General features: G+C 41.1%; 2 protein-coding genes across 5 annotated transcripts; one reads left to right on the top strand and one right to left on the bottom strand.

Annotated features, from left to right (window-relative positions):
- The first annotated feature begins 1,472 nt into the window (after window positions 1–1,472).
- LOC130913891 (calcineurin B homologous protein 3-like) lies at window positions 1,473–16,022 on the top strand. The gene is made up of 8 exons (XM_057832812.1): window positions 1,473–1,582; window positions 2,588–2,657; window positions 3,120–3,200; window positions 4,090–4,229; window positions 8,140–8,201; window positions 11,544–11,651; window positions 11,751–11,798; window positions 12,648–16,022. Exons 1-8 carry the CDS (start codon window positions 1,516–1,518, stop codon window positions 12,750–12,752), a joined length of 681 nt encoding a protein of 226 aa, XP_057688795.1. The 5' UTR covers window positions 1,473–1,515; the 3' UTR covers window positions 12,753–16,022.
- Window positions 16,023–21,863: 5,841 nt separating this feature from the next.
- LOC130913181 (F-box/WD repeat-containing protein 8-like) lies at window positions 21,864–94,133 on the bottom strand. Of its 4 annotated transcripts, none has more exons than XM_057831563.1 (11): window positions 93,130–94,129; window positions 90,373–90,477; window positions 66,446–66,610; window positions 63,577–63,665; window positions 55,596–55,753; window positions 54,498–54,694; window positions 54,190–54,408; window positions 44,554–44,684; window positions 31,771–31,944; window positions 31,568–31,684; window positions 21,864–28,946 (listed from the first exon to the last, which is right to left on the bottom strand). In XM_057831563.1, the coding sequence occupies exons 1-11, from the start codon at window positions 93,496–93,498 to the stop codon at window positions 28,799–28,801; spliced, it is 1,872 nt and encodes a 623-aa protein (XP_057687546.1). In that variant the 5' UTR covers window positions 93,499–94,129; the 3' UTR covers window positions 21,864–28,798. The 4 variants fall into 4 exon arrangements, with proteins under 4 accessions (XP_057687546.1, XP_057687548.1, XP_057687549.1 ...); XM_057831564.1 differs by having other exon boundaries at window positions 28,800–29,047; window positions 93,130–94,133; XM_057831565.1 differs by lacking the exon at window positions 31,771–31,944 and having other exon boundaries at window positions 93,130–94,126.
- Window positions 94,134–121,896: the final 27,763 nt, after the last annotated feature.

Genomic DNA, 121,896 nt, shown 5'->3' with positions numbered 1-121,896 from the left:
GTCATCATCGGCCATCCTCTTCGTGACTCGCTCTCCTTAGTCAAGAGACTCGAGAAGTTCTCCAACCTCTGTGGCGACAGGCATGGGGGATTCGAAGGAGGACGACTTTCGCACCCGGCTGTCTCGTACGACTGAGTCTTTGTGGTCCCACTCGAGGCCCCCTCCGCCCACTAGCACTTGGCAAGAGGGTGTTCCTTCATAACCAGCTGGGCCTGAGCCCCCAGAAGTGGGACAGATCTGACATGGTGGTGGAGTCGCTCGGCCATGGTCAGTACTGGGTCAGAGTTGACGGATCGGGTTGCTTAACTCTACGCAACTGCCACCCACCTCCCCCAGGTGTGTGTCCTTCTACGCTGTTGCCTTCCCTTGTGACCCCGGGGTTCCAGTCCTGCCGGTGGGGAGTGACCAGTGGACGGCATGCAGTCCCCGTGGCTCTTCTTTGTGCACCACCCTGGCGGTGGTTACTGATGTGGTGCCCTCTGGACCCTACTTCCTCTTCGGGACGTGTGAGGAGGTCCTCTAGGCGGTATAAACCCGAGTCCGGCCGGTGGATATAGTCCTGAGCCCGTTTACCCATATTTTGTGGAAGGTTTCCAGGCTAGGATGGGATGAAGAGAATCCCTTCGGCTGCTGGGGGGCATTGCCTGCCTGCGTTAACATGACTCCCACTAGTAGGGGGAGAAGGAGTAGTTCTAAGAGACGTTTTTGCTGTTGGATTGTGTTCATAGGGTGTTCCATACACATTTCTGTGTTTATCTCCTGTTAATGTCTATTATGTGTCTTCTGTTGTATTTTGGTTCAAATGTGTACACAGAGATACAGTATATTGTATTAGTGTTGTATTAATTGTTCTACGTTCATATATTTGGTTGAATGTTAGTATTACATTCGAACTAGTTGTGTTTCTAATGACTCAGGGATCTGTCATCTAGGTTAATTAAAAAAATAAAAAATAAAAAAATCGACACAGAGAAGTATTTCTCCACTCTTAACGCCATTATCAACAACACTGGGTGTCTGGCAGCAATGCGTACAAGCTAATGAATGACACTCCCACTCCACCGAGGGCCAATCAGAGCAAAGGGTATTGAAATGAGCTCCAGTCAGCTACATATTAACCAAAGACAGAATTTAGCAGAAGGAATAAAAAGTAAAGACGAACTAAAATGGCTTTAAAAATGACATTCTCTGCACTTTGAACACAAATGGTCATTCAAACCTGGTAAAATTGTTGTGAAAAATAATGTCAAAAACTTTTTTTCAAAAAATTAAAAGTTGAGGGCACTAAAATCTGGTGACAGGCTTGCTTCTAAACATGTCTTGAGTCAGAAAAAGTTGTTGCATACTAGTTGGCTATCAAGGAAATGGATTGAATGCTTATATAGACTTTTTATGATCTTGTCAGAGGAGATGGACTTAGGACCCTGAGGGAGGGAAGGAGGAAGGGAGGGATTTGGCGAGGGAAGGACACATCCAGCAAGTGAGCCCCCAAAGTTGACATTGTCTGTAGTAGCAATGGGGTCGTGGCAGGCACGTCCGGACCACCAGCGTCACTATGAAGAATTGGCCCAAAAAACGGGATGTACGTAAGGCAAGACTTGATTTAATAGATAAAGATTTACAGTATATTTGACTCTTGTCTTCCCCAACCCCATTAAACCATTACCTTAAGGAATTGTAGTGATTCTATTTGGATTCAAAATGTATTTACTGTTCTTAAAGTCACATTAGTGAATTATAGTTTCCATGACTGCATCTACTGTTTTGCCGACTTTAGTCTTAATTATATTAAAGAAGACTGTAATAATGTTAATTTCATGTTTACAAAATTTCAATATACATGTACTTTTTAAAGTGCAGTTTACTTCCAAATCTGGCAAAGAAATGAAACTTGACTCATCCGTAGACAATGTCAATTGAGTTGTACGTCTTAGTGCACTCTTTTTATATGGGGAAAAAAATAAATCAAAATGCAAATTTTTTTTAATCCTGGTTTTTTTGTGTGTGTGGTCATGAATTCGGGTGACTTTATTGATTGTATAAATAAAAATTGAATAAATAATTTCCTGTGGAATATATAATCATCATTTTCAGTGTTTGTGCTTTCCAATGAAAATCCAACTTTTGCAAGTTTTCTTTCTTTTTTTTTAAACAGAAATTTATTTTTCTCTGAACAATGACCAAGACTAATTGTGGATAAAAGTAAGCTTTGTAAAGAGTTTCAAAAAGTTATTTTTGCATCGAAAAATCATACTTTACTTGCATTGAAATACATACAGATGTAGATCATTTTCCAATTTATGACGTTGAAATGGGAACTGACAATCTTTTGTCAAATATTTAGGACGTGTATTAACATCTACATATGGCTATGCTTCCATTGAAATGTTTTTGCTTTGTGAGAGGAAAGTTAACATAAACGTGTACCTAATACTATGAGTGTTAGTGATCTTTTATGCGACTTTGAACTTCCTCATTGTTTGGACTTACATCTTTTCTTTAAAAAAAAAAAAAAAAAATAGCCATTCCCACCACAAATGTACGACTTAAGGTACAACTTTGTAACTCTCTTTTGTGCGCTTGTCAGTTTCCACAGAACAGATCAAAAATCTCCACAAAAGATTTCAACAACTCAGCGGAAATCAGGAGACTATAAGGTAAAAATGTCAACCAGACTCTTATTTTGTAATCAAGTTTTACTTTGAAAAGCTAGCCCAGTACAGGTACAGTAACAGGTTGTCGGACTCACAAGTTGTGAGTAAACAAAGGGTGAACAGTTTGCACAAAATACATAGAATAAATCTTAAGTCTAATATTGCATCCTTGAATGAACTTTTTAGCTCTTTTTATTTGGCTTTTTGCGTTGCACATGTCAAAAGTCTAATTTCTTTTCTCATAAAGTCGTAAACAATGTCAAAGTTTGAACATCATTCATGCAACGCTCAGCCAGCGTTGAAATATTAATGTTACCAAAATGTCGATTTTTCATGTGTGTTTTTATGGTGTACAATTTTTAAAGCGATATTATTTTTGAAGGAAATCAAAATAAAAACATAGTCAAGTTAGCATTAATTGATCAACAACTGCACGTGTGTTTATGTGTGCCTATATTCTTGCAGCAGAGAAAATCTGGAGAACATTCCCGCACTGGCCAACAATCCCATCAAGAAGCAAATAATTGATGCCTTCTTTGACAAAAGGTTGGTAAATAATAATGACAATCATCACGACAAAAGTAATAACTCTGAAGTAAGGACTATGCTGTATTAATAAAGCTAGAGTTAATGTCTAAAATATTGTTTATTTAACAATGGGATGATATTTTTTGTATTTCTGGGGGTGGGGGGAGGGGGTGTCCTAAAATCCCGAAACAGCAGTCATCTCCCACCTGATAAAGCTTTTTTTTTTAAAGCTTTGGAGAGAATGTTCAGATTCCAACTATTGTGGGGAAATAAAACATACTCCATTAAATTAAATAAATTGGTGCATCAAAATGTCAACATCAAAAATGGTCCAATTGTACAATTTTTAATCTAAAAGTTTTGTTTTTGTACAGTAAAAAATTCAATACTTTTAGTTATTATTTGGAAAAAAAATCACATTAAACAGGGAAAAAAATGGGTATCTCATTCGTGCATTCTCTACACCAATTTATCTATATTTTGAGTAAGAATTGTATTTTTGGTAACAACTTTTTGAGATAAAACCCTACCCCTCTAAAAGGAGAGATTTGAAATTTTAAATTACAATTTTATTTTGTGTGTGTGTGTGTGGGGGGGGGGGGGCATTTGTGTGATAAAAAAAAAAAAAAAAAAACTCAAACAAATGAATAAGATTTAAGTTCAATTTTTTTTGAGAGAACATTCAGATTGAACTATTACATTGTAGGTATGCAAAAAAAAAAGAAAAGAAAAAAAAGCCTCATTTCATCTTGGCACCCAACTGAAAAAAATGATTCAAAATTGTACCAGTTCTACTTATAAAAGCTTTTGGACCCTAATTTTAACAGTATTGTACATGAGCTTGTGGTTTTGTCCAATTTGTTGCTGGTTGATCTGCCCCACCTGCCGTGTGCGCTCAATCCGACAGGAATCAACAGGACGGTGAGTCGGGCTGCCTGGAGGAGATCACCTTGGGACACTTCCTGATGGTCATGAGTCATTTTCGTCCCCCCCAGCACAAAAGCAGCGAAGACGAACGCCATGCCATCAGGAGGCAGAAGTTACGCTGTGAGTTGCAAGCCGGTGGTACAATAGATCCCAACTAAATTCTCACGCATCACTTTTGACATTTGATGCCTCAAATGAAGTCGAGTGAAGTTACACTGAAGTGATATATCTTTTCACTGGACTTCATGGATTTCACATGGTGACCACAAAAAAGCAATTTGGCACACAAGGAGTTTGGTGCTAGATCAATGTCAAAAGTATTGAAATCTGAAAAAAAGAAAACGATTGAAAATAATAAATTGAAACTGAATGTTTAATTATTTTCTTGAATCTTTCAAAAGGGAAAAACACGTTATATTTTTTTCAGTTACAAAGTTGATATTTTAAGGTTCAAATTTTAGCTTTTTAGTTTCGGTTATCTAATTTTCACCTTCAGATTTTTTTTCCACTTTCAGATCTTATTTTTTCAATTTCATTTTTTTTTTTCACGTTCAAATACATTTTTCACTTTCAGATTTTTTTTTATTTCTATCAGTTTAAAAACTTTTGGCCGTGTATTAACATGGGGGTGTGGCCTCGACGACAGGCGTGTTGGCTTGTGAGAGACAGCCTATCCTAGCTGTTATTGCATTATTTCCCATCCATCTACTTGTGACATGTGAAAGTTTTAAAACGGTTTCATCAAAGATATTCATGTCAAGATTTGGCCGATTTAGGAGTATTTTAGATAAAAAGTTACTCACTTTAGGTGTGCTACAACAGAGCCTTCCTGAGAAGTCTAGTGATCTAAAATGGCGGCTGTTTACTAATCCAGGCCGGTCTGTGATTTCGCATCTAGTTCTATATAGATGTGATATATATGAGACGCATCAGGCTCTACCACCTAAGTATCATGTGGGTGTCTAGGCTTGCCACCCGTCCCTTGAAATACGGAATCGTTCCGTAATTGGGAATTAAAAGTTGCGTTCCGTATTTGTTCAATACGGAACGCAATTTATTCCGTATTTCACAATTGTCCCATGGGGAGGCGATCCCGCACGACCCACGGCTCCGGCGGCACGCCCAGCCCATGCACGTCTGGCACGGACAAACACACACCTGCACTCACGAGTGAACACTGAGCCAGCAAGAATGAACAAAAACGGCAGGAGATATTAAAGACAGCAAGATAGTTATCTGCCTGCCCGCAGCTGTCTGCCCTGCACTGCGCTCCACTTCCGGGTTCGTTGCCTAGTTACCTCGCTCGCTTTGCTCAGTGCACCGCCCCACGCGTTTTCAAAACTGTCTCTTCAACATCAGAAGCTCAGGACACCCCACGTCATCTTCAAAAGGGGAAACGTCTCCAAAAAATAGACTGGAGTGAAAAAGAGGCTAAGCCGTGGCTCGATAGAGTCACTGATGATGATTATAACGCGAACTACAAGGCAGGCAGGAAAGTTTTTGCAGTGTCTCACGGAGGTGTAAAACAGCATGCTGCAGGGGACTCCACAAATGGAATATAAGATCCCAGAAGAGCCTTCGTCACAATTCTTTGTACCTGAAACATCCCCTGAGCTTGATTTGGTATGTTATTATGCTCTTGTATATGGATAACATATAGGCTATATTTTTATTTGCCTTCATACATCTTGCATTGATGGGAGTATAGCAAGGCTATTTCAGTTGCTGCTATGGTTGATTATTTTCAGGAATGTTTTTTTTTTTTTTTTTTAAACATGCATCTCTTATCAATCAATATGGAATGAATTTATGCACTCATAAAGAACATCTTATTTTGTTATGGTAACTAATGATCCTCATTTGGAATTATTCCAAATAGATTAACAGCAAATAAACACTGAATAGTCCTACTGCGAATATATACTATCTATTGATTGATTAATAGTGATACCAAAATTAAAGCAATAATTTGACATCATCCCACTCCTACCCTCTAAATTACTGCAGCTGAGGTGACACAGGTATAGCACACAGTAAAATGTGGCCAGAGCTACAATAGTGCTGACTGTGGACACAGGCTCAATCAGATGATTTTATGTGATTCCAAAATGGTGAAGAAAATGACTTTGGGGAGAACAAAGCAAGAGGCACTGTTGAAACAAGTCCTGGGTCCAAAGGCAGTGGGTGGTGTGCTCAAGATCTTAACATCACCCATCCCATTCTCCATACAGACTGATGCCTCGAATAGATTGAGCAGGAAGATGTTTCCCCTTGCTGTCCAGTACTTCAGTCCAGAGTCTGGGGTCATCAACAAAATGCTGGACTTCATAGAGAATGCAGACGAGTCAGCTGCTGGAAGTTAGCTTTCTTGGAACATTCCCTTAAGAAATTTGGCTTGTCAATGGGTCACTTGACCAGATTCAGTGCCGACAACACAAATGTTAAATACGATATTCTTAACTTCGTTTTCACTTACCTGCGAAAAAAAAAAATAAAACAGTCTGCTGCAAGGAAACTGCCATGCCCACATAGTGCACGATACAGTTTTCTAATCTAAAAATAGATACATTTCTATGCATTTTAGGAGTTTTGGGGATGCCCCTTTTTTTTTTCGCCCGTAAGGCTTTGGGTGCGTGGGGGGCGTCCCTTATTTCTATTTCTAAAAGGTGGCAACCCTATGGGTGTCCCTACAACTAGCACAAACAAATGGCACCACTTCGGGTCCATTTTTCACTAATACCTAAAAATAAAAGCAGCACAAATGAAAACTATTACAGCACAAACCAGCAAAAAGATACTAAGCTGCGTTCGTGTTTTCTTTTGGATTTCGGACACATCGTTTCTTTAGGTAAAAGTCAACAACCTTTTCCAATTTTTAGTCATCAAAACTGAGCAAGTGGTCTAGAATGAGTTACAAAAGACAAAGCCCCCAACCCCAGCCTTAGCATTACTTTAACTACAGGTATCAAGAAAATAAAATGGAGAGAAAGTGGAGTCATAATTCATCAAAGTACCCACGTTACCTGAAGGCAACATCATTTGGGGTTGCTTTAATAGGCTGTCTCACAAGTTAACACGCCTCTCGTCGAGGCCACGCCCGCCCCCCACATTAAAACATGGCCAAAAGTTTTGAAACAGGAACTAAAAAAAGATCTGAAAGCGAAAAAAATATCTGAAAGTGAAAAAAATATTTAATTGTGAAGAAAAAAAATTGAAACAAAAAATAAGATCTGAAAGTGAATAATAAATCCGAAGGTGAAAATTAGATAAACGAAACAAAAAAGTTAATATTTGAACCTGAAAATATCAACTTTGTAACTGATAAAAAATCAAATGTTTTTTTCGCTTTTGAAAGATTCAAGAAAAAAATGTAAACATTCAGTTTCATTTTTTTCCCCACTGGCATCTTTTTTTCAGATTAGAATATTTCTGGACCATTAAGGGCAGTTATTTATTACGAACATTATTGTGTAAGTTATTGTTCTCCTGATTGCTGAAGGTTAGACAAAACTTGTGACGCAGATGGATTAGGTCTAAGCTTAGTTGAAGGCCCAATGTTACTACTCATGCTTGCAACAGAGGTTGTACATCTTCCGGAAGCGGACAACAAACAATTGAAGCTAGCATGCTTTTTTAAAGAGTGAGAAGAGCATATTACTACTTATCCAGACAACTTCGATAACGGATGTCACAACATTTGACATCATGCAAAACATCAGTTACGAGATTTTCCTGAGGCTAAACTTAGGATGCAATTACTCTAATATTTCTCATGAAGTGGGGAATATTTTCCCTGATATCCCGATCTACAAATGTGTTACATGTACCTCTGTTAAGTTTGTTAAAAAAAAAAAAAAAAAAAAAAAAATGTATTTCTCATTTTGAAATACAGGTACTTCCTTGGGTAAGTATATATTTGCCTCTAGAGTACAGTATTTTAAAACCAAACAGAATAAAAGTCTGTAAAATATCTCTAGTATTAGATAAGTGCACGTCATTATGATGATGAGACTAAACTTTCTATTTGCAGTTTTGTTCAACATGCACGACACCGACAGCGATGGCACCATCACGCTAGCCGAGTACAGGAAGGTAACAACGAAAATGACAACTGAAACCAACAAAATAATAATGAATGATCATGACAAGAAATAAAACAACTACAAAGAAAATGAAAACAGTGATAACAAAATCAATTGCAATGACAATATTGATGAAATTGCAGGCAATTATAAAAAACAACAATGACAGTGGAAAAAACGATGTCAAAAATGGCAGCATCAGTGACGACAACAACAAAAAGAACAACATACGATTCTCAGGAGATTTTTTTGCTGAATGTTCTTGCCGCTTTTACTTTGTTATTTTTTAATTGCTGGAATCGTCCCCCAAATTGTGTCCTTCTTTAAAATAGTGCAGATTGAAAGGTGATAGGGTAGGTTAAGTGCGCAGGCAGTGTTAGCAAGGGTAGACAACACAGGGAAATTAGCCACTAGCCCTCTGGCTTTTGAAGTTCACTGGCCCCACTATCAAAACCAGTGGCCTAGGTCAACGCCTCAGTTATTGATCCCAATAATAACGAAAAAGAAAAATTTGCTTGAATAACATTTTTTTTAGGTAGATTTAATGAAAAGTGCAGCAAAATGGCCCAAAAACATAGTGCAAATAATCTTATTCCAATTCCATAATCACTCCAGTATAGTCATTATTTTTTTCTTAGGAGCTCCAGGTAGAGGTTGGCCTGTGGGAGAGTCCCGTGCCTGGGCGAAGCTTTCCTGTCCTTCCCCTTACTGCCCTCTGGAAGTCTCCCCCAGTCAAAGAGATGACTAAGGCAATGGCATACTGCATGCAACACGTCACTCTAATAGTAAATGAGTGGAAATTTTGTACGAACGGGATGTTTACTGAGCTAAACCTACCAATTCTGTCCCTGGTGCCAAATTCACTGGTAAAGTTGTTGAAGTGTTCAGTTAAAGAGATGGGTTGAGTGTCGAAGGCTGAAAAAGAGCCGACCCGATCCAAAGTTAGCTTTTTTAATCGACACATTTTTCTTACGCCACTGACAATGACATTCTCCTGTTTCAACAATCTAGCCTTTATCACCATATGCCCTGCCTTTCTTATATATTATATCCTCTGGTTGTCTTACGTCTCTGACCGTTCTTGGGGTAATTTACATTGCTATTTTTGTGTAGCGATTGCAAATGCTACTCAGTGACAGCCATTGAACACTTTTAATTTTTTTCATTAATAACAAATCTCAATTCTATTAATTTATTTCCACTTCCCCCTTACTAATTTTTTTTTTTTTTTTTTATAACAGAAAAGGTAACAACCCCGGCAGTCAGATACCATTTTAATTTTTTCAGGTAATTGTCAGACAGAAGCTGCACAGCAAGACGCCATGCTATAAAATAAGTAAAAATATCAAAATGGCTTACCTCTTCGTCCTCTGTAGCACCATGGCCCCCAACAAAATGTTTACAGCATATGAAGGTGAATGGCTACACCTTGCTGGCATTTACCTGGTCTTTTAACATCAGCGCAAGTTGATCCATTCTTCACAATTTTTCCTTCGAGTTTTTGGCTTCGAGAAACGTATTAAGAAAACATCCTTCATAGTCGTAATGTCTAGGGTCATTTCCATAAGTTCCATTGCAGCAGTATTTACTCGGCATGTTATTTGAAAGATTACCGGCAGAAAACAAGTAGTAATAACATGAGTTGTATGGGAGGGCGTGTGTACAGTATAATGTCCCACTTCCGTGTTACGATGGCGACGTCACCGTCTAAAAATAGCATTCCTGCAGTACGCTATTGACAAGTCTATCTACTTCAAATGCCATATAGAGCACCTGATATCAACACTATCCAAATATGTTGGTCTATTCTTCAAAATAAGACACCATCTCCCTTTCACCTCACTTCTTACCTTGTACAAAACCTTGTTTGAGTCTCATATTAACTACTGTAATATGGTGTAACACCTTCCACAGTCACCTAAAGAAATTAGAAACCCTACAAAAGAAGATGGTATGGGCCATGTCCTGGTCCAGTTTTAATGCCCCCATCGACTCCCTATTTTATTGTTTACGCCAGGGGTCCCCAAACTTTTTCCTGTGAGGGCCCCATAACTTTCCCTTCTCTCATGAGGGGCCGGGGTCAGTTTGTAATAGAAAAGGTTCGATGATTGCAGGAGTGCCAAAATGTAAAGATTTATTGTTTTTCAGAAAGCCACAATCAAATAACCTTTTCTGGATTCTTCACGGAACAAAGTAAATAAAATAATATAATATAATAATAAATAATAATAACACTATTAATTAAATAGATAATAACCAAATAACCCTCTCTGGGTTCTTCACAGAAAAAAGCCAGGAAATAAATAACACTATTGAAAAAAAAAAAAAACGTTTTTTTTTTCCAAATTTTGTTTTTGTTCAGGGGGTCGGACCAAATGTGGAGGCGGGCCGTAAAGTTTGGTGACCCCTGGTTTACGCCTTCTCTGGCTCACTAAGTTGAACATATTTCATAACGCATGCATAATGTTCCAAATCGTACATCACATGAATAGCGGACTGTCTGAGCTCATTCCAACCAGGACTCCTCTCCGGCGCTATTGGAAAAGTTAACTTGACAGAGGAGGTGTTAACATGGCGCAAAAATGAATTAGCGATTTTTTTTTCTTTAAAATTAATCTCAAGGTCGAAAACCAAGATAATGGTCCTTTGGTGTCTTCAAATAGGTAAGACATGCTTGCATTGTAGCCATATTATTATTTGTTGTTGCTGTTGAGCGGCCGCTGTGCAGAGCGCTGTTGGATATTTGTGTGCTATTTATTTTAGTGTTGTGAAAAGAGGGCGTTAAACCGAGGCTTATTGGCCTTTTTAATTTTCAAATGAGTTCGTGGGTCATTGCAGTGTCTAGCTGCGGGGATTTGCATTATAATACACGGGCGCTTTTATTTCCAATACAAAAACTCCAACACACACTGCCGGTGAAATAGAACACTGGCTAGTAGTAGGATGTAAACTATCCGGCATGTGTGTGTACCATTGTGCACGCCTTGTATAGAGAAAATGCTCAAACATGACAAATTAGGACCAAAACGACTGTTTTTGTATAGGGAAAAATTAAAAAAGATCCTCAGCACCCCCTCGTGTGAGTGAGCTCCAGCGCCCGTCGGTGGGTATTTTTCACGTAAAATCATATATAATTCACATAAACATACACTCATTCATACATAATTCTGACATCACTCACACAAATTTCACTTTTTGTGATGCAATTTAAAAAAATATATACAAATATGTAAATCCGCAGGTCCTCAACAACTAATATGTGGGAGTCCACTCTTCGTCAATGGTGACATGTCAGCTCAAAAGAAAAGCAAACTCAAAATAGTTTTAAATTTATGTGTATGCTGGTGCGTAGGTTGTGGAGGAGCTGCTATCCAAAAGCGGTGCCATTGGGCATGAGGCAGCCAAGATCATCGCCGACGCAGCCATGTTGGAAGTGGCCAGCACCAACGTACCACACATGGTAACCACAAATCAGCATAAATCCTAAGAACAAGTGACTACAATGAGCTAACACGCACAACTCAAATATGAATCCGCATTTTTTTTGACCACCTGTCAGGCACCGGATGAATTCTACGAGGGGATTACCTTCGAGCATTTTGAGCAGGTTTGTTTTATGCAACTCATCCAGGGTTTCACAAGCACTATATAAAGCGTTACATAAGATTCTAAGCATGAGAAAAACTTATAATAGGATGTGTTATTATTCAGGAGGGTCTAGTACAATTGGCAAAATAAAACCTCTGGCATAAATGATGGAATTACCAGTTTCGGTACATGCTCACTCAGTTGTTTTGCTGTGTGGAGAAAGAAGCAAATCATAGACATGGCACAAAATGAGTCATTTGAAATGGCGACTTTCTGTTTTTTAAAGAAATACTAAAAGAAATCAGGAGAAAAAAACAGTAGTGGTAACACTAGGCACTAGAGTTGTTCAATAATTACTTTTTAATCAATATCCCGATATTGTCCAACTAAAAAAATCCAATACCTATATCAAACCGATACCGATATATGCGGTCGTGGACTTGACATATTATGGCTAATTGTTTTGTGATGTATGTAGTAAATTGGATGTATTATAAAAGCGATGTTGATATTATACGATATTTCACAATGCTTTTATGGGCCAACACGATAATATCGGACAACTCTACTAGGCATTGTCTTTAAGGTTTTGGAGTAGCCCTATTCACAATGACCAAGACACATGATCCAGCTGTCCATTTCTGACTTTGAAGATTCATGACACCGAAAGAAATAAATATATTTTCATATTTAAAAATTGTTTTGGCCATTGACATAAAACAGCTTAATCTGATTTCACAGCAAACAGTGAGAAAGGAAAATGTGCCTTTTTATATTGTGTATGTAAACTTCAGGTACCAAGTGTAAATCTTTCAAAAAAACAACAACAACAAAAAAACACCTTTGTCTTTTGATTTTGGGCATGCAGATTCTGAATGGACTGGAGATGGAGTCACGCATGCACATCCGCTTTCTGGACGTGGCCACCACCACCATGCGCTGTGGAAAAGGCAGCTCCTCATCAACTTATTAATGCTTAATTAGCTATGTGCAGATTCACTGAACCAGAAAATCTGGTATCTGGGCTCAAACTGTCAACATAGCAAAAAACTGAAAAACTTGTGTGCGTATGGGGCGGAGGTCATGCTGTATGATCATACTGTCAACACGTTGGTTTATAAAGGGACATGATCATTTTTTTTCTTCGTTTCTTCAAGTTAACTCATTGGCTACCATTGATGGCAATGGATGTCCAATCCTGTTGAACTGGGAGGAATGGCAGCAGATGAACTTTCCCTCCCTGTTCAAATGGTTTGGATGTTTACTAGTGAGAAACACATTTAAATTCACAGTGGAAGGATGAAAAGAGCCATGTGATTAGACCTCTTTCATTGTCAATGGCACAGAAAGAGTAAGTTACATTTAATAACGTAAATGCTCTTTTAAATCTATTTTGTTGTTTGGGGAAAAAATAATAATCAGGCTAACTGAGTTCGTGCACCCTGTACCCACATTTGTCTTGCTTTTGTATAACAGTGTGTTAATCTATTGTTAACTATACTCACATACTCTTTAAATCATATATTTTTATTTCGTCACTATCACCATACAACCTGTTCTGTACATCCTTTGAGTGTAAATTGGTGGGGATTTTAAAACAATTTTAAAAAGCACTCATTCGGGATGAGTGTGGAATTGTTTAGACAGGTTCCACTGTCATTAGCGATTGAGCATCGAGCATCGATGGGATCCGGGACTAACACTCTAGTTCTCCCGAAACCATTAGAATTTTTTATTTCGATTCCAAGTTTCGATGCCCTGACCGCCAAACACCACGAAGAAGAAGCCACGTGAAGACTAGCTCCGTTATGAGCAAATCATATTAAGTGGCTAATTTAGCTTAGCACAAAAACGTGTTGCTTCGATTCACGTAAATGACAACATTGTAACAGAATAAACACATCGCTGCCGCCCAACTCCCTCTGCACCCGACCCCTTTGGCCCATCCCACAGGTGGTGAGACCATGAGAAGGGGAATCCACGGTGCCTTTTCGGGCTGTCCCTGCCAGACGCTCGCCTTCGAGCACCACCTCCAGGCCTGGCTCCAGAGGGTGGCCCCGGTAACCTGCGTCCGGGAAAGGGAAACATGAGTCCATTTATTTTATTCATCATAAGGGGCCATTTTGAGCCATGCTTTGTCTGGTCCCTCACCTAGGACCTGTTTGCCATGGGTGACCATGCCAGGGGCTTAAAGCCCCAGACAACATACCTCCTAGGATCACTGGGACATGCAAATCCCTCACCACCATGATAAGGTGATGACTCACGTCTGGCAGAATCCCCCGTCAGAAAGTGCTTCAACACCCTGGTCCCGGGGGAGGTGGGGGACATTAAGTCCGAGTGGGCCATGTTTCGCTCCTCCATTGTTGAGGCGGCCGATCGGAGCTGTGACCGTAAGGTGGTTGGTGCCTGTCGTGGCGGCAATCCCCGAACCCGCTGGTGGACACCAAAGGGAAGGAATGCCGTCAAGCTGAAGAAGGAGGCCTACCAGGCCTTTTTGGCCTGTGGGACTCCGGACGCAGCTGATTGGGATTGGTTGGGGTGAAGATCAGTACCTCCAAATCCAAGACCATGGTCTTCAGTCGTAAAAGGGTGGCGTGCCCTCTCCAGGTCGGGGATGAGATCCTGCCCCAAATGGAGGAGGTCAAGTATCTTGGGGTCTTGTTCACTAGTGAGGGTAGGAGGGATCGGGAGATCGATAGGCGGATCGGTGCAGCGTATGCAGTGATGTAAACCCTGCACCAGTCCATAATGGCGAAGAAGGAGCTGAGCCGAAAGGCGTAGCTCTCGATTTACGATTCAATCTACGTTCACATGACTGAAAGGACAAAAGTTTCCGCCGCAGGGTGTCCGGACTCCCCCTTGCTTCGAGTGGGCGGGCATATTTTTTTCCGGGCTGAGCAAGCTTAGCGGGGTCAAAGTGCATCATTCTCTTTCGCCCTGTAAATCTGCACTGCCCCCTAGGGCCTGGCATGAATACTACATCGTTTTCATGTGGAACTGCAACATTGTTTAAATTGAGACGCAAATGCAAATGCAAATTTGAAATTTTTCGTATTTTCGGAGAGTCACCATGTAAACGGCCCCTTACAATGTGAATTCTGGGCTCTAACTGTGATGCCATTTTAAGAAGTCGCCATTATTATGTTTGTTTTAATTGAGCAAAAAGTTTGAGACTTGTATAGCACTGCCATTAAGTAACTAGGAGGGGGTCTTTTGTAACTGATTGTCATTTTAAGAAGTCAACATTAGATTTGTTTTACATTGAGCAAAAAGTTTGAGACTTGCCTAGCATATACATTAAATAACTGGTTAGTACAACATATACAAAAATGAGGCATTGACAAACAACATAGTATTTAGTTTGTTTAATTATAGTTCCAAAAACCTATTTAATCATGTTATTCAGGAAAAAAATTGGCAAAATAGACAAGCCTAGATAATTTTGTTTGGACGATTATGTAAATATGATAAGGATGAAACAGTTCAAACATGGTTTATGTGTGTGTGCTTGTTTTTCTGAACGGAAACATCCTTGACTGACAGCTACAACTTCTGTGCGGCGGTCATCTGTCAAAATATTGTAGTTGTATTTTTTTTTAACAGGAGTAGGCAACAGAACGAAGATTGACGTCTCTCAGGACTCCGCTGCTCTTGGCACTAGTGTGTGTTCAGGACTGATAGGCATCCATACATTCACAGGTTGTGACTCTGCTAGTGCCTTTGATGGCAAAGGCAAAAAAAACATTTTCTGTTGCATGTCATAAAAAAATAATACCTGACTGGGTTTGCAAAGCTGGGCAGCAGTTTTAAACTTGACCTACAAACATTGAACACGTTGTGTAAATACGTGTGCCACCTGTATGGCCAGTCATCTGCCAAAAATTTAAATGCCAGATACAGATCTTTCTGTGTGGCCTCGTCAGCCTTGCCATAACACAATTCCCCCAACAACTGATGCTCTGTACCAACATTGCAGGAGAGCAAACTATCAAATGTGACACGGGAAGATATTCTTGTCTGTCTGCAAAACTTTCTTGTACTGATTTATGTCGGTGCCAAGCATGCGAGAATGTTTTCAAAGAAACAGAAGACACTCAGATGGGATGATGACTTTGATGAAAGTGATTTTGAGGAGTAATGTTGTCAGGTACGGTTTTACTATTTTTTATTTCTAATTTTTTTTTACTTTGTGTCTCAATATTTGTATGTGTAATAATGTGTATTTTCATATTATTAGACACTACCATGTTTAAATAAATGTTGTATACCATACTTGTGAATGATTCCAACCTTTTGTGTATATATAGTGTGATTCAAAAAGACTGCCAAAATCATTATGCCATGTCAAAAATGAAAAACATTACAAAACTCTACCTTGGACAGATGCTGGAAGTAACTAAGTTCAATTTCATGTTTTGAAAGTTTTCAAATATGGCCATCACCAGCAGCATGGACAACATCAAGTTGACATGAGAATTCCTCCCTAATGTCGGGTTCCACTGCGTTGATTGCGTCTGTTATTCGATCTTTCATGTCATCAATATTTGCTGGAAGTGGTGGAACATACACTTAGTGTATAACATACGTTCCATACAGATGGATAATGAACTTTGTCTTTAACATACCAACACGTCGAGCAAGAACCGATGACGTAAAATATCGAACAACAGTTGCAATCAAGACAATGGACAGCGACATGCACTGCGCCACGGGGGGAAAAAAGACCGATACAAAAATGCTAATTACTAAAAATTGACTGGAAACCGTGAGTAGCACATTTTTTGGTACTAATTAGCAACATATGTATATTATAAAGTAGAGTTCATGTAGATCCATTTGAGTGGAACGAACCAACACAATTTCGCCCAGCCAATACAGCCTATAGGGTGAGAAGCTCGGTCATCCGGGAGGTACTCGGTGTCGAACCGCTACCACTTCGCGTTGAGAGGAGCCAGTTGAGGTGGCTCAGGCATCTGGTTCGGATGCCTCCTGGGCGCCTCCCTGGAGAGGCATGTCCCACCGACGGGAGGCCCCGGGGACGAACCAGGACACGCTGGAGAGACCATGTCTCTCGGCTGTCCTGGGAACGCCTTGGGGGAGCTGGTTGAAGTGGCTGGGTAGAGGGAAGTCTGGGCTTCACTGCTAAAGCTGCTGCCCACGCAACTTGACCTCGGATTAAGCGGCAGATGATGGATAGATGGATAAGCAACCCGTTGCAAACTGTGTCAGTGCTTTTTAGATATGTGGGACACTTCTGTTATTTAATTCACAGGCATATGGGCTGTGGAGATTATTTGTGTGTGGCCATAATGCTGCAACCTAGTGGGTGTGTCTAAGTGCACAGCTGGGGTAGGTGCGCCAGTAAATGAAATTTCAGCTTTTTTAACAAAAAATTATAATTTTTTAAATCAAAATTGTTTGCCTTTTTGGATACAAATAGAAAACATGAACAAAACATTGAATAATTTGTGTTTTGAATAAAATTGTACTTGTATAATGAAGGGGAAAAGATATCGTCATCGCACACACCATATAATTGTTTGCATTAGTCTAACACATATATAGTCTAACCAGAGGTTGCGCTAGACATTTTCGTTGTCTGTCATTTTGACTGAAAGGGTCATAAAAATCCGGTCATAATCTATTTTTACCCGTCACTTACATTTTTAAAATGATAATGATGACATATTCAATAGTATTTAGTTTTAATTCCTTTTTAAATAATATTGTAACGCTTGCTTGGCGGCGAAAAATTAAGACACGGAAGTCGTATTTTTCTCCCTCTTTTTACTCTGCTTACCGCCAACAACACCAACAAAACAACAACTCCACCCCCAAAGAAAATGAGGCAACTATATAGACCCCAATCACCAACGTCACACAATGATCTTAATTGTGGTTGTCAGCCCAAAATCTTCTAAATATATATTAAATGCATCTTACCAGATATAAAATGACTACTACATAGTCTGTGGTGATCGTTTGGTGCCCAGATTTCTTGTCGAATTACAGCAGTCCATCTTGCTCTCCTTTTCGGGTCCCTCAGAATACGGTAGAACTTCAAGTCTCTCCGTCTATCTTCTCTGTTACTGCAACCAACCGCCACACACGCCTTCACCATTTTGATTATTAATGTTAACGAGCAGAAAAACACGCCGTAATAGGAGGCATGTATGTAGCGGTAATGTGTAAACACGACGAGCTGACGGACAATATGGCGGCTCCAGTCAGGGGGGCGGAGTTGTGACGTCATGTGATTGGGGTCTATACACAGGCGGCAATCTAGTCCACCAATTGGATGACGCGCTGGCACACCGGGTGCACCAATAAGAACCTCGCGTTGATGTGTCAATCACGGTGCCGCCGCCAGACCCCGGTGAAGCTACAATATTCTGACTGAATAGCCAACGACGTCATGCATTAAGAGAGACAATACCTAATTAATATGCTCACTCGACACCCTGTGGTCTGGGGTGTGAATTGCAACCTGTCAAAATGACAGACGGACTTCAGTTTTTTCCGTCACCGTTTTAAAAAACCGGTCAACGACGGAAAATATTCGGTTAACGCTACCCCTGAGTCGAACACATACATATGGTACAGGTTCTCGTAGGCACCATCTAACTGTTTGCATTACTCTAACACACGTAATATAATTAATCAGGAAATAGTATCATTTTCATATTTACGGTAGGACTACACTACTAATATAAAATAAATAGCACACCATAGTTTAATGAGAAGAAATAGAAGAGATACACAATGCCGTGTTATCACAAGATTGACGCACCAACTCTTGCAATCAGCTCTCCCAGCAAACTCCAAGGACAAAGCGCTTTGTCCCAAAAAAAGTACTGCCAGCCTGGACAGCGAAGTTGATAGCGGGCGTCCCAATCCACGCACGAACCTAAGCCGCCCAAAACCGGCCACCGAGGGGAAGACCCAAAAGCAACGCCCAGACACACCTTCGGACACGCTTTAGACACGGCCCGCTTCAGCAAACAGTTTAAAAAGACTGGACACTGAGATAACACAGATTTTTGCTGCTCGGAAACATGTAGCCTTGTTTTGCATCCAGAATTGTCCCTCCGTCGTCTGTTTTTGCCTTGTTTTTACCATTGTCAACGAATAAATTGTCAACCTGTTTTCGGTGAGTGTTCAAGCTTTTGAAACATGGAGTCAGTACAAAAGGTTAAAAATAAGAAGAGAATGCGCGAGGTTCGGCCTTCCCGGTCGGCGCGCGCGGGGGCAGCATCGGCAGAGCGGCACTTTGTTCGGCCGTCGCTGTCCCCGTGCGCCTTGGGGCGGATTTCAACAGTTGGCGACCCGACGTGACGGTTTGACGACGTAATAGGCCCAGACGACGGAGGGTATGGACGAGCAGCTGCGGAAGAGTCAACTGAAGCCCTTTTTAAAGGTAAAAAGACGTTTGGTCACAATTCGAGGCGGGTGAAAGTTGACTTGAAGCGACCTTCGACCATTTTGTGTTTTGTCTAACGGTGAATGTTGCATTCTGTCATATGGGGAATTAGTTTGGTAACAGTAGTCTTAACACTAGAGGGGTAGTATTATAGACTTGTGCATGAAGTACAACATCCATTTCGTAGTTTAGGCTGGGTGAAAAAGAAAAAGAAAAAAAAAAACGATAAAAGGACAAGTTTAGATTAGGAAGCGTGGTGTCCCCCGGAATCCGATTAAATTGCGAGAGACAACAATTGAAAAGGGATTGTGAGTCGCCCCCTCCCCCGCCCCCCACGCTTCCCAACCGCAGGTTGGGAAACAGCGCTTTCCTTCCCTCCCGCATGCTGGTTGGCGTCTGGGCGACACAATCACCGGATTGTTGTTGTTTCCCGATTTGATTTGGTGGGACTCACTTAATATATACATGCGCATATATGCATACATATATAAATATATTGGGGCTGTCAAAACTGTCGCGTTAACGGGCAGTCATTAATTTTAGTCAATCACGTTAAAATATTGGACGCAATTGGGGCGCGTGCCCCGCTCAAACAGATTAAAATGACAGCACAGTGCAATGTCGCCTTGTTACTTGTGTTTGTTGGGAGTTTTGTCGCCCTCTGCTGGCGCTTGGGTGCGACTGATTTAAAGGGCTTCAGCACCCATGAGCCTTGTGTAATTATGGACAACAATGGCGGGCTACTAGTTTGTTTTTCGATTGAAAATTTTACAACATTTATTAAAATGAAAGCATTCAGAGGGGTTTTAATATAAAAGCTCTATAACTTGTACTAACATTTATGTTTTAAGAACTGCAAGTCTTTCTAGCCATGGATCGCTTTAACAGAATGTTAATAATAATGCCATCTTGTTCATTTATTGTTATAATAAACAAATACAGTACTTATGTACCGTATGGTGAATGTATATATCCCTCTTGTCTTATCTTTCCATTCCAACAATAATTTACAGAAAAATCTGGCATATTTTATTGATGGTTTATAGTGCGATTAAATACGATTCATTAATTGGAAGCTGTAATTAACTCGATTAAAATTTTTAATCGTTTGACAGCCCTAAAATATATCTGCATGGGACATGAATGGGTATGTATATGTAATTGTAGATTAGGTGCGCATATATACTTGTCCATAGGAAGTGAATTGACTGGCGAGGCAGCGTCAGGCCGGATCAAATTCACCGGGACTGGAACGTGGCGGTTCCCCACCTCGCGTCTGACGAGGCGGAGGATTGTGAGCTGGGTGGAGGAACCCTAGGGAGTGGTCACTCCTTAAAAGATAGGTGCAAGCCCCGTCGGGAGGGCACACTGTGGCTCTTGGGCCACCTTTTGTGGCTCAGGACGGCCCCAGGTACAACCGACAAAACACGATAGGTTAAGGCCGCTGTTGGAGTGACGCCCAACAGCAGAGAGGGCCTCGAACGATTTTGCTGTGGTAGCAAAAACATGGCCATGAACATACATTCGCCCAGCAGAAAATATAGGTTAGGGACCCTGGATGGATGGTTGTACAAATGCACTAAACTTGACCATGACAAGAAAAGTGACAATTAAAATGTGGAAGCCGGTGTGGACTGCCACTGTTGTTGTTTCAATGTTAAGTTGCTATGGTGACGTGTAGTCTCTTGTTAAAGTAAGTTGAGATTTTTGTTTTGCTTAGTGTTGTTCGAAATAAAGCCGAAAAAATAGGAAGCACCCCTGTTAACGTTCTGGGAGACAGCCGTTGGTATGGTGCCTGGAGTTGCGCAATCTGATTAGAAAAGAACACTGTGTTCAAGATAAGGAGTGCGGGCCGTCGGTGGCCCTTATTTGCAACATGAGGTCCTCGACGGCATCCGCTGGGTTTTTGCCAAAATTAATTATAAGGGGAGGCTAGAATTGAAGCTGGGAATTTTCCAGTCCTTGTTTAACTATTTAAGATAAAATTGAGAGCCAAAGAGGGAAAACAAAAAAATGTTAAATGTTAAAACAGTGAACAAAAAAAAACAGTGGATCTGATTAGAAAAGGAACACAGTGTTCAAAATGAGGTGCGCGGGCCAATGGGCGTGAGGCCCCCTTGCTCTTGTTCTGGCCAAGCAGAGCAAGGAGGGCTGGCAACATTCAAACACCAACATTCAAGCACATTTTACTATTGGTGATATCAAATTGAAAGACTAATGAAAAAAAGGAATACTAAAATAGAACTCAAGATGAAAAGCTAATTAAGTGAAAAAGAGGCAGCATTAGCGGAAAATGAACCCGTGAGCTTGATTGAATATGATAGAATGCTTTAAAATTACAGAAGCCAACTAAATTGCTTAAAAACAATGAAACTGATTTTATTCGCCGGGGCTGGGTGGGGCTTGAATAATCTTTAAAAAAAAAAAAAAAAAAAAAAAAAAACGGAGGAGTGGAGAAAGTGTTGTTTAGTTCCATGCCTGTGCTAACTGTATTTTTCATTTTTTTTTTTAGACTTTTTCTAAAAATTCTATTTTTATATTGGGATTGCATTTTTTCATTTTTTATAAAATTTCTATCTTTATATTTTATATTTGCCTGTTCTGAGGACATCGTTTAATTTGTGTAAAAAAAAAAAAAAAAAAAAAAAAAAAAAACTGGTTGGCTTGCATTTATTCTATTGATCCTATTCACTGGTTTGTTATTTTGCAATTATTTTCTGGGGACCTAATTTTTTCACAAAAGGGGAGAACGATACATATTTTGAACGACATAAGGAACAAAGTAAAAGGCATCAATTTCCAAGACATAAATATTTTAATTATTGCTAAGTGGCTTTGTTTTGGATCTGAATTGGACATGAGGGGTTTGTAAACTGGAAATAATAAGACATATAAATGTTTTTGGGTTGAATGTTGCATTGGTAAACATTTATTAAGCTTATTTAAAAAAAAAAAAAAAAAAAAAAAAGAAGAGTTAGAATCTCAAATAGTGGTATTTAGACCACCATAGGGGATAGTTTTTGATTTTGTCTAGATAATTGGGGTATCACACAAGTTGATGTAAATTGGGAATGATAACATGGACTGGGTATTCATAATGCACTTTGAGTAGTAGCTTTGAGTGATATAGCCATGCTTACAATTGCAATTGTGGGCATGGCTAGAGGGGGTTAAGTGGGTCAAGGCAACACCAACATGATTACTGAAAGTTAATATGGATGCGGACAACTGTAAATTTTTATTGACTTGTACAGTCTGTTCAACTTTAAACATGCAGTTCTTAGGCCCAACAAACAGTAAATTATGACAAACAGAATACTTTTCATAATCTCATTTAGACTAAAGATACACGATAATATCGGTCACCGATAACTATCGGCCGATAATGGCAATTATGACATCACACAGATAATCCAGATAATTAAAAAATTCAACCGATAATGCAATCCGATAATTATATATTTGATTTTGCCTCCAAATGTGCGCAACCAAAGAATTCAGCACGCTGCCTCCTCAACCCCTCCCCTCTCTGAAGCCCCTGAGGGAGGAGGGGTTGAGGAGGCGGAGTTACAAGACAAGAAGTAGTTGAATATTATGGCGGCTGTTACTAAAAAAAATGACGCTCTCGCCATCTGCGAAACATGTACCGTAGAAGTTCCACAAGGCAGAAAGAACGCGTCCTCATTCAAAACCACTAACCCAGCAGCCATTTAAAAATGCATCACAAAGAATTTTGGAACAAATACGAGGCTGCTGCTAGCAGGAATGCTAAAGCTATTGTAAACACTAAGTTAAACTACAGGGCTTGTGACGATACAGAGTCAGGCTGTTTGGGAATGCAGCCCAAGGCGGGTGGTAAATTCGCATCTAAGGCTAAACACCGGCACTACTGGAGACCGATAGTCGGCAAGTAGCCGTCTTCCGACGGAGCCCGCCGCTCTGGCCAGTCCGGCAGGCCGCCGCCGCCTCGCCATAGGCGGGGCGGGCCGAGCCCGATTCCTCGGCCTCTGGACCTCCGGCGAACACCCCGGTTTCTCGAGCGTTCCCCCACGGCGTGCGAGCAGAGCCAGGACCCGAATACGCCGCGGCGAACCGGCCGGGGCGGGCGGATTATCCTGTACGAATGTAGCTGCCGCCGCCGCCGAGACGAGACACGTTTTTGTTTTTTTTTACCTTAATGACCCGAGAACCAAAGCCCTGGATAAAAGAAATAATGCAGTTTATACGACCACCATTCTTCATGAAAAAGTGATGTCCGGTAAGCAAGCTTATCATGACGGCACAGTGGTTATAAGATAATTTAAACATGGAGAAAACGAAGTCAGCCAGTCAACAATGCATTCAGAATGTGAAATGACGAGCGGTCAGATGACTTTGTAACGCTGCCTTTATTTTCGGCTTAATAAAACTCAGGCACAAAACAACATGCACGCGGATGCGAGCTCCAACTCCGTCCAAATAGTACTGCCGTGTAGCAGTTTAGCTGCGGTAACGCAAATGTCATGAAAGCCGCAAATGTAAACAAAGCGCTGCAGAATGGGTACATGACATCTCGCTCTTTTGAGGTAATCATTTTCACAGTGTGCAACAAAGCATATAACATTAGCAATCACTTTTCAAATTATTTAACTTATTTCTCTGCTCAATTACAGTCACAGTAGATAATCAAATTCTTAAATCAATATTCTGTAGCCACAAATATTATCCAAAATCTTTCCTTCTTCAAGTTTTTTTTTTTTAGGATTAAGTATAATAATGTATTGCTTAAAACAAGGCTGTTAAGATTATTTTCAGCTAGCTATTTTTCTTCCAAGAAATCTGAGAGAAATACACTTGAAGCAATCGCAGATAATTTCACTTATTGCCAATAGATTTACACTTAAACTGACTAGATTTAAGGAGGTGTGTTTTGCAGCGGATTAATGTTATATATGTTAGGAATGGCTTACTTTTAAACGCATTTTTGTGCAACTTAGGTATTTACTCTGTAAGTAATTGTTGCCAAAGGTTTACCATTACACAATGTCAGACAATCTGTCATTATTTAGATGTTTGAATTGACGACTTGTTCATACTGTATGTTGAAAAAAAGAGCAATAAATTATATTTTTGCACAGTAATATTTTCTTTTGTGTATACTTTAAAATTTTACATAAATCTTTTAATAGAATTATCGGCTTGACATTATCGGTTATCGGTTGGAATGAGGAGGAAATTATCGGTTATCGGTATCGGTTGAAAAATGCATTATCGTGCATCACTAATTTAGACATATGGAGTTTGACACATTGCTTTAATAACACGACACATTTTAGGAGCACGCAGAGGCCATTACCACGATCTAAAGTTTTCCCTGACCACATTGTTTCCCAAAAGATTTCAAGGTTTAAGGATAATGGTCTGCCACATCACATGTTGGAGTTTTGAGACGGGTGCTGTTGTTCATTGTTTCAGGTGGTAAGGTTCCAAATAGGCCCAGTTATGATAAGTAAGTATGACAAATCGGCTATTCTTAAGTTTATCCTTATTTCTATTTATCGATCCCCTGAAACACCAGATGTGTATGTTGACAGGATGGGAAGACATTCACTCTGAACGCTAGCTGAGCTGGAGCTGGGTGTGACATGCGGAGCCATCGCACCGGCACACGGACCACCGGTTGCGCGGGTGGGAGAAGGGATCACCAATGGTTGGAGGATCAAAGGTTTGATTCCAGACCCCACTTATTCCCTCAGGGCTGTGACATGCGACAATGTACTGCACGAGCCGTGAGCTGGTGGTTGTGAGAACAGGTGCTCTCAAAATAATGGTTCATCGCCAAGGGACAGTCGTCACGACTATCCCACGGTTTCATACTCACCCCAGCTGACGATGCTGTGTTTCGTCGAGGTGAATGTTTTCAGGTCCTTTTGAGATTGAGAGAGTATTTAAATGTTAGAGATATTACCCTACCTTAGATGTCTCACGGGCATTAGGCAAAACTAAAACGTGATTACGTGACATATTTTAAGTACACCACATAGTCCCAGATGTATTTGATTAAGATTCTTTACTTTTATTATTTTATTTTCACTTTCTAATGATTAACTTTCCTGTAGGTACCACTTTATATTTTAGACACTTTAAACTCATTGTTTGTGTTCTACGCAAAGGCTAAGTCGTTCTATGCTTTAATTGGTGATTTGTTTAAAGTATGTTGGCAGCTCTGTATTCTTTTGAGTTGAACAGATTACAGCTACACTGGGATCCACTCAGAGGGGACAACCGTGACTGATCCAGACTGGGAGAAAATAGGGACCCTTTCCCATTCCCATTTGACCCATTTCCTAGGAAGCGACAATTGATTATGGAAATACATAGGTTTAGCGTCATGGTCCCTGTCGCTATAGCGCTTTTGTTTATTTGTTCTTTTTATATTATTTTTTTCACTAAAAGGTTTGGATTTTCTTTCCTTTTTCCCTTTTATTGATTTCACATGCGGATGTTGCTGGTAGAAATGTGGTGTGGAAAGGTGCCCCTGACGTTGTTGGTAAGTGGTGGGACTACACATTGTTTATGTAGTAGGGTTTTATTTTTTTCGTCACCTTTTTTCGATCTTTTGCAGTCACATTTGGGTTTTGTAATTCCTCGACACGAGTCATATAAGTTCACTGGGTTGTTTTATATTTCCACAATCACAATAAATTCATTTTTGTTCTTGGGATTTTTGTTCAAAGACTACTACAGTGGTACCTCTACATACGAATTTAATTCGTTCCAGGACCTTGTTTGTAAGTCGAAATGGTCGTATGTCGAGCAGGATTTTCCCATAGGAATACATTATAATTAAATTAATTCGTTCCAAAGCCTAAAAACATACACTAAATTCTTAATAAATACTGCTGGCACTGTTACAAATGGCAATTAAACATAGAAAAACAAATAAGTTATAAATAAATAATTCAGAATAATATAAGAAGAAGAAGAAGAATTAATAATTATTCCTGAAAATAATGTAACGAATCGGATTCTAATATGGCGGACACTTTTTACTGTCCCTGAACGCACCGCGAAAGTGACGTCTCCAGTGAGATAGGTCGGTGCGGTAGAGATAATACTTTCGTTTTCCTGAGAGCAGTCAACTGCTTAAGACAATGAGCGTTTTGTGTTGGATAAGTTCTTAAATAAATGATAAAAACGTGACAAAGCTGGCGATTTCCTTGGCAATGTTACCACAATAATAATTGTCACCTTAACTTATAAATAGTGGCGAACGGTGGTCATAAGAGGATCATGGAGCTGTATTGTTGAGCCAGTTCAGGGACGCGCACCCCAAGCTCATATTTTTCTATAACTTGCATCTTCATTTCAAAGGTAAGCATCACTTTTTTCCTTGTTTCTCCAACTGTATCAACTTTTTTTGAAAACTGTGTTGATTTCTCACATAAGAAAATCCACCGTGGGTTCGTTTGCAGTGCTGTCATGTCGTCGTATTTCGAGCAACTCGTCGGATGTAGAAACAAATGGCGGCTCAAATTTTACGTCGGATGTCGAAAAGATCGTGCGTCGAAGTGATCGTATGTAGAGGTACCACTGTATTTTTTCGTTAGGTTCTAAATCATAGTACTCGGTAGATTTGTGCCATTTTTAAGTCCCAGTTTTTTATTCTTTAGCCTTTAGCCACTGTTTGTCATTTGGGGTGGAGAATATAACTTTTATCACTTTTATATATATATTTTTTAATTAGGATATTTATTCATTTTTTGGTAAATGGGGCGGAATAAAGTTTTTCTTTAATTGGGGTGGAATAAAGTTTTCCTACAGGTGTCTGTGTCCATCATTTTCAACAACTGGTAAGGGGTGAAGACGTTTATTTCGAGTTTCGAGTTCATTGTGTCAAAGTTTTTCTGTATTGCAACATTCCGCTTTGGTACGGTACCGCTTTTTCACCATTCTCTAGTCAGTGGGGGAATGTTTTTTGCTGTGCTATTTGTAGATGTAGTAGTTTGTCAGTGATGTTCTTTTTCCTCCTTTAAAAACTGTTCTGAGGTGTTTGACACACTGTTGCAATACTTTTTGTTCAGGGCTGCGCACAGTTCCCTCTTACTACAGGTGGGGGTTGACCCTAACGTTACGAAAGTTGAAAAGGGGGCTACTTAAATTTTAATTTATTGGACCCAATTTAACTCAGTACGGTTCTCACTTTTCCTAATTTAAAGGTTTTTATTCAATGGACCAAATTTAGCTTAGTGTGTCTCTCATTTTTCCTAACTAAAGATTAACTTTATTTTTTATGGGGCCAAATTTAACTGAATGTATATCTCATTTTTCCTAGCGACAGGACAAACTTAATTGGTAGCCCGTCTAATTGATCATGAAAAAATCTGTCTCAATGCACCTGTACAATGAGGGCACTGTGAGCTGATGCCTATAGCCACGGGACCAAAGACAACCAAGGATTAACCCTTTGAGGCGGTATCATACTGTTTTAGAGAGTACTTAACAGGAGTCCTGAGGGGGACTTGCAAATTTCGCACATCCCTGTTTAAACTGTTCATCAATTGCTACATTTCTTCCACCACTTGATAAAGCTAAGTTCTAAGGCCACATCCATGTTTTTACGAACCCCTGTCGGGGCTCGTGAGGGGGATTGAAGGGGAAAATATATCGTCATCGCACACACCATATCATTGTTTGCATTAGTCTAACACATACAGTATATAGTCTAACACATACATATGGTACAGGTTCTCGTAGGCACCGTCTAACTGTTTGCATTAACACACGTAATATAATTAATAAGGAAATAGTATCATTTTCATATTTACGGTAGGACTACACTACTAATATAAAATAAATAGCACACCATAGTTTAATGAGAAGAAATAGAAGAGATACACAATGCCGTCTTATCACAAGATTGACGCACCAACTCTTGCAATCAGCTATTCCAGCAAACTCCAAGGACAAAGCGCTTTGTCCTAAAACAAGTACAGCCAGCCCGGACAGCAAAGTTGATAGCGGGCGTCCCACTTCGCGCACGAACCTAAGCCGCCCAAAACCGGCCACCGAGGGGAAGACCCAAACGCAACGCCCAGACACACCTTCGGACACGCCTTCGACACGGCCCGCTTCAGCAAAGACTTTAAAAAGACTGGACACTGAGATAACACAGATTTTTGCTGCTCGGAAATATGTAGCCTTGTTTTGGATCCAGAATTGTTCCTCCGTTGTCTGTTTTTGCCTTGTTTTTACCATTGTCAACAAATAAATTGTCAACCTGTTTTCGGTGAGTGTTCTTCAAGCTTTTGAAACATGGAGTCAGTACAAAGGGTTAAAAATAAGAAAACGCGGAGGTTCGGCCTTCCCGGTCGGCGCGCGCGGGGGCAGCATCGGCAGAGCGGCACTTTGTTCGGCCGTCGCTGTCCCCGTGCGCCTTGGGGGGCGGATTTCAACAATAATAAACTTTCCAAATTGCAATCCATCATAAACACCCTTTTTTGAACAAACACCTGACCGTAACTCTTCCGTTGAGTCGCGAGTGTCTCTAAAGTTGTGGCCAGCGAACATAAACTCATGCAAAGAAGTTGTCCGATGGAAGTCCCAACTTTTGTCGGTCACCTGAGGTAGTCGTAGGGCATGGCGAGTGCGATGTTGTAGTTGTAGCCGTGAGATTGATCGTAGTCAGACCTGCAAATTGGAAGGACGCTTTCACGGGCTTCCGTGTCCTCTGAGAAGTCGTAGTGGCAGATGACTCCCCGGTGCCTGCAACATGGATTCAGAGTTACCAACTGCAGATTGCTGTGATTGAGCCTTGTCCAAAAGTGACTTCCTTGTGGCTTCTGATTGACCTGATGAGCTCATCCCTGACAACAAATTCATATAGAAGCAATTCAGTTATGGCATATACAGCATGAGACTGTCCTTGTTATAGCTGGTTTGTTATTCTAGTGTTTAACTTTGCTCTTGTTATTCTTCTTATTCTATCTTCTTTGTTATTCTTTGCCAAATAGTAAAATCCCTTTTTTGTCTTTTAATAGCGCTTCTTCGGCGCACCGCACAGCCCAAGCCGTTTGACCGACCGTCACTGTACAAATATCAAAATGACCAGAATTTTTGTTCAACGCAGGGAATTAATTTGAACGACCCCCAAAACTTTTTTGTTCACGCGTAGATGCGGGTTATTTGAAAAAAAAAAAAAAAATTTTTTCAAAACGCTACATGTCAATTTTTGACAACTTTCACATAAGAAATTCCAGGACGGGAAGGGGCGTATAAGTTGCATACAGAATTAGCAAAAATGTACGGTTCCCACAAAATTCGCCAAAAACTATCCAATTCATTTTCAATGGCAGGAAAACAGGTTCTTGTGATTTTTTACCATTTACCATTAAAGCCCATTGACATTTTGTGACCTGATATCAACAGAAAGTGTCTCCTAAATGTCCCAAAATCAACAGGAAGTGACCTGACATCAACAGGAAGTGTCCCCGAAATGTCCCCAAACGAACATAATGATATCAACAGGCCGTGTCCCCAAAATGTCCCTAAATACACAGGAAGTGATCTGATATCAACAGGAAGTCTCCTTGAAATGTCCACAAATTAACAGGATGTGACCTGATAGATCTGTATTTACCACAGTAAAGCCCCATCGTAATTTCTCCAGAAATTGCAGTTTCTAGTTATGTTTGTAAATCTTATGTTCATATCTTTTGGCACTTCATATTTATATACAGTAGATACAGCAGCTTGCGTTAGCTGCAGCGTTTTATTTTTTCGGAAATACAAGTATCTAATGTAGGGTGACCAAACGACCTCTTTTGCCCGACATTTTCACTTTTTACATCCTGTCCGGGGTGTCCGGCGGGGTTTTCATAAATTCATGAAAATGTTCCGGGACATTTTTCACGGGACCAATGAGCATATGCTGAAATTGACTGACGCTTTGCACAGAATGCGTTACTGTGTTGCCTGTAATGTGTTCCTAGTTGTTGGTTCTTCTGTGCTCAGTAACAGAGAAAACAGACGTCGGAGCAGTGTTCCATCATCGACGACGGTGTATTAGGGCCAAATAAATAAAGAAAGAAAAAATCACTAGATGAAAGTTGATTCAACTATGAGTTAAACCATTGTTAAACTATTGCTACGAGAAAAACAAGTCGTATTATTACGTCGGGATAATGTAGCTGTAAGCCGCTACGCACTTTATGTACATGTACCTTAACTGGGCACTATGACGAAGCAATTATTATAAAGTCTTTTATTGATCATAATTTGATGTAGATGAGGCAAAATATTAAGGATTTCCTTATTTTTAAAACCGATTGTAAAACACAAGAGGCTTTCAATATTGTTGATTGTTGAACAGAGGCGGCAATGTTACACAAATTACGTAGCTGCTTGTTCAGCTATGTTAGCCCTACATAATGATACGATTTTTATTCTCGTGCCATTAATTCGACATTTATTCCCATAGTAATAGTTGGACTTTTTATTTGGTACTATTACTACGAGAATGAAATCCGTATTACGTAGTGCTAATGTACTGTAGCTGAACAAGCAGTGGTTCGATTTACATTTCACTGGAAAGTGAAAAGAGCTTTTTGTTAAAAGCTGGATTTCTACAGAAGAGGTATTTTTTAGAACATTGTTTCAGATTATTTATTCGTACAGTAAGAATTGAAAAGACAGCTATTATTTTCTTCAAGGATGATTCGCAAATACAGAAGCGGAATTATTATAATTATTTTTAAATCCTTATTTCATATCAGATTTTTTAAAACTTTATTATTTTTCTATTATTTAAGGAATAATAAAGTCTGTTGAACAACCTCTGAAAATTTGAATTTGTGTCTTTAGTCATATAGCTATTATTTTGTTATAAAACTGAATTTTTGATCCAGATGGAGGAGGCACACTTTAAATATATTAGTATATTATAAGTGATAAGGCATCTTTTAATGTTTTTTTTTTGTTTGTTTTTTTTAATTTTAAGTATCTCGAGGCCAAGCCGAGTGTCCTTTTTTGGAAATCAAAATAGGGTCACCCTAATATAATAAAAATGAAAAACTGATAAAAGTTGGCAACTCATAAATACTGTAACTATCAGACACTGTTAGATTTTTTTGTGAAAAAAGTTAGGGAAACACAATCTATGTACCTATATAAATGAGACACCAAAATTACAAGCCAAAAAAAAAAAGTAAGAAATAAGGAAATTACAAAAACAATTATAAAACAAATTCAGAAAAAAACATTTTGCCACAAATATTCATAAATAATACCAACCATTAAATTATTTTGAAAATATTACAATTTATTGAAGGCAATTTAAAGATTTCAACTGAAATAAAAAGTTGGGATTCACATGGTCGTGGTCTTACCTACGATGAGCTGTAAGGTCGTCGTCAGTGATGCACGCCCCCCGGGGCGTCTTGTCGTCGGGGATGTTTGCAGTCAGCAGCGTGTGGCTGTCGAAACTAATGTATTTCACGGGATGTCTGTACGCAGGCACACGCGACAACAAATGAGACGAAAGATGTTCTACGACGGCTATTTAAGGCAAAAACAGAGGTCGCTTTCCAACCTGTTGTGCATCTCCCACAGCTTGCTTCCCATCCTCATCTCCCACACGCACACCAGGCCCTCACCGCCACCGCTCACCACCTTCCAGTCATCCCCACGCACCGACGTCACACCCAACTGGTGTGCGTACAAAGACGACACGCACAAACCCAATCGCAGATCAAACACACGCACCCTAAAAACAAAGACGTGACAGAATACAAATTTAAGAAAAAAAACTTGTCAATCAGTCGAAGAAACATTCATTCTTTCATGTTTGACAAAATACAGAACTAGCGGGAGCCCATGTACCACTGTTGGTACTTGTATCAGACTTTGACTTAAAAGTGCGTCTGACACCAAAAAGCATGTTTATTTCATATTTCACACAGTGTTTTATGCTCCTGAATGAAATGGACCGCTTGGATGTGTGTGGAAGCGATCGTTTTATATATTCAATTTTTGAATCCCGCGCCATGAAAATTAGTTCCTTCCAGCTCCAGTCTCGGGTTTAGGACGAATGCGAATGTGACGTCACCCGGGTCAGCATCTCACAATACAGCTCTGTTTTACCGTATAGCATGCAGACGGATTTCAGCTGATTTTACAAATTAATTCATTTATTTTTCGCATCACGTCAGCCAAACAGATGCAGGCTTTTGAGGCTGCACCACAGGCGTGTGAGCCTTTTTGGGTTTCAGAAAGTTCCCATTCACCCCGAGATCGGCCAGAACAAGTGTGCGACAACTGTGGGACCATTGGACTTACTAGGAAGTGAGTAAACATCGTGTTTTGTATTATGTTAAATACTGGGATCATGGCACACGTTTGAATACGGAGGTGGCTTGTATTTTGTGGCTGACATGCTCCTTGTCCACTCGGCCGACGACTTGTCGCACATCCCCCCGCCGGGAGTGCACTATACTCGGCTTATTGCCGTCTTCGTGTGCCCGGTGTTGTGTCAAATTTTCCACCAGATCAGAAACGGCAACTTTGTGTTAACAATGGCCGCAAATACAGCAATTACAAGTAAACACTACAAACTTTCTTTAAATAAAGGACTATTTACTTACGTTTGATCATGGATGGGCATGTAGAAGAGCTTTACCCGGACACATTCTGCCATGTTAGCTGCAGAACAACTGCAGCCGCTCTTGTATGACTCTGTCACTGTTTACGTCTTTGCCGTGTAGTAAAGCATTATTTTACGGCATATACGTGTTGACCATGGGGCAGCTACGCGCTCCTCTGACGCCGGCCGGTTTGCCCGGCGGTCATTGTCCAGCCGCTTCCCCGCAAACGAGCCCTCTGCCCTCAGCAGGGGAACGACGAGCTCGAACTTGGTCGCTGCCGGGCAGGTTGCCGATCGGTGAAGACAATCGATAACCACGCCGCCGTGTGAAATAATCTGGGCTAGATATGTGTGATTTTTCGCTTGGAAAACTTTGAAACATCACTCGGTTCGGGTTAACATGTCGGCTAGCTGTCACGCTTCTTGGTTTGTTTACATTCTCCGAAGCTGGGGCAGGAAAATGACAAAAGCCCGACTAACTATGGTGGCATAAAACAGAGGTGTGCATCGGTACTGCCCTCATGATTCGATTCGATTACGATTCGGAGGGCCACGATTCGATTCGATTCAGAGGGTCACGATTTAATTCGGTTCGATTCGGCAATGCATCGGGATGCATTAAAGCCTGGGATGCATTAAAATCCTAAAGCAAAGCATGTTTTTCGTGAATCATGAGGCAACACAAGCGGTCAGACATTAAACAACTTTTTCTTGGCTCTTGTGTCACTCCTGGTTGAAGTCAAATGAAAATTCTTTCAGATACTGTATATATATTTCAAAAAAAAAAAAAAAAAACATCACAGCATTTAATTAGTGCTTTGAATGAGACCAGGGCTTTCTCTTTTTTTACACACAGTAGCAGCCGTTCACACAGTGCAACATCTGAACTCCTGTGCAAAATCTGTAATAACAATCACTGTATTTTAGTCACAACGACCCATCAATAAAAATATTCATGTAAATATTAAAGAAAACGACAAAGAAAATATTGTAGTGCAGCAGCATCTTTATCGCAATATCAATACAGGGATCAGTTCAGTTGCAAACAAAACATCAACTAAATTGCAATGTAAAACAAAAGTAAAATGTTGGGCTAGCCCACTATATATGTGCAATAGAGGTTAGATCGGGCCTAAAAAATCCAGCCCGACCCGGCACGGCCCGCTGTTATTGAAGCCCAACCCGGCCCGAGCCCGATCAATTAACTAGATTTGCAGGCCCAGCCCGAAAAACCAGAAATTTTAATTTATTTCTTTTTGTTGGAGTGACGCAAAAAAAAAAAAAAAAAAAACCGCAGCAGCAGCAATTCATATTCATTTTCATTTTCATAATGTTTAAATAGTCTATATATTTTTATGATAATTATAAAAGCATTTACACAGCGAAATAACGCTGGAAAAGTTTAATATAAAAAAAAAACCTTGGGTTTTACAGACACACAGAGGAGAAGATTCAAAAGGATCACATTTCTGTTGCCTTTGTGTGCATAAATAAAAGTGTCCTTCGTAACAAATTCTCAGCTGGCAGAAAAAAAACGTTTTCTTAATGTTTGAAAGTCTACATATTTTTATGATCATTATAAAAGCATTTACACAACGAAATAACGCTGGGAAAGTTTAATATAAAAAAAATAACATGCGGGCCACGGTGTTCATGTGCGTGCACAAGCAAATGCACAATACAGAGAGCCTGCTCTCGGTTTAACCCTTTTTTTTTTTTTTTAAATGATTTATTAGTCCGGCGCACGTAAATGCTTAACATTTTGGGCCCGACCCGACCCGACCGGCCCAAAATGTTAATCGGGTTCGGGCACAAGATATAACCTCTAAGAGATAGAACATAACATAACAATGGCTGAAGCGGAGAAAGAGGGAGCGAGAAAGATTATTGATGCCCCTAAGAGATTGAAAGCAGACATCTGGAGACATTTTGGCTTCTACGAGGTTGGTGGGAAACTTGACCAGAGTTATGCAGTGTGTAAAAAATTGAAACATGAGAATAATAATACAAATGGGGAAACCAAATCCGCTGCATCACCGGAATTGCGGAGGGAAGATTTTTGAACATACTTATATATTTTAAAATGCACTGAATCGATTCGGCTTGTTGCCCGCATCAAATCGAATCGTCCATGCCCCGCATCGGGATGCATCGCCGCATCGATTATTGTTGACACCACTACTTTTATTATCGTTCGGGAGGTGTGACAGTCAAGGTGAAGTCGACAGTTTTGACCATTATGGAGTAATTTTGCCATGTCGTACTGAACAAATGCATTTTTACTATTTCATATTCCATTTAGCACAAGACTGTTATTTGTCATGACGATAACATTTGTTTAGCTATTGGGGAAAAACTTAAAAAGAATATCCTGAAAAAATATTGGAGTAGAGAGCGTGAAACAATGACATTTTGCGGCTCTCTTTGTCGCATTTTCCTCGTTTTGAATAATTCCCCCTCAGTAGGGGGCTGAATAGTAAAACAGATGAAACCATGACCCTGCCGATGTCATCCTCCTGTTGGGGACGCTAGAGCCCTATAATGGTAGGCGTGGCTAATAGGCAGATTAAAAGACTAATTTCTCACCATCTGCGCTTTGCCAAATTGTTGTATATAGTCCAATCGTCTCAAAATATGATTGTAATTCACATAATGATGCTATTTAAGACTTTTTTTCTCCTGTTGTACGCACTTTAAAGGTCCTTAGAAAAGGTAGACCATGTCAAAAAATGAAAATGACGACACTAATGTCATTTAACTCATGTTACATGTAGAAAACAATTTGGCAATTAAATTCGCTGTCATTTCATAGATATTCCATCCAAAACAAAATGGGAACGCCCATTTTTTTTTCCCAACAGGAGTGTTCTGATCTCTACCTAGAGCTGTCATGTAGGGGAAGTTCTGAATTTTTGACATTGGAATTAATCTTCGAGTTAAGCAGGGTTGCAGTTAGTCAGTGGAGTTGATTTCAACAAATTCCGCGTGTCAGTTGTTATTTGCAGGGCTCCGGAGCAGCTAAGATAGCACGAGTCAATGGTGCCCGCTTAACATACCAATAAAAAACAACATATGCACCCCTGAGACTTACCGATGGTCCATGCAATCAATTGTGTTGGCTATGTTTTCAGGATAAAATTATTAAAACTTACCTTACATGTCAATAATTGTCATATGAACAGGACCATTTGTAATACTGCAGTTCTGCAGGGAACAGGCTGCAGAGAAGAGTGATATTTTTTTCCACCAGTGTGTTTATGTCGTAGCCAGCAGCAAGTAACCAGCTTATATTGTTCCTCGTTCTTCATAGGGAGTTTGCGGTAAACTTTCACTTGCCCATTACTTCTGTCTGTTTCCATAGCCTCTAAATTCACATTTCACCATGTTGGCGTTTTTCAGTCATGACTCAGTCGATTGATGATGCATTCGAGGAAGGTGGGAAGTCGGAGTTTTCCAACTTTTGATCAGGAAAAATATAACTGGAATGCCACTCAAATTGGGAGGCCCTAGTTGCGAAGTTAGAAAAAAAAAGTACACCAACTTCACGTGTCGCTTCAATCTGACGTCACTTGAAAAAAATGCCGTGCTTTTGCCAATTTGTGATCGCACTTCAGGAAATGGGGATCGTGTTGTGGCAGTTTGCATTTGTGCTTTTTTCTTTTGCGAAGCATTTGCAATTGGGGTTCGTGCTTTTTTCTATTTGCAAAGTGTTTGGACTTTGCATTTCCCCTGACACCTCTCGGCCACCGTACAGTCTACCTTTGTGTTTGATCTCATCAAACTTCTATGGAGCAAGCAGAGACTTGGATGGCAAGGAAGAAAGAAGATATGATTGATGCACTGCAGAGAGATAGAAGTATATGGTAGTTGAGAACAAATGCAAATATTTGACAGACGGGACGAAAAGAACTGCTGAAAACCTGAAATGCTTATTAGAAAAAGTGGGTAGGAACAGATTAATGAACTACTGTGGTATATTTCTTGGAGCAAAGCAAAAAGGGCAGAAGAAAAAGAAGAACAACAATGACACCAATGGGAATTCTCATTGGTGGAAGACCATATGCAAAAGAATGTGAGGAATTGCAAGAGGACCTGCCTACAAAGGGAAAGAAATTTCAAAAGTACAGTACTAACCAATACCCAAACTCCTAACTTTATTTCTCCACCCATAGAGCCAGGCGGACATCTTTTATGATTGCTCAGCCTTGGCAGGGGTCTGGCATTAAAGTGAGGAATGAGAGTTTTCGGAACGCGGCTATTCTTCACTTTTGAACGCTTGTAAATGTCTTTCGCCAAAACAATGAATGCCTTTCATCTGCGGTCAAGCAAAATCTTTGCAACAGACACACATGAAATGTTATCAAAGAACTTATTCATTCCCTCGTAATCTCGCACACAACGCAAAAATGTCATGAGAAGCAACATAAAGTCACAAAGCAGACGTTGCACTACTTTTTGTTGCTTGTGAGACTTGTCAAATTCAGAGGAGTGAAAAAGTATTTGCACCTCTCTCAATAGCACTTTATATACACTTTTTATAGCACTTTGTTTTTTAGACAAAATCCATAAATGTTTTTGATTATTTTCTGAGATGTTGCTTTTTGTCAGCCCTGTGAATGTTTCAGCTGTGACATCCAGAGGTGGGTAGTAACGCGTTACATGTACTCCGTTACATTTACTTGAGTAACTTCTTAGGAAAAATGTACTTCTAAGAGTAGTTTTACTCAGTTATACTTTGTATTTTTACTTGAGTAGATTTGTAAAGAAAAAAATGCTACTCTTACTCCGCTACTTTGTTACAATTTTTCTCTTTATTCTACAAATTAGTAGGGATGGGAATCGAAATCCGATTCCAATTCAGAACCGGTTCCGAGTGTTTCGAGGCCTCGACATCACAATGAAAAAGCCTTAACGATCCCTAAAGACGCATATTGCGTCGTGACGTGTCTTGTTGTCCAGACGCATCAAACTAGCATAGCCAAGAACCACTCGCTCCTAAGTTTGGCTACACTTCACCAGGAAAAAGGGTGAAAATGAAAGGTTACGATAGTTTAGCACGAGCGTTGCCGCCGTAAACATAACAATGACGTAGGTTCGAACGCTCGAAAGTGTGTCTTCACTTCACGAGGAAAAATTACAACAAAGCGGCTTGCAGTCATTGCGAGATGGAAATAACTGCATCGGGAGGGAATAGACTGCACTGTCCTCACCGAGACTTTATTCAACCATCACTTGAAACTAAAAATAGAAATGAAACAAATCAATTTCGTCCCCAATAACAAACAGGTTCGCATCAACGTAAATCAGCGATGATTAGCTGCTTACACGGTCATAACAAACAGTTAGCATGCGTTCGCTAGCATTAGCACATCGTTTAAACCACTACACAACTGGATTTAAGTGTCCGATCGCGAGTGGAAACACACAACAACAACACAGAAGATGATACATACAGGCGTTGGCTCTGTGGATATTTTACAAACATTAACAAAGAACGTAGGCTCGTGGCAATGTTTCCCTTTCTCACTAACTCGCTCACTGCCTTGGATGAGGCATTTCTTCTCCTTCGCGCTCTTCTTCGCGTGAGGAAGCGCAAGGGCACCACCACTTGAGCGTGAAAGCGCCATACAAACTAAAAGGCATGCATTTCAATATACTGATAAATAAAAACAGGGGTCCCCAAACTACGGCCCGCGGCTCCATATTTGGTCCGGCCCCCTGAACAATTCCAGAGAGCATTTTGAATTTTTTTTGTTTTTTTCTCCCTCAGTAGTGTTATTTATTTCCTGACCATTTTCAGTGAATAACTCAGAGAGGGTTACTTGGTTATTATCTATTTAATTAATAGTGCTATTATTATTTATTATTATTATATTATATTATTATTTTATTTTATTTACTTTTGTTCCGTGAAGAATCCACAGAGGGTTATTTGATTGTGGCTTTCTGAAAAACAATAATTTTTTTTACATTTCGCAGTCCTGCAATCGTCACACTTTTTCTGTTACAAACTGACCCCGGCCTCTCATCAGAGAAGGGAAAAGTTATTTGGCCCTCACAGGAAAAAGTTTGGGGACTTTGCCAAAGGCAGAACAACGACCTATATGCCAAAATATACCAATATTTTTTATTTCTATTAGAAAAATGTTTCAGTAAAATGTTACACATTCTTGTGCATTTGCCAATTATTGCCACAGTTAACATTGAGGCTTTGGGCCTCTTTTGACCTCGTGTGAGTTTGTAAGGTTGTGACTTCTGATTAAACAAACTTGATGCCAATCAAAATGTTTGTTCTTCTTTTTCCCGAAATTAGAATCGATAAGAGAATCGATAAAGAATCGAATCGTTAAGCAATATCGATAATGGAATCGGAATCGTAAAAATCGTATCAATTCCCATCCCTACATATTAGATTAATTTATTTGTTAAATTTATACTTACAATAATCACATGACTCCATTGACCCAATCAGATTTGGGCTGGTATTGGAAAAAAACTGACACTGCGACTTTTTGGGGGTTTGCGATATATTGCGATATATACATCGCAATATTAAAGCTAGAAGAATTTTCACCGGATGACTCGAATACTTCTGTTTGGGAGGATACTGTATTGCAGTCAGCATTTTATCAGATTGTTTTTCCTCAGTTTCCCTCTTGTTTTTCTCCATATTTATCTTTGTATTCTTAATTTTTTCTTTATTTTATATTATTTCAATAATTTAACATATTATTCATTATAACTAGATTTTTTTTAATTGTTGCATTATAGACTTATGGTACTTCAATGTACTGTCATTGTATTGTATTGTATTGTACTGAATTTATGCGCACATTGTGATGGTGATATTTGAAGGATATATTGTGCATCAAATGCAAGCTTGATGCATTGATGCTGTTCAATCATGTGGTGTCTTCAAAGCACCGTAAAAAATGAATTATTTGATATTGAGCGCTGCCCTCAACATGAACCGGGTATTTTAACCTCTCTCCCAGTTGTTATCTGGCACCGATCGACCACGGAAAACCTATATAAGTATAACACCATTTACCATTTACCATTTTAATTTCAAAATAGTAATTATGAAGAAAGTCTTTACTATTTAAACAAGGAACTATTTTCTCCACCAGAGGGCAGTCATGCTCTGTGGACGAACAATGCTTCATTTATGTAAACAAAAATTTTCTCATCGGAATTCTTTTTTTTTTTTTTGTATTTCTTTGGCTTAATGTGGTTATGTAATGGGTTGCTGTACAGTATCATTATGAAAGCAGTCCATATAGGTAACTTTGTGCTTAGAAAAAAAATACCATGGTTAAAAAATAAATCCAACAAAAATATAAGAAGATACTCACAATGTTACTCATTACTTTCGTATTCTTTTCACCAAATATCTTTTTACTTGTACTAGTACTTGCGTACATTTTTTGGATGATTACTTTTACTTGAGTAATCATATTTTGAAGTAACTCTACCCACCTCTGGTGGCATCACGCCAGTATCACAGCCAGCCTAAACTCATATTTGTTTTACATGGTGGTATTCGTTTCACTCTTGAGGTGTTTGGATAGTTTTCTTACGAAAATGCTTTGATTTTGTGGACCAACAACATATATTATTCTTTTTAATTGGTGATTTTATTCAAGAAGGAAAAATACTATTTCATAGACTTCACTATCAGTTTACGGGACAGCTCCTACAGTCATTGTGCCACGCCTTCCGGAAGGAGGCCGACGCAAGCAGGCAGAGCTGTGATAAACTCAAACACACGCTTCCTTCTAACGCCAGATTTAGTTTGAAACAGGACGAAAGTTGTACTGCATACAAGCAGGAAGGAGTGTCCGAAGGATAATTTGGTCGAGGATTCAAGGTAATTATTATATAAAATAGCACCATGCATGCACCTTGTAACATTGTGAAAAAAAAAGAAGAAATGAATGGAAAAAAGTAGCCTAACATTAGCTTGAGATATTTACGTAAAATCAATGTTAACTGTTTTTTTTTTTTTTGCTTTTAACCAAGAATTTTACAGTGTTTTACATTCATATCTATAAAAAAAATTCTGGGATTTACGCATTTAATTACAAGAATTTTCAACTTAAAAAGCTCTTTGTTTTGTTACGGCCGCCGCGTAACACAATATATATATATATATATACATATATACGTATACACAATAGCCTAATAGCTTGAAATATTTACGTAAGATGAATGATAACTGCCCGGTTTTATTGCTTTTAACCAATAATCTAGACTGGTTTACGCTCATCTCTATAAAAAATATTTCGGGATTTTTGCATTTATTTCCAAGAATTTTCAACTTTAAAGTTCTGTTTTGTGACGGCCACCATGTTGGATTTTGTACCTCTAAATTGTAATTCAGACATTTCTGCTTCCGTATTAAAAAAAAAAAAAAAAAAAAAAAATCAGCTTTTAACCGTTTTATTTTATGTAACATTTCAATCTAAAAACTTTCAGTGCAGCACCATGAAAAAGAAGTGTTGGTTAGTTGGCTGCTAGATGGAGGAGGATGGAACAAAAGTTAATGGACAGTGACAAGTTCACCTCCCTCGAGGACCTCAAGAAGAACAAGACAGAGATATCTACAAATCAACAGGCAAGTTTTGTCCACAACTAGCTGAAGAAATAAGAAACTTTGGCTCCGAAAATACATTTTTCTGCCGGAAATGTAATCTTTATATTTGACTTTCGTTTTGTTTCAGTCGCAGTCGGCAACTACGTTGGCTACCTGGCCAGGAAGGTACAGGTCAACTCCTCTGTGGCTGAGTGCGTCAAGCAGTAGCTTGCCCAGCAGGAGAAAATGGAGATCGCCGTGGAGCTCGAGAGGGGTGACCCGCCCTCTGTGATGTTCGACGCCCTGGTTGAGCAGGAGATGGGCCATGCGGTCCTCAAGCATGCCTACAGGTTCCAGGAAGGGCACAGCCGCACAGGCTGGCGAAAACACACTGCTGCTGAAATCCTTGCTCAGGCTGAGGTTCATTACTATCCAACCGGTTCGCAACTTCTCAGAGTAACTCTGAAAGTGACGCTACCAAATGCAGACGCCACGATCCATCCATACAATCACTTAACTGATTTTGCATGATTGATAGAAGACAATTCATTGTGTGCAAAACGACATTATGAAATAAAACGGCCATTGTGAAAAAAACGTTATGAAAAAATGGACTTTTTGAAACACACTACTTTTTATTTGGGTTGGGAATCTCTGGCATGAAGTAGATTCGATATGTATTTAGATACACAGGTTACGATTCGATTAAAAAACGATACATTCTCAAGGCCGAGCGATTCGATACGATTCGATGCAGTTTAAGAACGATACGGTTCAATACAGAGTGAAAAGGATACGATAGTAAACATTTGTTGTGTGTGTTCGTACAGTATTTTAAACATATAAAAAAAGAAAAAAGAAAACAACGAAATTTCATACCAATGTTATGTTTTATTTTTCTATGAAAAAAAATAAAGCTTACTATATGACCGTCATTTTGTTGGATGGGATTGATAAGAACTCCAGTGACAGACAACAATAAAGTGCAGTAATTCAATTAATTTAATTTCCTGGTGTTTTGAACACAATAGGTAAGGAATTTAAGTGCAAACTTTCAACGTAAACATCTACAAGCAAAAAATATTAATTATATGCTGCAGCTCTAGAAAAAAAAGAATTAAACCTGCTAGTAGTGCTGTCAACAATAATCGATGCGGCGATTAGGGTTGCCACCTTTCAGAAACAGAAATAAGGGACGCCCCACCCTCGCGCCCAAAGCCTTACGGGCGAAAAAAAAAGGGGCATCCCCAAAACTCCTAAAATGCATAGAAATTTTTAGATGAGAAAATTGTATTGTGCACTTTGTGGGCATGACAGTTTCCCTGCAGCAGATTTTTTTTCCCTCCAGGTTAGTGAAAACGAAGTTGTGAATATCGTAATTAACATTTGTGTTGTCGGCACTGAATCCGGTCACGTGATGCATTGACAAGCCAAATTTCTTAAGGGAATGTTCCAGGATAGCTACAATTCCAGCAGCTGACTCGTCTGCATTCTCTATGAAGTCCAGCATTTTGTTGGTGAGCCCAGACTCTGGACTGAAGTACTGGACAGCAAGGGGAACATCTTCCTGCTCAATTTATTCGAGGCATCGGTCTGTATGGAGAATGGGATGGGTGACGTTAAGATCTTAAGCACATCACCCACTGCCTTTGGACCCAGGACTTGTTTCAACAGTGCCTCTTGCTTGTTCTCCCCAAAGTCATTTTCTTCACCATTTTGGAATCACATAAAAATCTTCTGATTGACCCTGTGTCCACAGTCAGCACTATTGTAGCTTTGGCTGGCTACGTTTTACTGTGTGGTATACCGTAAAATCTCATTGTGCTGAAAAATGACATTATGAAATAAAAAGGATATTGTGGAAAAAGGCATTATGACATAAAAAAAAAAAAAAAACCTTTGTGAAAAACACTTTTATAAAATCTTTTTTTTTTAAATTATAATATTAACTTATTTTACAACTGAGGGCCGTTTTACAGAATTTGTCTGTTATTTGTAAAAGAGTATTTAAATGTTTAAATCAAAATGTTGTTTTTATTTATTTAATTGTGTCTCTTTTGGGGTTCCATAACTGAAAGTCATTTGTTGTTATTACCTTCCAATGAGATACCTTCCAGAATGAGATACAATTTTGCTGCCGACTATGGAGAAGAAATATGTTCTTTTGGTTTATTTATTATCATTACAAACAGGCATTGTTAAATGTTACCAGTTCCTTCGAGAGGACCTATATTTTGGTATGCGGTGGGTGGTTAACAGTACACTTGCTTGAAAGTTAGGAATGTAAGTCGGAGAGGCAATATGTTACAACAGTGGCAGTTTGACCCTTTTATTGTTTTTTTAAATTTTTTTTATTTTTTATTTTTTTTTCTAAACTAATTTCCTTTAGGGGCAAAATGAAATTAGAAGAAAAAAGTAGACTTTTGACTGCCATTGTGTTGAACATTTTATCACTGGAAAATCCTAATGTGATTATGCTTATTGTTAACGAGCACTCATTAGTGACAGTGGGGTAGCAACAGATGGCGCTAAAGGTCCCTAAGGCCCCTTCGAACTGCTCGTTGACCTTCGATTGGCCGTGAGATGATTAATCACACCCTTAGAAGCTTAAAACAATGCCAATGAAATTTTAATCACAAAAATGCTCATCACTATTAGCAGCGTACTTCCCTTTTCAGGGTATGAATTTTAAAATTGAAACCTGTTTCCCTGGCAGTGTGAATTTTGGCAGGTGTGCTTATCCAATAGCTGAACCACAAAAGACAAAAAAAAGGCTGGAAAAGACAAGCCAGTTTGAAGTGACAGATTTAGTGCCATTTCCACTCGCATCCCCTGGAATTTATTCAATTCAGCCTCAAAATAAAATTTGACTTCCCAACTTCAATTTTAGTTAGGCTTGTCAATTTTGTGTGGATCCACACATGAAAAATAGAGTCCAAGAAGTCGTTGCACATATATGTGGCTTGTATGTGTGATTTTCTTTGTCCAGTGTTTTTTTGTGTGATTATTTTGTGTTTTATGAGTGTGTGGATGCTTCTGTGGTTTTGTTTGCTTTGAATGTGTTTTTATATGAGCAGGCTTTATGAAGTATTTGTGCTTGTTTTATACACTCTATATATTTTTTTGTGCTTTAGTGTATGCTAAAGCAAGACACCCACCTCCTGTCTTTGTTCCCACAAAGCATCATGTGCGGTGCGCTGACATCATCAAATTGCACACAAGTGAAGTCGCCTGGTGCATCTCCGACACACGCCAGTGCCTTGCCCGTCTCTATGTTGTACACGTGGATCTGCAAAAGGAAAGACACACATTTAGCATGTCACACTCTTATAGTGGAAAAACATCTCGATTGGTGGTGTGGTGCGTTTTTTTTTTATCCACTTGAATGACGTGTTAAGACATTTTAAAATTTGATTTGAAACAATGCCTTTCCACAATGATGTAATTAGGGGTTCATATAATTATCCAGCACGAGACAGAGTCAAGCCCAATTGTCTTATCAGATTAAACTATTAAAACGCAAAAGAGATGACCAAGTGATCCCCTAACACGCTAGGAGACTAGATAAACACGTTCCACAAAAGGCAACAAAAGAGGAATGATGTAATCCTCAAAGGGAGCCACCTGAGTCTCTGTGTGTTGCTTATTCGGGCCAACAGAGCATTAAGTGCAAGTGCACACATAGCCACACACACCCCTACACCCCCCCCACACACCATTGTGTACACACGGCACTGTAGGCAACAATGATGGTCGCTAAATTTTAAAAAAGTCAACTTAAGAGTTGTAGGTTCACCATTGTGTGTTCTCAGAGTTTTTATCCTTGAATATTGGCCATCTAGTCTGCTCAGAAGACAACAGCTGTTTCTGCTCTAACAGTCAATCTTGGATTATCATTTATTCACTTAAAGCCAATGATGACACTCTTTATTTAAAGGCGTAACTCCTCACGTCTAAACAACATGAAAAAATCAGGTGAAACATGCATCAAGTGAAGTGTGCTCTCTAGGCTAGCCTAGCTTATATAGAGGCGCAAATACACATGAGCCAAGTACACTGAGGGCTGGCAGCAACCCACTGAAGGCTCAGCGCTATTCCTGGCTTTGCGCCTTGCAGCCCACCCATGAGTGCTTGGCATTACCTTTTAAAGAGGCCCCAGGGTGTGACCAGAGTAAGAACAAGCCAACAGCCCGCAGAGGTGCTTTATGTTTAGAACATGTCGAGTACCAAAGAGGTCAAACACTGATGCTACTCTTGGTAAGGGCACTTTCACATTAGACCAAGAGGACCAGGGTCCGGTTGGAGAGCTATCTCGCAAAAACACTTGCAAATGAGGAATTTTACTATCTGACTTGTTGAAAAGGTTCAGTATTCACACTGCCCCAACTGAACTTCCCGAGGAGCATCACGTGGACGAAAGGCGCACTCACTGACTGGACAAATGTAGAAGAGGAAATACCTCCCTGCTGGGAGGGGAGGCAACGTGGAGCGTCACAGAAGCTGCACGTAATGTAGCATTACCGCACCCTGGTCCGCTTGCATTCACAAGCCAAGTAGCCCTTAAAGTGGACCAAGATCCACGATTTTTGAACCGGAGTTTGTTTGTTTGGTCTGAACTACAGTTCGAATGCGCGTTCACATTTACAAAAAAAAGCCGACTATCTGAGAAAAAGAACTCTGTTTCGTTTAAAACAGACCAAACAGTGCTAGAGTGAAAGTGCCCTAAGTTACACATTGACTGTACAAAATTAGTTTTTTGCTTTAATGGGTTGCCAGAGATATTTAAGGGAAAGTACAGAAAACTAGTGTGCTCACTGGGACTCTGGAAAATGACCGAATCAGAGCCATTGCAGGTCATTCAGTTAAGATGGGTCAGCTCTCTTAAGGGGTAGCTGGGTATGAAAGGGGTATGAAAAATACCAGTACCTGTTGTGCCGTTTGCAAAGACACCGCTTCAAACTAGTATCCTACATATAAGAAAAGGTGTCTTGTTATTATTGACGCCTGCCATTTCGTCAGAAGCAGGTGAGTTTCACATAGTGGAACATTTCATTGGGAATGGTGTGACAATTCTCCTTTAACCTAATCAACATGACTCCCCGATTTTCTGATGTAAAGCATATCTGTTCTCATATTTGAGAAACGGTGCGTCGCCTTGGAGTAGAGATCAACCAATATGGGTTTTTCTGGACCGATACCGATTATTAGTAGTTACAGGGGCCGATAACCAATTTTTGGAGCAGATATTCGTTTGCAGTAAAAGTGTAAAAATTGGCGTTAAAAAATGGAATAATGCAAACGCTGAACTTCAGTGAAATGCGTAAAGTATGCTTATTGAATAAAACAAACAGAAAAAAGAGCTCCAGAAGTGCCTGAATTTCCTAGACTCAGGAACATCTCTTATAAAGTTGAAAAAAAAAGCTCCTGGCATCCATTCGGTCATCTACCGCCGTTGCCCCAGCCGTGCGGCTTGGCCGTTCGTTGCCGTTGAATCGGGATGCGGGTCGGGTCTTACCAAATGCGCTACTGCCCTCCAGTGGCCAGTTTTATTGCTTTAAAATGGATTTTCAGCTTTGTGCTTTGGAGCTACTGTAAATTGAATCAGAACCCAGAAAAGACACGTCTTTGGAACACTAAAACAATCAAAAATAGAACGTATTTATACGTTTTGGGGAGCAAATGAGTTAAAATTAACGATGCTGACATATGTTTGGGTTTGATCTTGCCACAGATGCTTCGGAGCCAAAGCTTCAAAGCGCTGCATGCGTCAATCATCGTTTGACTTGTTAAACAGTGGCAACAGTGGCGTGTTGAGTGAGCAGCTTCAGCGGTTTTGAGTGGACTCACTCAATTAAGCATTTAATAAAGCCACCAGGGGTCGCGTTAACCGGATATTTTCCGTCATTGACCGTTTTTTTAAAACGGTGACGGAAAAAACTGAAGTCCGTCCGTCATTTTGACAGGTTGCAATTCACACCCCAGACCACAGGGTGGCGAGTTAGCATATTAATTAGCTATTGTCTCTCTTAATGCATGACGTCGTTGGCTATTCTGTCAGAATATTGTAGCGTCACCGGGGTCTGGCGGCGGCACCGTGATTGACACATCAACGCGAGGTTCTTATTGGTGCACCCGGTGTGCCAGCGCGTCATCCAATTGGTGGACTAGATTGCCGCCTGTGTATAGACCCCAATCACATGACGTCACAACTCCGCCCCCCTGACCGGAGCCGCCATATTGTGTGTCAGCTCGTCGCGTTTACACATTACCGCTACGTACATGCCTCCTATTATGGCGTGTTTTTCTGCTCGTTAACATTAATAATCAAAATGGTGAAGGCGTGTGTGGCGGTCGGTTGCAGTAACAGAGAAGATAGACGGAGAGACTTGAAGTTCTACCGTATTCTGAGAGACCCAAAGATGAGAGCGAGATGGACTGCTGTAATTCGACAAGAAATCTGGGCACCAAACGATCACCACAGACTATGTAGTAGTCATTTTATATCTGGTAAGATGCATTTAAAATATATTTAGAAGATTTTGGGCTGACAACCACAATTAAGATCATTGTGTGACGTTGGTGATTGGGGTCTATTTCGTTGCCTCTTTTTCTTTGGGGGCAGAGTTGTTGGCGGTAAGCAGAGTAAAAAGGGAGAAAAATACCACGACTGCCGTGTCTAATTTTTCGCCGCCAAGTAAGCGTTACAATATTAATTAAAAATGAATGAAAACTAAATAATATTGAATATGTCATCATTATCATTTTAAAAATTTAAGTGACAGGTAAAAATAGATTATGACCGGATTTTTATGACTGTCAGTCAAAATGACAGACAACGAAAATGTCTAGCGCAACCTCTGAAAGCCACACATTTTTCTACTTCTTTATTCTTGTTTAAAAATAATTCGGTGGGACAGTAACATGTTTAAAACGTATCCTAATTATTACATTTGAAGTGCTTAACTCATTTGCTCCCAGAAACGTAGAAATACATTCTATTTTTAAAACCTTCATTATCCCAAAAACGTATTTATACGTCTTTTGCGTTTTTTTTTTTACAAGAAGAATCTATAGCTTGTGATCTATGAACGCACAGTACGTCGAACTTTGAGGCAGATGGGCTACAGCAGCAGAAGACCACGCTGAGTGCCACTCCTTTCAGCTAAGAACAGGAAACTGAGGCTAAAATTTGCACAAGCTAATCGAAATTGGACAATAGAAGATTGGAAAAACGTTGCCTGGTCTGATGAGTCTCGATTTCTGCTGCAACATTCGGATGGTAGGGTCAGAATTTGGCGTCAACATGAAAGCATGGATCCATCCTGCCTTGTATCAACGGTTCAGGCTGGTGGTGGTTGTGTAATGGTGTGGGGAATATTTTCTTGGCACTCTTTGGGCCCCTTGGTACCAATTGAGCATCGTTGGAACGCCACAGCCTACCTGAGTATTGTTGCTGACCATGTCCATCCCTTTATGACCACATTGTACCCAACTTCTGATGGCTACTTTCAGCAGGATAATGCGCCATGTCATAAAGCTGGAATCATCTCAGACTGGTTTCTTGAACATGACAATGAGTTCACTGTACTCAAATGGCCTCCACAGTCACCAGATCTCAATCCAATAGAGCATCTTTAGGATGTGGTTGAACAGAAGATTTGCATCATGGATGTGCAGCCCACAAATCTGCACCAACTGTGTGATGCCATCATGTCAATATGGAGTACTGGTGCACGATAATTATTGGTCCGATAATTATCGGTCCGATTATAGGAATTATGACGTCATCCCGATAAATCCAGTAACATTTATAATAGGACCGATAATATGTACTGTTCTGGCTTTACAGTTTCTAGTATGGGAAATCAGTTGACCATTTGCGGGCCATTGCTCCCACCTGCTGGTCAGAATGATTCACTGCATCTATTTTTTGTTACAGTAGTTTGGTTTAATCAAGTACTTCTCAAATAGTGGGGCGCGCCCCCCTGGGGGCGCAGAGCGATGCCAGGGGTGGCGCATGTGACCTCGGGGAACATGCTTTTTTCTTTTCTTTTTTTGCCATACTAGAATAAAGTGTACTTGCGCATCCACTCAGTGGGTGGCAGTGGCGCTCTCATTTTTAAAGTGCGCGCAGTATTTTTGAAGTAAGCAAGAGCACACAGACAAGAGATATGAAGAGCTTTGCGCCGTTTTCGAAAGCTGTTTTCCGGCCGGACTCACGCAGCGACCCACTGTCTTCTCCGGTTCTCACATGTCCGCCCGAGACGTGCCATTTTCGGCTTGGGATCGTCACGACGACCGCCGTCACCCACGGTTCTCCCTCGGCCGCCGAGAATGCGCTTTTTTCGGGCTGTTTGCCTTTTGGCTTTCACATTTAATACAGTGGTAGGTGAGGAAAGACCACTGTTTACTGTGTCTGAAAATGATTATAGCAGACATCCGGAAGCCAAATCAATTAAGACGCCACTTAAAGACATTAGACCCCAATCTCATTGATAAGCCGCTTGGTTGTTTTTCAGCGAAAACGTGCCGAATATTGCCAATAATCGTCCTGCTTTGTCAGTGTTATATAAGTAAACCAGTGAGCACTGTTAGCATGCTCAGTTGAAAATAACCCCACGCTATTGCAAACTGGAGGTGATACTGTGAGCGGCGAGCAGCGAAAATAAAAACTGTCTTTTTGTCCAAAGACACTCTTTTTCCCTTCTATTCGGTTTTGTTTTTTCGGTCAAATTTTTTGGCATATTGTCCTCATGAGTTAATGTTTCTAATCAATTTGAATTTGTTATTATTTACTTATTTTATTTTTCAGTATCAAATGTTAAAAATGTACCTTGAGTATTTTTACAGTTTGGACTTTTTTTTTTTTTTTTTTTTAAATCCAGGCAAATTGATGTGCGTTAAGTCTTTTCTGTTACAAACAAAAACAGTAGCCACGTTTACATGCTGACTTTTATTCATACCGATTCAAATCATTCCGAATGGAAATTTCAGATGAGCTGTTTACATGTCACTTTATCTATTCCGATCCAGCGTTTACATGTGACTGCCTTTATTCCGAAAGGACGTTTGACAACTGCCGTCTGACATGCGCAGATTAATCAAAACAAAGCGTCACGTTGCAAAACATGGAGATCGATCGTCGGAGTGCTGCTGTTTTAACTTTAACCCACTTGTTGTGTTTGTGGGGTCGTATCCGCTTCTGCTGTTTTGCTCTTTTGCCTTGTAGTAGCCGGTTTTCCACCGGTTTCTAATCTGGTCAACGCTCCGGTCTATTCCGGCTTCGTGTAACCTCTCGTGAACTTTTTTAAATAGTTCACTGTTCCTTGTTTTACGCCCGTCTAAGCGAGCAATTATATTCAATTCTTTTAAAGTTTGAATTAAATACAATCTTTCCGCCGGACTCCAGTTTGGTGCACTGTGCTTGGAAGCCATGTTGCAAGTGACGTTACTTACGTCAGTGTTTCCCACCAATGAACGAGACTGTGGCGGCCCGCCACAGTCTCGTTTGCACCCCCCCCCCGAAAAAAAAAAGATAATAATCAGATGCGTCAGTCAGCCGATTACACAGCTGTAGCCCACTCCACTCTCGCGCACGCGGGTAGTAGAGTGGCATTTTAGAGTAGTATTTTATTTATTTATTTATTTATTTAAGAGACGCAAGGGGAACGAGTAGGAAGAATGGGAGAACGAGCGAGATAGAGAGAGATAGCGGTCGCATGTCTTAGCAGCCCGCTGTTATTTTGTTATTGTTTTTCTTTATTATTGTTACCACAATCAAGTGGGTAAGCAAATACAGACTTCTCTCCTTCTTCCCCATATCCGGGGCATTACAATAGTTTGGATCGGACTTTTCGGCGAAAGTGAGCGGTGGACGGCCGTCTTGGACGGTAAGCAAACTTTGAACTTGCGCGGAGAGGCGGGGCCCAAAATAAAGCCTTGCTCTATTTTCAGAGCGTTGGTCACAGTAAAATATTTATTAGTTCAAGCAGAGTAAAATGATACATATTCACGGTACAAGAACGTCGTTTCCGTGTCCATCGATTGGTAAGAAGAGGCTGTTTGTACGAGTGACGTGTGGGCGCTCCCGTCAGGTGGGACATTTCGCGTGGAGTGGCTATTTTTCGGCACAACACCGGCGCGCCAACTTCAGACAATTACGGCTGACGAAACTTGTATAAATGCGCCCCCCCCAAATTTCGCGAGCTCTGGGACACTCGAAAAATCACTCTCATACCTCTCCTTGCTAAGTTAATGGTACCTCGATGTGCGTTTGTGTGGAAATTTAGTTCACGAACAACGGGGAAAAAACTATTCACCTTCTCACTGAATCAAGTAAAACTCTTTACACGGCTATTAGAATTCCCCCAGTCCTGTAAATGGGTCAGTTGACAGAAGGACTGTTTTTGTTGTGGTAATGTAGTACTTATGAGGGTCAAATAAAAAGGAAAAAGGAGGACTACGACGGTGGTCTGAAACCCGCGGCTCTCGGGCCGCATGCGGCTCTTTAGCGCTGCTTAGGAGCTTTTGTTTTTTTGTTTTTAATGGAAAAAGATGGGGGAGGGAAATATATTTTTTGTTTTAATAGGATTTCTAGGAGGACAAACATGACACAAACATTCTTTCAATTCATTAATATTGTAATGAAGTTAAACTTGTGGTGGCATCGTACAACAGAGTAGTCACGTGGTGCGCTATAGGATCCACTGGAGGGAAAATAAACATTTAATCATGAAGGCTAATTATGTATTTCTAGCCAACTTAGTCATTTTTATAGTAGGCTAATATAGCTAGTATTGATAATTATAAGGCTTGTACAAGGCTTTTAATTTTTTGCTGCTCCAGACATACTATATCAGTTTTTTTTTTTTTTTTTTTTTGGGGGGGGGGTTGGGGGGTTGGGGGGGTCAAATATGGCTCTTTCAACAGTTTGGGTTGCCAACCCCGAGTCACTACGAGATGTAAGTCGTACTATTGCTACGAGAAAAAAAGTCCCATTATTACATAGGGTAACGTAGCTGTAATCAGCAACGCATTTTACATACATGTACCGTAGCTGAGAGCTATAACATTAGCCTAGCTAATGAAATATTTCAAATATATCTTTGTTATGGTTCTTCTTGGGGGAAAAGAAAAAAAAAAAAAATTCGCCGTGGCACGACATGGTGTGGCTGTCCGACTCTGATGCAGCCCACCACCACAGTTTCAAAAAATCCTATGGTCAGAGACCCTTCCACCACAGTCTCCTAAAATCCTGTGGGAAACACTGATACGTCACAAAGTGACGTCACCATGTCAGTACGGAGCATGTGCAGAAAGAACGCAACCAGGCACCATTCCGCTTCCCTGTTTACATGATATAATTTTACTTCTAATCGGTTTGGGAAAAGGAATATTCCACCCCTGTGAATCGGAATGAAATTCCATTCGGTTTGGGCCTGTTCATTCCGAACGAGGTGTTTATATGGAAGACATTTATTCGGTTTGAACAAATATTCCGATTGTAATTGGAATATTTGGCTCCATGTAAACGTGGCAACTGTTGAGAAAGTTATACTTTATAAGTTGATCTCTGTTATTTTCTGTAATAGAAAAAAATGACCATGTGAGGCAGAGGCGTACTTATAATAGTAATATTATAGTTGGGGGGGGCGCGAAATATTTAGGTCTTCCTTGGGGGGGCGTAACAGAAAATAATTGAGAAGCACTGGTTTAATCACTTACACATTGCGGTGTCTAGCGATAGCATTGACAGTCGTGAATGCTTTCTGTTACGTTTCCACCTCAGAAATATATGTAAGTCTTTTATGTTTACTATAACATATGGATGTGCAATATATGTTTAATTCTGTGGTGAAGGGTCATATGTACAGAACTTCATAAGTTGTGTTGTAGAAGCCAGCCAATGCTTTAGTAGCTCAAGCTAGTGTGCTATGCTGTACATATAATAGTTTTGTATATAAGTTTATTGTGCAGTTTGTTGTATATTGAGTATTGAATATGTGTATTTTTCTGTTGTACTTTCACAATATTAAGACGAGTGTCTTCCCATAAAAGCAAGGAAAGACCAAGCCTTGTTGTTTATGGAAGTGCATTCATTCTTAGCTGGCTGTCGGGCAGTGCAGAAGTAACCGCACTGTTTTGTTCATGTCATTATGAAAAATGTTTTTTTTTTTTGTTTTTTTTTAAACCTCCAGGTTATACATTTAAAAAGTTATATATTTATCATCGGTTATTGATATCAGTATCGGCTTTGAGTAGTAGGAAGTTGTCGATATCGGTTTCAAAAAATGGATATCGTGCACCCCTAATATGGACCAAACACTCTGAGGAATGCTTCCAGCACCTTGTTGAATGAAGAATTGAGGCAGTTCTGAAGGCAAAAGGGGGGTCCAACCCGTTACTAGCATGGTGTACCTAATAAAGTGGCCGGTGAGTGTGTATATATAAATATATATGTATATATATACTTGTTTTTTAATTATACTTTGGGAAAAAAGTGAAAAAAACATGTCCTATATGTATGTCTTTCCAATGCTAAATCTGAATAAATACATCGGGGCATGGGGGGGTGCTACTTCTCAGTTTTTCACTTATCGCGGGGGGGTTCTGGTCCCCATTAACTGCGAAAAACGAGGGATCACTGTACGTAAAATTTCCAAATATCGGCGCGGCCGATAATCGGTCCATCTTCTACATTGGAGTATACCAATAAATCTGTTTTTCTAAAATGTAATTGTTCCGTGATGTTTTTGAACTTCCAGTGGCACATTTTCCTTTGGATTTTTCCTCACCTTGTTGCCTCCATCATGCATAGTCCAGCTGCTGTGCTTGACTCCCAGCGCGACGAGCTGCTCAGAGGCATCCAAGCAAGTGACGGGGTGACCGTACACCGAGTGAAGCGTCCTCGGCTCTTCCTCTTCGTCAAGCAGGTACACGGACTCCCCAGCCGCCGCTGCGGTGAGCGCACGTCGCTGACCCCTGCTGCCGGGCACCAACACCAAATTGTAAACCTAAAAGACCAAAAATACAAACAGAAATCCTTACTAATGCGTGAGAAAATAGTAATTAGTTGTTTTTTGTTTTTTTTTCAATAACTGACGGGCTTAGGAAGGCGGATCAGGGAAAGCATCTTCCATGTGCCGCAGTCATCAGCACCGTCTAGTCTGACATCACAATCTGTGGCGGAAGCCAGGACCGAGCCATCCAGGCTGAGGACCAAGGCCTCGTGGACTCCTGCTGTTTGGTGGTAATAAATGGGCTCACCACCCATCTGTGTGCTCCACAAATCCACACAACCTGGAACACAAACCAAGCACCGGTAGTTTAGGACATGCAACCCTACTGCTTTTGAAGATAACTTAGCTATTTACTAATCCACAGACAATGTTTCTAAAATATTACTGAAAAAATATAGTCCCCGGGTTACGACGGTAATTACTATGCTTAGCTGGTATTTCATTATACTACGGTATACGATGCCCTCCATAATTATTGGCACCCCTGGTTAAGATGTGTTTTTTTAGCTTCTAATATATATATTTTTTAATTCAAATAATATGGGACCTTAATGGGAAAAAAAGAGAAAAATCCAACCTTCAATACAAGTGCATTCATTCAGAGGGGAAAAAAATCCCATATATAGAAAAAATTATTTGACATCAAATAATGTGTGTCACAATTATTAGCACCCCTGGTGTTAAAATGTCCTGGTATTTCAAAGCATTCATGATGCCATGCACCCGAACAAGGTTCCCAGGGCCTTTGGAAGTGAAACAGCCCCACAGCATCACTGACTCACCCCCATACGTCACAGTGGGTATGAGGTGCTTTTCAGCATGCGCATCTTTCGTGGCAGGCCAGACCCACTTAGAGTGTTTGTTGCCAAAAAGCTCAATCTTGGTCTCATCTGACCAAAGCTTCAACTTCAACCAGGCTTCAACTGGGACCATGTGCTATTCAAAAAGATTTATAATTTTAATACCTACTTGATATTTTTGAGGGAAAATGCTATTCCTGGTACATTATTTTGAAATGCATGTATTAACTTCTGTTATCTTTACAAACCTAGAAATATACTGTATTGGCCAGTATTATGTTTTTAGAAGATCACAATTAAAATAAGAACAAATGGTATTTTTAAAAAATTAAATACGTTCATTCATTTCTTGCGTCACAGTAGCAAAAGTAAGCAGCGTACCGTCTCGGTAGGCAGCGGCCGCCACGTCGCCAGCAACCTGCACGTGTGTGACATGCGGCCTGGGTTCGCTGAGCGCTGACAGTCGGTTGGATTTGAGATAAGATGACGGCAGGTCCCAATGCGACGTGTTCCACAGCCTTGTGTCACCCGAAGAGTACCTGAGGGGTACCACAGGTGAGCGACCACATTACACGATAGCAGGGTATTGATGGACATCACACTCAATCGTTCCAATGAATTCTCGGGGACAAAATTGTATCTCATCCATTATCATGAATAATTGGGTAGTGGGCTTCCCATGGGCTCACCACCTGTGGGAGGGGCCAAAGGGGTCGGGTGCGTAGGGAGTAGAGAAGCGCCGAGCAGGTGTGGGCTTACTTATTGCCGCCCGGCTTGGCACCTGTACGTTGGGATTTACCCCGGTAGTGGAGAGGGTAGCCTCCCTCCGCCTTCGGGTGGTGGGATGGGTCCTGACTGTTGTTTGTGCTTATGCACCAAACAGAGGATCAGGGTACCCACCCTTTTTGGAGTCCTTGGAGGGTGTGCTGGAGAACCCTCCCTCTGGGGATTCCCTAGTTCTGCTGTGGGACTTCAATGCTCACGTGGGCAACGACATTGAGACCTGGAGGGGAGTGATTGGGAGGAACAGCCGCCCCAATCAGAACCCGAGAAGTGTTCTGTTACTGAACTTCTGTGCTCGTCACGGTTTGTCTATAACAAACACCATGGGTGTCCATATGTGCGCTTGGCACCAGGACACCCTCGGCCACAGTTCGATGATCGACTTTGTTGTCATGTCATCGGATTTGCGGCCGCAAGTGTTGAACACTCGGGTAAGGAGAGAGGGCAGAGCTGTCAACTGATCACCACCTGGTGGTGTGTTGGCTCCAATGGCAGTGGAAGAGGCTGGCCTGCTCTGGCATACCCAAATGTATTGAAATGTGACTGCTGGGAACGTTTGACAGAATCCCTGTCAGAAAGATCTTCAACCACCACCTTCAGCAGAACATCTCCCTTGTCCTGGTGTGAGGTGGGAGACATTGAGTCCAAGTGGGCCATGTTCCACGCTTCTATTGTTAAGGCGGCCGATCAGACCTGTGGCTATAAGGTGGTTGGTGCCTGTAGTGGCGGCAAACCCCAAACCCGCTGGTGTAAGGAATGCCGTCAAGCTGAAGAAAGAGCCCTACCGGGCCTACCGGCTGGCCAAGCAGAATGCAACTTTGGCAGTTGCTGATGCAAAAACTCGGACATGGGAGGAGTTTGGCGAGGCCATGGAAAACGATTTCCGGACGGCTTCGAGGAAATTCTGGTCCACCATCCGGCGTGTCAGGAGAGGAAAACAGTACACCATTAAGACTTTGTATAGTGGAGATGGGGTATTGCTGATCTCGACTCGAGACGTCACAAGTCGGTGGGGAGAATACTTCAAAGACCTCAATTCCACCGACACGCCTTCCTTTGGGGAAGCAGAGTCTTTGGACTACGAGTTGGGCTCTCCTACCTCTGGAGGCGAAGTCACTGAGGTGGTTGGAAAGCTCTTCCGTGGCAAGGTGGTGGATGAGATCTCTGCTCGGAGTTCCTAAAGGCTCTGGATGTTATGGGGCTGTTCTGGCTCACACGCCAACATCGCGTGGACAGTGCCAATGGATTGGCAGACCGGGGTGATGGTCCCCCTTTTTAAGAAGAGGGACCGGAGGGTGTGTTCCAATTACAGAGGGATCACACTCCACAGCCTCCTTGGAAAAGTCTATTCAGGAGTGCAGGAGAGGAGGGTCCTTCGGGAAGTCGAATCTCAGATACTGTCACGTATTAATGTTTCAGCCATTAATGTATTAATGTTTCTGCCATTAATGTCTCATCTTCTTGCATGTGTAATATTTCAGCTATTAATGTTTAATCATATTGCTCCACACTCATACATCACAAAACCCTTTATTATGTCGCTTCATACTCATGCATCACAAGGTCATTTATTATGTCATAAAGAATAACTGAGAAAACTATAAAAGCCTCGAGCAGACAACATCCAGTGTCAGATCGTACTGTCATGTACGAGACGGAGGACCCAGTTGCGTATTGCAGACACAGGATTTTATTGATGTTGACAGGTAAGGAAAAACTATCAGATCAAGCGATAATGGCAAGTTGACATGCAGACCTATGTTTATTCACCCGCTGCCTCTCAGCCTGTTCCAGTAGCTGCATCTCAGCCTGTTCCAGTTGCTACTCCCAGTCATTTAAACCAGCCTGTGCCCATGGAGATCGGCCGCGTTGCCCTAACTCCTGAAGAGCGCCAGCGACGTTTCTTCTCTAACCTGTGTCTGTACTGCGGAGGTGAGGGTCATCGAATCACAACCTGCCCAGCAAAAGCCAGAGCTCACCAGTCATCGAATCGCAACCTGCCTAGCAAAGGCCAGAGCTCACCGGACGTCGGGGAGATTCGGGTGAGCTCAACGTGTCTTCTTTCTCCCCCCATTCGTAAACCCTTGCTCCAAATTCGCCTCCTGCTGACTGACACCATCCATACCTTGACCGCTCTCGTCGACTCTGGAGCGGAGGTCAACATCATGGATGTGGATCTGGCCCAGCAGCTTGATATTCAACGTCACCAACTTTCTCCACCTGTTCCTGCACAAGCTCTGGATGGACATCTACTCGGCACAGTGACCCACATCTCAGCCCCGGTGACCATGCTTCTGTCCGGAAACCACCACGAGTCCATTCAGTTCCATCTGCTCCGCTCACCAGGTCAGTCTCTCATCCTTGGTTATCCTTGGCTGCGCCAGCACAACCCTAACATAGATTGGGAAACTGGAGTAGTACAAGAATGGGGCAGGGGATGCCACCAGACCTGCCTGAAGGAGGCGGTCATACCCACCAACCCTGAACCTATCGGTCCTGTTAACCCTGAACCTGTCAGTTCTGTGTCAGATATCTCCAACGTGCCTGCCTGCTATCATGGACTCAGTGAGGTCTTTAACAAGACCAAGGCCACGTCGCTACCCCCGCACCGACCGTATGACTGCGCCATAGATCTCCTGCCCGGCACAGTGCCACCAAAGAGCCGTCTGTATTCCTTATCTGCACCAGAAAGAAGTGCCATGGAGAAGTACATTAATGAATCACTAGCTGCCGGGTTAATCCGTCCATCGTCCTCGCCTGCTGGAGCTGGATTCTTCTTTGTACCGAAGAAGGATGGCTCTCTCCGCCCATGCATAGATTATCGTGGACTCAATGACATAACCATCAAGAACCGCTACCCCCTGCCACTCATGTCATCTGCTTTTGAACTTCTCCAAGGTGCCACTGTGTTCACTAAACTGGATTTGAGGAGCGCTTATCACCTGGTTCGAATGAAAGAAGGCGATGAGTGGAAGACGGCATTCAACACGCCCTCAGGACACTATGAGTACCTAGTCATGCCCTTTGGCTTAACCAACGCACCTGCAATATTTCAGGCCCTGGTAAATGATATCCTGCGAGACATGCTCAATATATTTGTGTTTGTGTATTTAGATGACATACTGATATTTTCCAAAACCATGTCTGACCATATTAATCACGTCCAGCAAGTTCTGCGCCGTCTCCTGGAAAACTCTCTGTTTGTCAAAGCAGAGAAATGTGAATTCCACGCCAGATCGGTATCATTTCTGGGGCAGATAGTGGCAGAAGGAAGGCTTCAGATGGACCCTGCAAAAGTGACGGCAGTTACATCCTGGCCTGTACCGGAACCGCAAGAAGCTGCAGCAATTCCTGGGCTTTGCCAACTTCTACAGACGATTCATCCGAAATTACAGCACAGTGGCATCTCCCCTCACTTCGCTTACCAGCACAAAGGTTCCGTTCAAATGGACTCCGGCAGCTGACAAGGCCTTCGAGACGCTTAAGGCACGCTTCACTTCTGCCCCGATCCTCCAAATGCCCGACCCAGAGCGACAATTTGTGGTAGAGGTGGATGCGTCCGACGTGGGGGTCGGGGCAGTGCTTTCACAGCGCGCAGTATCGGACGGCAAATTACATCCATGCGCCTTCTACTCTCGCCGACTGTCCCCGGCAGAGCGGATTTATGACATTGGGAATCGCGAGCTGCTGGCTGTAAAACTCGCTCTGGAAGAATGCCGACATTGGCTGGAAGGATCAGCCGTGCCGTTTCTGGTGTGGACCGACCACAAGAACCTTGAATACATAAGAACAGCTCGGCGGTTGAACTCGCGGCAGGCCCGTTGGTCCCTATTCTTCACACGTTTCAATTTCACCCTCTCTTACCGCCCTGGTTCCCGGAATGCAAAGCCCGATGCCCTCTCTCGAGTATTCCAGAAGGATAAAGCACCAGTGGGGGATTTTGAGTCCATTCTCCCGGATTCTTGCCTAGTTTCCACACTGACTGACCCTCCTCGCCTGGTGGGCGGGGGTCCTGTCCATGCGACGGTGTCGACCTAGAGCGCGTCGACCTAGAGCGGCTTGCTCTCAGCCCATGCCTACATCTGACTCTGTACCCAAACCTGTGCAATCGATAGTTGATTCCTCCACTGGCGAAGAGGAGATTGAGCCAATGCCCTCGGTGGATGAGGCCATGGACTCTGATTAGTAGCCCTCGATGGGCTCAATCCTTGGGACTTCTGGAGCCGTCCCTTGAGAGGGGGGTTCTGTCACGTATTAATGTTTCAGCCATTAATGTATTAATGTTTCTGCCATTAATGTCTCATCTTCTTGCACGTGTAATATTTCAGCTATTAATGTTTCATCCTATTGCTCCACACTCGTACATCACAAAACCCTTTATTATGTCGCTTCATACTCATGCATCACAAAGTCCTTTATTATGTCATAAACAATAACTGAGAAAACTATAAAAGCCTCGAGCAGACAACATCCAGTGTCAGATCGTTAGCGAACAAACATAGGTCTGCATGTCAACTTGCCATTATCGCTTGATCTGATAGTTTTTCCTTACCGGTCAACATCAATAAAATCCTGTGTCTGTGATACGCAACTGGGTCCTCCGTCTCGTACATGACAGATACAGGAGGAGCAGTGTGTTTTTCGTCCCGGCCGTGAAACAATGGACCCCTTGTGCACCCTTGACGTAGTTCTCGAGGGTGCATGGGAATTTGCCCAACCGGTCAACATGTGTTTTGTGGATTTGGAGAAGGCGTTTGACCGTGTCCCTCTGCGAGTCCAGTAGGGGGTGCTTCGGGAGTACGGGGTACAAGCACCCTGGTAAGAGCTGTTCGGTCCCTATACGACCCGTGACAGAGTTTTATCTGTATTGCCAGCAGCAAGTCAGATTAGTTCCCAGTGAGGGTTGGACTCCGCCAAGGATGTCCTTTGTCACAGATTCTGTTCATAACTTTGATGGACAGAATTTCTGGGCGCAGCCGAAATATTGAGGGGGTTCGGCTTGGTGGCCTCAGCATTGCATCTCTGCTTTTTGCAGATGATGTGGTGCTGTTGGCTTCATCAAGCCGTGATCTCCAACTGTTACTGGAGCAGCTTGGAGCCGAAGTGTGAAGCGGTTAGGATGATGATCAGCACTTCCTTATCCGAGACCATGGTCCTCAGTCGGAAAATTGTGGCGTGACCTCTCTGGGTCGGGGATGAAATCCTGCCCCAAGTGGAGGAGTTCAATTATCTTGGGGTCTTGTTCACGGGTCAGGGTAGGAGAGAGCTGGAGATAAACAGGCGGATCAGTGCAGCGTCTGCAGTGATGCGGACTCTGTAGCAGTCAGTAGTGGTGAAGAAGGAGCAGCTCCGAAAGGCGAAGCTCTCGATTTACCAGTCAATCTATGTTCCTATGGTCACGACCTGTGGGTTGTGACTGAAAGGATAAGATCCCAGATACAAACGGCCAAAATGAGTTTCCTCCGCAGGGTGTCCGGGCTCTCCCTTAGAGATAGGGTGAGAAGCCCGGTCATCCGGGAGGGACTCGGTGTCAAGCCGCTATTCCTCCGCGTTGAGAGGAGCCAGTTAAGGTGCATCTGATTCAGATGCCTCCTGGATGCCTCCCTGGAGAGGTGTTCCGGGCATGTCCCATCGGCAGGAGGCAGGATGACCCAGGACACGCTGGATAGACTATGTCTCTCAGTTGACTTGGGAACACCTTGGGATCCCTCCGGAGGAGCTGGTTGAAGTGGCTGGGGAGAGGGAAGTCTGGGATACCCTGCTAAAGCTGCTGCCCATGCGACCCTACTTCGGATTAAGCGGTGGATAATGGATGGATGGCATTTGACTGGGATCTTATTAAAATGGACAAAGTCGTGTCGTTGGAGAATTTTTCAAAAACAATACAGCCTTAATACAATAAAAATAAAAGGTTTCTTTCAAACAGGATAATTTGCGGGTTTTCTCAATCTTCAAATAAAAATATTCTCTTTTTCAGGAAAAAAAATTGGTGAGGAGAAAAATATATTGTGGAAAAATAATGTCGCTGTTTTTGTTTTGAGAGGGTTGTTTTACAAGAAATGAAATGTTTCAAAAAATGCCCACTGGAGTGAAAAACTACTAAGTGAACAAAATACTTGACAAGATTACGAGAAGATGAGAATTTTCTTCATGTCCTCGAAAAAAATATAATATATAAATATATAATATATATTTTATTTAAACAATATTTTCAGAGTGGGAAAAAAAATTCAATTCTGTCAAGAAGTAGTTTTTTTCCTTTACCTTTACTTTGCATTTTGAGGTTCATTTACTTTTTTGTATTGTCTTTAGATACACAATATTTTCCAGGTGAAGTCACTTTATTTTAAGGGGAAAAAAGCTCATATATATTCTATATGGAAAACCGGTAATATCTGACGGCCAACATATGCAAAATTTTTATTAACTTAATTTTTCAGAAACTATAGACCCTACCCACGTGACGTCACAACTCCGCTCTCCTGAATGGTACCGCCCAATTGTCCGTCAAAACATAGTGTTAACCTGTTACGGCTACGTACATTCCTCCTATTTACGGCGTGTTTTTCTGCTCCTTAACATTAATAATCAAAATGGTGAAGGCGTGTGTGGCTGTTGGTTGCACTAACAGAGAAGATGGAAGGAGAGACTTGAAGTTTTACCGTATTCCGAGGGATCCAAAGAGGAGAGCGAAATGGACGGCTGCAATTCGACGTGAAAACTGGGCACCAAAAATTCACCACAGACTATGTAGTAGTCATTTTATATCCGGTAAGATGCATTTAAGATACACTTAGAGGGTTTTGGGCTGACAAATAACCACAATTAAGATCATTGCTAGGCTAATCGCCGACAACATACACGTATGTATGTAGTGAGAGTGCTATCGCTAAATAATATAAACATTAAAAGCCTTAACTCCATTGACAAACGACAGGAAATACATTAGACTTGACAGTGGATGTTAGCAATAACAAAAGATTTTGAATTGAAAATTTCGTAACTCACCTTTCCAAGCACAAGATAGATTCCTGCCGAATTTTCGTGGACGAGGACCTGTTTCACCCAACCAGCAACGAAGTATTTATAAGCCTCCAAGCTCTTGCAGTTTTTCAAATTTTCGTGAGAATAGGCTGATTTTGTGTGCACAAGATAATTGTAAATATCAGCGTAGCAGATGTCAGGCAGACAGGGCGAAGACAGTGGGTCGAAAAACATCGATTTGGGCATCAAATATGGATCTGGCGACTGTATAGAACGAAGCTTTTCCACATAACGCCTTTTATGCAACACATCCAGTGAGTTTACGGCATCAGAAAGCACCGGTTCTTCCATGAAATGCATTTTAAATTCCTCGATCAATTGAAACCAATGCTAATACAGAGACAAAATGACGGACAAGTGGGCGGAACCATACAGCGAGCACGTGGTTTTGTGACGTCGGTGGGTAGGGTCTATATAATCAATCTGTGTGTGGATGTGGGAGTGTGGGCTTTGCAATAAATAGATTGAGAAAGACAAATATGTACAAATATGATTTTTTTCATGTTTCATATTATTGGTGAAAAACCTTCCTCACCCTGCAAGGACGTAGTTGTCACAGGAGCTGACGTCGCACAACACTTTTCCTAGCTCGAACTGAAGCTGGCTGATGCAGCCGATGCGATTCTGCACATAGAGCATAGTATTCAACAGATCAAGTTGGAAACTTTGAGAAAGAAGTATGATGTTAAGATGTTCATTCATTCATTTTCTGAGCCGCTTATGCTCACTAGGGTCACGGGGGTGCTGGAGCCAATCCCAACTCACTATGGGCAGTGGGCGGGGTACACCCTGAATCGGTTGCCAGCCAATCTCAGCGCACAAGGAGACAAACAGCCATTTGCGCACACACTATACCTAGTGCCAATTTAGAGTGTTTGATCAGCCTGCCATGCATACTTTTGGGATGTGGGGGGAAACCGGAAAACCTGGAGAAACCCCACGCAGGCAAAGGGGCAACATGCAGTCTCCACACAGGAAGGCCAGAGCCCGAGATGAAACCCTTGATGTGAGGTGGACGTGCTAATCACTTTGCCACTGTGCCGCCTGTTAGGATGTTATTTTATCAAAAGTATGCTGATGACCTAATATTCCAACAGTATATGTTTGTATTATCAGACCAGCTTTATTTTTCATTCCAACAATTGCAACGAAATTCCATTTGAGATTCAGCCTGATCAGGACACTTATAAAAACACATAGTAGAACCTAGGTGGTATACAGGCCAGGCTGCCGGTCAAATTGCAAATGCTATAGAGGAAGACGTTAGTAGGCACAGCGTCCAACTATGGCGCTCTATTTTACTTTACTGTATGTGATCAAGGCAATGTTAATGTAGCATGGAGGGCTTTCTCAACCTACTGAATGTTTAATAGCGGTGCGACAATATATCGAATAGGTGATATATCGCGATACTTTGTAGCCCAAAAAGTTATCTATATGCTCACAAAAAGAATCGATATATCGTTTTAAAATGCTGTCACTATTTAAAAAAAAAAAAAAAAAAAAAAAGGGAGCCACCAGGTTGCTACCAACATCTTTCGTTAGCTCACTAGCTGCCATTGACAGCGCAAGACATCCAATTGATTTTGACTTGATTGGACGTCTAGCGCCGTCAACGTCACTGAACCCAGAGCATTCACAGCCAGTCTTTTGTAGGAATTTACAGGTCACTTCCTGTTCATTTTGGGGCATTTACAGATTCCTTCCTGTTGATTTTGAATCCCTTCCTGTTCATTTGGGGATATTCGTAAATAACCCAAAATGCACAGGAAATGACCAGTAAATGCCCCAAAAGGAAAAGGAAGTGACCCAAAATCAAAAGGAAATGATGTGAAATGCCCTGAAAAAACTCATTGCCTGGCTTTGGCTGCCACTGATGTCCAATCCGTTTGAAGTGGTAGGGATGGCGGCAAATGAACAAAATGTTCATTCATTGCCACCCTCCTGGTTCAAATGGATTGGACATCTTCTAATGATAAACTCATTCCAATTCACAGCAGAAGGATGCATGTTTTTCTGTTTTAGTTTTGTAGAATATCCTAGAATAATTTCCAGACCCATGAATCGATAATTGTTGTATCACCATATTGTGAGATTATCGTTATCGCGAGCCTTGTATCCCAAATCGTATCGTATCTTGGGGTTTCCACCCCTAATGGTTAAGTGTCGCTAAAATTTCCACCTGAATGATGAAAAGAAGCCACCGCTGCCAAATCGACACCAAGCGCGACATGTCTAATGTGATGTCGAGTATACTCGCGCGGTTGCCTCTTAATATGAGAGCAGATGTGACAAAGACACTTGTGTTGTCACACTTAGATTACTGCTCTGATATTTGGTCATGTGCCGCTATAACTCATATAACAACTTTACAAACTGTCCAAAATAGAGCAGCTCGGTGTGTGCTTCGTTGTTCACTCAGAACTAACGTAAACTGGATGCACAACACATTGTCCTGGTTAAAAGTTAAAGACAGATTTACGGCTTCATTGCTTACTTTTACGAGAAATATAGTTACGACTAAAATTCCAAAGGTACTTTTCCAAAAATTATATCGAAGTTCTGATGAACATCAACATGAGACCCGTCATGCCATGGGGGGTAGATTCATTTTGCCTCATGTCAAAACAAACCATGGAAAAAGTTCAGTCATGTATAGAGCGATGTTGGGCTGGAACACTGTGCCAATTGAAATTATTTCTGCAAACAGTAAAAATCAGTTTAAGTTCCTTCTGAAGAGACATTTAATTAGTAATGAATTCTGAAACGAAATAACTAACCGCCATGAGCCAGATAACTTCAATGAACGTCAGGAAAACAAAGACTGGGTCTTTTCTGTACATGTACATGCATGTAGTATATAGATATGTATAGAGATATATGTAATGTGTATGTCTGTACTATATGTGCATTTATATGTAGGGGTGTGTGTGTGAGTGTATGGATAGGGAGGGAGGGGAGGGGGTGGGTGTGGGATTTTTTATTGTTATTTTTTCCGTATGCATTTTGGTTGGTGAGGCAAGCACTGGTGTAAATGTTTGAACGGAGCAGGCTGAATTGACTCCAGGAAGAGTAGATGTACCTGTTACAACTAATGGAGATCAAAATAAATACAAATACAAATACAAACTCATTATTGCGACAACGCTGCGAGCAGTTTGCCTGAACTAAGCTTCGTACTGGCAGCCAGCATACTCACGATAACCCTGCCTGGCACCCCCCTGACATAGTTTGTGCTTCACTGGCCCTTGGTTGACCCGGCAAGGAGTTCGTGTCTGCTACATACCCACTGGAGCCAGTGCTTGATTTTTGGAAACAAAGAACCAGTGCTAACCTAAGCACAAGCCTGGACCGAGCACGAACACCAGCTGGGTGGAAAAGGGGCCCTGAGTGAAGTGGCTCACCTTCCAGTTGGCTCGCACGTTAGCTGCCGCTATACGGCAGTCTCGCAGGGTGGCCTTCCAGCAGGGCGAGTCTGACACAATGGCGTCGCGCCGGAGCCCATCCGCTGCAAACAGCCTAAACCACAACACGTCGTCCTCGGCCAGAGCTTGCCACACTCTGCTCACCTGGCAGCAGAAAAAAAGATCCACACAGTGTTCTGCTTGTTCTTTGTTTTTTTTAATCAATTAAGCAATTAACAGAATTAGGTCATTCGAGTCAAAACATCCAGCATAAGTTAACAGTTGAACTCCGCCATCTCGGATTTTGATGAAACTGCATAAATGATGCTTTTGTCTGGCAAAGCTCAAATTCCAAATTTTACCAAAATCAGTTGTCGTTGAACATTTTAACATCGTAAATAATTTGTTTGAACATGACATGTTTCATGTCTTCTGATTTTCACCTGCAGTGGTGGAATGTAACGAATACTTTGTTACTGAACTTCAGTAGATTTTTGTGTATCTGTACTTTACTTGAGCATCAATATAATAAATATGAAGTGGTACTTTTTACTTTTACTTCACTACATTACAGCACGTATCTGTACTTTTTACGCCACTACTTTTCAAATCGTCGCCTACGTTACACATTACTTTTGTTTGTTTTCTTTTATCTCACTGAACTGATAGTTTGACTTTTGTGCCTCCGGCACATTCGATAAACCCTGTGCAACTATACCGTAATTGAGCACTCGAGGAAGCAGCACGAATACAGTGGTACCTCGACGTACGATCGCTTCGACACACGATCTTTTCGACATCCGATGTAAAATTTGACTCGCCATTTGTTTCTACATCCGACGACATGCTCGAAATACTACGATTTTTGACAGCGCCGCAGTTTCTTTGTTTTGCCGCAAGACGGAAGCACGGCTGATTTTCTTGTGAAAGATATCAACACTGGATCCAAAAAGGTTAGTACAGGTGGAGAAAAAAAAAAGATGACACTTACCATTGAAATGAAGATGTAAATGATAGCAAAATATAAGCATGGTGTGTAAGCCTGTCGCAATATGCAATAATTCCATTTATCGCACGATAAATAAAAATGAAGGCGGTGTGGCGTTACTCTTTACATAATTCACTCAGAGGAACGTGCAGTGAGTGAGTTCCGCCCGGACCCTTAGAGGTGTTACTCATCTCTGTTAACCTGGTGCCTCGTGCTTTGGTGTGCAAGTTCTGCTCTGTTGAGAAATAAATGTTTTCAAGTTTTGACCACGATACTCCGCCTCCGACTCCTTCCTGGCACTACACTGGTGACCCCGACAGTGGACCTGCAGTCTCCAGGACCACAACGAACACGATGGCTGCGAACGCAACGCTTAAATTGCCTGAGTACTGGGAGTCGGGACCCGAAACGTGATTTGCACAGGCCGAGGCGCTATTCGGTCTACACGGCGTTGAAGATGAGCAACAGGACAGCGTCCCAGGTGGCCCGTTTCGTCACTTCCCCTCCGGCCAGGAATAAGTATACCGCGCTGAGGGACATCCTTTTGAGGGTGCATAGACTGTCCCGACGTGAGCGTGTGCGTCGGCTGCTGGACATCAACGGGCTTGGCGAGCGCACTCCAACACAACTCATGAATGTCATGCTGAACCTGTTGGGCGACGAGGTGCCTAATTCGCTGTTCTTGGAGCTGTTCCTGCGTCAACTACTGGCCCACGCGCGCACCGCTCTCGACAATTCGGACTTCTCCGACCCACGCGTTCTCGCTGAGGAGGCCGAGAGATACTTCACCGAGATGCCACGGGCAGCTCACGAGCACTTGGCGCCGGTGCAGGCCTCGCCCGATTTCCTGGCCCAGACATTCGACCAGCAGAAGCCAGCCACCCGGCGTGGGAACCGGCAGGGTCGCTACCAACCAACGGTTGGTGTTTTTATTAGGGGTGCATGATATCCATTTTTTGAAACCGATACCGATATCGATAACTTCCTGCTCCTCAAAGCCGATACCGATATCGATAACCGATAATATATAATTTTTTGAATGTATATTCACCCAAGTTTTTGAACACCTGGAGGTTAAAAAAAAAAAAAAAAACTAGTGATGGATTCAACATAGATTTTTGCCTTTGACCTCACCAGATTTTTCATAATGACATGAACATTATTATGGACAAAACAAAGGCAAGAATAGCCTTGACTTCAAATAAAGTGTCAATATTTATTTTTTCAAATGAATATAATTTGAGTCAATCACAATCAATTAGTCAATATAATTGAAGATGTGTTTCCTGAATAATGAGCACTAAACTAAAACATAAACCCAACAGGTACGGTGCTTTGTCATCAAATAAAAATATTTGGTGCTACAGTAGAGGAGACTGTTGTGGTCTTGGTCCATGGAACAACTTTCTTAACCTGGGAGACAGGTTAGGACAGCAAGCCTATCAATAACCAAAAGGCCTCTCAATAACTTACTAACTTATAACTAACACTGTAAAATGCAAACATTATATAGTAAGGTTCATCACTCATTCCTCATAAGAAAAATATGGTAGAGCAAAAAGGATTAATGGATTTCCTTATAATAATATCAATCTTTAAAACACCATCGAAGCGATTGTCATCTTTTCAGTGGCTTATTAAGATGTGTTTCTCGCTAGCCGTGCAGCAGACTTGAGCGTGACGTCACAGAAAGGGAGCGCTTGATTTACAAACGCACACATCCCAATCCACCGGCACTGTGCCAAAAATATTACAGTACATGTACTGCCCATAAAAGTGCGTTTCACTTCTACACTGCCCGACAGCCATCTACAAATGAATGCACTTCCATAAACCACAAGGCTTGGTCTTTTCTTGCTTTTTTGGGAAGACACTTGTCTTAATACTGTGAAAGTACAACAGAAAAATAGACATATTCAATACTCAATATACAACAAACTGCACAATACATTTGTATGCACAACTATTATATGTAAAGCATAGCACACTAGCTTGAACTACTAGCCTTAAGAATTGGCTGGCTTCTATAACACAACTTATGAAGTTCTGTACATATGACCCTTCACCACAGAAGTAAATATATATTGCACATCCATATATTATAGTAAACATAAAATACTTACAGAGGCGGAAAGCGTTCACGATTGTCAATGCTCCCGCTGGACACCGCACTGTGTAAGTGAATGAGCTTGTGAGCAAAACAAAAAATAGATGCAGCGAATTATTCTGACCAGCAGGTGGCAGCAATGCCCCGCAAATGGTCAACTGATTTCCCATACAGGTGTGTAGCGCAGCACAGTACATACAGTATTATCGGTCCTATTAATAATAATGTTATTGGATTTATTGGGATGACGTCATAATTCCTATAATAATTATCGGACCAATAATTATCGTGCACCAGTATTTTTTATCATGCCCGCTTCGGCGCCAAGGCCAAGTCGTGCCAGGCGCCTTGCACTTACGACGCGGGAAACAGCGGAGCCCGCCCCCTGTAGCCACCGGGCGCTCCAAACTAGCTGCTTTTCGTGGTGGATACACTCTCCGGTCGCAAGTTTCTGTGTGACACCGGCGCGCTGAGGAGTGTAGTTCCAGCGGTCCCCGGAGAAGCGTCTGTGGATACCACCGGTCCGGCACTGCGTTCGGCAGATGACGGGCCCATACGGACGTACGGGTTGAAGACTTTGAACTTGCGCTTGTACGCAGCGGTTCGTGTGGAAGTTCGTAGTCGCGGACGTCGCCTTTCCCCTTTTAGGGACGGACTTTCTCTGCGCACACAACTTGTAGGTGGACGTTTTGCATGGACGCTCTGACTTTCTTTTCCATTCCCGGTGTCAGGAGTAGGGGCGAGCCCGTCTGTTCATCTAGCTGTCTCGCGGAGGACAATGTGTTTTGCCGACTTCTGAGTGAGTACCCGACCCTCACACGTCCCACCTTCTCCGCGGTCTTCTCTAAGCATGTTGTTGAGCATCGCATCGAGACGACAGGCGCTCACCGCCTCGATCCTGCTAAACTGTCTGTTGCCAAGGCTGAATTTGATAACATGGAACGGCTAGGGATTGTTAGGCGCTCTAACAGCCCCTGGTCGTCTCCACTTCACATTGTTCCCAAACATTACGGTGGGTGGAGGCCGTGCGGGGATTATCGTCGGCTCAATAACATTACCACGCCCAATCGGTACCCGGTGCCTCACGTGCAGGATTTTTCTGCCCTCCTTGCCTGTTGCGTGGTTTTCTCTAAGGTTGACCTGATGCGCGGCTATCATCAGGTGCCCGTCCACCCGCAGACGTCCCCAAAACGGCTGTAGTTACCCCGTTTGGGCTGTTCGAATTTTTGAGAATGCCTTTTGGTTTGAAAAACGCTGCTCAGTCGTTCCAACGTTTAATGGACTCTGTTTTGCGCGATATGCCGTTTGTGTTTGTTTACTTGGACGACATTCTTATTGCAAGCAAAAGCGTTGAGGACCACGTGCGTCACCTCCAGGAGTTGTTCGCCAGGCTGGTAGCACACAGTCTTATTGTTAATCCCGCGAAATGCGTTTTTGGCATTCCATCCATACAATTTCTCGGCCATCTCGTGAACAAGGATGGCGTGGTCCCGCTTCCCTCCAAGGTTGAGGGCATCACCTCTTTCACGTGTTCGCGGTCGGCTCGCGAGCTGAGAGAATTTTTGGGGATGGTGGCTTACTACCACCGCTTCGTGCGTCATGCGGCTCACGTCATGTGCCCGCTATACGAAGCGCTCAAAGGTACATCTCCCAACCACATCATTGGTTGGTCGGGAGAAAGGTTAGCTGCATTCGAAGCTACCAAGGCTGCGCTTGGTCAGGCAACGGTGCTGGCGCACCCCCTGCCCGAGGCTCCCGTTGCCCTGACTACCGATGCGTCCGATTTTGCGGTGGGAGCAGTTCATGAGCAATGGGTTAACGGTCCCTGGCAATCGCTCGCCTTTTTCAGTCGCCAATTGGTTCCTCGGGAGCGCAAGTATAGGGCTTTTGACATGGAGCTTCTGTCCCTCTGGTTAGCGGTGCGCCATTTCCGTTTCTTCCTGGAAGGCCGCCCCTTCACCGCGTACACCGACCACAAACCCCTCCCGTTTTCAATGTCTCGCACGGCTGAACCATGGTCTGCACGTCAGCAGCGCCAACTTTCTTATATTTCCGAGTTCACCACCGACATCAGACATGTATCGGGGAAAACCAACGTGGTAGCTGACTGTTAGTCGCGGTGTTCGGCCATTCCTTACTACGCGGCGAAACGTCCTACACAATGCTCAGCGCGCTTGCGCAAGCATCCGCACGCATGCGCACATCGGTTAGAAGCGGCAAGAACTCACTATTTATGTTTTTATTTAGGTTTTTAGAACCTTTTTACTTCCTCAAAAATTACACTCTAATACTTTTAACCATTGTTTTTTTTTGTGTTAGCTTTGAAGCAGTTGACCACATTAGTCACGTAGCGAATTTTAACCACCCTTATTTGATATAACTACATTTAAGTATTTTCTTCAGGCATTTTTTAGTATGTTATGCCTGTATGCATCTAAACAAAACAAGTTTAGAGCGCACGGTAGTACTTTGGGTGTCAAATTCGACTAATGTAGGACGTTTCGCCGATGTAGGAGATTTTGGCAGAACACCGGTCGTTCGCCGGCGCGGTTCAGCTCGGTTTGGATTTTGCCGCCATGGCATTTGACCAGGAGCACGACGAGAGTGTTTGCGCGCTCAAGTCTACGGTTTCGGACCTGCACTTGCAACGTGTTCCAGTGGGCGACACTGGCGTCACCTCTACCGGTATTGCCCGCCCCTTGGTTCCAGCATGCTGGCGGCGTAAGGTATTCGACGCGGTACAAGGCCTCTCTCACCCCGGTCGGAAACCGTCTGCTAAGCTGGTCTCGCAAAAATTTGTGTGGCGGGGCCTTAAGAAAGATGTGCTGGCGTTGGCCATTTCCTGCGTCGCTTGTCAACGGGCTAAAATTCAGTGCCATGTCAAAACACCCCTCGAAACTTTCATCGTCCCTGAACGGCGTTTCGACCTCATCAATGGGTACTTGGTGGGGCCTCTTCTGGTTTCTTATGGGTTCACGCACTTGCTCACCATGGTCGATAGGACTACGCGCTGGCCTGAAGCGGTTCCTTTGTCGTCCACGTCCACTGCTGATGTGGCTCGTGCATTTATTGGGACGTGGGTCGCGCGTTTTGGGACTGCGTCTGATATTTCATTGGACCATGGTGTGCATTTCCCATGGGGGGGGGGTTGGGGGCAGCGCAGCCCATCCTTCCTTCCGCAGCCCAGCAAAGGAGCCCCCCCCCCCCCCCCGGAATCCAGGGTGGTCCCCCGGGCCACCCGCGCGCCCATCTACTGGCCCTTGGGAATGGCAAGAGGGGACGCACCACCAACCCCACGCCCGTGCCCAACCCCGTCCACCCACCCGGGCCACGAGCCGCTGCCGCGGCCCCCCAGCCATCACGGCACGCCACGGGGCCCCCAGCGGCCCACCAAGACCAGTCCGAGTTGTGGGGTGCGATCGCCGATAGCTTGGAGGTTAAGCTGCACAGCACCACCGCGTATCACCCGCAAGCAAATGGCTTGTGTGAACGTTTTCACCACTCCATGAAGGCCTCCCTTCGCGCTTGTTTGAGTGATGGGGACTGGGTGGATAGGCTTCCTTGGGTGTTGCTTGGTCTTTGGTGTGCGCCCAAGGAAGACCTGCACGCTTCTTCTGTGGAGTTGGTCTATGGCTAGGTTTTGCGTGTTCCCGCTGATTTTCTTCCTGATGCGACTCCCCCGTGGTCTGCCGAAGGTCAAAGGGCAGACCTGCTAGATTTTGCCCGCAGATTTGCCCCGGTTCCGACCTCGCAGCACTGTGTGCCCGAGGTGCGTATTCCGTCCTTGTTGCGTTCCGCGAAATTCGTCTTTGTCAGACATGGTGCGCATCACGGTCTGCTGCGAACCCGTATGACGACCCTTTTAGAATTTTGGAGCATGGGGATTAGTGTTTAATTCTAGACATCGGGAGCCGAAGGGAACCTGTTTCGATCGACAGGGTTAAGCCTGCTTGCGTGTATTCCTCCATGCCATTGGAGGTCGCTCAGCCTCCCCGCCGGGGTCGCCCCCCTGGTCTTCGTAGGTGCGGGTTGCCCGTTCGTTCCGAGCTCAGGGCAGACTCTTCTGCGCCTAGTTCCTCTGTCCCGGACGCTCAGGGCACCCCTTCCCCCTCCGTTTCTGGCCCTGCCACTCCTCTCCAGCGTACAGGTCGGGGACGGGCGATCGTGCCCCCCAAGTTTAGGGATTTTTTGTATGAGTGAATTCTGGGGGGGCTTGTGTGGTGTTACTATTTACATAATTCACTCAGAGGAACGTGTAGTGAGTGAGTTCCACCCGGACCCTTAGAGGTGTTACACTCATCTCTGTTAACCTGGTGCCTCGTGCTTAGGTGTGCAAATTCTGCTCTGTTGAGAAATAAATGTTTTCAAGTTTTGACCATGATACTCCGCCTCCGACTCCTTCCTGGCACTATAGCGGTAATTTTTCCGCTGCGATTTATCACCTCGCGTGCACGTGCGCGTGCGGCAGACATGCTGTTAAAAGTTCGGATTCCTTGTTACCAACTGCGCAAAATGCATCTTCGTTCCAGGTCCGGCAAAAAATAGCGCCGGAGCCAATCATTCCCATTATATCCTATTGTTCAATGTATACCGGCCGCGTCAGTGCTCTGGATTGACTGCGGACCATCTCCGGCGTGCCGGTGTTGTCGACGTGTGGCCGCTCCCGTCAGGGGTGACATTTCCCGCGGGGCGGCTATTTTTCAGCACAACACCGGATATTTACAACGAAGTCCGCCAAAACATTGTTACCGACTTGGTTGCAACGAACAACCTCGCTTTGACAATGGACAGCTGAATGGACATGATGAACATTGAGTGGCAAATTAAAAGCGCTGTTTTTCAAACTCGTCCTGTTTATGAAAGTCGATTGTCATATGCTGGTGTTGTGCAGTAATGAGCAGACGTGACTTCTGTGGCGTTTGCTAACGTTTTTAATGCGCGCACACACTACATATCGTGAAATAGCAAACTAGATGTGCTACGTCCCATGCCATTGGCTAAGTGAGCCCGGAGTGATTTTGGGACACATAGTCCATAAACTACATCGATGAATTGTAAACCGCCATGACTGAATGCATGTTAATAAGGCCAAATCAATCCATACCAGTTACTATAGATAATGCTGCAAATATAGTTTAATTCAGTACATGACACAAAACGATTCGGACCACAAATAGGATGTCTTGCTCATGTAGTAAACCTAGCTGTTAAGAGAGCTGTAGCAATCAACAGTGTGCCCCGCCTCACTTTACAAACAGTAAAGATTGTTCTCAGCACTTTTATACAAAATTTCTTCAGATCAGTAAGAAGTAAGCACATAAATATTATGCACTAAAATGCATGTTTATATGATAGCAATGTAATTTTTGCATGTTAGCAAAAAAAAAAAAAAATACAATTGTTATTTTTTTTTTCAGAGCATTACATGTATTGAATCCGATCGTAAATTGTGTCCCCCGTAACGAAAATCGTACCGAACCGTGACTTAACTGTATTGTTGCATCCCTATGGAACACAATTGCAGAAGCTATGAGGGGGAAAGTTTTCATTTGCCTAAATGATTTAAGTCATTAAGTGCAATTTTATTTTATTTTTTCTTGAAAACCACATTTTATTTATTCTGTGTTTCTGTGCGGCATTAATATTGTTTTTTACTTAAGAAGCAAGTTGTATTGTTTTTAGTTGTGATTCCTTACAGTATTCAAGTATTTTTGAATTTAAGAGTAAATATTTATCACGTTTAAATGGGTGTACTTGATCTAATTAATATATACTGTATTCTCACTGTGCTGTTGTAAATTGGTTTAAAAAAAAATTGGGGGGGGGCACAATAATATCGCAATAATTTATTAGATAAATTATCGCACGCTAAAATTTGTTATCGTGACAGGCCTAATGGTGTGTGCATCCATAAATTGGGTCGCCAATAGGGTCGTAGAACGTCGATCTCGGTCGGCGGTCTTCCGCCGTTGGCCAGTCTTTATAAGTTAAGGTGACAATTCTTACTGTGGTAACATCGCCAAAGAAATCGCCAGCTTCGTCAGGTTTCTAATCATTTATTCCATCAACTTGTTCAACACAACATGCCAGCATCAAAACAGAAAGTAAAATAGAACCGCGCTCTCTTGCTCACTGTCACGTCAGCCCCGCAGTGTGTTCAAGTACAGCAAAGAAAGTCCGCCACATTAGAACCACATTACATTATTACAGGTATTATTATTATTATCATTAAATTATTATTCCGATTTTTATTTATAGTTCAGTTGTTCTGCTATGTGTAATTGCCATTTGTAATGGTACCAGCAGTATTTATTAAGGATTTAGTCTAGGTTTTTGGGCAGTGGAACGAATTAATGGAATTATGATGTTTTCTTATGGGAAAATCCTACTCAACATACGACCATTTCAACTTACAAACGAGGTCCTGGAACAAATTAACTTTGTATGTAGAGATACAACTGTGTATTAATTTAAAATACAGACCTAGCTAGTAAAATGTTGTCTATGAAAGTTGTAAAGCAATAAAACGTTTTTTTGTTTTTTTAGCTTGTTCTGTTCATCGTGCAGTAAATTTTTTCGCTTGTTTTTTTTTCTCCATTTTGCTCAGGTTTAAACAAAACTGAGCAGTCAATGAATTCGCTGGTTCTTTCGTTGAATGTTGACTCAGATCTCTGTACTAGTCCTTTTAAAAAAGTTAGCATATTGTGATAGAGTTCATTATTTTCTGTAATGTACTGATAAAAATTTGACTTGCATATATTTTAGATTCATTACACAGAACTGAAGTAGTTCAAGCCTGTTCAGTGTTTCCCACAAATGAACGAGACCCGCCACAGTCTCGTTTGACCGCCCCCCCCCCCCGCCGGGAAAAAAAAAAAAAGATAATAATCAGATGCGTCAGTCAGCCGATTACACAGCTGTAGCCCACTCCACTCTACTACCTGCGTGAGCGAGAGCGCGCGCGTGCGTGCACACACACAGACACTCGCACCAACAGGTCGCGCTCATAGACGGGACTACTAGCCTGGTACACCAGACTCATAGCTGTGCTATGCAGGCATGAAAATCTCTCACCTTTCGGCGAAATTCGCCGTCTTGAAGTCAAAAAGGGCGACCTACGTGAATTGCGTAGATCCGAGGAGAAATTCTTTTTGGGAGGAGGGGGGGTCGGGAGGTTTTATTTAATTATTATTATTATTATCATCATGTGATTAACTTAGTACGTAAACTGAGCACTTAAGAAATCGGTTCTTTAAAAAAGTAACACTTGGACAGTCGGCAAATCCTTCTAGATGCTTCGCTGACGAGAACCAATCATCGGCCCAAGCTGCGTTCCATTATTCCAAACGCGCGCACACTTTACGTGTACATGGAGTGCTCGGAGAGCCTTTGGTTGCATTGCAAAGCTGCGAAAACAAAAAGCAGGCCTTATCCACACCGGGGCAGACCACAGCGCAGCATACACACTTGCCTGTATTTGCCAGCAGATTGAATTTGGTGAGTAATGGTTTCAATCGTTTTCACATTTTGCGATATAAAAAAGTTACTGCCATTCGTTGCAGCTTGCGTTGAACACTGCCAGAGCTAGTCAAATCTCCCATGAAAAAACAATAGCTCCCGTTAAATTGGCATTAGCGGTAATATAAACGAAGAAACACACTGTTGAGTCAAATTAAGCGGCATGCTCTCGGATGGAGGGGGGTGCCTCGTATCGCTCCCGTCGTCCACCTGAGACGCGTTATTTTCGGCTGGGACTTGAGCTGACGGCCGGTGTCGGCACAACACCGGCCCGACAAGTGGTGGGAATGACTCTTGCTTCTTAAAGCTTTTCAGAAATACAGGGATCCCTCGTTTTTCGCGGTTAATGGGGACCAGAACCCGCCGCAATAAGTGAAAACTGCGAAGTAGCGCCCCAGCCCCCCATTTTTTTGTGCGTGTTCAATGTATTTATTCAGATTTTACATTGGAAAAAAGATATATATATAAGACATGCTTTTTCACTTTTTTCACCAAAGTATCATTTATAAATGGTTTTCAAGCACTTCAAAATGTAAGAATTATGATAAGTTTTAAACATGTTACTGCCCCACCAAATTATTTTTAAACAAGAATAAAGTAGTAAGAAAATGCTTGGCTTTATTAAATGCTTCATAGTGAGTCTACTCAAACTCTCTCAGGCTTTGTTAAACGGTGATTGACACATGTGCAAAGTTTTTCTTTTTATATATATTTTTTTTGTTTGAAGCAACTTATTTGATTGAATAATAAAGACACAAATGTCCTAGCCAAAATGTGGCCCAAACGCAAAACAACATTACTTCAATGGAAAAATTTGTTTCAATCAAGAAAAATAGTTTTCAAATGCTTTTTTGTCTCAAATTTATTTTTGCAATCAAAAACAATTTTTTTTATTGAAGTGACTTTTTGGGGATTAAAAGTATATACTGTATTTTGATTGAAGCAACTTTTTTTTTGATAGAAGTAACTTTGTTTTTTGATTGAATAATAAAAACACAAATCTACCTCCATCGTTATTGAGAGAGAAAGAAATTAAGAAAGCTTTAAAACTAAAAGCCACCGGGGAGTCTGATTTTTTAATTTTTTAAATATTTGTATTTCATTACATAGACATGCCTCGTAGGGAAAGGAGATTGAGGGATAAAAAAAGGAGTTGGATGAGGCTGCTAAAGGCAGTGGATACCTCATCAGCTGGTTTGAAAGGATAGTCGGGTATTAAATACAATTATAAACACAATTACAATGTTATTTTTCTATGAGATTTTATGTCATTGCTTTATCAATCATTAGGTACTAGAGTTGTTAAGTATGGATAATAATGAAATAATAGTTTTGAAAAAACTGTGCTGTTGGTGGCTCAGTGACCATCTGATGTGGTTTGTTCTCAGATGAACAAGTTGAGGAGGGAAGTTTTGATGCAGAGGTTGAAGGAAGAAAAGAGACAGACAGACTGAGTCACAGCCAGAAAGTGTTGATGACAGTTTTAATTTCTATTCACTGTTGCCCCCTCCCAATTAAAGTATGTCACAGTCGCAGCCAGTTATTATCTAAAGCTGGTTAAAATTGAAGTTATGTTGTTTTAAGGTGTATTAAATACTTGTTCACGTGCCCCTTTTGATCTACGAGCACCCGCCCCTCCAGCGGTCTCTGCACGGCCCTGCTGAAACACAGTGTGGGTCGACAGAGCTCAATATTTTGTTGGGGTATACAGTGTACTGCAACATATTTCCTCCACACCCTTCTCACCTTTTTAACCCCTGACCCATTTTCATGCCTGGTTATGAGAGTATGAGTCTGGCCACCATTCAGCAGAAAAAAATTTCCAGGGCGGAGCCAGCCACAGTAAATAGACAGCGGAGCGGACCAATCAGCGACGGGCTGACGCGACGTCGGTAAAGCGACAAGAAACTAGCGAGAGACATTTCAACATATTCAACATGGCTAGCGCGAGACAGACTGTTGGTTTTAGCGACTCGATGTGTTTTTGGTCATGTAAAACCGAATTTACCGCGGATTGAGTCTGGTGCACCAGGCTACGGGACTACTGTCTGCTGCATTCTGCTGCATTTGGCGCGATCCGGCGACACCGCATACAGCAATTTATATTACATTCAGTGGTCTCAAAATGCCCTAAAGAGATACACCAGACTTGAAAATGTACACACACACCCTACCCCGAGGGTCAGAGACCCTCCCACCACAGTCTCCTAAAATCCTGTGGGAAACACTGCTGTGTTATTGTTTTAATAGTGATGATTTTGGCAAAAAAGTCAAGAAAAAACAAATATCCCCATCTCAAAAAATTACCATATCATGAAAACGTACTCTAAAGAAGCCACTAACCTAATCATCTGAATCAATGGTTTAACTCAAAACCCCTGCGAAAGATTCCCGAGGCTTTTAGAAACTCCCAGCGTGGTTCATTGCTCAAAACCGCAATCATGGGCAAGACTGCCCACCTCACTGCTGGCCATCATTGACACCCTCAAGCAAGAGGCAAAGACACAGAAGGAATTTCTGAGCAAATAGGCTGTTCCAAGAGTGCTGTATCAAGGCACATCAGTGGGACGTCTGTAGAAAGGAAAAAGTGTGGCATGAAATGTTGCACAACCAGAAGAGGTGACCGCATCATGAGAAAGATTGTGGAGAAGGGCCGATTCCAGACCCTGGGGGGCCTGCAGAAACTGTGGACTGAGTCTGGAGTAGAAATATCCAGAGCCACCGTGCACAGGTGTGTATGAAACAGTGGCAGAAGCGCTTGACCTGGGCTACAGAGAAGGAGCACTGGACTGCTGCTCAGTTGTTCAAAGTACTTTTTTCAGATGAAAGCAAATTTTGCATGTCATTCGGAAAGCAAGGTGCCAGAGTTTGAAGGAAGACTGGGGAGAAGGAAATGCCAAAATGCCTGAGGTCCAGAGTCAAGTACCCACAGTCAGTGATGGTCTGGGGTGCCATGTCAGCTGCTGGTATTGGTCTACTGTGTTTTATCAAGGGCAGGGTCAATGCAGCTAGGTATCAGGAGATTTTGGAGCACTTCATGCTTCCATCTGCTGAAAAGCTTTATGGAGATGAAGATTTTATTTTTCAGCACGACCTGGCACCTGCTCACAGTATCAAAACCACTGGTAAATGGTTTACTGACCATGGTGTTACTATGCTTAATTGGCCTGCCAACTCTCCTGACCTGAACCCCATAGAGAATCTGTGGGATATTGTGAAGAGGAAGTTGAGAGACACCAGACCTAACACTGTGGATGAGCTTAAGGCCGCTATCGAAGCATCCAGGGCCTCCATAACACCTCAGCAGTGGCACAGGTTGATTGCTTCAATGCCACGCCTCGTTGAAGGAGTCATTTCTGCAAAAGGATTGCCAACCAAGTATTGAGTGCATAGCTGGTATAATTTATTGAAGGTTGACTTTTTTTGTATTAAAAACACTTTTTTTTTTATTGGTCGGATGAAATATGCTAATTTTTCGAGATAGGGATTTTTGTTTTTTCTTGACTTTTTTGCTTAAATCATCAATATTAAAACAACAAAAGGCTTGAACTACTTCAGTTGTGTGTAATGAATCTAAAATATATGAAAGTCTAATGTTTATCAGTACATTACAGAAAATAAATAACTTTATCACAATATGCTAATTTTTTGAGAACGACTAGTATGTATGTATTGTATATAAATACATATACACACACACACACACACATATATATATTCATATATACAGTGGGGAGAACAAGGATTTGATACACTGCCTATGGGAAAACCCGTTGGCAGTGTATCAAATACTTGTTCTCCCCACTGTATGTATATATATTAGGGCTGTCAAACGATTAAAATTTTTAATCGAGTTAATTACAGCTTAAAAATTAATTAATCGTAATTAATCGCAATTAATCGCAATTCAAACCATCTATAAAATATGCCATATTTTTCTGTAAATTATATATATATTCTGTAATATAAATTGTTGGAATGGAAAGATAAGACACAAAATGGATATATACATTCAACATACGGTACAAAAGGACTGTAGTGGGCATTTCACTCTACTGTCATTTAAATCTGTCTATGCTGTCCTCACTCCGAAGCGTCTACTTTTTCCAAAGTTAGACAGCTAGTGAACGACGCCTTAATAATTAGACTTCTTCCTTTTTCATCTGATTTATTAATAAAATGGCCTCAAACCAGTTTCCTCTTTAGACTGTCGTAAAACTACAAAAAAAAAAGTACACAAGCATTGCATTAGCAACAACGTTAGCTTAGCACGCTATACAGGTTCACTAAACATAAACAAAAAGCGTCTCATACAAAAAATATAACATTTCGCTTACTAACATAATATGTACATTCTTTACAACAACCATACTTACGGACAAATCTTGTCCAAGGATCATATAAGCACAACATTATCAGCCCGAGATGTCGTGCAGCCATAAAGAACTGGAAAGAAAACAATAAATCATGTCGCAAAGCGACCACAAGAGTTCGCTGTTGGACAGCACAAAAAGCCTGCTGTAAAACTTACCAAAGGGCAGAATACTGTCTGAGCGGGACATGTGCGTTAATTGCGTTAAATATTTTAACGTGAGTAATTAAAAAAAATTAATTACCGCGCGTTAACGCGATAATTTTGACAGCCCTAACATATATATATATTTACATATATATATATAGAGTAGATCGGGGCACAGTTCACTTGTCTTTGTTGATTTACAGTTGTCTTCTCGGCTATAATAATAACCAACACGGCCCCGTGTTCAATATAAAACCCTCCGACCACAACAAAACAAGTAGGAACTAATATTCACATAGGAACTAAAGTTATACAACATAAAATATACAATATAAATGAATACTACATTACATTTGTAAAATACAAACACATAATAAAATAAATAATAGCCCATTTAAATAAAATAAATTGAAATGAGCTAAAACACCTGTAATTAAACAATATAATACACAGATCCTGCTTACACAATTAAATTTATTCATTTCTGTGTGGCGCTTTAACTTGAGAAAATCCACCAATAAAGCTTTTGAAAACCGTTTACAAGAAAAAAAAATTCATTGAGGCATTTCATTTGTAAAATACATGTTAAAATCTTTGTCATTGGGATTGCTTTTCTCTTTACCGCAGGACTTCTTTTTTCTTCATTCTTTCAGAAAGAAAGCTGACCAATACGCGGGGTCTGAAAGGCAAATTGTTGTTGGATTATCATCTTTAAATACCCGCTACTTTTTGAACAGAATTCTAGCTTTGTATAGGCTACTGTTCTTTTTGTTGAAAGCACAAGAGTGTGTAATAAACTAGCACATTTATATTTTGCATTTTGTTTTCTTACTGTACCGAAAATCCACCGAACCGTGACCTCAAAACCGAGGTACGTATCCAACCGAGGACAAAATGCCAGCCACGATGAGTGAGGATGATGACCAAACTCCGTTTTAAAAAGCTGCTTAACGGAAACCTGGATAAAACCAAAGTTGTGTGCACATACTGCTGTGATGAACTGTCCATCGATCGAAGCTCAACCAACCTAAAGTACCACCTTCACGCAAAGCATATCTTCGGTAGTGTTAGCAATGACGCTAACACTGCGGCAGCCGCAGTCATCAAGCTACACTGGCAGAGTGCGGACTCGGACTTGCCAACAAAAAGAAACCAAGTAGGTTGACTACTGCTATCGGTACATGGGTAGCCAGAGACTGTAGAGTGTAGACCCATTAACATAGTCGAAGACGAGGGCCTTGAAAATCCAATGACAACAAACAACAACAACAACAACCGATGACAGACCACCAGACAGGTACAAGGCAGTGCCAGCATGGACTCATGTCCACTACAGTGGTGGTTTGCGCACAATAGTGCCCACAGTAAGCTCGCCCACCTTGCAAAAAAAGTATGTGGTCACACCTGCCACAACCGTTCCTTGCCAGAGACTGTTTTCTTTGATAGGGGCACATTGTTCAAAAGAAAAGGTCTGCTCTGTTATCTGAAAATGTCAACAAGCTAGTTTGCCTGAGCAGTTGGTTAAAAAAAAAAAAAAGTATGGCTATGGCTAACTTAAGCAGTTTAGTGTAATGTTATTCAGTTAAGTGTGTGAAAATTGACTTTTTTCTCACTATCTCACACAGCTTTCAGGCCATTTAGTGTAAAACTGCAAATGCTGCATTTTTTTGCGTGAAATGTGTGAATCTAACAGACAAGTTGTTTACACATTTTTTGAAACACTAGCTATTGTTACTGTATTGTGCTTGTCTGCTCTTTAAATTGGCAGTTAATTTTGGGTAATATGCCAAACGGTACTTGAGCCACATTGTTAGTCTGAGGTACTTTAGTGTGTTAAAACTCTTTGCTGTATAATACAGACAATTTATTTTATTTTTTGTTTTATACGAGCTGAGTTGTTAAATAAAATTTTACAACTCTATTTGGTTAATTATTAATTCATTCACACATCATACATTTCATCTTAAAACAAATTTTAAGTCAATTATAGTATTTTCCTAGATTTTTTTTCCTGAAGAGCAACTTTATTCATCCCGAGGGAAATGTGATTAATCATGATTGATCACACAATTGACATATGATTAACTAGATTAATTTTTTAAAATCATTTGACATATATATATTAGGGCTGTCAAACGATTAAAATTTTTAATCGAGTTAATTACAGCTTAAAAATTAATTAATCGTAATTAATCGCAATTAATCGCAATTCAAACCATCTCTAAAATATGCCATATTTTATGTAAATTATTGTTGCAAGGGAAAGATAAGACACATGACGGATATATACATACAACATACTGTACATCAGTACTGTATTTGTTTATTGTAACAATAAATCCACAAATGGCATTATTAACATTCTTTCTGTTAAAGTGATCCACGGATAGAAAGACTTGTAGTTCTTAAACGATAAATGTTATAGTTACAAGTTATAGTAATTTTATATTAAAACCCCTCTTCATGTTTTCGTTTTAATAAAATTTGTAAAATTTTCAATCAAAAGTAGAGTTAATATAATAATAAGAAGAATAAAAATAACAATAATAAAAATAGAGTGAAAAGTTTTACGTGTATTTTGCATTGCTAAATTGATATGGAATGCCAGTTTATTTAGCATTGTTGTTTAACTGTGTGTCAGAATAGGGCCTCATTACTATAGACTGAAGTGCTTTTCTTTTTGAGAACATTATTTTTGTTTTGAGAGATAGGAATATTATTTTTGTTGTGCTTTCACTAAAGGATACTTATGTTTGTTGTGAAGGAGACGCTTATGCCAATAAACGGCGCGCCTGTGTCCACTCGCCTTTACTGTATAACATATACAGTGGGGAGAACAAGTATTTGATACACTGCTTGGCAGTGTATCAAATACTTGTTCTCCCCACTGTATCTGTACATATCTTACCCAGAATAAAACAAGAGACACATAATTGCCACTAAAAGAAAGAAAACTTACCGAAATATGTGTGGAGCACAAATAGCAATTTGCATTGCATTGTGAATACAGCATAAACGTCTCACAACTACTAATTCTCCCACGTTTAGAAGACATAACATGAGTATGGAATGGCGCTGCCCCCAAGCGGCCAGTGGCATTCTCTTCACTCTTAATGTCCATAAACGGCCTCATTCTAATGTGTGAGGCAATATGCCAGCGGGTGCGTTAATTGCGTCAAATATTTTAACGTGATTAATTTTAAAAAATTATTTAACGCCCGTTAACGCGATAATTTTGCCAGCCCTAATATATATATATATATATATACAGTGCCTTGCAAAAGTATTCGGCCCCCTTGAATCTTGCAACCTTTCTCCACATTTCAGGCTTCAAACATAAAGATATGAAATTTAATTTTTTTGTCAAGAATCAACAACAAGTGGGACACAATCGTGAAGTGGAACAACATTAATTGGATAATTTAAACTTTTTTAACAAATAAAAAACTGAAAAGTGGGGCGTGCAATATTATTCGGCCCCTTTACTTTCAGTGCAGCAAACTCACTCCAGAGGTTCAGTGAGGATCTCTGAATGATCCAATGTTGTCCTAAATGACCGATGATGATAAATAGAATCCACCTCTGTGTAATCAAGTCTCCGTATAAATGCACCTGCTCTGTGATAGTCTCAGGGTTCTGTTTAAAGTGCAGAGAGCATTATGAAAACCAAGGAACACACCAGGCAGGTCCGAGATAATGTTGTGGAAAAGTTTAAAGCCGGATTTGGATACAAAAAGATTTCCCAAGCTTTAAACATCTCAAGGAGCACTGTGCAAGCCATCATATTGAAATAGAAGGAGCATCAGACCACTGCAAATCTACCAAGACCCGGCCGTCCTTCCAAACCTTCTTCTCAAACAAGGAGAAAACTGATCAGAGATGCAGCCAAGAGGCCCATGATCACTCTGGATGAACTGCAGAGATCTACAGCTGAGGTGGGAGAGTCTGTCCATAGGACAACAATCAGTCGTACACTGCACAAATCTGGCCTTTATGGAAGAGTGGCAAGAAGAAAGCCATTTCTCAAAGATATCCATAAAAAGTCTCGTTTAAAGTTTGCCCCAAGCCACCTGGGAGACACACCAAACAAGTGGAAGAATGCAAAACGATATGTTTGGCGTAAAATCAACACAGCTCATCACCCTGAACACACCATCCCCACTGTCAAACATGGTGGTGGCAGCATCATGGTTTGGGCCTGCTTTTCTTCAGCAGGGACAGGAAAGATGGTTAAAATTGACGGGAAGATGGATGCAGCCAAATACAGGAACATTCTGGAAGAAAACCTGTTGGTATCTGCACAAGACCTGAGACTGGGACGGAGATTTATCTTCCAACAGGACAATTATCCAAAACATAAAGCCAAATATACAGTGGAATGGTTAAAAAATAAACGTATCCAGGTGTTAGAATGGCCAAGTCAAAGTCCAGACCTGAATCCAATGGAGAATCTGTGGAAAGAGCTGAAGACTGTTGTTCACAAACACACTCCATCCAACCTCACTGAGCTCGAGCTGTTTTGCAAGGAAGAATGGGCAAGAATGTCAGTCTCTCAATGCGCAAAACTGATTGAAACATACCCCAAGCGACTTGCAGCTGTAATTGGAGCAAAAGGTGGCGCTACAAAGTATTAACGCAAGGGGGCCGAATAATATTGCACGCCCCACTTTTCAGTTTTATATTTGTTAAAAAAGTTTAAATTATCCAATGAATTTTGTTCCACTTCACAATTGTGTCCCATTTGTTGTTGATTCTTGACAAAAAATTAAAATTTTATATCTTTATGTTTGAAGCCTGAAATGTGACGAAAGGTTGCAAGGTTCAAGGGGGCCGAATACTTTTGCAAGGCACTGTATATATATATATATACATACATACATACATACATACATACATACATACATACATACATACATACATATATATATGTAGTATAAGTATATAAATACATATTAAATTTTTACACCGGGAGAAAATACTTTTACTTTTTATCTGTAAATTTTAAAGCAAGTACTTTTGTAATTTAACTTGAGTAGTTTTTTTCTCATATACTCGTACTTTTACTTAAGTTAAAACAAAAAACAAAAACGCCGTACACGATTTAAGTGATTTCGCCTTTATGACGCTGGAGTCTCCAGTCGTTTTTTTAAATAACAGCTGTCAAGTTCCCCTGCTAATATTTGTTTCGCCAATAAGGGGAGCTGTATTCTCACTTAGGTTGAATGAAAATTTACATGATGCGCAAGTTTTTTTGTGTGTGTGTGTGTGTGCATCGTTTTCCTGTTCCTGTCGTCACTGTTCAATTCTTGGGACTATATTGTTACTAAAAATTTGTTAACAAGTTGAATTAAAATTGTGAAATTTATAAGTTTAATTCCAGTGAAAGCACACCCAAACAGGTCGATTTCTGTTTTATATTAAGGAAGTAGAGTGCGATGCAGCATAAGCAGCTCGACCAAGTCTAGGTTCATACTGCAGGTCTTAATGCGCGAATCCGATTTTTTTGTGTTTTTCTGACTCGAGTGAGGCTTTAACTTGACAGTCTGAACGGGACAAGTCGCATGGTAGTGGACCATTTCAAATCCGCTCTGGGTCACTTTCGTATGTGGTTTAAATCCGATCTGGGCCGAATTTTTCCAGAATGTCGCGGCGGTCTGAACTGCCAAGTCTCCCAAATCGGAAATTTATGCAGCAATTACGTCATCAAAGAGCGAGAGAGACACGGCGCTCCGGTAGCGGTGCAGCTGTGGGTTAGCGCCTAGCTTGTTTTAAACACGACTTTTGGGGAAGGGTCGGGTTTGACAACAGTTATAAATAAATAAAAATGGGTTGAGGATAAGCCTGAGAATGCTCGGTTTTCTCTTTGCTCTATATCAGCAATATTTCAAGATTGCTTACACGGCCGAGAGTCTGGGCAAACTGTCTGTATGTGTGTGTGTGTGTCACGCACGGACAGTGTGTGCATGCTATCGATCCATATAAACTTTGGATATAAGTCTAAACGGGGATTATTTATGTCTGTTATTTGTGTCCTCTTTTTGGAAATCAAAATATGATCATCCTGGAATGACGGCTGACAGCCAGCATGTGTCGTTATTTGTTTTGATGCTTCTGCGCTTGCGGGTCTTCTTGCTCAGCGCGTGTCGGACTGCAAATTAGTGCAGATGCGTAATACTTCAACAGGCTCAATGGACAAAGGCAGTCTGAACTAGGGTTGGGAATCTCTGGCATGAAGCCGATTCGATATGTATCTAGATACACAGGTTACGATTCGATTAAAAAACGATACATTTTTATGGCCAAGCGATTCGATACGATTCGATACAGTTTAAGAACGATACGGCTCGATACAGAGTGAAAACGATACGATAGTAAACATTTGTTGTATGTGTTCGTACAGTATTTTAAACATAAAAAAGACCACATTTCTAATAGCAAAATTAAAATTTCATACCAATGCTATGTTTTATTTTTTTATGAAAAAAAAAATTAAGGCTTACTATATGACCGCCATTTTGTTGGATGGGATTGATAATAAAACTCCAGTGACAGACAACAATAGAGTGCAGTAATTCAATTACTGTATTTCCTGGTGTTTTGAACACAAGAGGTAAGTAATTTAAGTGCAAACTTTCAACGTAAACATCTTGCAAGCAAAAAATATTATATGCAGCAGCTCTTGAAAAAAAGAATTAAACCTGTTAGTGTTATCATAAATAAATAATAAATTATGCTTTAACACTGGTATAACTGGGGGAATAAAAATATGGCATTTTAGACAGACAGGTCTATAATCATTACTTTAACCTTATACACAGCAAAGTCATTCACTTAAGCCTGTGCTTCCACATTTTTTTATTACTCATCACCGTCTATATCTCTTTTGAAGGGCAGAATTTTCTTGAGGAAGATCAACTGATCCACATATTCATGTTTAAGTAGACTGCGTTTTGTGGAAACAATATCTCCAGCAGATCGTGCTGCCCTTTCCACCATTGTAGTGGGTAATTTTTCAGGGTTACAAACTCACGATCTCTGTACCGCTTCACATTTCACACTAGCTCTGTCCCATGCGAACAGATCTGGCTGCCTTCATCACTTCAAAGTCCGACTTTTGTTTTCCTGGGTGCGTTGAAAATCAATCGCTGCACGTCGCTGGTGTCGGTGATCACACTGTCCATTGTTTTAGCATGTTGCTTCGTTGCTACTACTAGTTTCGTTTTGGGCTGTGAAGAAAACGCTACTGAGCGTGCGTTACAGTGGTTTCGTTTGCTCTCGCGTTGTTATGACACGCCCGTGACGATTGGGTAATGACGGCGACTACTAGCGGTTCTTCCAAAATGAATGTGAAGTTAAGGCAACCACGACGGCGTACACAATCTAAGTGCGCTGTGTGGTGAATGACACAAGTGCAGCATGTGAGGTAAAAGCTAAATTATTATCATATTAAGCAATGGATTGAACTAGGCATTAGAAGCCGATTCTTGTGCTCGCGATAGCCGAATTCTATCTCTACTATCGGTTCATTGAATATTTAATGGCTAATTACTGTCGAATGGTAACTTTACTATCGATACAGCTGTATCTCTCACCTGTAAAACCGGATATCCGGTCGTATCGGTTTATCGTTCTCAAGCTTAGTCTGAACGGGCACACCAAAAAACCAGATATGACAAAAAAAACTGATTTGTGCAGTAAGACCTGCGGTATGAACCTAGCCTAAGTTGTTGAAATCAAGCTCTAATTTACCTGTTTTTTCACAAGCAGGCCAAAGTGTTCTACAGTGTGTCTGTGGTTTTAAAGTAAAACTACAGTAAACATCAGTTGCCACGTTTACATGGAGCCAAATATTCCAATTACAATCGGAATATTTGTTCAAACCGAATAAATGTGTTCCATATAAACACCTCATTCGGAATGAACAGGCCCAAACCGAATGGAATTTCATTCCGATTCACAGGGGTGGAATATTCCTTTTCCCAAACCGATTAGAAGTAAAATTATATCATGTAAACAGGGAAGCGGAATGGTGTCTGGTTGCGTTCTTTCTGCACATGCTCCGTACTGACGTGGTGACGTAAGTAACGTCACTTGCAACATGGCTTCCAAGCACACGCACAGCGCACCCACACAACTTTTTAAATGAACGGCGTGTCATTCTGAAGTTTTGTTTCCACTCGAAAAGTTAAAACAGCAGCTGATCTGACGATCGATCTCCATGTTTTGCAACGTGACGCTTTGTTTTGATTAATCTGCGCATGTCAGACGGCAGTTGTCAAACGTCCTTTCTAAATAAAGGCAGACACATGTAAACGCTGGATCGGAATAGATGAAGTGACATGTAAACAGCTGATGTGAAATTTCCATTCGGAATGATTTGAATCGGTATGAATAAACGTCAGCATGTAAACGTGGCTAGTGAAACAAGAACTCTTGTGTCTCCACTTGTGAGCAAGCCGGCATACTATGTGTACCTTTTTCACCATCCACCAGCATTGATAATAAGCACTGTGGCTTATTTTTTTACTTTATTGATTAATATGACAAATAAAACACAGTTATTTTGAGTTAATTAAATTAATAAGTTATTAATTAATTAATCAAATTAATAAGTTATTAATGAGTTAAATTAATAATGAGCGATTAATGCCAGTTATTTTGAGGTTTAGTGGGTATTTATGGGTACTTAAAGAGTTAATTCCGACATAAGCGGAAGTTCAGGTTAAATTGCCAGCGTAGGAACAAAACTAGTCCGTAACTCGGGGACTACCTGTACTTAATCCACCACTGCTTACCTGTGCACATCGGCCAAGATCTGTGTGGTTGAGGTATTGGAATATTTTCAGGGCCAATTCATACGGCAATTCCATGTCAAAAAAAGGGATGTCATTCGCCTCATTCTGCATTAAAAAAAATACAAATAAAAAAATAAGTAAACATACATATTGTCGCAGTCGGCGGGATGTCACGATGACGTCATCTCGCATAGCAACGTGTCGCCATTTCGAGAGGGGGGCACGCACAGGTAAATTCATATATTTCAGCTGTGTTTTGAGTCTTTTTTTTCATAAAAAGGTCTTGAACATGACTAATTATTATCGAGGAGGCGATACAACTTAAAATTAGCGTGTATGGGCCTGCAAATCTGCCCATACAAAGTCGCAGCTGATAGCTGGATAAACAATCCAAAGGAACTGCCTGCAGTGGAGTTCAGAAACATCAACAACTACCTCAAAGTCACGCAGTAAGTTGACCTTTATCAATTACGTGGAATATGTACTGTGTGGAACTAAGAAAACTGGTAGTATATACGGAGTGATTATTTCTGCCGTAACCGGTAATCCGCTTCCAAAGCGTTATTTAGCCATAAACACGTCACGGTAAAATAACCAATTCCCACCAGGCCAATAATATACCGATTGACCGATCAGAGCAGTTCACGGCAAAATAAAAATAACGCTTTGCGAGTTGTCGCTTCCGGTAATGATAACCACTGCCTAGTCTATTGAATCCTAGCAGCTAAGTTGGGCAAAAAAAAAAAAAAAAAAACGATTAAAGTTTACTCACCACTGATAAAATGTCGGCTGCAAACGTAAATTTGTCTGGTCCACGGAACCGTCTTCTTTTACTGTTCCTCGATTGATTGCTTTCAGCCAATTGCTCGTCCTTTTCTTCTCACGAGGAAGAATGAAGAACTTCAAATGTGGCTTCGAACTCTTCCATGCATTACAACCCGCAACACAGCAACTTTTAGTCATTCCGACGGAAAAAAATACCGCAAATAAGACAAAAGTTCAACGCGTTTGTACTACAATGCACGACAGAGCAACTGCTTGTGACTCGTGTTTTGCCCCCATTTCAATATGGCGACGCTTTGTTGTGGCTGGTGACGCCATTAATGCCCGGATGTCCGACTGCGAGGATTGAGGAGGCAGTATTGTACAAACCCGATTCGGTTGAAGTTGGGAAACTGTAAAATGTAAAAACAAAATACAATGATTTGAAAGTCCTTTTCAACCTATATTCAATTGAATACACTACAAAGACAACATATTTAATGCTCAAACTCATAAACTTTATTTTTCAAATAATAATTCACTTAGAATTTCATGGCTGCAACACGTGCAGTAGAAGTTGGGACAGGGCATGTTTACCACTTCGTTACATCACCTTTCCTTTTAATAACACTCAATAAACGTTTTGAAAGAGAGGAGACTAATTCTGTTAGCTTTTCATGTGGAATTCTTTCCCATTCTTGCTTGATGAACCGCTTCAGTTGTTCAATAGTCAGGGGTCTTCTGTCGTATTTTACGCTTCATAATGCGCCACACATTTTCAATGGGAGACAGGTCTGGACACCGAGCGGGCCAGAGGAGAACCTGGACTCTATTACTTCGAAGCCACGCTGTTGTAACACGTGCAGAATGTGGCTTGGCATTATCTAGTTGAAATAGGCAGCGGCGTCCATGAAAAAGACGTCGCCTGGATGGCAGCATATTTTGCTCCAAAATCTGTATGTACTTCTCAGCATTTATGTTGCCTTCACAGAAATGTAAGTCACCCATGACTAATGCACCCTCATACCATCACAGATGCTGGCTTTTGAACTTTGCGTTGATAACAGTCCGGATGGTCCGCTTCCTCTTTGGCCCGGAGGACACGACGTCCAGTGTTTCCAAAAACAATTTGAAAAGTGGACTCATCAGACCACAAAACACTTTTCCATTGTGCATCAGTCCATTATACATGAGCTCGGGCCCAGAGAACCCGGCAGCGTTTCTGGATGTTGTTCATAAACGGCTTTTGCTTTACATGGTATAGTTTTAACCCGCACTTACTGATGTAGTGACGAACTGTATTTACTGACAGTGGTTTTCTGAAGTTTTCCTGAGCACATTTGGTGATATCCTTTACACACTCATGTCCGTTTTTAAGGCATTGCCATCTGAGGGATCGAAGGTCACGGTCATGCAGTCTTGGTTTCCGGCCGTGACGCTTACGTGCATTTATTTTACCAGATTCTCTGAACCTTTTGATATTATGGACAATAGATGTTGAAATCCCTAAATTCCTTGCCATTTTGCTTTGAGAAATGTTGTTCTTAAACTGTTCAACTATTTTCTTATGCAGTTGTAGACAAAGTGTTGAACCTCGCCCCATCCTTGCTTGTGAATGACTGAGCATGTTTGGGGAGGCTCCTTTTATGGTACCCACCTGTTCCCAATTAGCCTGATCACATGTGGGATGTTCCAAATAGGTGTTTGATGAGCTTTTCTCAGCTTTCTCAGTATTTTTTGCCACCTTTCTCAACTTCTACTGGACGTGTTGCAGCCATGAAATTCTAAGTTAATTATTATTTGGCAAAAAACAATCGAGTTTATCAATTTGAACATTAAATATGTCGTCTGTGTAGTGTATTCAATTAAATATGGGTTGAGAAGGATTGTCAAATTGTTGTATTTTGTTTTTATTTACATTTTACACAATTTCCCAACTTCAACCGAATCCGGTTTGTAGTATGTAGTGTAGTGTAGTAATTAGTGTCCCCATACCAGGTCTACAATGAGTTGATCTACCAGCTGCTCATCTTTCTCGACTTTTTTCTGAGGGTACCTCAGGGACTCCCTGTAGCAATCGGTATCGTCTCGATATTTCTTCTTCCTTTTGATCCTCTGTTCCTCTAGTCGTTCCAAAAGGGGGCTAGTTCTGCCGCCCAACAAGCCCCTGGCGATGGAAACGTAGCCAGGCTCTTCCACGCCACTAGCGTTCTCGGATTTTCCCTCACTTTTACCTGGACTCGCGTCACTATTTTCGCTCCTGGAACTGGAGGACGAAGAGTGACCGAGCCGCCGCTCCACTTTTTGACACCACAATTCCCGTTTCCAGCGCTCCCTGAACGCAGCGAGCTCCTTCTCACCCATTGTGTTAAAAATTCAGGAATCAAAGGGCAACATTTAAAGTTCGAGAGTCAAAAAATGGAAACATCTTTAGTACGGAAGTAATAAAGCGAAAACAAAACAGTTCTTCAATGTGAAGAGACCGAAGAGGAACACGGGTATAGGAAATTAGTTCCTGGCAACGAATTTGAGTTTGTCTTCGCTTATTGTACCACAAATATAAAGTATAATTGTATTGCTCGAATAGCAACGTATATGCTTTAAAAACAAACAAACAAAACACACACAAAAATCAAGTATGATTCGAGTATGCTGTATCACTACCCAATCGTGAGAGTCCTTGCCTATAGACCCTACCCACGTGACGTCACAACTCCTCTCTCCTGAATGGTACCGCCCAATTGTCCGTCAAAACATAGTGTTAACCTGTTACAGCTACGTACATTCCTCCTATTTACGGCGTGTTTTTCTGCTCCTTAACATTAATAATCAAAATGGTGAAGGCGTGTGTGGCTGTTGGTTGCACTAACAGAGAAGATGGAAGGAGAGACTTGAAGTTTTACCGTATTCCGAGGGATCCAAAGAGGAGAGCGAAATGGACGGCTGCAATTCGACGTGAAAACTGGGCACCAAAAAATCACCACAGACTATGTAGTAGTCATTTTATATCCGGTAAGATGCATTTAAGATATACTTAGAGGGTTTTGGGCTGACAAATAACAACAATTAAGATCATTGCTAGGCTAATCGCCGACAACATACACATATGTATGTAGTGAAAGTGCTATCGCTAAACCATATAAACATTAAAAGCCTTAACTCCATTGACAAACGACATGAAATACATTAGACTTGACAGTGGATGTTAGCAATAACAAAAGATTTTGAATTGAAAATTTCGTAACTCGCCTTTCCAAGCACAAGATACATTCCTGCCAAATTTTCGTGGACGAGGACCTGTTTCACCCAACCAGCAACGAAGTATTTATAAGCCTCCAAGCTCTTGCAGTTTTTCAAATTTTCGTGAGAATAGGCTGATTTTGTGTGGACAAGATAATATCAGTGTAGCAGATGTCAGGCAGACAGGGCGAAGACAGTGGGTCGAAAAACATCGATTTGGGCATCAAATATGGATCTGGCGACTGTATAGAACGAAGCTTTTCCACATAACGCCTTTTATGCAACACATCCAGTGAGTTTACGGCATCAGAAAGCACCGGGTCTTCCATGAAATGCATTTTAAATTCCTCGATCAATTGAAACCAATGCTAATACAGAGACAAAATGACGGACAAGTGGGCGGAACCATACAGCGAGCATGTGGTTTTGTGACGTCGGTGGGTAGGGTCTATAGAGTCAATTGTATAGTCAATTGATCGAGGAATTTAAAATGCATTTCATGGAAGACCCGGTGCTTTCTGATGCCGTAAACTCACTGGATGTGTTGCATAAAAGGCGTTATGTGGAAAAGCTTCGTTCTATACAGTCGCCAGATCCATATTTGATGCCCAAATCGATGTTTTTCGACCCACTGTCTTCGGCCTGTCTGCCTGACATTTGCTACGCTGATATTTACAATTATCTTGTCCACACAAAATAAGCCTATTCTCACGAAAATTTGAAAAACTTCAAGAGCTTGGAGGCTTATAAATACTTCGTTGCTGGTTGGGTGAAACAGGTCCTCGTCCACGAAAATTCGGCAGGAATCTATCTTGTGCTTGGAAAGGTGAGTTACGAAATTTTCAATTCAAAATCTTTTGTTATTGCTAACATCCACTGTCAAGTCTAATGTATTTCATGTCGTTTGTCAATGGAGTTAAGGCTTTTAATGTTTATATGGTTTAGCGATAGCACTCTCACTACATACATACGTGTATGTTGTCGGCGATTAGCCTAGCAATGATCTTAATTGTGGTTATTTGTCAGCCCAAAACCCTCTAAGTATATCTTAAATGCATCTTACCGGATATAAAATGACTACTACATAGTCTGTGGTGATTTTTTGGTGCCCAGTTTTCACGTCGAATTGCAGCCGTCCATTTCGCTCTCCTCTTTGGATCCCTCGGAATACGGTAAAACTTCAAGTCTGTTCAAGGGATGAGTTTGAACCGTCCATGAAGCTCGGCATGGTCTTATGTTGTCACCATTGGTCCTGTCTGCACAGTGGGTTTCACAGTGTTCGTTGTCTATTAAAAAGTTTTCAGCACAGTCCAAAAATTAGAGTACAGTACTACTTATGCTACTTACTTCCATTTGGATCTGTGTGACATCCCTGTATCTGTAGGGGAAGAAGGGAAGGGGAATTTGGGGGTCGTGATTCAGTTTCTTCCCATTGGGGGGGGGGAGAAAAAAAATGAAAAAAGATATAGCTAAGCAGAGTAACAATATCAAGAAAAAATACAACTTAATCCTATTTGGATCATAAAACAACATTCAAACTACAAAGGACCAGAAAAAAACAAATGAAGGCAAAACAACAATACCATACAACAACAAAAACAGCAAGCTGCAAATTGCAGGCATGTACATAATGAAAAATAAGAATGCAATATAATGAAAACTACACAGAGGAGACTGTTCATTGTGAAAAAAAAATGTAAAACGCATAAGCAGCATTACCCAATTCGCTGCTTAATGTATCAGTACGTATTAAACAATATAAGTAGAGCAAAGTCACATGCAGTTAATAAAGGAAGACATTATTTCAGTTACATTAAGAATACTATATAAGTACGGTCTTTTGAACTTATTTTCAGGATAAACACTTCATGTTTTCCCCGCAAGTGTTGTTTAGCTATTTAACATTTTTAAACATGCATACGTTTTTAAAAACTTTTTTTCAGTAAGGCCACTTACCGTGTTTTCTACGCGAGCGGTGAAATGACATTCCTTGTTTACGTCGCAAGGGTTGACGACATTTCCGGTCTGAGGACACTGAGAGCTGCGGTATTGCATCCTTTCCTGTCTGCGGGATGGGTACTGAGACGAGCAGCGCAGGGTATAGACCCTACCCACCGACGTCACAAAACCACGTGCTCGCTGTACGGTTCCGCCCACTTGTCCGTCATTTTGTCTCTGTATTAGCATTGGTTTCAATTGATCGAGGAATTTAAAATGCATTTCATGGAAGACCCGGTGCTTTCTGATGCCGTAAACTCACTGGATGTGTTGCATAAAAGGCGTTATGTGGAAAAGCTTCGTTCTATACAGTCGCCAGATCCATATTTGATGCCCAAATCGATGTTTTTCGACCCACTGTCTTCGCCCTGTCTGCCTGACATCTGCTACGCTGATATTTACAATTATCTTGTCCACACAAAATAAGCCTATTCTCACGAAAATTTGAAAAACTTCTAGAGCTTGGAGGCTTATAAATACTTCGTTGCTGGTTGGGTGAAACAGGTCCTCGTCCACGAAAATTTGGCAGGAATGTATCTTGTGCTTGGAAAGGTGAGTTACGAAATTTTCAATTCAAAATCTTTTGTTATTGCTAACATCCACTGTCAAGTCTAATGTATTTCATGTCGTTTGTCAATGGAGTTAAGGCTTTTAATGTTTATATGGTTTAGCGATAGCACTCTCACTAGATACATACGTGCATGTTGTCGGCGATTAGCCTAGCAATGATCTTAATTGTGGTTATTTGTCAGCCCAAAACCCTCTAAGTATATCTTAAATGCATCTTACCGGATATAAAATGACTACTACATAGTCTGTGGTGATTTTTTGGTGCCCAGTTTTCACGTCGAATTGCAGCCGTCCATTTCGCTCTCTTCTTTGGATCCCTCGGAATACGGTAAAACTTCAAGTCTCTCCTTCCATCTTCTCTGTTAGTGCAACCAACAGCCACACACGCCTTCACCATTTTGATTATTAATGTTAAGGAGCAGAAAAACACGCCGTAAATAGGAGGAATGTACGTAGCTGTAACAGGTTAACACTATGTTTTGACGGACAATTGGGCGGTACCATTCAGGAGAGCAGAGTTGTGACGTCATGTGGGTAGGGTCTATAGGGGAAGGACTGTGGCATCTTCATGTTGATGGTAGGTGAGTTTAACTGTCTAACTGTTAACTGTTTTTTCCTCTGTGATATTTGTATTCATTTATCCATTTGTAGTATGCTCTTTACTCTTTTCTGGATGCTCTTTTTGAGTTTAACCATTGTAAGTTGAAGTTTACCGAATCATTCAAATTGGGCTACAAAATATCCTTGACGTTATTCTTTATTTACACTTGTTTTTAATTTTTGTTAGACTGATATGCCAACTCTGAGGAAGTGGTGGCGTATATTGCTAGCGGACAATTCCAAACTTGGGTGCGTGGTAAGTCTTTGAAACTGTTGATATGACGTTCACAGGAAAGTAGGTGCACAGCACCTTAATTCTTTGTTGGAAATTGTGGAGTACTTATTCTTGTGTTTTTTTTTTTTCAACTTATGTGAGCCACAGGAAAGAGTTTGCCCATTGGACAGATAAGGCAAAAGCATCACTCCAGGGTGAAGTGACACCAGTCAGTTGAAGAAGTGGAATTTGGATATAATTGCTGAGGTCAGCTTTTAAAGACTTTGTAGTGTGCATTTCTCCGAAGCACTTTTGAACATGCCCCCCTTAATTGAGTTATTTATTTTTTAGGAAGAGGTGCAACCACAGCTTCTTCAAGTTAGTGGTGGCCCACTGCAAGAAGATGTGGCAGGAAAAAAGTGGTAAGATTGTTTATATACCTAGTTTAAAATCAAGAATAAAATTAACAAAGCATCATTTTTATTTTACTTATGTAACATTCAAATAGCTCTTTTCTCTTTTCCAAAGAACAGTTTTGGTAAAAGGATTGTGCAAGACAGCACAAAAGCCTCGGACAGGGTTAGGGGGGAAAAAATCAATGCATTAGGAGTTCCCAAGCATCCTGCCGATGGAAGAGGATGAGCTCGGACGACAATGTCTTGGAGCCATTCAAGTTCTGTTTCAACCATCTGGAAGACGGATTTACCTTTTCTGAGGAGATTGTTGACTAAAGAAAATATCTGGTATTCTCTCAATAATAATAAAAAATTATAAAACTAAAAATTAAAGTTTACCACATCAGAACTGGTTGTATTGAGTTCATTTTTTCTGCACTTATAGATTAGTTGTTGTTTTTCTTTTATCCCAGATGTTAGTTGTAGTTACCTTGGTCTTTCCAAGGGAAAGAACAAGGTTATGTTGTTGTACAACTTTATTGTACTTTTTATTATTACCTTGGTCTTTCCAAGGGAAAGAACAAGGTTATGTTGTTGTACAACTTTATTGTACTTTTTATTACCTTGGTCTTTCCTATGGAAAGAACAAGGTATTGTTATTCTGCAACTTTATTCGCCTTATTATTACCTTGGTCTTTCCAAGGGAAAGAACAAGGTAATGCTGTTGTGCAACTTTATTATTCTTATTTATTACCTTGGTCTTTCCAAAGGAAAGAACAAGGTTATGTTATTCTACAACTTTATTATTATTATTATTATTACCTTGGTCTTTCTGAAAGAAAGAACAAGGTATTGTTATTGTGCAACTTTATTATTTACCTTGGTCTTTCTGAAAGAAAGAACAAGGTATTGTTATTGTGCAACTTTATTATTACCTTGGTCTTTCCAAGGGAAAGAACAAGGTAATGTTATTGTACAACTTTATTCTTCTTCTTATTATTATTATTCAATAAATTCTCCGCGTTTTTTTGAGCCAACGCACAGCCCAAACCGTAGCACCGATCGGCACCGTTGAGGTATCGGCACGACCGGATTTTTCGCGTGACGATGGGAATTTTTCAAACCGCCACGAAAAATTTTCCGTTCGCCCGTAAACGGCAATTTTCCGAAAAATAAAAAAAGTTTAAAAATGTATCTAGTCCTACAATTTTTGACCAAATCACATAATTTGGGCATCAAAAATTCCGGGACGGTGAGGGGCATAAAAGTTGTATACAGAATTCGGCAAAAATTTACGGTTCCCCGGAAATTTGCCAAAAACTTTCCTATTCATTTTGAATGGAAAAAAAACACGCGCTTCACAGCCCGAACCGTTTGACCGATCGGCACCGTTCAAGTATCGGCACGACCAGAATTTTCGCGTGACACAGGAAACTTTAAAAATGGCCCCGAAAATTTTTCCGTTCGTCCGTAAACGGCAATTTTCCGTGAAAAAAAAAAAAGTTTCAAAATGTATCTAGTCCTACAATTTTTGACCAAAACACATAATTAGGGCATCAAAAATTCCGGGACGGTGAGGGGCATAAAAGTTGTATACAGAATTTGGAAAAAAATTACGCTTCCTCGGAAATTTGCCAAAAACTATCCCATTCATTTCGAATGGGAAAAGTCCCATTCACTTCCAATGGGATTTCCAATGGAATTTACATTGCATTGATGCCATTGTCGGCCATGCATGTCGAATCTACTGATGCCAATGTACTTGGATTCAATTGATTATATGGATGTCGATGCCATTGACTGCCATGGACGTCCAAAATTTTTCCCATTCATTTTCAATGGGGAAAAAACAAAATTACCCCAAATCAACAGAAAATGACCAGATATCAATAGGACGTGTCCCCCAAACTTCCCCAATTCCATTGACGCTTATGAGGGGTGCCGCCATTGACTTACATGGACGTCCAAAATTTTTCCCATTCATTTTCAATGGGGAAAAAACTAAATTTCTCCAAATCAACAGAAAATGACCAGATATCAATAGGACGTATATCCCAAACGTCCCCAATTCCATTGACGCTTATGGGGGGTGCTGCCATTGACGTCCATGGACGTCCAAAATTTTACCCATTCATTTTCAATGGGAATTTTTTTTTTTCCCCCAAATCAACAGAAAATGACTAGATATCAATAGGACCTGTCCCCCAAATGTCCCCGATTGCATTGCTGCTTATGGAGGGTGATGTCATTGACGTCCAGGGACGTCCAAACTTCCCATTCATTTCCAATGGCATTTCTTCATGTTTGTCCATTCTTTTGATGCCAATGTACTTGGATTCCATTGACGCTTATGTAAGTTGATACCATTGACGTCCATGGACGTCCAAAATTTTTCCCATTCATTTTCAATGGGAAATTTTTTTTTTCCCCCAAATCAACAGAAAATGACTAGACATCATTAGGACGTGTCCCCCAAATGTCCCCGATTGCATTGCCGCTTATGGGGGGTGATGCCATTGACGTCCATGGACGTCCAAACTTCCCAATCATTTCCAAAGGCATTTCTTCATGTTTGTTCATTCTATTGATGCCAATGTACTTGGATTCCATTGACGCTTATGTAAGTTGATACCATTGACGTCCATGGACGTCCAAAATTTTTCCCATTCATTTTCAATGGGATTTTTTTTTTTTTCCCAAATCAACAGAAAATGACTAGATATCATTAGGACGTGTCCCCCAAATGTCCCCGATTGCATTGCTGCTTATGGAGGGTGATGCCATTGACGTTCATGGACGTCCAAACTTCCCATTCATTTCCAATGGCATTTCTTCATGTTTGTTCATTTTATTGATGCCAATGTACTTGGATTCCGTTGACGCTTATGTAAGTTGATACCATTGACGTCCATGGACGTCCAAAATTTTTCCCATTCATTTTCAATGGGAATTTTTTTTTTTTTCCCAAATCAACAGAAAATGACTAGATATCATTAGGACGTGTCCCCCAAACTTCCCCGATTCCATTAACAATTATGAAAGGTGCCGCCATTGACGTCCATGGACGTCCAATTCTCCCATTCATTTCTAACGGCTTTTACTTTGTTTTTTGCCAATGACTGGCATTATGATCCATTCTATTGATAGACCTGAGTGGGGCTAAGATCTGTATCTCCACAGAGGAAAGACCAAGGTGTGTAATTTCTCCCGAAATTGCAGTTTCTAGTTACCTTGGTCTTTCTGAAAGAAAGAACAAGGTATTGTTACCTGGGTCTTTCCTATGGAAAGTCCAGGTAGTGCTGTTCTGCAACTTTATTCGTCTTATTATTATTATTATTATTTATTATATCATCATCTTATTCTCCGCGTTTTTTCGGCGCGCCGCGCAGCCCGAACCATAGCACCGATCGGCACCGTTCAAGTATTGACACGACCGGATTTTTCGCGCGACGATGGGAATTTTTCAAAATCCCCCGAAAAATTTTCCGTTCGCCCGTAAACGGCAATTTTCCGGAAAAAAAAAAAAGTTTAAAAATGTATCTAGTCCTACAGTTTTTGACCAAATCACATAATTTGGCCATCAAAAATTCCGGGACGTTGAGGGGCATAAAAGTTGTATACAGAATTTGGCAAAAAATTACGGTTCCCCGGAAATTGGCCAAAAACTCTCCCATTCATTTGTAATGGGAAAAGTTCCCATTCACTTCCAATGGGATTTCCTATGGACTTTACATTGCATTGATGCCATTGACGGCCATGCATGTCGAATTTACTGATGCCAATGTACTTGGATTCTATTGACTATATGGATGTCGATGCCATTGACGGCCATGGACGTCCAAAATTTTTCCCATTCATTTTCTATGGGGAAAAGACAAAATGTCCCCAAATCAGTAGGAAATCAACAGATATCAATAGGACCTTTACCTCAAATGTCCCCGATAGCATTGATGCTTATGGAGGGTGATGCCATTGACGTCCATGGACGTCCAAATTTTTCCCATTCATTTTCAATGGGGAAAAAACAAAATGTCTCCAAATCAGTAGGAAATCACCAGATATCAATAGGACCTTTACCCCAAATGTCCCCAACTGCATTGACGCTTATTGAGGGCTCCGCCATTGACGGCCATGGACGTCCAAATTTCCCATTCATTTCTAATGGCATCTAATTATGTTTTTTCATTCTATTGATGCCAATGTACTTGGATTCCATTGACGCCTATGTAAGTTGATACCATTGACGTCCATGGACGTCCAAAATTTTTCCCATTCATTTTCAATGGGAATTTTTTTTTTTTCCCCAAATCAACAAAAAAAGACCAGATATCAATAGGACGTGTCCCCCAAACTTCTCCAATTCCATTGACGCTTATGAAGGGCGCCGCCATTGACGGCCATGGACGTCCAAATTTCCCATTCATTTCTAATGGCATTTAATTATGTTTTTTCATTCTATTGATGCCAATGTACTTGGATTCCATTGACGCCTATGTAAGTTGATACCATTGACGTCCATGGACGTCCAAAATTTTTCCCATTCATTTTCAATGGGAATTTTTTTTTTTTCCCAAATCTACAAAAAATGACCTGATATCAATAGAACGTCTCCCCCAAACGTCCCCAATTCCATTGACGCTTATGAAGGGTGCCGCTATTGACGGCCATGGACGTCCAATTCTCCCAATCATTTCTAATGGCATTAATTTGTTTAATGCAAATGACTGGTATTATTGTCCATTCTATTGCTACACCTGAGTGGGGCTAAGATCTGTATCTCCACTGAGGAAAGACCCAGGTGTAATTTCTCCCGAAATTGCAGTTTCTAGTTATTGTGCAACTTTATTACCTTGGTCTTTCTGAAAGAAAGAACAAGGTATTGTTATTGTGCAACTTTATTATTACCTTGGTCTTTCTGAAAGAAAGAACAAGGTATTGTTATTGTGCAACTTTATTGTACTTATTATTTATTCATCTTATTCTCCGCGTTTTTTTGAGCCAACGCACAGCCCAAACCGTAGCACCGATCGGCACAGTTCAAGTATCGGCACGACCGGAATTTTCGCGTGACGATGGGAATTTTTCAAACCGCCACGAAAAATTTTCCGTTCGCCCGTAAACGGCAATTTTCCGAAAAACAAAAAAAGTTTCAAAATGTATCTAGTCCTACAATTTTTGACCAAATCACATAATTTGGGCATCAAAAATTCCGGGACGGTGAGGGGCATAAAAGTTGTATACAGAATTTGGCAAAAATTTACGGTTCCCCGGAAATTTGCCAAAAACTTTCCTATTCATTTTGAATGGAAAAAAAACGCGCGCTTCACAGCCCGAACCGTTAGACCGATCGGCACCGTTCAAGTATCGGCACGACCGGAATTTTCGCGTGACACAGGAAACTTTACAAATGGCCCCGAAAATTTTTCCGTTCGTCCGTAAACGGCAATTTTCCGTGAAAAAAAAAAAAGTTTCAAAATGTATCTAGTCCTACAATTTTTGACCAAATCACATAATTTGGGCATCAAAAATTCCGGGACGGTGAGGGGCATAAAAGTTGTATACAGAATTTGGAAAAAAATTACGCTTCCTCGGAAATTTGCCAAAAACTATCCCATTCATTTCGAATGGGAAAAGTCCCATTCACTTCCAATGGGATTTCCAATGGAATTTACATTGCATTGATGCCATTGACGGCCATGCATGTCGAATCTACTGATGCCAATGTACTTGGATTCAATTGACTATATGAATGTCGATGCCATTGACGGCCATGGACGTCCAAAATTTTTCCCATTCATTTTCAATGGGGAAAAAACAAAATTTCCCCAAATCAACAGAAAATGACCAGATATCAATAGGACGTGTCCCCCAAACTTCCCCAATTCCATTGACGCTTATGAAGGGTGCCGCCATTGACTTCCATGGACGTCCAAAATTTTTCCCATTCATTTTCAATGGGGAAAAAACTACATTTCTCCAAATCAACAGAAAATGACCAGATATCAATAGGACGTATATCCCAAACGTCCCCAATTCCATTGACGCTTATGGGGGGTGCTGCCATTGACGTCCATGGACGTCCAAAATTTTACCCATTCATTTTCAATGGGAAATTTTTTTTTTTCCCCAAATCAACAGAAAATGACTAGATATCAATAGGACCTGTCCCCCAAATGTCCCCGATTGCATTGCTGCTTATGGAGGGTGATGCCATTGACGTCCAGGGACGTCCAAACTTCCCATTCATTTCCAATGGCATTTCTTCATGTTTGTTCATTCTATTGATGCCAATGTACTTGGATTCCATTGACGCTTATGTAAGTTGATACCATTGACGTCCATGGACGTCCAAAATTTTTCCCATTCATTTTCAATGGGAAATTTTTTTTTTTCCCCAAATCAACAGAAAATGACTAGATATCATTAGGACGTGTCCCCCAAATGTCCCCGATTGCATTGCCGCTTATGGGGGGTGATGCCATTGACGTCCATGGACGTCCAAACTTCCCATTCATTTCCAAAGGCATTTCTTCATGTTTGTTCATTCTATTGATGCCAATGTACTTGGATTCCATTGACGCTTATGTAAGTTGATACCATTGACGTCCATGGACGTCCAAAATTTTTCCCATTCATTTTCAATGGGATTTTTTTTTTTTTCCCAAATCAACAGAAAATGACTAGATATCATTAGGACGTGTCCCCCAAATGTCCCCGATTGCATTGCCGCTTATGGAGGGTGATGCCATTGACGTTCATGGACGTCCAAACTTCCCATTCATTTCCAATGGCATTTCTTCATGTTTGTTCATTTTATTGATGCCAATGTACTTGGATTCCATTGACGCTTATGTAAGTTGATACCATTGACGTCCATGGACGTCCAAAATTTTTCCCATTCATTTTCAATGGGAAATTTTTTTTTTTTTCCCAAATCAACAGAAAATGACTAGATATCAATAGAACGTGTCCCCCAAACTTCCCCGATTCCATTAACAATTATGGAGGGTGCTGCCATTGACGGACATGGACGTCCAATTCTCCCAATCTTTTCTCATGGCTTTTACTTTGTTTAGTGCCATTGACTGGCATTATGGTCCATTCTATTGATAGACCTGAGTGGGGCTAAGATCTGTATCTCCACAGAGGAAAGACCAAGGTGTGTAATTTCTCCCGAAATTGCAGTTTCTAGTTTATTATTATTATTATTATTCAATAATTCTCCGCGTTTTTTTGAGCCAACGCACAGCCCAAACCGTAGCACCGATCGGCACCGTTGAAGTATCGGCACGACCGGATTTTTCGCGTGACGATGGGAATTTTTCAAACCGCCACGAAAAATTTTCCGTTCGCCCGTAAACGGCAATTTTCCGAAAAATAAAAAAAGTTTCAAAATGTATCTAGTCCTACAATTTTTGACCAAATCACATAATTTGGGCATCAAAAATTCCGGGACGGTGAGGGGCATAAAAGTTGTATACAGAATTTGGCAAAAATTTACGGTTCCCCGGAAATTTGCCAAAAACTTTCCTATTCATTTTGAATGGAAAAAAAACGCGCGCTTCACAGCCTGAACCGTTAGACCGATCGGCACCGTTCAAGTATCGGCACGACCGGAATTTTCGCGTGACACAGGAAACTTTACAAATGGCCCCGAAAATTTTTCCGTTCGTCCGTAAACGGCAATTTTCCGTGAAAAAAAAAAAAGTTTCAAAATGTATCTAGTCCTACAATTTTTGACCAAATCAAATAATTTGGGCATCAAAAATTCCGGGACGGTGAGGGGCATAAAAGTTGTATACAGAATTTGGAAAAAAATTACGCTTCCTCGGAAATTTGCCAAAAACTATCCCATTCATTTCGAATGGGAAAAGTCCCATTCACTTCCAATGGGATTTCCAATGGAATTTACATTGCATTGATGCCATTGACGGCCATGCATGTCGAATCTACTGATGCCAATGTACTTGGATTCAACTGACTATATAGATGTCGATGCCATTGACTGCCATGGACGTCCAAAAATTTTCCCATTCATTTTCAATGGGGAAAAAACAAAATTACCCCAAATCAACAGAAAATGACCAGATATCAATAGGACGTGTCCCCCAAACTTCCCCAATTCCATTGACGCTTATGAAGGGTGCCGCCATTGACTTACATGGACGTCCAAAATTTTTCCCATTCATTTTCAATGGGGAAAAAACAAAATTTCTCCAAATCAACAGAAAATGACCAGATATCAATAGGACGTATATCCCAAACGTCCCCAATTCCATTGACGCTTATGGGGGGTGCTGCCATTGACGTCCATGGACGTCCAAAATTTTACCCATTCATTTTCAATGGGAATTTTTTTTTTTCCCCAAATCAACAGAAAATGACTAGATATCAATAGGACCTGTCCCCCAAATGTCCCCGATTGCATTGCTGCTTATGGAGGGTGATGCCATTGACGTCCAGGGACGTCCAAACTTCCCATTCATTTCCAATGGCATTTCTTCATGTTTGTTCATTCTTTTGATGCCAATGTACTTGGATTCCATTGACGGTTATGTAAGTTGATACCATTGACGTCCATGGACGTCCAAAATTTTTCCCATTCATTTTCAATGGGAAATTTTTTTTTTTCCCCAAATCAACAGAAAATGACTAGATATCATTAGGACGTGTCCCCCAAATGTCCCCGATTGCATTGCTGCTTATGGAGGGTGATGCCATTGACGTCCACGGACGTCCAAACTTCCCATTAATTTCCAATGGCATTTCTTCATGTTTGTTCATTCTATTGATGCCAATGTACTTGGATTCCATTGACGCTTATGTAAGTTGATACCATTGACGTCCATGGACGTCCAAAATTTTTCCCATTCATTTTCAATGGGAATTTTTTTTTTTTCCCCAAATCAACAGAAAATGACTAGATATCATTAGGACGTGTCCCCCAAATGTCCCCGATTGCATTGCCGCTTATGGGGGGTGATGCCATTGACGTCCATGGACGTCCAAACTTCCCATTCATTTCCAAAGGCATTTCTTCATGTTTGTTCATTCTATTGATGCCAATGTACTTGGATTCCATTGACGCTTATGTAAGTTGATACCATTGACGTCCATGGACGTCCAAAATTTTTCCCATTCATTTTCAATGGGATTTTTTTTTTTTCCCCAAATCAACAGAAAATGACTAGATATCATTAGGACGTGTCCCCCAAATGTCCCCGATTGCATTGCCGCTTATGGAGGGTGATGCCATTGACGTTCATGGACGTCCAAACTTCCCATTCATTTCCAATGGCATTTCTTCATGTTTGTTCATTTTATTGATGCCAATGTACTTGGATTCCATTGACGCTTATGTAAGTTGATACCATTGACGTCCATGGACGTCCAAAATTTTTCCCATTCATTTTCAATGGAATTTTTTTTTTTTTTCCCAAATCAACAGAAAATGACTAGATATCATTAGGACGTGTCCCCCAAACTTCCCCGATTCCATTAACAATTATGAAAGGTGCCGCCATTGACGTCCATGGACGTACAATTCTCCCATTCATTTCTAACGGCTTTTACTTTGTTTTTTGCCAATGACTGGCATTATGATCCATTCTATTGATAGACCTGAGTGGGGCTAAGATCTGTATCTCCACAGAGGAAAGACCAAGGTGTGTAATTTCTCCCGAAATTGCAGTTTCTAGTTATTATTCATCTTATTCTCCGCGTTTTTTTGAGCCAACGCACAGCCCAAACCGTAGCACCGATCGGCACCGTTCAAGTATCGGCACGACCGGATTTTTCGTGTGACGATGGGAATTTTTCAAACCGCCACGAAAAATTTTCCGTTCGCCCGTAAACGGCAATTTTCCGAAAAATAAAAAAAGTTTAAAAATGTATCTAGTCCTACAATTTTTGACCAAATCACATAATTTGGGCATCAAAAATTCCGGGACGGTGAGGGGCATAAAAGTTGTATACAGAATTTGGCAAAAATTTACGGTTCCCCGGAAATTTGCCAAAAACTTTCCTATTCATTTTGAATGGAAAAAAAACGCGCGCTTCACAGCCCGAACCGTTAGACCGATCGGCACCGTTCAAGTATCGGCACGACCGGAATTTTCGCGTGACACAGGAAACTTTACAAATGGCCCCGAAAATTTTTCCGTTCGTCCGTAAACGGCAATTTTCCGTGAAAAAAAAAAAAGTTTCAAAATGTATCTAGTCCTACAATTTTTGACCAAATCACATAATTTGGGCATCAAAAATTCCGGGACGGTGAGGGGCATAAAAGTTGTATACAGAATTTGGAAAAAAATTACGCTTCCTCGGAAATTTGCCAAAAACTATCCCATTCATTTCGAATGGGAAAAGTCCCATTCACTTCCAATGGGATTTCCAATGGAATTTACATTGCATTGATGCCATTGACGGCCATGCATGTCGAATCTACTGATGCCAATGTACTTGGATTCAACTGACTATATAGATGTCGATGCCATTGACTGCCATGGACGTCCAAAATTTTTCCCATTCATTTTCAATGGGGAAAAAACAAAATTACCCCAAATCAACAGAAAATGACCAGATATCAATAGGACGTGTCCCCCAAACTTCCCCAATTCCATTGACGCTTATGAAGGGTGCCGCCATTGACTTACATGGACGTCCAAAATTTTTCCCATTCATTTTCAATGGGGAAAAAACTAAATTTCTCCAAATCAACAGAAAATGACCAGATATCAATAGGACGTATATCCCAAACGTCCCCAATTCCATTGACGCTTATGGGGGGTGCTGCCATTGACGTCCATGGACGTCCAAAATTTTACCCATTCATTTTCAATGGGAAATTTTTTTTTTTTCCCAAATCAACAGAAAATGACTAGATATCAATAGGACCTGTCCCCCAAATGTCCCCGATTGCATTGCTGCTTATGGAGGGTGATGCCATTGACGTCCAGGGACGTCCAAACTTCCCATTCATTTCCAATGGCATTTCTTCATGTTTGTTCATTCTTTTGATGCCAATGTACTTGGATTCCATTGACGGTTATGTAAGTTGATACCATTGACGTCCATGGACGTCCAAAATTTTTCCCATTCATTTTCAATGGGAATTTTTTTTTTTTCCCCAAATCAACAGAAAATGACTAGATATCATTAGGACGTGTCCCCCAAATGTCCCCGATTGCATTGCCGCTTATGGGGGGTGATGCCATTGACGTCCATGGACGTCCAAACTTCCCATTCATTTCCAAAGGCATTTCTTCATGTTTGTTCATTCTATTGATGCCAGTGTACTTGGATTCCATTGACGCTTATGTAAGTTGATACCATTGACGTCCATGGACGTCCAAAATTTTTCCCATTCATTTTCAATGGGATTTTTTTTTTTTTCCCAAATCAACAGAAAATGACTAGATATCATTAGGACGTGTCCCCCAAATGTCCCCGATTGCATTGCCGCTTATGGAGGGTGATGCCATTGACGTTCATGGACGTCCAAACTTCCCATTAAATCCCAATGGCATTTCTTCATGTTTGTTCATTTTATTGATGCCAATATACTTGGATTCCATTGACGCTTATGTAAGTTGATACCATTGACGTCCATGGACGTCCAAAATTTTTCCCATTCATTTTCAATGGGAAATTTTTTTTTTTTCCCAAATCAACAGAAAATGACTACATATCATTAGGACGTGTCCCCCAAACTTCCCCGATTCCATTAACAATTATGAAAGGTGCCGCCATTGACGTCCATGGACGTCCAATTCTCCCATTCATTTCTAACGGCTTTTACTTTGTTTTTTGCCAATGACTGGCATTATGATCCATTCTATTGATAGACCTGAGTGGGGCTAAGATCTGTATCTCCACAGAGGAAAGACCAAGGTGTGTAATTTCTCCCGAAATTGCAGTTTCTAGTTACCTTGGTCTTTCCAAGGGAAAGAACAAGGTTATGTTGTTGTACAACTTTATTGTACTTCTTTATTTTTTATTATTATTATTCAATAATTGTTGACGTTTTTTTCGGCGCGCCGCACAGCCCGAACCGTACCACCGATCGGCACCGTTCAAGTATCGGCACGACCGGAATTTTCGCGCGACGATGGGAATTTTTCAAAACGCCACGAAAAATTTTCCGTTTGCCCGTAAACGGCAATTTTCCGAAAAATAAAAAAAGTTTCAAAATGTATCTAGTCCTACAATTTTTGACCAAATCACATAATTTGGGTATCAAAAATTCCGGGAAGGTGAGGGGCATAAAAGTTGTATACAGAATTTGGAAAAAAATTACGCTTCCTCGGAAATTTACCAAAAACTATCCCATTCATTTCGAATGGGAAAAGTTCCCATTCACTTCCAATGGGATTTCCAATGGAATTTACATTGCATTGATGCCATTGACGGCCATGCATGTCGAATCTACTGATGCCAATGTACTTGGATTCAACTGACTGTATAGATGTCGATGCCATTGACTGCCATGGACGTCCAAAATTTTTCCCATTCATTTTCAATGGGGAAAAAACAAAATTACCCCAAATCAACAGAAAATGACCAGATATCAATAGGACGTGTCCCCCAAACTTCCCCAATTCCATTGACGCTTATGAAGGGTGCCGCCATTGACTTACATGGACGTCCAAAATTTTTCCCATTCATTTTCAATGGGGAAAAAACTAAATTTCTCCAAATCAACAGAAAATGACCAGATATCAATAGGACGTATATCCCAAACGTCCCCAATTCCATTGACGCTTATGGGGGGTGCTGCCATTGACGTCCATGGACGTCCAAAATTTTACCCATTCATTTTCAATGGGAATTTTTTTTTTTTCCCCAAATCAACAGAAAATGACTAGATATCAATAGGACCTGTCCCCCAAATGTCCCCGATTGCATTGCTGCTTATGGAGGGTGATGCCATTGACGTCCAGGGACGTCCAAACTTCCCATTCATTTCCAATGGCATTTCTTCATGTTTGTTCATTCTTTTGATGCCAATGTACTTGGATTCCATTGACGGTTATGTAAGTTGATACCATTGACGTCCATGGACGTCCAAAATTTTTCCCATTCATTTTCAATGGGAAATTTTTTTTTTTCCCCAAATCAACAGAAAATGACTAGATATCATTAGGACGTGTCCCCCAAATGTCCCCGATTGCATTGCCGCTTATGGGGGGTGATGCCATTGACGTCCATAGACGTCCAAACTTCCCATTCATTTCCAAAGGCATTTCTTCATGTTTGTTCATTCTATTGATGCCAATGTACTTGGATTCCATTGACGCTTATGTAAGTTGATACCATTGACGTCCTTGGACGTCCAAAATTTTTCCCATTCATTTTCAATGGGATTTTTTTTTTTTTTTCCCAAATCAACAGAAAATGACTAGATATCATTAGGACGTGTCCCCCAAATGTCCCCGATTGCATTGCCGCTTATGGAGGGTGATGCCATTGACGTTCATGGATGTCCAAACTTCCCATTCATTTCCAATGGCATTTCTTCATGTTTGTTCATTTTATTGATGCCAATGTACTTGGATTCCATTGACGCTTATGTAAGTTCATACCATTGACGTCCATGGACGTCCAAAATTTTTCCCATTCATTTTCAATGGGAAATTTTTTTTTTTTCCCAAATCAACAGAAAATGACTAGATATCATTAGGACGTGTCCCCCAAACTTCCCCAATTCCATTGACGCTTATGAAGGGTGCCGCCATTGACTTACATGGACGTCCAAAATTTTTCCCATTCATTTTCAATGGGGAAAAAACTAAATTTCTCCAAATCAACAGAAAATGACCAGATATCAATAGGACGTATATCCCAAACGTCCCCAATTCCATTGACGCTTATGGGGGGTGCTGCCATTGACGTCCATGGATGTCCAAAATTTTACCCATTCATTTTCAATGGGAATTTTTTTTTTTTCCCCAAATCAACAGAAAATGACTAGATATCAATAGGACCTGTCCCCCAAATGTCCCCGATTGCATTGCTGCTTATGGAGGGTGATGCCATTGACGTCCAGGGACGTCCAAACTTCCCATTCATTTCCAATGGCATTTCTTCATGTTTGTTCATTCTTTTGATGCCAATGTACTTGGATTCCATTGACGGTTATGTAAGTTGATACCATTGACGTCCATGGACGTCCAAAATGTTTCCCATTCATTTTCAATGGGAAATTTTTTTTTTTCCCCAAATCAACAGAAAATGACTAGATATCATTAGGACGTGTCCCCCAAATGTCCCCGATTGCATTGCCGCTTATGGGGGGTGATGCCATTGACGTCCATGGACGTCCAAACTTCCCATTCATTTCCAAAGGCATTTCTTCATGTTTGTTCATTCTATTGATGCCAATGTACTTGGATTCCATTGACGCTTATGTAAGTTGATACCATTGACGTCCATGGACGTCCAAAATTTTTCCCATTCATTTTCAATGGGATTTTTTTTTTTTTTTCCCAAATCAACAGAAAATGACTAGATATCATTAGGACGTGTCCCCCAAATGTCCCCGATTGCATTGCCGCTTATGGAGGGTGATGCCATTGACGTTCATGGATGTCCAAACTTCCCATTCATTTCCAATGGCATTTCTTCATGTTTGTTCATTTTATTGTTGCCAATGTACTTGGATTCCATTGATGCTTATGTAAGTTCATACCATTGACGTCCATGGACGTCCAAAATTTTTCCCATTCATTTTCAATGGGAAATTTTTTTTTTTTCCCAAATCAACAGAAAATGACTAGATATCATTAGGACATGTCCCCCAAACTTCCCCGATTCCATTAACAATTATGAAAGGTGCCGCCATTGACGTCCATGGACGTCCAATTCTCCCATTCATTTCTAACGGCTTTTACTTTGTTTTTTGCCAATGACTGGCATTATGGTCCATTCTATTGATAGACCTGAGTGGGGCTAAGATTTGTATCTCCACAGAGGAAAGACCAAGGTGTGTGATTTCTCCCGAAATTGCAGTTTCTAGTTATTACCTTGGTCTTTCTGAAAGAAAGAACAAGGTATTGTTATTGTGCAACTTTATTGTACTTATTATTTATTCATCTTATTCTCCGCGTTTTTTTGAGCCAACGCACAGCCCAAACCGTAGCACCGATCGGCACAGTTCAAGTATCGGCACGACCGGAATTTTCGCGTGACGATGGGAATTTTTCAAACCGCCACGAAAAATTTTCCGTTCGCCCGTAAACGGCAATTTTCCGAAAAACAAAAAAAGTTTCAAAATGTATCTAGTCCTACAATTTTTGACCAAATCACATAATTTGGGCATCAAAAATTCCGGGACGGTGAGGGGCATAAAAGTTGTATACAGAATTTGGCAAAAATTTACGGTTCCCCGGAAATTTGCCAAAAACTTTCCTATTCATTTTGAATGGAAAAAAAACGCGCGCTTCACAGCCCGAACCGTTAGACCGATCGGCACCGTTCAAGTATCGGCACGACCGGAATTTTCGCGTGACACAGGAAACTTTACAAATGGCCCCGAAAATTTTTCCGTTCGTCCGTAAACGGCAATTTTCCGTGAAAAAAAAAAAAGTTTCAAAATGTATCTAGTCCTACAATTTTTGACCAAATCACATAATTTGGGCATCAAAAATTCCGGGACGGTGAGGGGCATAAAAGTTGTATACAGAATTTGGAAAAAAATTACGCTTCCTCGGAAATTTGCCAAAAACTATCCCATTCATTTCGAATGGGAAAAGTCCCATTCACTTCCAATGGGATTTCCAATGGAATTTACATTGCATTGATGCCATTGACGGCCATGCATGTCGAATCTACTGATGCCAATGTACTTGGATTCAATTGACTATATGAATGTCGATGCCATTGACGGCCATGGACGTCCAAAATTTTTCCCATTCATTTTCAATGGGGAAAAAACAAAATTTCCCCAAATCAACAGAAAATGACCAGATATCAATAGGACGTGTCCCCCAAACTTCCCCAATTCCATTGACGCTTATGAAGGGTGCCGCCATTGACTTCCATGGACGTCCAAAATTTTTCCCATTCATTTTCAATGGGGAAAAAACTACATTTCTCCAAATCAACAGAAAATGACCAGATATCAATAGGACGTATATCCCAAACGTCCCCAATTCCATTGACGCTTATGGGGGGTGCTGCCATTGACGTCCATGGACGTCCAAAATTTTACCCATTCATTTTCAATGGGAAATTTTTTTTTTTCCCCAAATCAACAGAAAATGACTAGATATCAATAGGACCTGTCCCCCAAATGTCCCCGATTGCATTGCTGCTTATGGAGGGTGATGCCATTGACGTCCAGGGACGTCCAAACTTCCCATTCATTTCCAATGGCATTTCTTCATGTTTGTTCATTCTATTGATGCCAATGTACTTGGATTCCATTGACGCTTATGTAAGTTGATACCATTGACGTCCATGGACGTCCAAAATTTTTCCCATTCATTTTCAATGGGAAATTTTTTTTTTTCCCCAAATCAACAGAAAATGACTAGATATCATTAGGACGTGTCCCCCAAATGTCCCCGATTGCATTGCCGCTTATGGGGGGTGATGCCATTGACGTCCATGGACGTCCAAACTTCCCATTCATTTCCAAAGGCATTTCTTCATGTTTGTTCATTCTATTGATGCCAATGTACTTGGATTCCATTGACGCTTATGTAAGTTGATACCATTGACGTCCATGGACGTCCAAAATTTTTCCCATTCATTTTCAATGGGATTTTTTTTTTTTTCCCAAATCAACAGAAAATGACTAGATATCATTAGGACGTGTCCCCCAAATGTCCCCGATTGCATTGCCGCTTATGGAGGGTGATGCCATTGACGTTCATGGACGTCCAAACTTCCCATTCATTTCCAATGGCATTTCTTCATGTTTGTTCATTTTATTGATGCCAATGTACTTGGATTCCATTGACGCTTATGTAAGTTGATACCATTGACGTCCATGGACGTCCAAAATTTTTCCCATTCATTTTCAATGGGAAATTTTTTTTTTTTTCCCAAATCAACAGAAAATGACTAGATATCAATAGAACGTGTCCCCCAAACTTCCCCGATTCCATTAACAATTATGGAGGGTGCTGCCATTGACGGACATGGACGTCCAATTCTCCCAATCTTTTCTCATGGCTTTTACTTTGTTTAGTGCCATTGACTGGCATTATGGTCCATTCTATTGATAGACCTGAGTGGGGCTAAGATCTGTATCTCCACAGAGGAAAGACCAAGGTGTGTAATTTCTCCCGAAATTGCAGTTTCTAGTTATTATTATTATTCAATAATTCTCCGCGTTTTTTTGAGCCAACGCACAGCCCAAACCGTAGCACCGATCGGCACCGTTGAAGTATCGGCACGACCGGATTTTTCGCGTGACGATGGGAATTTTTCAAACCGCCACGAAAAATTTTCCGTTCGCCCGTAAACGGCAATTTTCCGAAAAATAAAAAAAGTTTAAAAATGTATCTAGTCCTACAATTTTTGACCAAATCGCATAATTTGGGCATCAAAAATTCCGGGACATTGAGGGGCATAAAAGTTGTATACAGAATTTGGCAAAAATTTACGGTTCCCCGGAAATTTGCCAAAAACTTTCCTATTCATTTTGAATGGAAAAAAAACGCGCGCTTCACAGCCCGAACCGTGAGACCGATCGGCACCGTTCAAGTATCGGCACGACCGGAATTTTCGCGTGACACAGGAAACTTTACAAATGGCCCCGAAAATTTTTCCGTTCGTCCGTAAACGGCAATTTTCCGTGAAAAAAAAAAAAGTTTCAAAATGTATCTAGTCCTACAATTTTTGACCAAATCACATAATTTGGGCATCAAAAATTCCGGGACGGTGAGGGGCATAAAAGTTGTATACAGAATTTGGAAAAAAATTACGCTTCCTCGGAAATTTGCCAAAAACTATCCCATTCATTTCGAATGGGAAAAGTTCCCATTCACTTCCAATGGGATTTCCAACGGAATTTACATTGCATTGATGCCATTGACGGCCATGCATGTCGAATCTACTGATGCCAATGTACTTGGATTCAATTGACTATATGGATGTCGATGCCATTGACGGCCATGGACGTCCAAAATTTTTCCCATTCATTTTCAATGGGGAAAAAACTACATTTCCCCAAATCAACAGAAAATGACCAGATATCAATAGGACGTGTCCCCCAAACGTCCCCAACTCCATTGAGGCTTATAGGGGGTGCTGCCATTGTCGTCCATGGACGTCCAAAATTTTTGCCATTCATTTTCAATGGGGAAAAAACTAAATTTCCCCAAATCAACAGAAAATGACCAGATATCAATAGGACGTGTCCCCCAAACGTCCCCAACTCCATTGACGCTTATGGGGGGTGCTGCCATTGACGTCCATGGACGTCCAAAAATTTTCCCATTCATTTTCAATGGGAAATTTTTTTTTTTCCCCAAATCAACAGAAAATGACTAGATATCATTAGGACGTGTCCCCCAAATGTCCCCGATTGCATTGCCGCTTATGGAGGGTGATTCCATTGACGTCCATGGACGTCCAAACTTCCCATTCATTTCCAATGGCATTTCTTCATGTTTGTTCATTCTATTGATGCCAATGTACTTGGATTCCATTGACGCTTATGTAAGTTGATACCATTGACGTCCATGGACGTCCAAAATTTTTCCCATTCATTTTCAATGGGAATTTTTTTTTTTTCCCCAAATCAACAGAAAATGACTAGATATCAATAGGACGTGTCCCCCAAATGTCCCCGATTGCATTGCCTCTTATGGAGGGTGATGCCATTGACGGCCACGGACGTCCAAACTTCCCTTTTATTTCCAATGGCATTTCTTCATGTTTGTTCATTCTATTGATGCAAATGTACTTGGATTCCATTGACGCTTATGTAAGTTGATACCACTGACGTCCATGGACGTCCAAAATTTTTCCCATTCATTTTCAATGGGAATTTTTTTTTTTTCCCCAAATCAACAGAAAATGACTAGATATCATTAGGACGTGTCCCCCAAATGTTCCCGATTGGATTGCTGCTTATGGAGGGTGATGCCATTGACGTCCACGGACGTCCAAACTTTCCATTCATTTCCAATGGCATTTCTTCATGTTTGTTCATTCTATTGATGCCAATGTACTTGGATTCCATTGACGTTTATGTAAGTTGATACCATTGACGTCCATGGACGTCCAAAATTTTCCCATTCATTTTCAATGGGAATTTTTTTTTTTCCCCAAATCAACAGAAAATGACTAGATATCATTAGGACGTGTCCCCCAAATGTCCCCGATTGCATTGCCGCTTATGGAGGGTGATGCCATTGACGTTCATGGACGTCCAAACTTCCCATTAAATCCCAATGGCATTTCTTCATGTTTGTTCATTCTATTGATGCCAATGTACTTGGATTCCATTGACGCTTATGTAAGTTGATACCATTGACGTCCATAGACGTCCAAAATTTTTCCCATTCATTTTCAATGGGAAATTTTTTTTTTTCCCCAAATCAACAGAAAATTACTAGATATCATTAGGACGTGTCCCCCAAATGTCCCCGATTGCATTGCTGCTTATGGAGGGTGATGCCATTGACGTCCATGGACGTCCAAACTTCCCATTAAATCCCAATGGCATTTCTTCATGTTTGTTCATTCTATTGATGCCAATGTACTTGGATTCCATTGACGCTTATGTAAGTTGATACCATTGACGTCCATGGACGTCCAAAAATTTTCCCATTCATTTTCAATGGGAATTTTTTTTTTTCCCCCAAATCAACAGAAAATGACTAGATATCAATAGGACGTGTCCCCCAAATGTCCCCGATTGCATTGCCTCTTATGGAGGGTGATGCCATTGAGGGCCACGGACGTCCAAACTTCCCATTCATTTCCAATGGCATTTCTTCATGTTTGTTCACTCTATTGATGCCAATGTACTTGGATTCCATTGACGCTTATGTAAATTGATACCATTGACGTCCATGGACGTCCAAAATTTTTCCCATTCATTTTCAATGGGAATTTTTTTTTTTTCACCAAATCAACAGAAAATGACTAGATATCATTAGGACGTGTCCCCCAAATGTCCCTGATTGGATTGCCGCTTATGGAGGGTGATGCCATTGACGGCCATGGACGTCCAATTCTCCCAATCTTTTCTAATGGCTTTTACTTTGTTTAGTGCCATTGACTGGCATTATGGTCCATTCTATTGATAGACCTGAGTGGGGCTAAGATCTGTATCTCCACAGAGGAAAGACCAAGGTGTGTAATTTCTCCCGAAATTGCAGTTTCTAGTTTATTATTATTATTCAATAATTCTCCGCGTTTTTTTGAGCCAACGCACAGCCCAAACCGTAGCACCGATCGGCACCGTTGAAGTATCGGCACGACCGGATTTTTCGCGTGACGATGGGAATTTTTCAAACCGCCACGAAAAATTTTCCGTTCGCCCGTAAACGGCAATTTTCCGAAAAATAAAAAAAGTTTAAAAATGTATCTAGTCCTACAATTTTTGACCAAATCACATAATTTGGGCATCAAAAATTCCGGGACGGTGAGGGGCATAAAAGTTGTATACAGAATTTGGCAAAAATTTACGGTTCCCCGGAAATTTGCCAAAAACTTTCCTATTCATTTTGAATGGAAAAAAAACGCGCGCTTCACAGCCCGAACCGTTAGACCGATCGGCACCGTTCAAGTATCGGCACGACCGGAATTTTCGCGTGACACAGGAAACTTTACAAATGGCCCCGAAAATTTTTCCGTTCGTCCGTAAACGGCAATTTTCCGTGAAAAAAAAAAAAGTTTCAAAATGTATCTAGTCCTACAATTTTTGACCAAATCACATAATTTGGGCATCAAAAATTCCGGGACGGTGAGGGGCATAAAAGTTGTATACAGAATTTGGAAAAAAATTACGCTTCCTCGGAAATTTGCCAAAAACTATCCCATTCATTTCGAATGGGAAAAGTCCCATTCACTTCCAATGGGATTTCCAATGGAATTTACATTGCATTGATGCCATTGACGGCCATGCATGTCGAATCTACTGATGCCAATGTACTTGGATTCAACTGACTATATAGATGTCGATGCCGTTGACTGCCATGGACGTCCAAAATTTTTCCCATTCATTTTCAATGGGGAAAAAACAAAATTACCCCAAATCAACAGAAAATGACCAGATATCAATAGGACGTGTCCCCCAAACTTCCCCAATTCCATTGACGCTTATGAAGGGTGCCGCCATTGACTTACATGGACGTCCAAAATTTTTCCCATTCATTTTCAATGGGGAAAAAACTAAATTTCTCCAAATCAACAGAAAATGACCAGATATCAATAGGACGTATATCCCAAACGTCCCCAATTCCATTGACGCTTATGGGGGGTGCTGCCATTGACGTCCATGGACGTCCAAAATTTTACCCATTCATTTTCAATGGGAATTTTTTTTTTTTTCCCAAATCAACAGAAAATGACTAGATATCAATAGGACCTGTCCCCCAAATGTCCCCGATTGCATTGCTGCTTATGGAGGGTGATGCCATTGACGTCCAGGGACGTCCAAACTTCCCATTCATTTCCAATGGCATTTCTTAATGTTTGTTCATTCTTTTGATGCCAATGTACTTGGATTCCATTGACGGTTATGTAAGTTGATACCATTGACGTCCATGGACGTCCAAAATTTTTCCCATTCATTTTCAATGGGAATTTTTTTTTTTTTTCCCCAAATCAACAGAAAATGACTAGATATCATTAGGACGTGTCCCCCAAATGTCCCCGATTGCATTGCCGCTTATGGGGGGTGATGCCATTGACGTCCATGGACGTCCAAACTTCCCATTCATTTCCAAAGGCATTTCTTCATGTTTGTTCATTCTATTGATGCCAATGTACTTGGATTCCATTGACGCTTATGTAAGTTGATACCATTGACGTCCATGGACGTCCAAAATTTTTCCCATTCATTTTCAATGGGAATTTTTTTTTTTTCCCAAATCAACAGAAAATGACTAGATATCATTAGGACGTGTCCCCCAAATGTCCCCGATTGCATTGCCGCTTATGGAGGGTGATGCCATTGACGTTCATGGACGTCCAAACTTCCCATTCATTTCCAATGGCATTTCTTCATGTTTGTTCATTTTATTGATGCCAATGTACTTGGATTCCATTGACGCTTATGTAAGTTGATACCATTGACGTCCATGGACGTCCAAAATTTTTCCCATTCATTTTCAATGGGAATTTTTTTTTTTTCCCAAATCTACAGAAAATGACTAGATATCATTAGGACGTGTCCCCCAAACTTCCCCGATTCCATTAACAATTATGAAAGGTGCCGCCATTGACGTCCATGGACGTCCAATTCTCCCATTCATTTCTAACGGCTTTTACTTTGTTTTTTGCCAATGACTGGCATTATGATCCATTCTATTGATAGACCTGAGTGGGGCTAAGATCTGTATCTCCACAGAGGAAAGACCAAGGTGTGTAATTTCTCCCGAAATTGTAGTTTCTAGTTATTATTACCTTGGTCTTTCCTATGGAAAGAACAAGGTATTGTTATTCTGCAACTTTATTCGCCTTATTACCTTGGTCTTTCTGAAAGAAAGAACAAGGTATTGTTATTCTGCAACTTTATTTTTTATTATTATTATTCAATAATTCTCCGCGTTTTTTTGAGCCAACGCACAGCCCAAACCGTAGCACCGATCGGCACCGTTGAAGTATCGGCACGACCGGAATTTTCGCGCGACGATGGGAATTTTTCAAACGGCCCCGAAAAATTTTCCGTTCGCCCGTAAACGGCAATTTTCCGAAAAAAAAAAAAGTTTCAAAATGTATCTAGTCCTACAATTTTTGACCAAATCACATAATTTGGGCATCAAAAATTCCGGGACGGTGAGGGGCATAAAAGTTGTATACAGAATTTGGCAAAAATTTACGGTTCCCCGGAAATTTGCCAAAAACTTTCCTATTCATTTTGAATGGAAAAAAAACGCGCGCTTCACAGCCCGAACCGTTAGACCGATCGGCACCGTTCAAGTATCGGCACGACCGGAATTTTCGCGTGACACAGGAAACTTTACAAATGGCCCCGAAAATTTTTCCGTTCGTCCGTAAACGGCAATTTTCCGTGAAAAAAAAAAAACTTTCAAAATGTATCTAGTCCTACAATTTTTGACCAAATCACATAATTTGGGCATCAAAAATTCGGGGACGGTGAGGGGCATAAAAGTTGTATACAGAATTTGGAAAAAAATTACGCTTCCTCGGAAATTTGCCAAAAACTATCCCATTCATTTCGAATGGGAAAAGTTCCCATTCACTTCCAATGGGATTTCCAATGGAATTTACATTGCATTGATGCCATTGACGGCCATGCATGTCGAATCTACTGATGCCAATGTACTTGGATTCAATTGACTATATGGATGTCGATGCCATTGACGTCCATGGAAGTCCAAAATTTTTCCCATTCATTTTCAATAGGGAAAAAACAAAATTTCCCCAAATCAACAGAAAATGATCAGATATCAATAGTACGTGTCCCCCAAACTTCCCCAATTCCATTGACGCTTATGAAGGGTGCCGCCATTGACTTCCATGGACGTCCAAAATTTTTCCCAATCATTTTCAATGGGGAAAAAACTACATTTCTCCAAATCAACAGAAAATGACCAG

This window comes from Corythoichthys intestinalis, chromosome 3 (assembly GCF_030265065.1).
Source record: "Corythoichthys intestinalis isolate RoL2023-P3 chromosome 3, ASM3026506v1, whole genome shotgun sequence".
NCBI lineage: Eukaryota > Metazoa > Chordata > Actinopteri > Syngnathiformes > Syngnathidae > Corythoichthys > Corythoichthys intestinalis.
The sequence above is the reverse complement of the archived record's forward strand: the minus strand, read 5'-3'. Positions and strand labels throughout refer to the sequence as shown.

Coding starts and splice junctions, on each gene's coding strand:
- LOC130913181 (XM_057831563.1), bottom strand. CDS start 93,498: ATGGGTGAGAAGGAGCTCGCTGCGTTCAGGGAGCGCTGGAAACGGGAA. Junction 90,478..93,129: donor ATCAACTCATTGTAGACCTG/GTATGGGGACAC, acceptor TTTTTAATGCAG/AATGAGGCGAATGACATCCC. Junction 54,695..55,595: donor GGCCGCTGCCTACCGAGACG/GTACGCTGCTTA, acceptor TTTGTGTTCCAG/GTTGTGTGGATTTGTGGAGC.
- LOC130913891 (XM_057832812.1), top strand. CDS start 1,516: ATGGGGTCGTGGCAGGCACGTCCGGACCACCAGCGTCACTATGAAGAA. Junction 3,201..4,089: donor GATGCCTTCTTTGACAAAAG/GTTGGTAAATAA, acceptor TCAATCCGACAG/GAATCAACAGGACGGTGAGT. Junction 11,652..11,750: donor GCACCAACGTACCACACATG/GTAACCACAAAT, acceptor ACCACCTGTCAG/GCACCGGATGAATTCTACGA.